Source organism: Crinia signifera, chromosome 3, assembly GCF_055691185.1.
Source record: "Crinia signifera chromosome 3, ASM5569118v1, whole genome shotgun sequence".
NCBI lineage: Eukaryota > Metazoa > Chordata > Amphibia > Anura > Myobatrachidae > Crinia > Crinia signifera.
In genome coordinates, this window is record NC_139219.1 from 31,311,608 (window position 1) to 31,455,786 (window position 144,179).

General features: G+C 47.6%; 2 protein-coding genes across 4 annotated transcripts; one reads left to right on the forward strand and one right to left on the reverse strand.

Annotated features, from left to right (window-relative positions):
- Window positions 1–2,215: 2,215 nt before the first annotated feature.
- On the reverse strand, window positions 2,216–80,248 carry MIA3 (MIA SH3 domain ER export factor 3). Of its 2 annotated transcripts, XM_083175595.1 has the most exons (29): window positions 80,017–80,248; window positions 77,919–78,052; window positions 68,382–68,468; window positions 63,539–67,778; window positions 61,232–61,453; window positions 60,990–61,120; window positions 48,182–48,313; window positions 45,678–45,699; window positions 42,092–42,180; window positions 41,938–42,015; window positions 40,555–40,665; window positions 38,831–38,902; window positions 38,505–38,609; window positions 37,933–38,055; window positions 37,703–37,817; window positions 37,556–37,611; window positions 34,644–34,734; window positions 33,527–33,665; window positions 32,437–32,538; window positions 32,135–32,195; window positions 30,603–30,638; window positions 30,117–30,184; window positions 28,465–28,562; window positions 21,826–21,954; window positions 15,859–15,927; window positions 13,589–13,665; window positions 13,417–13,488; window positions 7,207–7,357; window positions 2,216–3,423 (listed from the first exon to the last, which is right to left on the reverse strand). In XM_083175595.1, the coding sequence occupies exons 1-29, from the start codon at window positions 80,138–80,140 to the stop codon at window positions 2,759–2,761; spliced, it is 7,599 nt and encodes a 2,532-aa protein (XP_083031721.1). In that variant the 5' UTR covers window positions 80,141–80,248; the 3' UTR covers window positions 2,216–2,758. The 2 variants fall into 2 exon arrangements, with proteins under 2 accessions (XP_083031721.1, XP_083031722.1); XM_083175596.1 differs by lacking the exon at window positions 13,417–13,488 and having other exon boundaries at window positions 80,017–80,247.
- On the forward strand, window positions 80,171–107,354 carry TAF1A (TATA-box binding protein associated factor, RNA polymerase I subunit A). Of its 2 annotated transcripts, XM_083175597.1 has the most exons (12): window positions 80,171–80,291; window positions 80,324–81,364; window positions 83,516–83,620; window positions 84,893–85,053; window positions 90,134–90,247; window positions 91,900–92,098; window positions 92,360–92,490; window positions 92,935–93,093; window positions 95,402–95,468; window positions 99,590–99,713; window positions 106,318–106,472; window positions 106,641–107,354. In XM_083175597.1, the coding sequence occupies exons 2-12, from the start codon at window positions 81,358–81,360 to the stop codon at window positions 106,745–106,747; spliced, it is 1,329 nt and encodes a 442-aa protein (XP_083031723.1). In that variant the 5' UTR covers window positions 80,171–80,291; window positions 80,324–81,357; the 3' UTR covers window positions 106,748–107,354. The 2 variants fall into 2 exon arrangements, with proteins under 2 accessions (XP_083031723.1, XP_083031724.1); XM_083175598.1 differs by having other exon boundaries at window positions 80,213–81,364; window positions 83,519–83,620.
- Window positions 107,355–144,179: the final 36,825 nt, after the last annotated feature.

Below are 144,179 nucleotides of genomic sequence, written 5' to 3' on the forward strand. Positions count from 1 at the left end.
TGAGGGGCTGAAGAAGGTGATGAGGGGGCACAGAAAATGATGAGGGGCTGAGGAAATTGGAGAGGGAAAGAAGAAGGTGAGGAAGGGGTTTAGGACGACGATGAGGGGCCACAGCAGGTGATGGGGGGCTGAGGAAATTAGTGAAGGTGAGGAAGGGGCTGAGAAAAATTGGTGAGGGGGCAGAAGGCGACGAGGAAGGGGTTAATGCAGTGGTTCCCAAACTTTTTGAATCACGGCACCCTACAGTATCAGAATATTTTTCACGGCACCCTTAGGCCAAAACTTTGTTAATGAGAATTTCAGAAACAAATAATACAATTAAATAAGTTGTGATTAAATTGTACCCTTAGGACCAGTTATATGGTGAGGAACATGATTCATTTCTGTTTAGCCACATATTTTATAATTGGAAGCCACAAGCACTGATTTTGCCTACAGTATTTCATTGGCCATAATTAGAATTGGTTCTGGACCACCACCCTGAGGCACCCCTGCAAGTGCTCCGAGGCACCCCAGGGAGCCTAGGCGCACAGTTTGGGAACCACTGGGTTAATTAAATTGGTGAGGGGCAGAAGAAGGTGAGGAAGGGGCTGAGGAAATTGGTGAGGGGCAGAAGAAGGTGAGGAAGGGGCTGAGGAAATTGGTGAGGGGCAGAAGTAGGTGAGGAAGGGGCTGAGGAAATTGGTGAGGGGCAGAAGAAGGTGAGGAAGGGGCTGAGGAAATTGGTGAGGGGCAGAAGAAGGTGAGGAAGGGGCTGAGGAAATTGGTAAGGGACAGAAGAAGGTGAGGAAGGGGCTGAGGAAATTGGTGAGGGGCAGAAGAAGGTGAGGAAGGGGCTGAGGAAATTGGTAAGGGACAGAAGAAGGTGAGGAAGGGGTTGAGGAAATTGGTGAGGGGCAGAAGAAGGTGAGGAAACTGGTGAGGGGCATTAGAAGGTGAGGAAGGTGCTGAGGAAATTGTGAGGGGCAGAAGAAGGTGAGGAAGGGGCTACGTCGGCACCACTATCCATGCCAATGGGAAGTACTTTTTTGGGGTTTACATTTTCTCATGAACCCAAGTGTTCGCTCATAAAGGGGGAGCCCTACCTAAGCCTTGGAGAGAGACAGTACCAATCAGCTATCAACTGCCATTTTACAAGCAGTGTTTGATAAGTGACAGTTAGGGGCCAACTGGCTGTTACTTTATCGGTTTTCAAAACTTAGTACATCTGCCGCTAAATCCAACTTGTGTGTCAGCTGCATTCCTAGGTGTTTATTGCCGATATGCTTGAGCTTTAAAACCAAAGAGCATGTCTGATGTGTCACCCGGATGAGATAGAGTAGGACTGAGCAGATGGAGAAGACTTTGGTGCAGCTTGACAAGAGCTGCAGTAACTGTAACTAACATTCCTGGTTTATAAAGTCTAGAATATAATAATGTTCTTCATTCTAGCACCCCGCTCTGTTTTCACAGAATCCATTGACCGATACACCGTACTGGATTGCTAATACACACCCTCAATATATTAGGGAGTAACTCTATACTAGTGATTTTCAACCTCTCTCAACTCACGGCACACCAGTCAAGCTTTTACAATTACCAAGGCACACCATCATCAGACCCCCACAGGGAAAAACACATTAGCCACACAGGAATAAAAAACAAATCCATTGTCCCCCATATGAAAATACAAATCACACTGGTCCCCACAGGTAACAAAAATGAAATACATTGGCCCTCGCATGAACACAAGAGACCAGTAAATAACAGTTGAACTAGTAGTGGTCGCTGTAAACTGGTGTGGATATCGGAGATCCGGGGGCACACTTAAGTACAGATCAAGCACATTTGGGTGCCACGGCACAGTGGTTGGAATATGCTGCTCTATATATATATATATCCAAACACAGTTACATTAGAACAAGTGTAGTGTTCATTCTAGCACCCTGCTCCTTGTCAAATCCTTGTAGTTCCGCCTTTCTGCCTGGGGTGTTGCTGTCTGCTGTGGTACTTCAAGAAAAGTCTGATTTCTAGGTCAATGTTGAGATACAAACCAGACTGTTGTAGAAACACCACAGCAGAGAGTGACACCCCAGGCAGGAAGGAGGAACTGCAAGGATTTTTCAAGGAGCAGAGTTCTAGAATGAAGACTAAAGTGCATACACACTCTCCTGCCTGCTCCAGGTTGTAGGTAACACAGAACCAGTCGGCTAAATGATGACATTGTCACACCAAAATGTTTACAATTCTTTATTATTTTCCATCTTACAGAGTTATGTGTGTTTCTGGCATTTAATACCAGATGTTAAAAATAATTCCTTATCCTATGTAAACCAGTGGTATATTATATTATTTAAGCTAGCTGGGCGTGGAAAAGCAAATCAGAATAATGATATTCTTAATAAAACGTATTTCCACAGGAAATGTTTTCAACGATTTTCGACATTCAAATTTTCCACCTCCACAAATAACGGATGCGTATGATACATTAAATTAAAAAAACAAAAAAACACATGGGCATTTGTATTGGACATTTTGAAATCGTAAAAACAAAATTATTATTCCAAATCTGAAAAAAAAAAAAAGACCAAACTAAATTTCAGTTTGTTGTGAATCATTTTTAAACCATTAGAAATTCTAATTAGATTTAAGGTAATAAAATATTTATTGCTAATATAAGACACATGAAATAATAAATCAAAAGTTTGTGTAAACCGGTAACTTTTAATCCATTCTGAGACCACGGAACTGCGTTGTGAGATTCTGTCCATTTGCCTTGTTAGGACTTTTGACCTTGAGAATGTTCGTGGTCTGTCTGCGATGGTTGATTATGTGGTGGTTGTGGAAAAGCGTGGTGCTCGGGTAATGAAGGCCCGGTCGGTACTCCAGGGTGAGAACCTCGGGAAAAGTCTCTGATTCCAGCATGTGGAGGACCTGGTGGAAAGTCTCTTCCTCCAGGTGGCAGAGGTCTTGGCATGAAATCTCTTGAACCAGTTGGAACCCCGGGTGGGAAGTCCCTGGCTCCAGGAGGTGGCAGTCTTGGAATATACTCTCTGGGAGGTGGGAGACCTGGCGGTATATCTCTAGCACCTGGTGGAAAGTCTCTCATGCCAGGAGGAATCAGACCTGGTGGAAAGTCCCGAGGTGGAAGACCTGGGTGGAAATCCCGAGCTCCTGGATGGAAATCCCGACCTCCTGGCAGTGGTGGACCTGGTGGGAAGTCCCTTGTTCCGGGAGGTGGCAGGCCTGGTGGGAAGTCCCTCACTCCCGGAGGCGGCAGTATTGGGTAATCCCTAGGACCATGCAACGGAACAGAGCCTGGAGGAAATTCCCTAGGTGGTAGCGGCCCTCGGACGTGACTCCTGGGATCTGAAGAGGGCATCGGACCTGGTGGTAGCAAAGGCCTTGGTGGAAAGTCTCTCACACCTGGTGGTGGACCATGCACTGCAACAAAAACAAAATAAAAAATATTTTATTAGGGCCATAGCATTTCTTTTCACCCAAAGACTAGCCCAACACTGTTGCTGTAGAACACTCATGGTTACATAATGATTACAAACTATAGACCTTTTCTGAAATGTTACATGGTAAACAGGATGTGCTATTATCTAATGCTGGTACATCCTCATTTACATGTCTTCCACGTAAAAACGGCAGGACATAAATTGTGGAAAAGGTCTTAACTCAAATCTGTAGAGGGACAGTGTCTGTAAGTAATACTAAGGGATGGTGTTGCAATGTTCTCTGCTTAGATTTGCCTAGCCCAAGGGATGGTTATACAAATGCTGCGTCACCCAGGCTGGGAAATGCATTTCTATTTGCCAATTCTGTCATATTCTGGAAAAGGCCCAAAATATGACAAAACGCCCTAAAGTTGGCATACCCCTGCAATCCTTTGCCACTAGGTAGTGCCATTAAACTTATTTACTGTAAGACAATCATTGCTCAATAAAGACAGGCAGGAGACCTCTGGGAAGAAGCAGAATAGATCACATGGAAGAGAGGCAATGGACTATGGGCACCACTGGCTGAGCTGACAGGTGACACAGGCAGCAGTGAGTGCTGAGCTGGTCCTGCTCTGTGCTTACCTAATGAGCGGGACCATCTCCCCTGTATGTGCACGCGTGACTTATACCCCTTTTATACCGCCGCAAAAACCCGGGTCAGCAGTGGTGTAAATAGGTCAACTATCTGGGTAGAGGGCAGTGTAAATGGGTACGCCGGGTCTTCCAACCCAGCTCCCGTTTAGATGATATCATCTCCAAGCGCCGCCTCTGTCTACACTGCGGGTAGACAACGCAGCGTCACCGGTGCAAATCCCGGGATCTGACCTGGCTTGGATCAGTGTTCCAAATGCCGGGTCAGATCCAGGATTTTAGGTGTAAAAGCGGTATTAACTAGTACTGCAGATTTTTTGATATAACCAAATGTGCTGGTGCATGGATCGCTGTAAAACCATGCCTTGTAAATGAATGCCCCTTTAAAAACATTCCAAAAAAATAAAAATCAGACGTTTGTCCAGCATTCCACACCACTGCCATACGCGCGCCACAATACAGCCGGCCAAGGATCTGCATTGCTCCATCCTGAGGCCTGAGATAAGCCGGGAAGGTTCCCTGCAGTCTGTGCATGCATCCAAGAAGCCGTCACTCCCAGACCCCATTAAATTGCCTACTACAGAGCTCTCCTCCCAGAAGTTCCATCACGCATACTATTTCAATGCCTGGTTCTATGGTGCCTACACCCTGCCAAGGAATTCATTATATGTCCCCGTAAGACAGGGCAGCTTCCACACAACCTTCAATCACTCGTTTCTACAGAGCCGCAAGTGGTCACCTGCAATAATATCACTCTGATAAATGGTTCATTACTGCTGGCCTCAGACAGACGCCAGGTCCTAGACTCCAGCATCAGTATATTATATAGGTTTATTTAACCTCGAGCATTAACCACTTACCTGACATGGCCGTATTTTTTACACAAATGTTTTTTTTTTTTTCAAATTATTAAATCATTTTGGTTTAAATACAAGTTCTGCACCTAATTCTAAGTGGTTTTAAGAATAATAATTGCAAGTTGAGCAGTTAAGGGGGAGGAATCCTCCCAATCAGAGCAGTTAGGATGGGAGATCACACCAACGTTCCCTGCTGCTGTAGCACTGGTAGGGAATGTATCCCAAACACTTGGGAGACATAGGGATGCTGGCTGTCCGTATAACAGAGCTCAGGCTATACTGCCGGCCAGGGGGAAGAAAGAGACACTAGATTATAGGACAGCTGTCCCACTAACAAACATCACAATAACCCAAGTTATCAATCAGAATGAGCATCTCTCCCATATACAGACTGATTATAAGCACAGGTGCTGTATACAGCTTTCCCTGGACACAGAGTGAACACTGTGGTCTGTAAGACCACAACCCCTGAAGCCTGTCTCGCACATGGAAATACCTTGCTCACTGGCTTATATGGAGGATGTCCACTACACTACAATACCAACCAACCCCAGATTACCAGGGTAATAATGTAACCGTAACAAGCCTCGCACTAATAACATACACTTCTACCATGTCCAGTATAAACAAACATATCTGGATGTTACAATGAAATAGAATGGAAATTGTATGGCAATATAAAATCTCACACACACACACACATCCCATCCCAGGGCCTCATCACCCAACATTACAGCGGTCATCAGTCATCGCTTTGTTATCTGGAACATTCTTTTCCTTGAAGATTTGGTTTAAAAATCCTCAAAACATCTTCAACAATAAATAATGCCCTACTCCCAAACCCAGGTCCTCACCTCTGCCATGCCCAGACAACCAATAATGGGATGGTCTCCAAGCATTAGGGCTAACTGTTCCTTTTGGATCCCCCCAAAAACAGAACATAAACGTTCTACAGTTTCCAGAACCATGAACCGTTCCCCTATGTGGTAACAGAACACCTGACACGAGGCACGGGAGCATCAATATTACACATTTAAAATGCAGTTTGAGATCCAACAATTTTATTTAGTGTTCTTTTAAAAAGCCTCCGTGTACAAATGTGTAATATATATGGGAACATCTGAAAAACTCATGCCAAGCTTTTGACTGTAGACCTTAGCCATGTGGGGATACGGTCTGTTGGTTTACCTAAAGATGGTCAACAGTCATTTGGTTGACAACACTAGGTCAACATACTGCAAGGTCGACATGGGACAAGGTCGACAGGACATTAGGTTGACAGTCAAACGGTTGACATGGGGTTTTTCACAGTTTTTTGAGCAGACGTGTGCCGACAGGCGGTATTTCATGCCCTACCATCCACTAGGGCGGGGTGGGAGAATAAAATAGTGTGCCGAGCGTAGCGAGAGGAAGTGGTACTTTTACCTGTGTCCATGTCGACTGTGTCAACATTCGGGTCAAAAACCCCATGTCGACCTAATGACCTGTCGACCTTGTCCCATGTCGACCAAACCCCTTTCGACCTTGCAGTATGTCGACCTAACCATCTTTAGGTCAACCAACCAATCCATACCCGCCATGTCGACCTATTTCAGGTATTGATTCAATGTATGTCGCACTTCACAGGGTCGACCTAGTGACCATACCCGTACAGAAAGTCCTGCAGGTCGGAGTCGGAAGTGGGAACAGACAATGGTCCTTACTCTGGTTCACTCGCAAAGGCAAATTCCTTATCTAATGGACAAAACCATGTGCACTGCAGGTGGGGCAGATGTAACTTGTGCAGAGAGTTAGATTTGGGTGGGGTTTTTTACTACAAAGTGAGATCTAGGTACTTATGTATTATCTGGGCTCCCATGTTAAATGCACCCCATTTTTTCATACCCCTACTATCCAACTACGCATGGAATTGATTTTATATAGTGTGGCGAGCACAGCGAGCCACCGTGCCCGAAGCGTGGCGAGCGCAGCGAGCCCCGCGAGGGGATGCGGTCTCATAAGAAAAACGGGAGCCCAGATATTACATAAGTACCGAGATCTATATTGCAGTGTAGAAATAATTCAGCCAGTATTTACCCTGCACAGAAACAATATAACTCACCTCAATCTAATTCTCTCTGCACATGTTACATCTGCCCCCCCTGCAGTGCAGCATGGTTTTTATCCATTAAAGAAGGAATCTGCCTTTGTGAGTGAACCAGAATAAGGGCCAGTGTCTGGGTCTAGGACCATTGGGTCAAGTAATAAAGCAACATGTGGCACAATGTACGTACTTTGTGGTGGTGGCAGCGACCGTGATCCGAAGGAACCTCTGGGCGGATGCGGACCAATGAAACGTGGAGGAGGCATCATGGGTGCACCCGCCGGCGAGTTCATAACCGGTGTGCCAGGATATGAGGGCGGACCCTTAGCTATCGGCATTACCTGCAAAAAGACACAAAGGTTTTACATTATTACCGGCAAGTCATCATTCTCCGAGTTACACAACTATTTCCATTGCTTTTAGTACAGAGAAAATAAATAATATTCATTTACATGCGTTATATGTAACCAACAAGGCCACGGACCAGGTGAGGGCGGCAATGAGGGGCGCACGGGGACCAGGTGAGGGCGGCAATGAGGGGCGCACGGGGACCAGGTGAGGGCGGCGATGAGGGGCGCACGGGGCCCAGGTGAGGGCGGAGATGAGGGGCGCACGGGGCCCAGGTGAGGGCGGAGATGAGGGGCGCACGGGGCCCAGGTGAGGGCGGAGATGAGGGGCGCACGCGGCCCAGGTGAGGACGGAGATGAGGAGCGCACGCGGCCCAGGTGAGGACGGAGATGAGGGGCGCACGCGGCCCAGGTGAGGACGGAGATGAGGGACGCACGCGGCCCAGGGGAGGCCGGAGATGAGGGACGCACGCGGACCAGGTGAGGCCGGAGATGAGGGACGCACGCGGCCCAGGGGAGGCTGGAGATGAGGGACGCACGCGGCCCAGGGGAGGCCGGAGATGAGGGACGCACGCGGCCCAGGGGAGGCCGGAGATGAGGGACGCACGCGGACCAGGGGAGGCCGGAGATGAGGGGCGCACGCAGCCCAGGTGAGGGCGGAGATGAGGGGCGCACGCGGCCCAGGTGAGGACGGAGATGAGGGACGCACGCGGACCAGGTGAGGACGGAGATGAGGGACGCACGCGGACCAGGTGAGGACGGAGATGAGGGACGCACACGGACCAGGTGAGGGCAGAGATGAGGGACGCACACGGACCAGGTGAGGGCGGAGATGAGGGACGCACACGGACCAGGTGAGGGCGGAGATGAGGGGCGCACGGGGCCCAGGTGAGGGCGGAGATGAGGGGCGCACGGGGCCCAGGTGAGGGCGGAGATGAGGGGCGCACGGGGCCCAGGTGAGGGCGGAGATGAGGGGCGCACGGGGCCCAGGTGAGGGCGGCGATGAGGGGCGCACGCGGACCAGGTGAGGGCGGCGATGAGGGGCGCACGGGGCCCAGGTGAGGGCGGCGATGAGGGGCGCACGGGGCCCAGGTGAGGGCGGAGATGAGGGGCGCACGGGGCCCAGGTGAGGGCGGAGATGAGGGGCGCACGGGGCCCAGGTGAGGGCGGAGATGAGGGGCGCACGCGGCCCAGGTGAGGACGGAGATGAGGAGCGCACGCGGCCCAGGTGAGGACGGAGATGAGGGGCGCACGCGGCCCAGGTGAGGACGGAGATGAGGGACGCACGCGGCCCAGGGGAGGCCGGAGATGAGGGACGCACGCGGCCCAGGGGAGGCCGGAGATGAGGGACGCACGCGGACCAGGTGAGGACGGAGATGAGGGACGCACGCGGCCCAGGGGAGGCTGGAGATGAGGGACGCACGCGGCCCAGGGGAGGCCGGAGATGAGGGGCGCACGCAGCCCAGGGGAGGCCGGAGATGAGGGGCGCACACGGCCCAGGTGAGGACGGAGATGAGGGACGCACACGGCCCAGGGGAGGCCGGAGATGAGGGACGCACGCGGACCAGGTGAGGCCGGAGATGAGGGACGCACGCGGCCCAGGGGAGGCCGGAGATGAGGGACGCACGCGGCCCAGGGGAGGCCGGAGATGAGGGACGCACGCGGACCAGGGGAGGCCGGAGATGAGGGGCGCACGCAGCCCAGGTGAGGGCGGAGATGAGGGGCGCACGCGGCCCAGGTGAGGACGGAGATGAGGGACGCACGCGGACCAGGTGAGGACGGAGATGAGGGACGCACGCGGACCAGGTGAGGACGGAGATGAGGGACGCACACGGACCAGGTGAGGGCAGAGATGAGGGACGCACACGGACCAGGTGAGGGCGGAGATGAGGGACGCACACGGACCAGGTGAGGGCGGAGATTAGGGACGCACACGGACCAGGTGAGGGCGGAGATGAGGGACGCACACGGACCAGGTGAGGGCGGAGATGAGGGACGCACACGGCCCAGGTGAGGACGGAGATGAGGGACGCACACGGACAACCTGCACAAAGTCGCTTAAATTATATAAAACTTGACGTTCAGCTTATTAGGAAGAGCAAGTCGTTATTCAGTACAGGCCATTTTTATAATGTGCTAGTATTCGATTAATCCATTTTACTGGCATTTACTGGCATGTAATAACCCCCAGGGGTTATTACATACAGAGTTATCCCCCAATAACTCACCATAGATTAGCAAATAACCATAATTTATACTAATATCAAACCACGAACATGTAACAACTTTGCAGCTGGTTTAAAGGACTTGGCTGGAATCAAAATTGCAAGTGCAAAATATGCAGCGGAGAAAGCAGTAAGATTAGCTCGCAGAGCTGGCTGTATAGGCAAGGTGTGCCCAGCGTGGCGCGGGTAGTGTAGGTGCCTGTGTGCTACAGTCGCGCCAAACATCCCTTTCTCATAAAGCCAGGTCCTGCGCAACTCGGCTTGTTTTGTAACTTGAACTGCGTTTTGTCACAAGACTGCATTAAATAAGTTCATATGCAACACGTGTACATCTGCGCCTGGGTTACACCGAGAGATAGCAGTGCTATATGTGCCTGGTTACACCAGGAGAGAGCAGTAGTATATGTGCCTGGGTTACACCAGGAGAGAGCAGTAATATATGTGCCTGGGTTACACCAGGAGAGAGCAGTAATATATGTGCCTGGCTTACACCAGGAGAGAGCAGTAGTATATGTGCCTGGGTTACACCGGGAGAGAGCAGTAGTATATGTGCCTGGGTTACAGTGGGAGAGAGCAGTAGTATATGTGCCTGGGTTACATCGGGAGAGAGCAGTAGTATATGTGCCTGGGTTACAGTGGGAGAGAGCGGTAGTATATGTGCCTGGGTTACACCAGGAGAGAGCAGTAATATATGTGCCTGGGTTACACCAGGAGAGAGCAGTAATATATGTGCCTGGCTTACACCAGGAGAGAGCAGTAGTATATGTGCCTGGGTTACAGTGGGAGAGAGCAGTAGTATATGTGCCTGGGTTACAGTGGGAGAGAGCAGTAGTATATGTGCCTGGGTTACAGTGGGAGAGAGCAGTAGTATATGTGCCTGGGTTACAGTGGGAGAGAGCAGTAGTATATGTGCCTGGGTTACATCGGGAGAGAGCAGTAGTATATGTGCCTGGGTTACAGTGGGAGAGAGCAGTAGTATATGTGCCTGGGTTACAGTGGGAGAGAGCAGTAGTATATGTGTCTGGGTTACAGTGGGAGAGAGCAGTAGTATATGTGTCTGGGTTACAGCGGGAGAGAGCGGTAGTACATGTGCCTGGGTTACACCAGGGGAGAGCGGTAGTACATGTGTTACACCGGGGGAGAGCGGTAGTACATGTGTTACACCGGGAGAGAGCAGTAGTATATGTGCCTGGGTTACACCGGGAGAGAGCAGTAGTATATGTGCCTGGGTTACACTGGAAGAGAGCAGTAATATATGTGCCTGGGTTACAGTGGGAGAGAGCAGTAGTATATATGTGCCTGGGTTACAGTGGGAGAGAGCAGTAGTATATGTGCCTGGGTTACAGTGGGAGAGAGCAGTAGTATATGTGCCTGGGTTACACCAGGAGAGAGCGGTAGTATATGTGCCTGGGTTACACCGGGAGAGAGCGGTAGTACATGTGCCTGGGTTACACCAGGGGAGAGCGGTAGTACATGTGTTACACCGGGAGAGAGCAGTAGTATATGTGCCTGGGTTACACCGGGAGAGAGCAGTAGTATATGTGCCTGGGTTACACCGGGAGAGAGCAGTAGTATATGTGCCTGGGTTACACTGGGAGAGAGCGGTAGTATATGTGCCTGGGTTACACTGGGAGAGAGCGGTAGTATATGTGTCTGGATTACTCCAGGAGAGAGCAGTAGTATATGTGCCTGGGTTACACCAGGAGAGAGCGGTAGTATATGTGCCTGGGTTACACCGGGAGAGAGCAGTAGTATATGTGCCTGGGTTACACCGGGAGAGAGCGGTAGTATATGTGCCTGGGTTACACTGGGAGAGAGCAGTAGTATATGTGCCTGGGTTACACCAGGAGAGAGCAGTAGTATATGTGCCTGGGTTACACCAGGAGAGAGCAGTAGTATATGTGCCTGGGTTACAGCGGGAGAGAGCAGTAGTATATGTGCCTGGGTTACAGTGGAGAGAGCAGTAGTATATGTGCCTGGGTTACATCGGGAGAGAGCAGTAGTATATGTGCCTGGGTTACACTGGGAGAGAGCGGTAGTATATGTGTCTGGATTACTCCAGGAGAGAGCAGTAGTATATGTGCCTGGGTTACACTGGGAGAGAGCGGTAGTATATGTGCCTGGGTTACACCAGGGGAGAGCGGTAGTACATGTGTTACACCGGGGGAGAGCGGTAGTACATGTGTTACACCGGGAGAGAGCAGTAGTATATGTGCCTGGGTTACACAGGGAGAGAGTGGTAGTATATGTGCCTGGGTTACATCGGGAGAGAGCAGTAGTATATGTGCCTGGGTTACACCGGGAAAGAGCAGTAGTATATATGTGCCTGGGTTACACTGGGAGAGAGCAGTAGTATATGTGCCTGGGTTACATCGGGAGAGAGCAGTAGTATATGTGCCTGGGTTACAGCGGGAGAGAGCGGTAATATATGTGCCTGGGTTACACCGGGAGAGAGAGGTAGTATATGTGCCTGGGTTACAGTGGGAGAGAGCAGTAGTATATGTGCTTGGGTTACACTGGGATAGAGCGGTAGTATATGTGCCTGGGTTACACCGGGAGAGAGCGGTAGTATATGTGCCTGGGTTACACCGGGAGAGAGCGGTAGTATATGTGCCTGGGTTACAGCGAGAGAGAGCAGTAGTATATGTGCTTGGGTTACACTGGGATAGAGCGGTAGTATATGTGCCTGGGTTACACTGGGAGAGAGCGGTAATATATGTGCCTGGGTTACATCGGGAGAGAGCAGTAGTATATGTGCCTGGGTTACATCGGGAGAGAGCAGTAGTATATGTGCCTGGGTTACAGCGGGAGAGAGCGGTAGTATATGTGCCTGGGTTACACCGTGAGAGAGTGGTAGTATATGTGCCTTGGTTACACAGGGAGAGAGCGGTAGTACATGTGCCTGGGTTACACTGGGAGAGAGTGGTAGTATATGTGCCTTGGTTACACTGGGAGAGAGTGGTAGTATATGTGCCTTGGTTACACTGGGAGAGAGCTGTAGTATATGTACCTGGGTTACACCGAGAGAGAGCGGTAGTATATGTGCCTGGGTTACACCGGGAGAGAGAGGTAGTATATGTGCCTGGGTTACACTGGGAGAGAGCGGTAATATATGTTCCTGGGTTACACCGGGAGAGAGCAGTAGTATATGTGCCTGGGTTACACTGGGAGAGAGTGGTAGTATATGTACCTGGGTTACACCGGGAGAGAGCGGTAGTATATGTGTCTGGATTACTCCAGGAGAGAGCAGTATATGACTCTTCAATAATCCCACCAATTAGTACATTTCTCAATACCAACCAATCTATATTCCCTGGTGTTTACATCTTACCCGTAAGTATGCACAATAACAATATTAGTAGTTTCCGCAAACTTTGGAGACCATACTGAATTCTATGCACTGTGCAGTATTCCCCATACAGCACACTGTATGCATTGCCTCTATCTACCACTACTGCATTGTTTAGTACATTCAGCGGCTGGCTGCGTCTTACCTGCAGAGGTTTATGTACCATAATGTACCAGATCCAGAGGACGACAAAAGGGTACTTTTTTTGCAATTACAACATTCTTGCTGTTAAAATGTAATATTACTATACACAGCAGTTCCAAACACAATGTTGAAGATTAGATGCAAGATGCGCGTGTATTATGGAAGGAGACGAGGATGCAGGATTTAAAGCAGAAAAGTTTACCAAAAAAAAAGAACACCAAAAACCCCATTGTATCCCTTATGGATAGAGCCCTCACATGCAAGGTTAGTACCCAATGTTCTCCAACAAAGCGGTCAGTATACACCTAACCCAATGCATGGTGCAGAATACTCACTGGCGCGGGCTCCTCAGACTGTGGGGAACTAGCGGGCACATTGGGCGCCTCGGGCTCATTAGATGGGATTGGCTTTTAGTTTTACAAGAAGAAAGGCGTTTAGAGAACAGAACACATACACGGGGCGACAGCTTCAAATGTGATCTAGAGTTTGGGGTTCCTGAGTACTCACCAAGCCATCCACAGCCATAGAGGGTGACGAGGTCCTGGGACCACTGTTTACCATCGTTGTAGAGTGACCGAGGTCCACTGCAACAGACAAGAGATCACAGCGTTACCCCTCTCTTCTCATACTATCACTTTACTGTAGAACTTCTGCTGTTTAGTCGAAGAGTAAAACAAGTCCATAGCTAGGTGCGTTATTAATGGTAACGGCACAATGGGGTTGAGATGGACCAAAAAAAACGATTCAAAAGATGTACTCAGGCACAAGAGTCCTTGGGGGCAGACACATTTGGGGAAATTCAATTTTAGATGGGATGTTGCTATTGGCAACCAATCTATTATCTTCTGGAAGGTGGTAAATAAATAAGTAGATTGTGATTGGCTGTCCATAGCGTCATCCCATCTGAAATAGAACTCCTATCTTTGTGGGAGACTTTCAGCCCGTAGGGGGAGCACGTGAGCAGGTTCCTCTGTGCTGAGACGCAGTCAGTGGTCCCGATTCAGACCTGATCACTAGGCAGCATATATTTGAATATGAATTGCCCCCGGTGATTTTGTGGTGGGCCCCTAGTGCACACTGCAGTGCCACAATAATATGGGGGATATACAGGGAGATTTCCCATTGCAGATGCTACCTACTGTTATACAGACCATACTTGATAAATGCTAGCTAGAAGCCAACTGGTTGCTAGGGACAACCACTTCACTGTGAGATACATCTATCCACCTCTTTTTCAGGTGACTGTGGCCCGTGGGATAACACCTCCTGTAATATTATCTCTCTTCCTTCTGGCGGCTCTCAGTACATGTGTCACACACCGCAATACCCGAAGCACTGTCACACACCGCAATATACAAAGCACTGTCACACACCGCAATACACGAAGCACTGTCACACACCGCAATACCCGAAGCACTGTCACACACCACAATATACAAAGCACTGTCACACGCCGCAATACACGAAGCACTGTCACACACCGCAATACCCGAAGCACTGTCACACACCGCAATACACAAAGCACTGTCACACACCGCAATACCCGAAGCACTGTCACACACCGCAATATACAAAGCACTGTCACACACAGCAATACCCGAAGCACTGTCACACACCGCAATATACAAAGCACTGTCACACACAGCAATATACGAAGCACTGTCACACACCGCAATACCCGAAGCACTGTCACACACCGCAATACCCGAAGCACTGTCACACACCGCAATATTCAAAGCACTGTCACACACCGCAATATACAAAGCACTGTCACACACCGCAATATACAAAGCACTGTCACACACCGCAATATACAAAGCACTGTCCCACACCGCAATATACAAAGCACTGTCCCACACCGCAATATAGAAAGCACTGTCACACACAGCAATATACGAAGCACTGTCACACATAGCAATATACGAAGCACTGTCCCACACCACAATATACGAAGCACGGTCCCACACCACAATTTACAAAGCACTGTCACACACCGCAATATACAAAGCACTGTCACACACCGCAATATACAAAGCACTGTCACACACCGCAATATACAAAGCACTGTCACACACAGCAATATACAAAGTACTGTCCCACACAGCAATATACAAAGTACTGTCCCACACAGCAATATACAAAGCACTGTCACACACCGCAATATACAAAGCACTGTCACACACCGCAATATACAAAGCACTGTCACACACCGCAATATACGAAGCACTGTCCCACACAGCAATACACAAAGCACTGTCCCACACAGCAATATACGAAGCACTGTCCCACACAGCAATACACAAAGCACTGTCCCACACAGCAATATACAAAGTACTGTCCCACACAGCAATATACGAAGCACTGTCCCACACAGCAATACACAAAGCACTGTCCCACACAGCAATACACAAAGCACTGTCACACACAGCAATATAAAAAGCACTGTCACACACCGCAACATACAAAGCACTGTCACACACCGCAATATACAAAGCACTGTCACACACAGCAATATACAAAGCACTGTCCCACACAGCAATACACAAAGCACTGTCCCACACCGCAATACACAAAGCACTGTCCCACACAGCAATACACGAAGCACTGTCCCACACAGCAATATACGAAGCACTGTCACACACAGCAATATAAAAAGCACTGTCACACATCGCAACATACAAAGCACTGTCACATACCGCAATATACAAAGCACTGTCCCACACAGCAATACACAAAGCACTTTCACACACAGCAATATACAAAGCACTGTCACATACCGGGAGCAGACGTTCTTCCGGAGACCTCAGGAGGGGGACGCCTGGACCCTGCAGAAACATCTATACCACCTGCAGATCAAAGAGATTACAACAACTTCTGATTAGATTGTAAAAAAAAATATCTAAAAATGAGAATTACTTATTTAGTTCTAGAATTCATTTTTGCCATAGGAACATGTCCGGAGAGGTGATTGGGGTACTGTATGGTCATTAGGAATATTCACTACAAAGATCACACACACACACACACACACGAGGACAGCGGTGCACAATGAAATGAAAGTTCCAGATCTATGCAGTGATGAAGGCGAAAATGATGTCACCGAGAAGCACTGAAGAACGCCATTGGCGGGATGTAATAGCATCCATGTTGGACAGTGGTGAAGGATGCCAGCCTAATGATGAGGTTTTTTTTAAAGGGGCGATAATTTAAATACCATGCCATGTAAATGACGGCCACTTTATAAAAAAAAAAATAGCAAAATATTGGGTGAGCCACCAAGAAACGGTCACTCAGAGAGAAGATATGACCAGGACGACTCTCTAAGGATTAGCAGCAGGTGGGGCTGATGCAGAGGTGTCGGAGTTGGGGGCATAAGTTACGTCAAAAGTACTGTATTTTAACAAATGTGTAGAATCGCACCCACGTCAAGATGCGCCCTCCTCCACATTGCGCCACATTCTCAGCATCATCGTGAAAATATATATATATATATATATATATATATATATATATATATATATATATATATATATATATATATATATATATATATATATATATACACACACACACACACACAAGCGAGGATGGGAATGCACTCCTCTCGCCAAACAACTTGCCCGGTGCCTTCCCTGGATACTCCTGGCGTGGAGACCAAATGTAGAGAGATGCGTGGGCGGCACTCGGAATAAACAACTCACACTTGAGGCGGGTGTATCATCAACGTTTCGAGACTCTTTATTTAATGTCTCGTCATCAGGATATATAAAACAAAATGAAAACACATACATTTATATACATACCCCCACCAGTGATACATCGCGGTGATGGCGGGAAAACGGGATTCGCGCTGCCCTATGACGTCACACGCGTCACCGTGGCCATGACTACCTGTACGGCATCACGGGACTGTGGATACGTCAAAGCGCCGCTTACCACGCTCACGCATCTCCATGACAACAAAAACATAAATCAAAACAATGTAAAACGACAGTGTATCAGAGATACATGCAGCAAGGCAGTAAGATACAATCAATAACAGTATAGATGCAAAGAATTTCAAAGTTACACGGGGCATAGAATATGATCACATAATACATATACTCATAAGAAGCAGTGTAGTCCTGGTGCCTCATTCAGGCCACCAGGTGCCAGCGTCCCCAAGCGTTGAATCCAGCTTGCCTCCTTCCTTAATAATTTAAGAGCACGATCACCGCCCCGTAAAGAGACGGGTACGTGGTCAATAATGATACATTTCAAGGCTGCCACCGTGTGCCTCGCCTTGAGAAAATGGCGAGCGACCGGCTGGTCACTACTCCCCTTCTCCAGTGCGGCTTTGATGGAAGAGCGATGTCCAGCAATACGTTCCCGAAGGGTTCTTTCTGTTTTGCCAACATAATTAAGCGAACAGGGACAGGAGAGCATATATACAATAAATTTAGTGGTACAGGTAACCCGATGTTGTATCAACATCTTTTTACCTGAATGGGGATGTAAAAAATATGAACTTGCGGTCATAGAGCGGCAGGTGGTACAGTCTAGACATTTAAAGCAACCAAGTCTGGGTCTGAGAAATTGTTCACTGCTGTTGGCACTTAAGCCAGTGACATCAGCCTTTACAATGATGTCCCTGACATTTCTGCCTCTACTGTAACAATTCATAAGTGAAGTGTCTCGAAGACCCAGTGTCTCATCACTTACTTACTAGTAGCACCAATGATGGGGCTAGTGGTGTTAAAATGATTAACCCATGGGAGTCTACCTTGACCTTTCTCTTTTTTGTTTTGTTGGAGCAGGGCATCTCTGTCCCTATTCATAGCCTTATCTTTAGCCTGGAGTAATGATGCCAGTTGATAGCCTCTGGCAAGAAACTTAGTGATCATTTTATCAATCTCAGACTCAGCCTTGAGGTCCGTACTACAGATCCTCCTCGCTCTTATGAACTGAGAAAACGGGAGTCCATATTTCATGCTTTTAGGATGGAAACTAGATGCATGTAAAAGGGAGTTACGGTCTGTCATTTTAGTGAAAACACTAGTAGAAATCAACCCTTCATTGACCTCAATAAGTACGTCCAAAAAGTGGACAGAGGTTGTGTCGACAGTATATGTCAATTTAATGGGACTACCACCAGCATTTTGTTTCTCAATAAGCAGAGTGAGGGCCTGTATGGGGCCAGTCCAGATGAGGAATAAATCATCGATGTATCTCGCATAGAACAGCACCATGCGAGAAACATCGATATCAGAAAAAAAGAGGTCTTTTTCAATCTCCAGCATAAAGGTGTTGGCATACGATGGGGCGAAATTCGACCCCATCGCACACCCAGAGGTCTGAAGGTAGAACCTTCCATCATATAAAAAGTAATTATGGGTAAGTACCATTTCTAAAAGCCGCAAGAAAAAATCAGTGTCAGGACCCCTATACGATTGATTACCGACGACCAGTTTCTTAACTGCCACCAGACCCTGGTCGTTGGGTATCACCGTATAGAGGCTCGTCACGTCCAGACTAACCAGCAGACTGCCAGGGGGGGACAATTTGTACCGTGGATAAACGTTTAAGAAAGGACGTGGTGTCCTGTAAAAAACCAGGGGTGGAGGAGACACAAGGTTGAAGGAGGGCATCAATATAAGTCGAGACATTCTGAAACAATGAGTCCCTGGCGGCTATAATGGGCCGACCAGGTGGAGTAATAAGACTCTTATGGATTTTAGGAAGAGTGTACAGGAGCGGCACGACCGGGGCTTTGGGTAACAGAGCTTTAGCAAGATTTTCACTAATAACACCCTCCGTCACCGCATCCTGTAACACTCTTCCCAACTCCACTTTAAATATCGTGGTGGGGTCTCTAGGCAACAACCTATACACATTAGTGTCTGCCAGTTGTCTGGCAATCTCACACTTGTAATCTTTTAAATCTTGTATAACAATTGCCCCGCCTTTATCAGCGGGGCGAAATACAATATCAGTGTAGGAGCCCATGTCATTCAGTGCTTCCAATTCAAGCCTAGAAAGGTTATTATGTTGCTTAAATTTACTACTGGGGTGTTTTAATGCCTCAGACACCTCATAGTCAAGTGAGCGATTGAATGTTTTAATTGTAGCACTGTTGGACAATGGCTCAAACACTAATCGTGGTTGTAAGAGACCGCAGTTGTTCAGGGATATCAACATTGGTAACATTAGTAATATTTTGTCTTTTTATTAAAGAATTCTTTCAACTTAAGTTGCCTCGACAACTGGTCACTCATTAAATTATGGTCACTCATTAAATCTGATGAGACACTGGGTCTTCGAGACACTTCACTTATGAATTGTTACAGTAGAGGCAGAAATGTCAGGGACATCATTGTAAAGGCTGATGTCACTGGCTTAAGTGCCAACAGCAGTGAACAATTTCTCAGACCCAGACTTGGTTGCTTTAAATGTCTAGACTGTACCACCTGCCGCTCTATGACCGCAAGTTCATATTTTATACATCCCCATTCAGGTAAAAAGATGTTGATACAACATCGGGTTACCTGTACCACTAAATTTATTGTATATATGCTCTCCTGTCCCTGTTCGCTTAATTATGTTGGCAAACAGAAAGAACCCTTCGGGAACGTATTGCTGGACATCGCTCTTCCATCAAAGCCGCACTGGAGAAGGGGAGTAGTGACCAGCCGGTCGCTCGCCATTTTCTCAAGGCGAGGCACACGGTGGCAGCCTTGAAATGTATCATTATTGACCACGTACCCGTCTCTTTATGGGGCGGTGATCGTGCTCTTAAATTATTAAGGAAGGAGGCAAGCTGGATTCAACGCTTGGGGACGCTGGCACCTGGTGGCCTGAATGAGGCACCAGGACTACACTGCTTCTTATGAGTATATGTATTATGTGATCATATTCTATGCCCCGTGTAACTTTGAAATTCTTTGCATCTATACTGTTATTGATTGTATCTTACTGCCTTGCTGCATGTATCTCTGATACACTGTCGTTTTACATTGTTTTGATTTATGTTTTTGTTGTCATGGAGATGCGTGAGCGTGGTAAGCGGCGCTTTGACGTATCCACAGTCCCGTGATGCCGTACAGGTAGTCATGGCCACGGTGACGCGTGTGACGTCATAGGGCAGCGCGAATCCCGTTTTCCCGCCATCACCGCGATGTATCACTGGTGGGGGTATGTATATAAATGTATGTGTTTTCATTTGTTTTATATATCCTGATGACGAGACATTAAATAAAGAGTCTCGAAACGTTGATGATACACCCGGCCTCAAGTGTGAGTTGTTTATTCCGAGTGCCGCCCACGCATCTCTCTCTCTCTCTCTCTCTCTCTCTCTCTCTCTCTCTCTCTCTCTCTCTCTCTCTCTCTCTCTCTCTCTCTCTCTCTCTCTCTCTCTCTCTCTCTCTCTCTCTCTCTCTCTCTCTCTCTCTCTCTCATTATAATATTAGACATTGAATTTATTGTGGGCGTACAATTCACAGGAGCTGGCAGGTTCAGGACGGCTGTCTAAATCACATCTCTCTTGTGGTTCACAATGGTCACATGATTACAGGAGTCATGTGACACGAGGCGGTCACAGACATTGGGGCATCCGGTGGTTTTGGAGAACAGTAGAGCAATGATAAACATGTTATCTATGGTACATTTACACACACAGATCAGTCAGTTTCCGTGGAGACCTTTACTACAGTTGTGTGCTTTGGATTAGAAATAATTCTTGGGCGGAGGAGGGGGGGGACCATATATAGTTAAAGAAAAAAATCATGTGTAAGTTCCCAAGAAATGTCCCAGGGCTATTCCAGATGAGCAATGTATTCATTACACTCTTGTGACAACCTGAAGCACTGATTACAAGTGTTCCAGGAAAGAGGTCCAAGTTGCTGATTGCTCCCCTCAGATCTCCCCCGTGTTCTCCCTCTGCCAGATAGTCATTAGGACGATCGGGATGGGGCCACGTTGTTACTTAGCGTCCCACAACAAGCTTTCTGGGTGAGATCATGTAGGAGCATCAAACAAATCCCTAATAATCACTGCCAAAGTGCCCGATGTCCCCCCGTTCACCCGAACAATGCTGGACGTGGCTGCAGAATCATTGGGGGTTAGAGGATAACTTATCATGGGGCCACATTGAGATGCTTACAATGCTATTCTCTTAGAAACCCACACTAGGGCATTAATGGAGGGTATCTGTGCAGTGAAAGAAAGGGCAGTGTGGGAAGGGGGTCAGTAAGTGGTGTTGCCCATAGCAACCAATCTTGCGGGATTTAGGGTTATGCAATCATGGTTATTATTACTTGTACAGTATTTGTGGCTGATATTTTCTGTCTTGTTATTTATTCTACACTCTATTCTACAATCCTGCCCTTTAAATCCAAAGTGGTAAACTGGTCATCAAGATCTAACAACAGGTCCCATTTACAGACCACCTAGCAGCTGGTGCACAGGTGTAGTCGCTACTAACAGTAACATTTTGCAGGCCCCCTAGCTGGTGCACAGGTGTAGTCACTACTAACAGTAACATTTTGCAGGCCCCCTAGCTGGTGCACAGCTTTAGTCATTACTAACTGTCACATTTTCCAGGCCCCCTAGCTGGTGCACAGGTGCAGTCATTACTGTAACATTTTCAAACATGTGCTGCATTCATTCCTAACCAACACATTCTACAAATCCCCAGGTGGCCTGGAGAACTCACTGGTGCTAGATCTCGATGACCATATCTGCACAGGACGGTCAATAACCCAAGTTACCTTTGGAGTCCTCTGATCTGCTGAGGTTGGCAGAAGCTGACCGGACAGATACATCCATCATCATTGGAGGAGAAGGGGCGCCACCACTTACAGGCGAAGGACCAAATGAGCCGTCCCTGCTCAGAGCGCCTATATATAAAGTAGAGACAGAATTATGAGAAATGCAGAAATGTTTGCTGTCTCTTAACTACCACTAATTTGAATAAAAGACCATAATATCTGTAAGCGTTGGATGGTTAAATACACCCAAGATTACAAGTTCTTTAATCTGTAGATTTGGGAGGTGTAATCCTTTAAAGAACTATAGAAGTAGCCTTGGGTGGCGTTCAATCATTTAGGATAACAAAACTCCCTCCCTGACCATAACAAATATATACCAATTACAGATGCACCAATTAACTGATCCCCTGGAGTACCCGATGGCTGATACGGGTCCAAGCAGCGCTCATCTCTAACTGCATAACTAATGAGATCATGAGAAGTCTGGTGACACCTGGTGTGGTAACAGAGACCCCTGGAAAGTCTCAAGGGTGACACCTAGGTGCAGGTCACATCCCCCACCCCCATAGTGATCGATGCCTCTGCTGTGATATAATTTTGTCTTCTTTAGGTACTGATGGACTAAGGCCCTTATTCTGGTTCACTCACAAAGGCAACCTCCATCTCAAATGCACAAAAGCATGCTGCACTGCAGGTGGGGCAGTTGTAACATGTACAGATAAGGGGATTTTTGTCCTTACCTGGAAAATCCTTATTTCTGAATCCTTTGGTGGACACTGGGACAGTGGGAAGGGGGCGGAGCCATGGCGACAGGCACCAAGTAGCTAACACTTTAGTGGTGCAGCCCAGGCCCCTCCTTCCCCACACTCCATCCTAGGTCAGTTTAGACTACCACCGGACTTAGGAGCACAGGAAAGGAGAGAATGAAAGAAAGAAAAAGAGAGATCTTGTATTACCATGAACAAGAGCATTCCCTAAAACCAACCCATCAGCCGATCAGGGGCGTCTGGGCGGGCGCCCAGTGTCCACCAAAGGATTCAGAAATAAGGATTTTCCAGGTAAGGACAAAAATCCCCTTATTTCCTTCATGCCATTGGTGGCCACTGGGACAGTGGGACGTCCCACCGCTGTCCCCTCACGGGAGGGAACGCTCCTGAGCTGCAGAAAGAACGCCACGGCCGAACGCAGAGTCGACCTCGGTGAAAGTATCAAACCTGTAGTGGCGTATAAAAGTGTGCATAGAAGACCATGTGGCTGCGCGGCACAGCTGCTCTGCGGAGACTCCTGAAGCCGCAGCCCACGATGATCCTACCGAGCGAGTGGAATGGGCCGTGAGCCCTGCTGGCGCCGGCCTATTCGCCAGGAGGTATGCCTGCTGAACCGTAAGCCGCAACCACCTGGCAATGGACTGTTTAGATGCGGGCCAACCCCGCTTCTGATGATCATAAAGAACAAACAAAGCTTCTGTTCTTCTAATCTCCCTGGTCCTATCCACATAGATGCGAAGGGCCCGAACCACATCGAGAGCCCCTCCACTTCTTGAATCCTGGAAAGCAGGAACTACGATTTCCTGGTTTACGTGAAACCTGGAAACCACTTTTGGCAGGTAACCCAACCTGGTACGGAGGACTGCCCGATCTTGGTGGAAGACCAAAAACGGTGGCTTACAAGATAGAGCGGTCAAATCCGAGACCCGCCTAGCTGACGCAATCGCCAGAAGGAAACACACCTTCCATGAAAGCCAACGCAACTCCACCGAGTCCAGAGGCTCAAACGGAGCCACCTGAAGAGCTCTCAGAACCAAAGGCAGATCCCACGGGACTACGGGACTCCGAAAGGGAGGAGTCACGTGCATGACCCCCTGGAGGAAAGTGCGAACCTCCGGTCTTGTCGCAATGCGCCTCTGAAACAGAACCGAGAGCGCCGAGACCTGAACCTTCAAAGTGGAATGTTGAAGGCCCAAATCCAGTCCCGACTGCAAGAAGGCCAAAACCTTGGGCAACGAGAACCTCCTTGGATTCTTCTCGTGCTCTTCACACCAGCGAAAGAAAGAACTCCAGATCCTGTAGTAGACTCTTGCTGAAGACGGCTTCCTGGCCGCTATCATGGTTCTTATCACAGAATCTGAGAACCCCCTGTCTCTTAAGATTTCCCTCTCAAGAGCCAAGCCGTCAAACCGAGACGAGCTAGGTTGGGATGTTGACAGGGTCCCTGAGACAGAAGGTCTGGTCGGAGAGGTAACCGCCACTGAGGTTCCTCCGCCATGAGCAGGAGATCGGCGTACCAGGCCCTGCGTGGCCAGTTTGGGGCCACCAGGATTACCCTTACCCGTTCCCGTTTGAGTCTTCTTAGGAACCGAGGAAGAAGAGCCACCGGCGGGAAGGCGTACACCAGATCGAACGGCCAAGGTGCCGACAGAGCGTCGACTAGAAATGCGCCTGGATCCCGAGTCCTGGACCCGTAGCAAGGCAACTTGTGATTCCACCGGGATGCCAGGAGGTCTATCTGAGGCCTTCCCCAACGAAGGGTTAGAGAGTGAAACACCTCTGGATGAAGAGACCATTCTCCGGAGTGGATCTCTTGGCGGCTCAGAAAGTCTGCCTCCCAGTTTTCGACGCCGGGAATGTACACTGCCGACAATGCCAAGAGGTGACGTTCTGCCCAACGAAGAATTGGCTGTACCTCCAGAAAAGCTGCTCTGCTCCGAGTTCCCCCCTGGTGATTGATGTATGCCACCGCCGTGGCGTTGTCTGTCTGTACCTTGACTGCACGAGAGCAAATCAGGGGGGCCGCCTGGAGAAGGGCTAAGTAGATCGCCCTGAGCTCTAGAATATTGATCGGCAACCCCGACTCCTGGTGGGACCAAACTCCCTGGTAGGATCGGTCCTCCACCACCGCTCCCCAGCCCCTGAGGCTGGCATCCGTCGTCAAGAGTACCCAGTCGGAGACTAGGAAGGGCCGTCCCATAGACAGGTGACGTGGCTTGAGCCACCAGAGCAACGATAGTCGAACCTCCTGAGAGAGTACTACCTCCTGCCTCTTCAGAGCCTGTGGTGAACGGTTCCAATACTTGAGGATCTGGTGTTGCAACGGACGAGAGTGAAATTGGGCAAATTCCACCATCTCGAAGCACGAGACCATCTTGCCCAAAATCTTCATGCATAGATGAAGAGAGACTCTCCTGTGCTTGAGAAATCCTCGTAAGAGGGCCTGCAAAGCCAGCCGCTTCTTGTCTGGAAGATAGACCCTCTGGGCCTGGGAATCCAGACGCGCTCCCAGATGTATCATCTCCTGGGAGGGTTCCAGGCTGGACTTGCGCCAGTTCACTAGCCAACCGTGAGCCTGGAGCAGGTCCAGCGTAATGCCTAGATGTTGCAGGAGTAGTTCTCTGGACTGTCCCAGAATCAGAAGGTCGTCCAGATAAGGCAGAATCCGCACTCCCTGGAGGTGAAGGAAGGCTGCCATAACTCCCATCACCTTCGTAAAGACTCTTGGTGCTGTAGATATTCCGAAGGGTAGAGCCCGAAATTGGACATGAAGATCCTTGGTTGCAAACCTGAGGTACTTGCGGTGATCCGGATGAATCGGAACATGCAGGTATGCATCTCTGATGTCCAGAGATACCATGAAATCCCCCGGCTCCATTGCCTGTATAATGGACCGGAGGGACTCCATGCGAAACCGCGGAATGTTCAAGTAACAATTGAGATCCTTGAGATTCAGGATTGGTCGGAATGAACCATCCGGCTTCGGATCAGGAATAAATTGGAGTAATAGCCGTGGCCCCTCTGCTGAGGAGGAACCACTACTATCACCTGAGACTGGAGAAGGGTCTGAACGGAGGCGCTGAGAGCCTCCGCCTTCAGAGGACAGGCCGGGCGCCCCGTGATAAAGAATCGGGTCGGCGGACGCCTGTTGAAGGAGAGATAGTATCCTTCCGACACTATACTTTAAAATCCAATCGTCCGATGTCGTCTCCCTCCATCTGTTGGCAAAATGGAGGAGGCGAGCCCCTACCGGCAGGGAGTCGACCTGAGGGGTCCCTGAGTCATTGGGAGGCCTTCTCCGGGGCCTTAGGAGGCTGACGTTTGCCAGACTGGGACTGTCTGCTCCTACCAAACGACTCCCTCCTGGGAGGACGGCTTCTTGTTGAAGATTGTCCCCTCGGCTTTCCCTGCGGCCGAAAGGACTGCTTCGGCTTAGAGGGTGCCGACGGGAGGAAGGCTGTCTTGGAAGTGGCTACCGTAGTCACAATCTTGTCCAGCTCCGGACCGAAAAGCATATCGCCCACAAAAGGAAGGGCCTTCAGGGCCTTTTTGGACTCTGCATCCGCATTCCAAGTGCGGAGCCCCAGGCCGAGGCCAAAGCTGGCCTATTAAGCGTACCCGCATGAGTAAAGATAGATTTAAAGACATGTTCCATCTTTCTATCCGTGGGGTCCTTTAGAGCCGCCACAGTGGGAATAGGCAAGGTAGTAGCCTTTACCAGCCGGGCTATGTGGGAATCCACCTGAGGCGGGCGTTCCCATTTCGTGCGCCCGTCTGCCGGAAAGGGATAAGAAGAAACCATCCTTTTAGAAATTGTAAATTTCTTATTAGGAGCAGACCAGGCCTTTGTCAGGTCTCCCTCCAGCTGCATTGAAGATGGGAACACAGCCGGATCCTTCTTCTTGCGCTTAAACGAGGGTGCCTCCTCCGCAGGGGGTTGGTCTGGCTCCTGTATGTTTAAGCAAGAGCGGACCGCCTTCACCAGCGCATCTACCCTGGACTGGGTCATAACCTCGTCCTGGGATGTAGCCTCCTCGTCAGGGTCGTCCGGGTCATCCAGGTCAACAGGGTCATCTGTGTCCTCCTGGTCGTCCTCTGAAGTATCCGTCCCCGTAGAGTCAGCTCTCTGGGTGCGGGCTCTGGGGTTCTTGCGCTTGCTAGCGGCACCCAGCAGGTTCTGTAGAGAGGAAGAAACCTGAACCAGTCCCTGCACTGAGGAAGACAGGCCCTGTACCCAAACAGGCTCAGGCGCCAGCGTCAGCAACTGAGGCTGGGACTGCGTGAGCGGAGCCGGTTGAGCTGGTGGAAGAGTCGCCTGTGAAGGCTGACTCAGCACTGGTGGGGGCTGAGGGTGTGAACGGGAAGCGGCTAGCTGTTCAGCAAGGTCCCTCATGGCTGTCGTCAGGGCCTGCGCCCAACCCGGTTCCCCGGAATGGGATGCCTGTGACGGGGCCGAATCCACAGAGTCCCCACCATTACAGCGTGTACACACACCCCCATGGTCTGTCGAGGTGGAAGAAAAATTCTCCTTGCACCTAACACACTTAAAGGCCCTCAGGGCAGGAGCGTCCCCTGACCGCGAGGGTCCTGTGGACTTTGAGCCTGACTTAGAAGTCATGGCTATGCTCTATTGCACTTCAATACAAGACAGAGTGAATAGAGAGATTTGCACAGAAAAACCCCTATATAGAGAGGGGTGTGAAAACACAGCACTGAACACCTCAAGGGTGCAGTGTCAATGTAATACAACCTGACCCGTCTGGAGACCGGGGAAGGAAGGGTGCCATAGTGTCCACACAAAAGCTGCTTTTGCTGCTGCTCCTCTGCACCGATGTGTGACAGAGTCAAGCCTCCATTAGGACAGGACGCTGGCAGTCCCCGGCGGGAACTCATATAGAGGCTCCCTGCCGGGGATTGGGCGGGGAGGAGGTGAGGGACCTCCCCCCCCTCCTGGAACCTTGCCAGGGCTGAGAAAAATATGGCGGCCCCCACCGCTACAACAATAGCCCTGGTGGTCTAGTGGCCTCGGTTTCCCCTGTTGGGACCGAGTGTCACCGCCAGGAAACCGCCGGGAGCGCACCCACCCCCGGCGGCTACGTGCGCTGGGTTCCCTCCCTCCGGCGTCTAGTATCCAGACGCCGATGCGAGACAGAGCGTCTCGCGGTCACCGTTGCGGGACAGAGTCAAGCTTCCATCGGGAAGCGTCTCTGTCTCGCGTCTCCCCCAGCCGCGATACCGCTGCATGCTGTGGGGAGGGAGGGGGGGAAGTGCGGCTTACCTGCTCCGTGGCGCACGGTCCCTCTGTGCTGGGATCCAGCCTGCAGGTCCGTGGCAGTTCACGACGAGCTGGCTCCGGAGCAGGTGAGCAGCCTGGGTGGTCCACCCGGCTTGCTCACCGCAAGTGTAAAAAAAAAAAAAAAAAACTTTTTTTAAAAAAAAACGCTGCAGAAAACTGCAGCAGCTACTAAAAAACGTGCCTGTGCTCCTAGGCACCAAGAAAAAACTGACCTAGGATGGAGTGTGGGGAAGGAGGGGCCTGGGCTGCACCACTAAAGTGTTAGCTACTTGGTGCCTGTCGCCATGGCTCCGCCCCCTTCCCACTGTCCCAGTGGCCACCAATGGCATGAAGGAAATAGTTAGATTTGAGTGAGTTATTTTGTTTCTGTGCAGGGAAAATGCTGGCAGTTTTATTTTTACACTACAATATAGATCTCAATTTGAAGTAAAACCCCACCCAAATCTAACCCTCTCTGCACAAGTTACATCTGCCCCACCTGCAGTGCACATGGTTTTGTCCATTTGAGAAGGAATTTGCCTTTGCAAGTGAACTAGAATAAGGTCCTATGTGCATTGAATTCAGCTCAGAACCTACCTCTTCTTGGTGGGGGCTGGTGCTCCGGTCTTCCTGGGGTTGGTTTCACAATGGACGGTCGCTGGAGAGCTGCAATTCTTTGGTTTACTTCAATCAATCTAGAATTGGAGCAGTCATTACAGCAAGCTATAGATGATGGACAAAAACATTCATGGCCAAACTGTGGCCCTCCAGCTGTTGTAAAACTACACATCCCAGCAGGCCTTGCCACAGTTTTAGCATTTCCTAATAGCAAAAGTGTGGCATTGCATGATGGGACTTGTAGTTTCACAACAGCTGGAGGGCCATCTTTTGGCCATGACTAAACTAAATGTAATTGTAATATGTACACAGCACACACGTACATTATGTATAAATTATTTCAGACTCCAACCACACACGACTACAGGAAAGGAGTCGCCTAAAAAAAACAGGTGCTCAGACACGGAAGCTGTTTGTATGGGCTTAGCCTAATATCTCAGTGTGATTCGTCATCAGATTTCCCAGGTCTATAATAAACTGAAGCCCTGTAAAAAAAAAAAAAAAAAAAAAACGCAGCAAACCGGCCTAAAAATGGTCCGAACGCACCAGTGTGGTGCAGACCGCACCCACCCAATGCCGCACCTGCCGTCACTGGGACTAGTTTGAGCCTTTGCGCATGCCCGCTGCAGTGCCAGAGCACGCTCAGAAGTGAGACAATCATCAAATAACGATTTCTGCACTTCTGTGAGTCATACTGAATTGCCCCCAATGTAAGTAAGTAAGGAAGCAAAAACAGAGTAAAATTGCTCAGCCAGTTTTTCTTTTGTATCAATCCATGTTAAATAGTAATAATCTAGCCCACAACAAAGTAAGCTCTGGGGTGGTAAGTTCGGCCAAGGTATGTAACAATGGTTAGCACCTAAGCTACTGCACTGTCTTAAATAGAACACTTGGTAACAGCTTAACTGCTACTTCTTACTAGGGGTACCTTGGGGTAGTTGAGTTGTGCTGAATCGGGGGGGGGGGGATCCCGTGTACTTGACTTGAATTTAAGGGATGCAATGAACAAACCTGATGCATATTTCTGGGCAAAAACTTTAATTTTACCCCATGTTAAACTGCTGAATTTGTTATAATTATTTGGATTACTTGCGTTCTTTGTGCTTAGAGTTTGCACCTATAATTTCCCCTTATGGTTAGTAATACTTATGTTGAATCCTTTACTCCAAGTTCACTGGGGTGACCCTTAAACATTCCAGCTTTTCTTTAAATTGGAGGAATGTGTTTTTTCCCCTTTACTGTTCTCTCTTCTGTGATGTGGGGCTTAGTAACGGAGGATACACTGGCAGAATAATTTAGGGGGGGGGGGGGGGGGTTTAGAGCACCTGCACTTCTGGATCAGCCTCTATAACCCAAGGTCTCCTCTGTTCCACAATGGACTCAGAGGTGACAACAACTCCGACACCCTATTCAAAAGAAAGACTTTATTAGGCGCTTTAGAAGCTAATTGAAAAGAAAATTGGAGCGATGGAAATACAGAGAAAGTTTTTAATTTATAAAGTGAATTTTTTTAACAAAAGAATTCAATTAACCATCTCATATTTCATATGGACAATTTGTTCGTTACCTGTAAACCTCAGTAGGAAGTGTCCAGTGAGTGTGATAACGAATAACTAATCAAGGGAACTTACTTTTGTCTTAGATTTGCGCACTCGCGTTTCTCTTCTGCCAAAGTTCTTTCTGCCGTCCGAGCAATGAGCTGTGAGGAGAGCACACGAGTTACACACAGCCGTTTACAATGCAGGTTACGTATATGGTCGGTGCAAACACAGACAATAAATGACACCACAGCGCCAATATATAATGAAAGGGGAAACCTGGAAAGAAGTATTACAAAAGCAATACCAATGACGCAACATCCGGAATGACGACAAGTTTCAATTACAGCAGTTACAAAAAGTAAAATACAGCCAAACGAATAGACAAACATTCTTCGAACGCAAGAATGATCATTCCAAAACATTTTTACTACACACTTCTTCGCCCGTCTAGATATGGACATGGGTGTAAAATGACAAGAAATCAACACATTCTTCATGTGGGTAGCATGCCAAGATCCGAAACGCGCAGTGTAGATTGTGCTACGGCCGAATGAATTGCGCCTCTGCTATACTTACCCAATTTTCGTGTGCCTTTTTTTCGTGGCTGGCAATCTGAAAATAATGAGAACAAAAATTCTAAGTACCAACTTTCCATTGGACAATAGAAATAATTGTTTTGCCATTTCCTTGTATTCCCTAGGTAAGGAGCTTATGTACTGTAATATGGTCAGTAAAGCAGTAATAATTTACAAGGCAAAGCCTTGGACACGTCACTTAAACCAAGGAGTAGTTTTTGTGGGGCAGAGCTTCAAGCACTCAATGAACCCCCATGTGAGAAATGCCCCCGACTTTAATATTCCCTTCACTTTATATTATATGGATATTAACCCTTGGAGCGCCAACGTTGCTGTGAGAGATCCTCAAAACGACCGCTAAAAATGCCAGCGCCGCTCACAGCGACTGTTTGTTGGGTGCAATATTTACCTAAATTTGAATGAATTTACTTGGGTGTATTTTTAGTAATTTATACTAAATGAACGGGTCCTGGATGGCTTCGCGACAGTCATTACACCGTCAGGATCCCGACTGACAGGGACTTTTTTCCCTCGTGGGAGGGGGGGGGGGGTATCGCTCGCTACTGAGCCCGCAGAGTGGGGAGTTGCGCTCACCCAGCTGTCTGAGAACCAGCAGTCGGGAGTCCGATGTTGGACTAATGTCGGAATCCCAACTGTCGGGGGCTTATACCACGCCCAAAAGAACAGTCGCTGTGAGCGGCATTTTTAACAGATATTTTGAGGATCTCACAGCAACGTTGGCACTTAAAAGGTTAAAAGTCAAACCAGAAACTCATGGCTTATTGTGCTTGGTGTGTTGTTATGCGGTCCCTGGGTCTACAATGTCTAGGTTGACAGTCACTAGGTCGACCACTAATGTTTGACAGTGACAGTTATGTCGTCACCTAATAATAGTCGATATACCCTCAGTCGATGTTGACACAAGCTTATGGTCGACATGAACAAGGTTGACCTGAATATGGTCAACATGAGTTTTTCACTTTTTCTTTCTTTCTAAAAAAAAAAGTGTTCTTTCCTACTTATTAAGTGGGTACAGAGGGAGAATATTAATTGGGTGGCGAGTGCAGAGTGGCACAGTGCCCACAGCATGGCAAGCGACGTGAGCCACGCGGTGGGACGCGGCACACTAACATGGTGTCCATGTCGACCAAAACCATGAAATGTCGTCCTAAAGTTTGTGTCTACCTTATGTCAACCATCATAGGTGTCGACCTAGTCACTGTCAAACACTGTCATCAATACTGGGCGTAAGCAGTCTGCCTGTGGTTGCAGATGATCACCAAGCGCCTTCACGACCTCTGACATCCGTAGATTTGATATTATGGGGTTTATTTACTAGGATGGGAGTTCTACTGAAGATGCATGTTGCTATGGGCAACCAATCAGATTCTATCTATTATATTCTAGAAGGTGCTAAATAAATAAGTAGGTTCTGATTGGTTGCAATGGGCAACATCCCATCTTCAATAGAACTCTCATCTCATTAAATACAGTAGAACCCTATGGGTACATAATCCAGCATGGGCGTCTCACCTGGTTCTTAAAGGATCTCTCTGTTTTCTGAAGTTCCTCGTCCATTTCTTGTATTCGCTGCCTGTTAATAAGAGAGAGATTTATTGCAGTAGGTGACAGTGACAATCCCATCACACGGCCGTTATTAGACCACAAATGGGTAAGAAGTAAACATGCAGCAATAGGTATCCTGGTGAGACAACTCCGCAACCTTCTCCCATATGGGGTCAGCAGCCCGTGGCCTGTGTGTAGCGGCCATTCTCTCACTGACCGCAGCGTTTGTCGCTAGTGCTCACACAGGACGATTCACAAGGACGACATACTTGTATATCTTCACTTCCTCGCTGGCAATGACGGCCTTCTCGTCAGCGACTGTTAACTTCTGCTCCTTCTCCTGACGCTCATATTCTTCCTGAGTCAGTTTCCTAGAGTCCGGGGAACAGGGAACAGATCGGTGATGTGATTTATCAGCACCAGCAGTCAGACTTCCCCATCCATGGCCACGTTCGCCCCAAGTTACACTAGTTCTGTGCAAGATTACATTGGTTTCCCATTTGGAGCAATAGAGGCATATCGGTCATTGAGAGATCGGTACTAGGGTGGCCAATCCCGGGATTTGGCCCCAAAAACACCAGGATGTGCATGCGCAGTCTAATGCCGGGAAGCATATGTTCCTGGTGCCCGACCTGCGGATCTGCGCAGCGCGATAGTAAGAGGTCACGCTGCGCAACCCGAACAATCGCTTCGCTCACATCGCTCCCCTGCCAGGCACCAGCCGCCCGCCACCAAGGTGCACCTCCTGCAGCACATCATCTCTCCCCGGCCAGGCTCCCAGGTGACCCGGCTGCCTCACAGCCACCAGCCCGCACAGCATTTTTGTTTTTATTAGGAAAGCCAATCCCCGGGATCAAAAAAATGCCCTGGGATTGGCGTCCCTAATCTGTACCGGCAGGACACAGCCCGTGAATAATCTACATACACAGGTATACCCCTAAAAGGCCTATACCCAGCTAAGTCACGTGCAATTAAGCGTAGGAATTAGGTGCCAGATAAAGTGATAAACAGCCAGCCAATCAGCTCCTACCTGCCATGGCACATTCTGTGTTTGAAAACTGTCAGGCAGGAGCTGATTGGCTGGTTGTTTATCACTCTCCATTTGATCACTTTTGAAGCTTAGTGCATCTGGCCCTAGGTAAGCAATTTAGACAGATGGCTCTAGGGAGAGGAACTATCCAGCCATTATAAAACATTTGTGAAAAGTCAAATCGTCATTTGATATTTTAAGGGCATCATTGGTTTTATTCTAGAACGTCTGGTTCGCGTTAACCCTTTCCATGCTGCAACACCAAACAGGCCCCCTCCCTGCAACCTGGGTGAATCCCGTTGGTAAGGGAGGCAGCGGAGAATACTTACTTCTGCAGCGCCATTTCCTTCTGCTGATACAGCTCGGTGACGATCTCCAGCTTTTGGCGCAGGGTTCTGCATTCGTTGTCCAGGCACGTCTTGTCCGAGTGCAGGAAGCTGTTGTCGTGCTCCAGTTGCTTAATTTGCTCTAGAAGACATAGGACGCAGGACATGAGCAAGATTCACCCCCTCATTCTAGTAGTAACACAAGTGCCCCATTTTCTACAACAGTGGTTCTCAAACTTGGTCCTCAGGATACCACACAGTTCACGTTTTTTTAGGTCACCCAGCAGGTGCACAGGTGCATTCATTACTCACTGATACATTTTAAAAACAGGTGGAACTAATTATTTTACTTGATTCTGTGAGGAGACCTGGAAAACATGCACTGCATGGGGTCTTGAGGACCGAGTTTGAGAACCCGTCATCCAGAAGGGCAGACCGCCTCACAATGACCACGCTATTTCTACAAGATGCAGAGGGAATTAGAAGTCGGAGATGAACATTACACAGCTGTGGGAAAAATCTAATTTGTTTGGATCTAGAAGAAGTGGATTGTTAAAAAGAGTTGTTAGAAGCCTCAGATGAAGCCAGTGGAAACAAGCCAACATCAGTCCATCCAATGGCTTTGACCACTAGGTCTGAGTCTCCACCTCTAGCCCCCCCCCCCCCCCCCTCCCCCCTGACTGGAAGGAAGACCTACATATCACACTCCAACCTGAATAAAAAAAAAATATATTTAATTCTTCCCTCTTCTATATTCCTTTCCCCTAATATTATTCCCCAAATATTAAATGTATTGTGAAAATGACAAGATTATTTCCCCGGGTGCCGGACGGCTCCCCGACAGTCGGGATTCCGACAGTCATTACTCCAACGGCGGAATCCCGACTGCTCCCTCGTGGGGGTCCACGACCCCCATAGGAGGGAGAATAACAAAGGTGGCGAGAGCAGCGTGGCCTGCAGCGAGCCCGCAAGGGGCTTCATTGCGCTCCCCAGGATTCCGATGTCTGACATTGTGCAGTCAGGATTCCGACGTCTGAGTAAGGACTGCCGGAATCCCGACTGTCGGTGATTTATACCACACCCATTTCCCCTGCCAGCCGCTCCTGCTTCTCAGACCTACCTTCTAGCTCGTGACGTGCAGAGACCTCGTCTGACAGCTTTCTCTGATACAGATCTTTCTCTTCCTCGATAATGGACAGTGTTGTTCTCACCTAACGAAGGAAGTTCAAGAGAAAACTTGGTACTCTTTACCTAGCACGGCGCCCATCGCGGGCATCGCGGGTACATTTATGTGTGCCCGCGACGCGACCGACGCGATGCTCACGATTTCCCATTGAAACCCATGTTAAACATGGAAATCGCGTCGGTCGCGTCGCGGCCGGCCATAAATGTGCACACGATGGCCGCGACGCGATGCCCACGATTTGCCATAGGAATTAATGTTAAAACACCCGATGGACACGATTTTAATGTTAAATGGCTCAATGGACCCGATTTTACCATAGGAAACAATGTTAAATGGGCCTTAGAGCCCAAATACTTACCCTGAACTCAGAAATGGCCCCCCCAATTTTTTACGCCACCCCACGATCAACGTGAACCCGAAGCGTGGCGAGCGCAGCGAGCCCGCGAGGGGCGGCGGTACGCGTCCTCCGACCTTTTCATACCCCCACTATCCACGTCAGCGTGGAGTTGAGAATAGAATAGTGTGGTGAGCGTAGCGAGCCACCGAGCCCGAAGCGTGGCGAGCGCAGCGTGCCCCGCGAGGGGACGCGGATACCTTCACAGCTAGACGCGTCCCCTCGCGGGCTTCACAGGTGTCCGTGGCGACGCGGACACCTGTGAAGCCCGCGAGGGGACGCGTTTACCTGTGAAGCTATCCGCGTCCGCTCGCCACGCTTCGGGCTCGGTGGCTCGCTGCGCTCGCCACACTATTCTATTCTCAACTCCACGCCGACGTGGATAGTGGGGGTATGAAAAGGTCGGAGGACGCGTACCGCTGCGCTCGCCACGCTTCGGGTTCACGTTGATCGTGGGGTGGCGTACAAAATTGGGGGGGCCATTTCTGAGTTTAGGGTAATTATTTGGGCTCTAAGGCCCATTTAACATTGTTTCCTATGCTAAAATCGGGTCCATTGAGCCATTTAACATTAAAATCGTGTCCATCGGGTGTTTTAACATTAATTCCTATGGCAAATCGTGGGCATCGCGTCGCGGCCATCGTGTGCACATTTATAGCCGGCCGCGACGCGACCGACACGATGTCCATGTTTAACATGGGTTTCAATGGGAAATCGTGAGCGTCGCGTGCGGGCATGTTTAGCCCGCATACGACGCGACCGACACGATTTTTTACCTCACGATGCCCACGATCAAGATCGTGGGCGCCGTGCTAGGTAAAGAGTACCGAAAACTTATAATCAAACGGTAACTTTGGGATAACTGTATGAAGCTTGGAGAAGTTGTATCTATCCCCATAAAGAACGTTATGTGCAAGGTGATAATGTACAAGCCAATCAGCTCTTAGCTGTCAATATACATATTGGAGCTGATTGGCTGGTGCATTATCACCTTGCACATAACGTTCTTTATGGGAATAGATAGATACCACCGCTCCAAGCGTCATACAGTTACCCCTGTGTCCTTGTCGTGACAGGAGCTACATTGTGACACCTAAATAATCTCATGTCGCGCAGGATGTTCCGGTAATCGATAAATAAAAACTGCCACTTGCAGACATTAGGCTAAAACATAGGGGTTTATTTAGTAAGACGGGAGTTCTATTGAAAATGGGATGTTGCTATGGACAACCATACTACATTATCTTCGAGAAGGTGCTAAATAAATAAGTAGTAGATTCTGATTGGTTGCCCGTAGCAATATCCCATCTTCAATAAAACTCCAATGTCAGTAAAAAAAACACATAGCATCCTGCAAGGGGATAAGGCCTAGGGTGGAGGTTGCTAAACTTGGTCCTCAAGAACCATTAACGGCCCCACAGAGGACTTCATTAGTGTCTCACTCAATATGATGCAACCATCTGTGGGAGTCAAGGATATACCATTAGCGTATTAGAAATCCTTGAGGACTGAGTTTGGGAACCACTGACCTAGGGGAACAGAGAGAACTAACTTAGCGTCTCTGGGGCTGATTCAGAGGCAGCCGCTAATTCAATGGTCACCTAAGTTTCAGATTTTATGAGATGGGGGGGGGGGGGGGGGAGGGGGGGGGGGTGTATCTGCACTTAAATGCAGTGTGATTTTGGGTGAGTAACTGTCTGCAGCCATTTGGGGGAGCGTTGCAGAAAACAAGGGTGTGTTAACCCTATTTTCTGGGCATGCCAAATCCAGTGGCAGGGCTGTTTTTGCCACCCCCTGCGGCCAAAGACGCAGTGGCGCTGCCATTGGCCACTGCCTCTGGATCAGACTCTACACTAACTAGCGTGGCCTGCACCCCATGTTTCTTTCCCCACAATTACACAGGTGAGAGAAAAAAGGTTACAGTAGGAACCCTGAATTATAGGAGTCCTAGTAGCCCCATACACAGAGGATATCGTAGCAGATGTCGCTTCGGAGGGGCTTCAGAGCAATAGATCGTTAATGATCGGTGAAGTCACTAAACAAAATTGTTTACCGATATCGTCCAGTGTGTACACTCGATATCGGTGACCTGCGGCCAATATTGTTAACTATATCGACCATGGCCAGCATCGCACAGTGTGTAAGGGGCTTAAGCCACAATCTTAGTGGGATCATTGGGTACAGACCTAAACTAGGATCGCACTTGGACATATTTATACATAACCACTTACATATTGAGGACTTTGCAAGGTCTCGTGGACAGTACACCTGCCTAACATCACTATACAGTTAAGAACAATTATGCTTATAACTAAATAGTAATGCAAAGTTTACAACACAAACACTTCGTAGCATGTCCACCAAAATACAAAATCTAAAAATAGAAAGCAGGCCACCGTAGCATCTTAGATGTTATTTAGAGGTAATAAAAGAAAATATGATGTTGTATTACCCGGGAGACATCCATCATTTGCTTAATCTGCGTCTTCATCTTCTCCTTGCGTTTATCTGTGAATAATATAGAAGAACAGTGAATCTAATGTGGGCGACACCACGAGACACTAAACCGTACATTACGGTACAATAAGCCGCCCATCACCTGGCAGTTCCCCGTTTTCTATCTCCCCACTTCCTGTCAGCTGCCAGTTACCGTCCTCTCCCGCTCCAGAGTCTTCCTCCAACTGCTTCAGCTGCATGATACAGTTTGTCAGGACCTGGGAAAGTAGAGTTATGTAAGTTGGTGGTAAACATATCCTGTGTGACCTACTGAGAGAGCACACGGCTGGGTCCCTAGCACTCTACTGTACAGAGACTAAGACATTATTTCACCTCAATCTCATTTTCCTTGTAGGCCAGAGCTTCCTCCAGGTCCTTGTGAGATTTCTGCTGCAGCTGGATCCTCTCATCGAGCTCCCGCTGTCTCTCACTCCATCCGTCAGCTTCTTGCAGGAGCTTAAAACATCAAACATAAAGCTATGGGCATCTGTAGCTTCAGGAATGCTATAGAGCAAACACTGGAGCGTGTCTCTAGTAGAACAGTAGCGCACGCAGGTACCCAGAAACCCCCCACAGAAGACAGAAAGCTAGCAGGATATTGCCTTCCCGCAATGTGCCGGTCAAGGGGTTGGGGGTGGATAACTCGAAGTCTTCAGTAAGAAAATGAGGTATAATGTGTGTGGATGCTGCTTAAACCTATGACACTAATACAGGAGTGTGATAATGTAGGCCCAGCACAGGGGTGAGAATTCTCAGTGACATAGGTGTTATGAAAGACACCTTTGTATGGACACGTTTCTGCCCTCGCTGTAACACCATCCCGTTACCGGCTTTGTCTGTAGGTGTATGGGACACCAGTACAGCAATATGGCAGAGAATACAGGGGAAACAAGTTCTGGACGTACCTGCTCCTTCCTGTCCTTCAGCCGGGCGTTCTCCTCCTGCACGCTGCGGAGATCACTGCGCACTTTGTGCTCTTTCATTTTTGCCTCGTTTAACGCAATCTGCAGCTGAAATAAACACAGATTTGATGTGAGATGCGATGTACATTGTTGAAGGTTTGAAGATTAAAGCTATAAATAAAATATAGTGTTTAAAATACAAGTCGCTCTTCAATTACAGATAAGATCTTACTCAATGATTTTTTTTAAGGCTTCACTCAATCAAGAATTTCTGTTTTTACACAAAACCGTCCTTTTGTTATTATGACGAGGTTATGTGAGGTATTTACCTCTGACAGCTCTGCAGAGTGTTGCTCAAACTGCTCCTTGAGGTGCTCTATAGATTTCTGGCCTTCGTAAATCTGGGGAGAAGACAAATGAGATTCAGAATTCTAGAGAATAGTGCAGTAGCGTACAATAGACAGACAGAGATACACACAAGCCACAGTGCAGCCGCACACTATACACATAATGCAGCAGCCAAAGTGCCACCGCACACTACACACACTGCAACAGCCGTAGTCAGGGTTATACGATTTCAGTTGTACAAAAAAAATACAACTTTGGCTAAGAAAGAGATAGACGTGTAGGTGGAGATGCACAGCTGGGGAGAATAGTGGATGGTGTATAGGAGATGTTCACCGCAGTTTCATCAAGAGCAAGAACTGAAATATTTTTTTTTTACGTATGTTTTTTACGCAACAGATTGTGAAATGAAAAGGCAGCTAAGCTGGTTGCCGGCTACAGAGCCCCTTTCTGTTGAGGACGCGGACAAAGACATGAACATGTCTGGCTCAAACTGATTGAGAGACATTCAGAGCCTAATTATACTTCTTGATGCAGCTGTTATGGTTCTCACTTCAAATATTTTTTACTAAAATTACTAAAACAAGGTGTAAACATCTAAATTGAAACCATTTATTTAGAGAAATTAAATTCTATTTAAATCCCAAAAACTGCTTCAAATATTTTTTTTTTTTTTAAATAAAATCGATTTTTCATTTTTAATCCTATTTTTATGCAACCCTGGCCATAGTGCAGATGCACAATAGACACACACACACAAACAACACTGCAGCTTCACACTATACACACACACACACACACACACACCAGCAGCCATAGTGCAGATGCACAATATATACACACACACACAACACTGCAGCTGCACACTATACACACACACACACACACCATAGCAGCCATAGTGCAAATGCACAATATATACACACAACACTGCAGCTGCACACTATACACACACACACCATAGCAGCCATAGTGCAGATGCACAATATATACACAACAATATTTGAAAACACAAATAGCTGCGCTTGAATAATTAATATGTGGGATTGTCTTATTTTAAAATAAAATATTTATTAACATAAGAACAATGAATATATAAATAATAACAAAAACAATATGGCCGTTTTGGAATAATGCCGTGCAACCCTGCAGAGAGGGAAGGGCGCCGCCCAGCGTCTGTGTGAGTGCAGAGGGGAAGGGCGCCGCCCAGCGTCTGTGTGAGTGCAGAGGGGAAGGGCGCCGCCCAGCGTCTGTGTGAGTGCAGAGGGGAAGGGCGCCGCCCAGCGTCTGTGAGAGTGCAGAGGGGAAGGGCGCCGCCCAGCGTCTGTGAGAGTGCAGAGGGGAAGGGCACCGCCCAGCGTCTGTGTGAGTGCAGAGGGAAAGGGCGCCGCCCAGCGTCTGTGTGAGTGCAGAGGGAAAGGGCGCCGCCCAGCGTCTGTGTGAGTGCAGAGGGAAAGGGCGCCGCCCAGCGTCTGTGTGAGTGCAGAGGGGAAGGGCCCCGCCCAGCGTCTGTGTGAGTGCAGAGGGGAAGGGCCCCGCCCAGCGTCTGTGTGAGTGCAGAGGGGAAGGGCACTGCCCAGCGTCTGTGTGAGTGCAGAGAGGAAGGGCACTGCCCAGCGTCTGTGTGAGTGCAGAGGGGAAGGGCACTGCCCAGCGTCTGTGTGAGTGCAGAGAGGAAGGGCACTAGCTAGCATCTGTGTGAACTCACCATTTCCTGTTTCCTCTTGTTCTGCTCCTTCTGAGACTCTAATTCTTTAATCAAGTTCCGCATTTTGCCATCTAGCTGCTTGTTGCTGTTCTTCAGCTCCTTAATAGTCACCTTTTATATAGAGGACAGAGACATTCATTGCAGCAGCTGCTGGTTTTAATTGTATAAAACGTCCATTATTATGACCGCCATGTTGTAGCCATAAAAGAAAGTGTGTTGTGCTTCATAATATACGGTCTAAAATCAACTGTCCTCATGTAAGATCCTATAAGACGGGCTTTGCCCAACAATGCAACATGGAGGAATGTATTTTGTACATGCCATTGTGCAGATGACGAGTGACACCTGAAATCCTCCACATGTGCCAAAATAAAGCAGAGAAGGGCCAACAAAACAGTCCTGGCACACGACAAAGGGTCGTCACATAAATTACATCACAGCTCAAGCCGATAACCACGGTACAGAACAATGTAGGGCAGGCATGTCCAAACTGTGGCCCTCCAGCTGTTGGGAACCTACACATACCAACATGCCTTCCCAAAGTTTTGGCATTCCCTAATAGCAAACTGTGGCAAGGCATGATGGGACTTGTTGTTTACCAACAGCTGGTGGGCCATAGTTTGGACATGCCTGATGTAGGGTGACCTAATGGGTCCATGTGATACCAGAATGACTACATTTGTAAAAACAACTGTCTAACTCATTATAGGCAGTAATTAGAATAAACCCATGTAGTGGGATGTATGAGCGTTTGCCAGAAGTGCCGGATGCTGGCCAAGATGGCGGCATTAAAAATAAAAACACAATCGGATTCCTGAAGATTGTGACAACTATGGCATTTCGGTGTGATACAAAGTCCCAACACATTGTCTAAAGGTCCCCATACATTACAGTGACTTCTCCCTTTGAAAAAGTCGCTGGCGATCCCACCTTAAACCGCCAGGACCTTCCCAGGCGGCAGGATCGGCATATCGCAGCCAACCCGGTCTGGTTCTGTAGCAATCCTGCAGATTGCTTCTGCAGCCGATGCAACTCAGACACACAAGTGCGATGAGCACAGGGCCGTGCATCCCATTGGACCTCATGTCAATCACCTGCAATTTGGGCTCTTTTCAGATGATTGATTGCCGCAATCGCAGGAAGAGAGCCCAAATTGCAGGCGAATTGCATAGTGTATGGGGCTACTATTACATACCTCTATTCCTTCATGTGTTCTCATCCCTTTTTGTAAGTAATACTCATAAAGAGTGCTCCACATTACAGAGGCCTAGACAGCAATCATGTCTGTGTCACTGTGCAAAGCCCTGTACAATCATCTCTTTATCCTTGGGTGCCGGCCCCCCGCTGTGCCTGGCTGTACACGAAGAACAGGCGCCTTCGTACCTTGAGAGCAGCGGCCTCCTCCAGCAGATGAGTGCTCTTCTCCTGGGTCGTGTTCTCGCTCTCTCTGACATCTTTTATCTGTGGGTAATGAGAAGTCAGTGAACCACAACGGACATCAGAGACTGGCGTGTGTCAGACGTCCGTCACCAATTACCTTTTTCTCAAATTCAGATATTTTCTCCAGCGCCTCGCTCTTCTCCTTCATCAGCGCCGCGATCTTCTCTGCAAGCTGCTTCTCGTTAACTGCAAGGAAATGGTTACAGATAAAACAGACCGTAAATCAGCAACTTATTCCCACATTAATTATTTCAAATGTCGCTAGACTGATTGAGGACGTGTCCTAGCAAACTCATACTACTAACAGGGTTATTTCAGTGCTGATCGCTGTTGTGCGAATTCTCGCGGCGATCGATTATCGAATGACTGCACAGGCGTACGGACTAAAAAAAAAAAGCAACAAAAATCTGCCATATTTTTTCTTAGCGCAACTCAGCCACAGTTTGACAGGAAGTTGCCGTCTGTGGGTGGTGACCAGCCATTTTTGGGGAGTGTCCGGAAAAACACAGGTGTGCCCAGGTGTTTTCATGGAGGGTCTGTGACGTCAGCTATGGTCTCGATCAGCCTGATTGGTACTTGTTTCCTAGAACAGTCACAATCGCGGGCATCGTGTACCTTTAAGTTAAGCTATGGACGATTTCCTTTGAAATCAGGTCCATTTTGCAGGCAAAGGGAAAATCGCGGGTATCGCATCAGTCGCGACCATTAACATTAGCCCCGACGCGACTCCCGCGATTTTGCCATAGGCTTCAATGTTAAAATATTTTTTAACATTGAAATCGTGAGCATCGCGTCGGTCTTGTGCCATTATAATGGCACAAGATGAGATGGACTTGATAAAGTCCATCTCACATAGTAAAAAATGTGAAATGGGTCAATATGACCCATTTCACATTATATATGGCCCCGTCGTCACCCCACTATTGACGTGAACCCGAAGCGTGGCGAGCGGCGGCGGTGCGCGTCCTCCGACCTTTTCATTCCCCTACTATCCACGTCGGCGTGGAGTTGAGAATATAAAGTGTGGCGAGCGCAGCGAGCCACCGAGCCCGAAGTGTGGCGAGCGCAGCGAGCCCCGCGAGGGGACGCGTATACCTGTGAAGTTATACGCGTCCGCTCGCCACGCTTCGGGCTCGGTGGCTCGCTGCGCTCGCCACACTTTATATTCTCAACTCCACGCCGACGTGGATAGTAGGGGAATGAAAAGGTCGGAGGACGCGCACCGCCGGCCCTCGCAGGCTCGCCACGCTTCGGGTTGTCGTCAATCGTGAGGTGGGGTTTACGCTGCAAAATTGGGGGTCTAGGGAATATTTTACATTGAATCCAATGTAAAATCGGGTCCCAGGGACCCTATTCACATTTGATTCAATAAAAAAAATTGGGTCGGTCGCATCGCATGCGATGCGACCGACGCGATTTTTCCGACACGACCACCCCGATGGAAATCGGTGTGGCCGTGCTAGAAAACAAGTACCGCCTGATTCTATCGCAGAATTGTGGAAGGGTTACATACACACAGTGGAAAAATTATTCAATGGTGAGTAAGTTGTGAATGAATTTCCTGCCGGCCGCGACCGGTAAAATTTTCTATTCGCTGATTTGCATGGGACAGGATTTCACTCTGGACGGCGAATACATGGTCACAGGGCTCTGCAATTTAGCAACACAGTGATCAGGTCTGAAAAACCCCTGAGTAACAGCCCACTAATACCAGCACTAACATAAGAAAGTGTAACAAAGACCTTTCTATCATCATCACATTACACTTTGTGGGAAATTTACTAAGATGTGTATTCTACTTCACATGTGATGTTGCTATGGGCAACCAATCAGAATCTATCTCTTATTTATTTAGCACCCTCTAGAACAGGGCTGGGCAACACCGGCCCTCCAGATGTTGATGAACTACACATCCCAGCATGCCTTGCATCAGTTTCAGCATGGCCACATAGCAAAACTAATGCAAAGCATCCTGGGATGTGTAGTTCACTATCATCTGGAGGGCCGGTGTTGCCCATCCCTGCTCTAGAAGTTAGTAGACAGGATCTGATTGGTTGCCCATGGCAACAGCACATGTGAAGTAGAATTCACATCTTTGTAAATTCCCCCCTTTATGGTTTTCTGGCTCACTTGTGCTATATTCCATCTGTACGCAGGGTGTTAACCTGTAGCCTGAGAGTATTTCAGAAGAAGAGTCTGCTGCTGCAGTAGAGAGTTACAGTCTAGTACACAGGACTTCCTAATTGCAATTTTTTTTTCTAAATTGGTTTAAGAAAAAAAAATAACTGCAGTTCATATAAAAAAAATACAAATAAAAAAAAAGTCTGATTTAGAAAAATTCCTAAAATAAAGTGCAGTAACTAAACAAAACGACAAAACAGAGTCTTGTGGTGAGAATATAAGGGTGAAGGGCTGGAGAGGACGGCAGCAAGAGAGCGTTCCTTGTTGTAATATAGTGCATCTGTCTCGGCAGACAGTGCAGATGTGGGCAACCTGTGGCAAAGGAGGTTCCAAATTTAATTTAAAGTGCCCACACACTTATGTGATTTCGCAGAGTGAGATGCCACATAAGAATTCCCTTGAACCGCCCGGGAGCGTCTCAGGCAGCAGGATTGCATGAGATATCGCATACTGTCCTTTTGCAAGCGATATATCCACGTGATCCCATTCACTGCTTCCAGATCTTACTTGCAGCAAGACAAATGTCAGATTCCGATGCGATGGGCATGGAACCACGCATTGGATTGGAATCAGAGACAAAACACATGCAATTTGACACTTTTCATCCCGATCCGTCAAAATCAGATGAGAAGAGGCCAAATCGCTGTAGTGTAATTAAATTTTTCTTTACAAATAAATAAAAAAAAATATATATATATAATCCTCCACCACAAAACGAGAGAGAGCGCGAAGGCAAGAGAGCACACACGTTAGTGTAGTATGGCCTGCACAGAGGATTCTGGGTATCAGCAGACACTTCCTGTTATACCAATAGCCCTATCACGGGATGGACAGATACTTAACATACAGCACATTGTGTCACTGGCTCCCTGTATAACACAGCAGAGTAACAAGACAAAAGGCGCTGATTCTATAGTTTTTCTGTGGCAGGGCTAATTAGGGGGCACCCAAAGGAACAATTATACTGTTGCTCCGTTAAAGTGCACACATTTTAGCTTGCTGCCTCCTGAAGTCCGATATTTATGCGCAAAAACAGCACTTTTTGCATTGCGCCATTCAGTTAAAGAGTTTAGAGGTGTAAAAAGAAATTTAAAACGGAGATCAGATGCAAAAAAAATTAATGAATGGAATCACCCCCAGATTTCTGGGTCCTAAAGAACAGTCCAGCTGCATTCACAGGAACATTGATGCTGCAAGCAGGTAACGGGTCCACATTAAGGGTAAAAAAGGAACAGATAAATACTGCAAGGACCTATGAAAGTATTACAACACCAAGCCGATAAGTACAATTTTGTCTGAGAAACAAACCTTTAGCACACAGCTTATCTGGGTTATGAAACTAGCCGAGTGGCAGGAATGGGGCTTGTGCTGCACGTCGACTGAGACTGTGCGCTAGGTTTTCTGTAATACTTTATTATCCCAGTTGTGATTAAAAAAGTGCAAGAGGTTACAGAGTGTAATGCTGCATAATACCAGCATCTGGAATGTGCAAAAAGATTTACCTTGATAAACGCGGCTCTTCACCTGAAAAGACCAGAAAAGGAGAGTTATTACACAGGAGCAGTGAACACAGAGTCATCTACGACGACTGTATTCAAAGGTCAGTGTGTGAGGGGCCAGGCAGTGAGTCTGCACTGCCACCAGGATTAGCACATTACTAATAATAGCTGCTAGGTCACGGTGCTGGGCTGGACGGGCTGCAGAACTTGCCTGCAGTGCTGCATGTAAAACTATCCCACAGAGTGAAAGGAAAGCCAAGTGTTGTTAAAAGGATCCCAATCATTATATATTCATTGTATTGATTCAATTGATAAATAATTTTATGTAAGAATGGCGGGCAGGTCATTTTTACATTCTACTACTAATTTTCAATACATTTTTACCCTTACAGTTGAGGGTATTCGGATTGCTCATAGATTGATTCAAGTCGACCACTATTGGGCGACAGTCAAAAGGTCAACATGGTCAAAAGGACCTGGACACATTCAAAAACTATGAAAAAAAAGTAAGCCTTCCCATGTGGATATTTACAATGTCGACCATTGGACCCTGTCGACCATTGGACAATGTTTACCATTAGTGGTCGATCAAATGATTGTAGACCCAGACACTGTGGGCCAGATGTATTAAGCTTTAACACGAGATAAATGCAAGGGTGATAAGGAGAGATAAACGTCCAGCCAATCACCTGCTAACTGCCGTGTTACAGCCTGCGTTTGAAAAAAGTCAGTAAGGAGCTGATTGGCTGGACGTTTATCTCTCCTTATCACCCTTGCATTTATCTCTTGTTAAGGCTTGTAGATCTAATATACCATAACCACAGTTGACAACCCTTCCCCCGCACAGGTAATGGCTGCTTGTCTGCTCTACAGGCCTTGGTACATAATAATTAGGTGCCACCTTTACAGCCTCTTTCCCCCAAAGTAAAGAAGCCTGGCATTTCTAATCTGCCTACAAAGTAACCAGTTCTATTTCCTATATTAATGAAGGTGATTGCATTACATTTTATTTGTAAGAAGCATATATTACAGAAGCGTCCTTTTAAACTGTGGCATGTCTTATAGCCCCTCTGGGCGCGCTAGGTCCCTTGTGATTCGCCTGCACGCAGTGTCTTATTTGCATAAATAAAACTGGGAGCAACTAATATACACGGCTAGATTACACTGATCAAGTTGATGGGCAACACTTGAACTGTGTGTGACTGAGTTTGATCTGTGTAGGAAGGGCTCTGATGTGGCGGACGTGGCTGTTCCTCGCAACAGGTTCCACTGTGCTTCATATGTGTGTAACACTAATTCCTGTGCAAATAAATTCACAGCCCAGCGTCTCTAGTGCGCTGTGACTGGATTTTCCTTTTGTCTGAGATGCGACAAACATGGAAACTGCTTGCGGAATGTATTCTTCTTTACATTTTAAAGTGTCTTAAGCAGGGCAACGCCTTGGAGAAGTTTTACCCCATCCCCTCGATTCCCCAGGGACCTTCCTGACAGAACGCCTTTTGCATGCGATATATCGCATACGATCCTAGTTAAGCCTGCATGGCTTGGAAGCAATCCAAGAGATTGCTTGTGCAGCCGGTGCGATGCGAATCACGCATCGCATCGGACCTGCTGTCCATCACATGCACATTAGAATTTAGACAACCCCCGTATTTTGGGGGTTTTTAACGCCACAAAAAAAAAAATTAGACACAAAGAAAAGTAACCAAAATGTTCCATATTAAGGGAAAGGGAAGATTCAGGCCAGTATCCAATCAGCTGCGGTCACTTAAGGTGCCCATACACACGCAGATTTATCTTCAGATCTGGCTGGTTGGAACAAAAACATGGTTATGGATGAGAGCAAATGACAGTTGACCATTTGCTTGGAAAACTGACAAACTGTCACTCATCCATAACCTGGTTTTTGTTCCAACCAGCCAGATCTGAAGATAAATCTGCGTGTGTATGGGCACCTTTACTGCAGCTATTGGATATGTATGGGGCTATCCTATTGGCCCTGATATGTGGCAATAATCGAGTATTATTAAGCAGCCCTTTGAGCCACAATAACACATGCGTTACCGGACGATAACGGGACATTTGTCCCCCCCCCCCCCCCAATAAAAAAAAATAGGCTAGAACTGATAGGTCAATAATGACTATCAGCCATAAATCAGCCTGTTTTCCCGCGAGAAGCATTAATGGGGATAATTGCATTACGGCCTATGTGGTTACACCACTGCTCCTCCCAGGGCAATGCACAGTGCGGATGTTATGCAGACACACCTGCCCAGTATCTGACAAACACAACCTGCCAGCAATATGCCATGATACTAAGTTGTATTAGTTGTATTTCTTGCAGCTAGAGCTGCCCAATACAGAACGCTGGGACACATCGCAGCCAACAGGGAAACGCCATTTCTGCCGGATTACCATACAATCCACCGGCGGAGACGGCGGCATGGAGGTATAGTAAACAAGTACTGGGTGGAGACACCCTTAAAAAGAAAAAAAAAAAAACTTACCGAGAGACACGTTCTCCAGAAGAAAATCAGGACTGAAAGGAACCCCACCAAGAAAGTGAATATGACGGCGTTCCATTGCACCCCGTAGAAATCGGGGCCAGGCTGCAAGTCCTCTGGCAGCGCCAACATGAGCTGAAACAATGGGAGAAGACGGTGAATGCTTCATATACACAAATATATAGTCACACAGCAAACCCAAGACCAGGAGAAAGGGATTGGATATTGCACAATGGCCCTTATTCTGGTTCACTCGCAAAGGCAAATTCCTTCTCAAATGGACAAAACCATGCTGCACTGCAGGTGGGGAAGATGTAACTTGTGCAGAGAGAATTAGATGTGGGTGGGTTTTACTTCAAAGTGAGATCTATATTGCAGTGTAAAAATAAAGCAGCCAGTATTTTCCTTGCGCAAAAACAAAATATCTCACCCAAATCTAATTCTCTCTGCACGTTACATCTGCCCCCCTGCAGCGCACATGGTTTTGTCCGTTTGGGAAGGAACCAGAATAAGGGCCAATAAGTTTGTAGTTCACGATTTATCCTGCATTAGCTCCAGAACATTTTATACCCTATTTGGTCCCAAATATACAGTATATCCATATATCCTTGCAATACAGCCAATGCCTGATATATCCAAGATATGTAAAGATGTATCTCGGCAAATTGTGCTGTGTGTACGATCGATCCACCGACACTCACAGCACAGGTGGGTGGTGACCGACAGCGCAACTAGGTGGGTGCATGTAAATACCCAGCCAGTTATAGGACGTCAGTCACAACAGATTGGGCAGCGTGTATGCAGAACACACTGTCCAATCCATGCAGAGATATATCTGCAGAGGCTGTGTACCCAGCCACAGTCTGACTTGAGGACGGAGGCTGGGAACGCCCAGTATACACCAATCTGCTATTCAATTAGGAAGAAACTAATGATGCAAGACAGGGTAATACAGTGAGGTAACAGGACGCTGCTCCCAGGCTTACACACTATGGGCCAATAATAATGTTAGTTACATGAGGGCAGGGTCACATATTGTATACTGGTCTAACCAATGGGATAAGTGCCTGTTGGGCCATGTGATACGGTGACCCAGCAGCGCTGGTCTGGGGGTCAGTAGGTTGGGAATAGAAGAGGATGACATTTAAGCTTTAACAATGCAGCGGAGGGAATAACAGAAGAGTTAGCAGCTGGTCATGTGGAAGGAGTTAAAGATGGAGGTTAGGGGAAAGCACTGGCCTAGGGGTGTAAATGCCCTGTTAAAGGATGGGAACATATGAGAGGACTTGCCAGAGGCGTAATAGCTACTCAGCAGCATCTAATGGTGCATTAGTCTGAGGGAAGTGTCTAGCCAGGGCACTTAGATGCTATTAGAGACATTTACTGGAGAGCAAAGGAAGAGGATACTGGCTGTACTCAGAAATGATACCCCCACAAAGCTCTCTGTGACACATCCTTATAATCTGTTACCCATAGATATATGTACAACAGAATACAGTATATAGTGATCATTCTAACCCCATTTCAATACCAGTGCTGCTCTGGGTTCTTCTAGCACAGTCTGGCCTGTATCTCAACACAGACCAGAGTGTGCTAGAAGCCCTATCACAGGGCACCCCAGGCAAGATACAGAATTGCACGGGTTTGGAAAGGCGCAGGGTGCTCGAATGAGCACTATTTACACATACTTGTGCCCCAGAACCGGCCGAGATGAGCTTGTGATGCTGCAATCGCTCAGCAGAGTGCTGTAGCCTGTCCTGAGGACACTGGCACCTCTCCTCTAATCACATGACAGGCACAGACACTCCTCTCTTTCCTCTGGGCGGTAGGACAACATGGCTGAAGCCTGTCCTGAGGACACTGGCACCTCTCCTCTAATCACATGACAGGCACAAACACTCCTCTCTTTCCTCTGGACGATGGGACAACATGGCAGCAGCCTCTCCTGAGGACACTGGCACCTCTCCTCTAATCACATGACAGGCACAAACACTCCTCTCTTTCCTCTGGACGATGGGACAACATGGCAGCAGCCTCTCCTGAGGACACTGGCACCTCTCCTCTAATCACATAACAGGCACAAACACTCCTCTCTTTCCTCTGGACGATGGGACAACATGGCAGCAGCCTCTCCTGAGGACACTGGCACCTCTCCTCTAATCACATAACAGGCACAAACACTCCTCTCTTTCCTCTGGACGATGGGACAACATGGCAGCAGCCTCTCCTGAGGACACTGGCACCTCTCCTCTAATCACATAGCAGGCACAGACACTCCACTCTTTCCTCTGGGCGGTAGGACAACATGGCAGCAGCCTGTCCTGAGGACACTAGCACCTGTCCTCTAATCATATGACAGGCACAAACACTCCACTCTTTCCTCTGGGCGGTAGGACAACATGGCTGAAGCCTGTCCTGAGGACACCAGCGCCTCTCTTCTAATCACATGGCAGGCACAGACACTCCTCTCTTTCCTCTGGGCGGTGAGACAACATGGCTGAAGCCTCTCCTGAGGACACCGGTGCCTCTCTTCTAATCACATGGCAGGCACAGACACTCCTCTCTTTCCTCTGGACGATGGGACAACATGGCTGCAGCCTGTCCCGAGGACACCGGCGCCTTTCCTCTAATCACAAGGCAAGCACTAACACTCCTCTCTTTCCTCTAGACCAGTGGTTCCCAACCCTGGTCCTCAAGTACCCCCACCAGTGCACGTTTTCCAGGTCACCCGGCAGGTGCACTCATTATTCAGGCACATTTGAAAAGATCTACAGGTGGAGCTAATTAGGTCACTTGTGATTCTGTGTGGAGACCTGGAAAACGTGCACTGTTGGGGGTACTTGAGGACCAGGGTTGGGAACTACTGCTCTAGACCCTTGATGGCTACCCTTGACACTCCAGCTGTTGTTGAACTACACATCCCAGCATGCTCTGCTTCAATTTTGCTATTTGGCCATGCTAAATCTGATGCAGAGCATGCTGGGATGTGTAGTTCAACAATAGCTGGAGGGTCAAGGTTAGCCATCAAGGCTCTAGACAGTGGGACAACATGGCTACAGTGAAAAAAGTCCAAAGACGTTTCCCCCGTCTCCTCGTCTGGACGGCATTGCTATTGGTTATCACAGCTGCTTAATTGTGACAATTTAAATTGTTGCACTTTATATATAAATCCAATTCAGTGGAGGAAATCCTCAGTGCAGCTGCAGTGTATAGGTTGTCACATACATAATATACAGGTATGGGTGATAGGGTTGACATACATTAGGTCATCAATGGCAAGGACGATATGAGTTTTTCACTTTTTTTTGCATGGAATTTTGACGCAAGTCGGCATAGACATCGTATCATTGTACCGCGTAATGCTTTGGGCACTATTATATTATCCTTCCACGCCATAGTCAGCAGAAGTTGGCTCCAAATTTTTTTTTAAAAACTCATGTTGACCTTCCCATTGTCGACCTAATGCTTGTGCCGACCTTAGCCATGTTATCCCATGTGTCGACCGAAGCCCTGTCCATTGTATCCAATAATATGCAGCACTGCACACATATAAATACCAGATAACAGAATGGACAATCATTTCAGTAGCCCAGCGAGGGACGTTCCGAGATTACTCCCATGGGATCAGTAACAGCGATCTGCAATCATGTGATGAACACAACAGATGCCAGGTATACAAAATATAGTTTAAGTTGTAAATGCCCTTTGTTTATGTCAATGAGCAAATACAAGTTTTTCTATTTTAGCTTCTACCACCTATTAACAGCGCACACACACACACACACACACACGCGCACACACACACACACACACACGTGGAAATGCTGTAATCTGTCCCAGTAATAAGCAGATAATACAATGCACTTTGAGTAAGGTTATATCTGTCCCACTATCCCTCCATACAGATAATATTCATATACTAACCTGGAGGAGTCTGGTGACCACAAACGTGTATAGAGTGGGGAGGGTTCCCAGCACGCCCGTGTCTGGTCCCACGCCCAGCGGTGGGGTGGTGAAGGATGAAGGGTCTTCTTGTTCTATGTCATCCATGACGGGCGGGAGAAACCAATTTTCTCTGGGCACCTGGTTAAGTGATGGTCTCCCCCAGAGACCAGCACAATGTGATTACAAGATCCACAGCCAAGACACGTTGTAACACCAGCGGACATGCACGGATCACTACGGCCAATCAGCTTCCTTGCACACACGCACGCTCTTCAGGCCATTCATACAATCTAACTATGAAATCACTGCATGGAGAATTCACAGAATTGGTCCGGATAGGCTGTAGCATTTTTTGGGAATTCCAAGAAACAGAACAGATAGATAGATGGGATCTGTTAAATGCTTAACTAACTTAAAAAATAAATCAATTCTGAACTACCACCAAACCAGCAGGGTCCTCATGCAGGGTCATACGCTGCTCTACGCATACCACGTAACACAAATAAAAAAATCTATATATTTATGGTTTAACTACACAAACTGCTGATACTACTGTAAAAGGCGACATAAGTTTTCAATTATCACACTCCTAATGGAGACTATAATCAATGTAACCAAACGCTGCTGTGACTGCCTAGTATCTGGGCCAGCAGCACCTGCAATTAATGACTTAAGATCCTACAGGAATCGCAGAGGCAATCAGCAGAGCTCCCAGCACAACAAGGCAATCAGCAGAGCTCCCAGCACAACATACTGCAAGCACCCCCCACTATTATATACTTTACATCGCTGACAGCTCATTACACGCCAACATCACTACACAGCACAGAACACACATTCAGGTCACTGTTCACACACACACTCCTTACTGACATGCCACATAGGTACCACGCACAATGTGCCCACAGCACAGCTCTCTCTAGAATAGTGCAATCATATCCATATACCTACTTGTATACTCTCCTTTACATACTGCAAAAATACCACTATCTATACTCCCCTCTAGGTGATGCAATGTCCCCTCTAGGTGATGCAATGTCCCCTGTAGGCCCCCTGGTATATTGTGTAGTTCACCCTGTACAGTACAAGGCCCATATGTGTAGTATAAGTCCCCCCCCCCCCAACACATATACACACACACCCCCACTCCGTATAGTGTGTAGCCCTCTGTATAATATAAGGCCACTTGTATAGTGTGTTGTCCCCTCTGTACAGTATAAGCCTCCCTGTATAGTCCCTTCTTTATAGTATAAGTCCCCTTGTATAGTGTGTAGTCCCCTCTGTACAGTATAAGTCTCCCTGTATAGTCCCCTCTGTACAGTATAAGGCCCCCTGTATAGTCCCCCCTATATAGTATAATAAGGTCCCCTGTATAGTGTGTAGTCCCCTCAGCCCCACCTGTATAGTCCCCACTCCCTGCATGGCACAGTCCCTCCACCCCATACAGTACCCTGTATGGAACCTGCCACTAAACAATACTGCTCATACATTACCGGGTGTTCCCCACCTGCAGCCCACACCACACACCGTCACCCGCCAGCATATCACCCCCTGCAGCCCTCACACCTAGCGCCCTCTCACCCGCCGCAGCCGCTGCCTCAGCTGTTCCGAACTTCTCCCCTGTCATAACAACACGTCAGCACCCGGATGCGGAGACGTCAGCACCCGGCGACTGACGGAAACGCACAGCAGCCCGGCTGCCCTGCTTCTGACAGGAGCCCCGCCCACCCGCGCTGCTCGCCAGGACTTGTAGCGTCAGCTGCTGCCGCCTGTGGTCGCTGACTGGTACTGACACTGACAGTGCACAGTTCAGGCCTCGTATGCTGGGAGATCCCTGCACATACAGTGGCGTAACTATAAATTTTGCTCCCCCCTGCCAAAAAAGTTACTGGCGCCCCCCCCCTACACACACACACACACACACACACATAATGCCCCTCACACTATACTCCACATATCGTAATGCACATTAGACTATACACTGCACTATACGATACACACCGTAATGTCCCTTACACTATACGCCACACCATATTGCCACTTACACTATGCGATACACATGGTAATGCCCCTTACACTATACAATACACATCATAATGCCCCTTACACTATACGCCACATATTGTAATACCCCTTACACTATACACCACCACAATCCCCCTTGGAATATACGCTGCACTCCATACTGCACTTTACACTATATGCCACATGCCGTAATGTCACTTAATCTGTATATATATATATATATATACATATACATACACACACTGTACACACACGCAGAGGTACCAGAATACTCACCAATTTATTTTCTAATCAGGTAGCGGAGCTGAGGGGACCAGGTTTATAAAGATGGCTTCTTTGTGAATGGGGGGGGGGGGGTGGGTGGGGTGGGGTGGTGAAGGCAGGACTCTTCGTTGCTACAGTATATGGCAGCCTGTGTGCGGAGCAAGGAGCAGGACATGGGCAAACGCAGAATTTCTAAAGGGGGGGTTCCAGATGGGATGCGGTCAGGACTTTACCAACTCCAACATCCCAGCTGCCATAAAAACACAGGCACTGGAAGAGTTTAGGATGCTGAATCATAAGTACTGGGATAAGTACATAAGTACTGTTTGCAGAGGTGCGTCAGGGGATAGGTTTGGGCACTAGTGGGGGGGATGACAACTAAGGGTTAGACTGTGCTTACAAGGTGGGGTTAGGGATAGGCTGCGGGAAACCCTGCCTCGATTCTCCATATCAGGATGTTGTATTTATCCCAGATATGTGCTGTGTGTGTATGTATATGTGTATATATATATATATATATATATACACATATATATATATATATATATATATATATATATATACACACACACACACACACATAGATAGATATACAAACACACACTGATAGATATACACACAAAGGAAAGGGTGACACTAAGATGAGTGACACTTTGCACTCTAACCTGCTGCTGCTGAAGTCGTTGTGAAGTCTGTCATGCAGCAATCTGGCTGCTGCCCTCCCAGGCCGCTGCCAAGTGAGTGACAGGCAACTTCAGGGGAGAAGTTTCTATGCTGCCGATGTCCCCCTGCTTCTACTTCCAGGTGAGAGCCGCTGCGTGATCAGTGCCTGCCGCTCCCAGTGTCAGAGAGAGATCTTCAGCTCTCTGGTCCTGCGGAGCCGCGCGATAGGCAGGTGAAAGGACGCCTCTGTCTCTGCCCCGCTGCGTGCGCCTGAGGCGGGGGGTGGGGGGCAGCGAGCGGCCAGCACACTGATCGCGCGGCTATCTGGCTCCTGTATGCGGGCTACTCCACAGTATGCCGCCTCCCGTGCTCCCGGCAGGCGGCACACAGCGGCAGCATGTCGGATGATGATTGTGGGCGCCCATGCAGTCCCCGCTGCCGCTCTCTCCCCCAAGCGGCAGCGGGGGCTGCCTTACACTAATTACGCCACTGTGCACATACTTACTGTATAAAGACAGTATGTACTACCGGTAAGTATGTGCTGCTGCAGGCGGGAGCCCTCTTCATGACCTGGGTCTGCAGTCAGACAGAATATTATAGTATGTCTTCTAAAACATTGCTCAATGTTCCCTCATGCATTGTGCACTGTGATCCTGCCTTTGCCTCACTTCATCATCCATTTGCCCCTGCTCCACCTCTGTATTACTGCACACTCCTGTTACTTACTACTGTGTGTATTTATTACCGGAGCTAGTATTTCTACACATTCCATGCATAGCTTAGCATATGTCTGCCAGCACTATTCTATACCTCACCCCTGGGTCTCACTCCCCCACTGGAATGGGATCATTGGGTTGACCAAAAGATGGTCCACATGGGCAAAGGTCGACAGGCGTCTAGGTTGACATGGGACAAGGTCGACAGGCATCTAGGTTGACATGGGACAAGGTCGACAGGCATCTAGGTTGACATGGGACAATGTCGACAGGTGTCTAGGTCGACACAAGCAAAAGATCTACATGGGGGTTTTCACTGTTTTTTTTACCCGAATGTCGACATAGACACAGTGTTATGTGCACCGCGTCCAATCGCCATGCTTCGGGTACACTATTTTATTCTCCCACCACGCCCTAGTGGATGGCAGGGCATGAAATACCACCTGTCGGCTCAAAATACCCAATGTCAACCTAACCCATGTTGACCTAGACACCTGTCGACATTGACCCATGTTAACCTAGACACCTGTCGACCTTCCAGTATGTCGACCCAACGGTGTGGACCTACCGACCGTACCCCCCCCCCCACACACACACACACACACACACACACACACTTGCATCAGTCTCTCCATCCACTCTGTGTTGCTGTGTTGCTCTGTGTTGTGACTTCTCTAGCCCAATGTCCCCACACTTTAACCCCACCACTTTCCCTTCTTACCTCTGGCTCCCCCCACTACTTCCAAAACTAAGACATTGATCCAACCTCATTCTCCTTGTCACTAGAATCCCTACTCTCCCATATCCAAGCTTCATCATGTAGGACAGATCCCTTATCGGATTCAGTATTGAATCCCGGCGTTCAGAATCCCGACGCCGGAATCCCGACAGCCGAAATGCCGACAAGGGGGGGACGTGGATCGCCCCCCCTTGCGGGCTCGCTGCGCTCGCCACGCAGCGGGCCCGGTGCCTCGCTACGCTCGGCACACTAATTTATTCTCCCTCCAGGGGTGTCGTGGACACCACAGGAGGGAGAATGTGTCGGCATTTCGGCGGTCGGGATTCCGGCGTCGGGATTCTGAACGCCGGGATTTTAACTGCATCCCCCCTTATCTATGCCAAAAACTAACCTGCCCCTATCACCTCAGATCCAACTCTGGCACTCCTAACTGACCTCCAAAAATATCAACATGCATTGGGTCGGCCACTTAAGGCCAACATGGCTTAGATTGACTCCTGGTCAACCCAATGCATGTCAAACTAAAGAGTCGACCTAGTGACCGTATTCACTACGCGTTTGGGAAAACTACGGCTATTTGCCCAATGAGACTTCCAGCGTGCATCGCTGTACTGTCAGATATATTGCTTATGTGCAAACAATGGAAAAACTGAATATTTTATATAATATGCAATCTTTCTAAGTATAATACAGACATCACAAAAGGACACTAGTCTAGAACACAGCTTCTCTACTTGACATGAATGAACAATCAGTTCCGCCGAAACGAGGTTTATTCAGCAAAATGTAGACTCCAAAGATGCATTAAGGATTATTTAATCATATATACTTTCCTGAAGCCTAAGGCTTAGATTGGCTAATTACAGGTTAATTAAATAAAACTGCTGCCAGGACATCTGGTCACACCGGTGGGACTGGCTCTGTTTAGCATGAGTCCTCTATCCCCTGATGAAAGGCATTAATCCTTCAACTCATTGGCTGCAGACAAACACAACGCATCCGATCCCTAACCTAGTCCACATATGCAAATTCCAAACCACATAGGGGCAGATGTACTAAGCCTTTGTGAGAGATAATGTAGAGACAAATAAAACTACCAACCAGCTCCCAACTGTCATTTTTCCAACAGGCTACTGTGGCAGTTAGGGGCTGACCAGCAGGTACTTTATCTCTCTCCATAGCTTAGTACATAACTCCCGCAGCATCTTACTTATAAGACCAGTAATTAGCAATGTTACATAATAAGAAGCCCACACGTTTCTACCTTACACAGCCTGCTGGCATGAATGACTACTGCATAGTTCCCAGTCACAGCGCACTAGGCATGTGTCTTCAAACTGTGGCCCACCAGATGTTTTGGAACTACATGTCCCAGCATGCCCTGACAGTTTTGGCATTCTCTTATAGGAAAAAATGTGGCAATGCATGTTGGAACATGTAGTTTAACAACATCTGGAGGGCCACAGTTTGAAGACCCATGCACTAGAGGATCAGAATTGTTCTCACGGCACCCCAAGGCTAAAAGTTTCTTATTGTGAATTTTAGAAGAACATAGTACAATGAACTAATGTGAAAATGTGATAAAATCCAGTTTTCGGGGTTTATACCGCATTTTCGTATGCACTAAAACCCATCCGCTGTGGGAGGCATTGCCAGAAAAAGCTGTTGATACTCTGTAGAAGCCTATGGGCTTCTCTCCGCAGCACTGTGTGAGCGATCCATTATGGATCCCTCCCAGCATGCCCCGTGGCTGGCGCTGTCACTATACATCCAACCCCGTGCCACACTGAGATCACTACTACTCCCTACAACATGGGGCATCTTACCGCTGGCATTGTCTGCTGCTGCCTGGCCATGGAGTCGTTGGCTGCTGCTTCTGTCTCCCAGACAACAAGCGGGTGGGGGGTGGGGGTACAGGTACAGCTGATGGAGGGGAGGCGTTGGCTATGGCCGTTACATTAAGGTATGGGTGCTGAGGGGTGGAAGCTCCTGCTTGGGGGAGAGCGGGGGCCTTTACAGTTATGGGTCCCGCTCCTCCTGTTGCCAGCGCTGCTGCTGCCTGTCATTCACTGTGAGAGGCGCAATCAGCGGGAGTCAGCAGCAGCACACAGTAGCAGCGAGGCGAAGCAGGGAGAGAGCCTCTGCAGTCTGCGGACTCCCTGCTTTATAGAAGTTAATTAGTGGGTAGCGCTGGCAGCAGTAAACGAGGAACAGTCGCATAACTAATGAGGGTGTAGTGGGATTGCTTTTGGGTCCCCCAAGCCGCCGGGCCCATAGCAGCTGCACCCTCCATAGTTATGCCACTGCCAGCACCCAGTTTGGGAAGCACTGCACTACAGCATTATTATAACCAGATGCTACACAGATGCTGCAATTCCAATATACAAATCTAGATGTAGAATACAAAAAGAAAAAAAAGTTCAAAATAATTTTGCCCTACAGTAATTCTTCTGTCTGGGAAAGTAGATGTCACATAATTTATCAAGCAATAAAGAGACATTTTTCCCCCTGGAACTCAAACATTTTGCAAGCGGCAAACCGTCAACCTTCTTGTTTCCCAAAATAAACCCAAACCAATATCAGCAATGTACTGTGACAACCACCAAGTCATAGCAGTCCCATTAGGTGCCATTCTGCACACTTCGTTAGCAGGACCATATAGGTGACCGTTAGTGAGAGGAAGGAAAGCGCTGGATGCTTTTAAAAAAAGTGTCAAATGGCTGATTTGTGTACAAGAAAGTAAAAACCTTATGGATTTTGTTAAAATACAAAGGAATTCAACAAATAAAAACAAAAACAAGCAATAAAAAGTGAAATCGTGATTTTGGGTTATTTGAGACAAACTTTCAATGTTTAAAAAGCAGTTATTTTTTTAAATTACGTAAATGCTTTCATTAATTGCCCGATTAGTGAATAGGCTAGCGGCATCATATCTAGCATGCGTGGGTGCCGCCAAAGGGGAGAGAAATCATGAGATGGTTACTGATCATGGAATCATTTCTCTCCCCTTCCTTAATAAAAGTCATTATAGACTGATTGCCGAATACAGGGCGGGTGCCGACGTCATGTGATTTCACGAGCAGGCATCGGCCCCCATGTGTTCCCAGGGGAACGCCCAGCCTTTCCATGAAGATGCCTATAAAACAATGGGCATTCTCCTGCGCCGGCCTGGTGTCCTTCCCCTTCCCTCTTCTGCCTGTGTGAGCCCCCCGGTGAGTGTGATACTCGCTGAAGGCACGCACACAGGGGTACTGCAAATGCGTATATCCGCACATGCACAGACCCCCTCCACCGGAACCAGACCAAATTCAGCCCCATTCTGAATTGAGCTCTAAATTTGGCGTGCATAATCTACAAAATACAGTAGATTTTGTGATAATTTGAGGACCATCTAGGAGGCACAACAGGTCATTCACCCACCATATCCATTCCACTGGACTTAGTGCTCAACGGACTCCCTGGTCCAACCTGCCGGCGCCCTTTCTCCTATCCACTCTAGGGACACTGACCTTGCCACCCAGGAAACACCGACAGCAGACCGGCCCTGTCCCGGCCTCCTGTCTGCAGCAGCTGGTCTCATTCCAGCTCAAAGCACTGCCCCCCCGCCCATGCCGCCTGAATTCCTCCAGCGGCTGGCTCATTGGACCATAGCCTGCGGTGCTCACCAATACAGCCCCGCACGCCTCCCGCCTGCTCACACACCTATGAGCGAAACGGTGGAAGACAAAACCGTATAGGAGCCACAGATTTCCCTGTTTGGGAAAACAGGAGTTAAACCAAAAGGGATTATATCCTCATCCGCATCCATCAGCGAAATCCTTTACAGCAATCTTAAAGGCAGCAAGACCTAATAGAGTGCAGGTGAGCACATATAATATAAACACCCAACATTCATAGATTTGGTCAGCGGAATACCATTTTCCTAGGCTGCCCAGCTTACCAGGATATCACAATTGAGGGTGACTATTCGTTTACTCTATGTTCCGTCATAAGCACCTTTTAAATAAAATCTGAACGGTCAGCCAAGTACCCAATAACCTCATAGGAATATACATGAACATATATCTCTACTGTACATTTAGTTTTTAATTAAAAACTTCCAAATGCCTAATTAGTTGGCAAGGGGTTCTGAAACATGTCCCAACATTTTTACCTAAAAAAAAAAAAGTAATTTTTCCGACCTTTTTACCCCCTTAGGGATGCCCCAATGTGATATTTATTTAATACGGGCTGATTGTGACACACATACAGTCTGCCACCTGTTCATGGACTGCAATTACAGGATACTCTGTGACCCCAAAACCTCAACTCAAGAGACAGAAGATCTTGCTGGGATAGCTGGGCAGAGCAATTCACATAAATGCCACCACACCTGATGCCCTGGTGGGCTCTGCGAGGGCACCTTTCAGAAACACCACCACAAGGCAACGCTGTGCAATGCCAGCACTGTGACACTTACCAGCCGTGCAACCGGAGTGAACGATTTCTCAGCTGCAAGAGCGGCGCTGCCCACCGTGGAGAGGATCTGTGACACATACAGGGGCTGGGATTCGGGCTCGGCCGTCTCAGCCCCGGCTTCTGTGGTAGCAGCTGCAATACACAGACACAAATCCAGTTACACATCTAACAATAGCAGAAGCTGATTGGTTACTAAAGCTCCCCTATGGGAGTGCCGATGCTGATGTCACAGATGGACCTCACCTGCATCAGGCACCTCCTCATCTTTGGCCACTTCTCCATCAGTGCCATCTGTGGGTAACTCCTGAGGGTCCTCCAGTACAGCAGCTTGAAGTTCAGGTGGTGGCTCTGGCTCTGCTATCTCCTCCACTTGTGGTTTAGGTATAGTGACATCTTCTTCCTTTCTGTCCTGTTCAGGATCCGGCACATTCACCTCCGAGTTCCCTTCCTCATTATGTGGCCTGTCTACGGGGAGCATGGAATTGGTTGGTACTTTATTTTACTCAACTTTATCAACATCCAAGACTTTGTACATCTCCCCTATAGTGAGATATGTGTGAACCTCCCCATCCTACATGTCCCTTAAGGTGCCCATACACTGTGCGAGGGTGCAGTGCGATGCACGCTTCCACGGGCATCCCATCGCACAGAACATAAAGTCTGTGCAGCCCGTGCTTTTTGAACTAGGTCCCGATCGCATGCAATCTATTTCAAAACGCACAGGAATATTATACCATGTATGGGCACCTTTATGGTGAGATAGGCGTGAACCTATCCATCCTACATGTCCCTTATGGTGAGATAGGCTTGCACCTATCCATCCTACATGTCCCTTATGGTGAGATAGGTGTGCACCTATCCATCCTACATCTCGCTTATGGCGAGATAGGGGTGCGCCTACCCATCCTATGTGTCCCTTATAGTGAGATAGGGGTGCACCTACCCATCCTACATGTTCTTCATGGTGAGATAGGTGTGCACCTATCTATCCTACTATTCCCTTATGGTGAGATAGGTGTGCACCTATCCATCCTACATGTCCCTTATGGTGAGATTGGGGTGCACCCACCCAACTTACATGTCCCTTATGTTGAGATAGGGGTGCACCCACCCATCCTACATCTCTGTCAGAGTTCTTACTGTATTAATTGTACAGACCATTAGAAGCATGTTACGTTCTGCTTGCAGCATGCTAGATGTGCTGTTCAGCAAACTCATTTCCTGAGACATAGAACCTTTCCCAGATAAACAAGGGGGGTGTTGCATAGCTCCCAATAAAAATAATAATAATTATATATATATATATATATAAATATAAGTTTGTTTAGCAGGATGGCACTCAACATGTGGTTAACAGATCTTCGGTGCCAGGAACTTAATCATATAATAAAGAGCACTTACCCCCTTCCTTTGCAGGTGAGGATTGAACCGGCACACAAATGTAGAAGTGAAAAAAAAAGCGTTTTAATGTACAAGCATAATTTGCACAGACAGTCAGCTGTAACCTAACAGCTGTTTCAACCACTTCCTAGTCCACCTCTGATGAAAACCACTAGGAAGTGGTTGAAACAGCTGTTAGGTTACAGCTGACTGTCTGTGCAAATTATGCTTGTACATTAAAACTCTTTTTTTTTTCACTTCTACATTCGTGTGCCGGTTCAGTCCTCACCTGCAAAGGAAGGGGGTAAGTGATATATATATATATATATATATATATATATATATATATATATATATATATATAATCTATTTAGGTTCAAATGTGCTTTTGTAGAGACAACATATATTGTAAGGGTGTGATATAGCATGTCTCCAAGAAAGGGAGGACAAACCGCGGTTGTTCAGCATCTCTGTCCTACTCCTCCACCTCCTCAGTCTTCTGTTCCTGTTCATTTGTGGCATAATATTGGGCTGGCGGCCACAACTTTCTCTAAAGGGTTTATTTACTAAAGTTAGATTTTTATCTATTTCAAATCGATCTCACTCGATGTTGGGTTTCCAGGGTTAAAATACACACTTACTATAAGATGACTTTTGATATTAATTGTTTTAAACATTACTAAATGAGTGTTTTAGCCCTGGAAACCATTTAGATTGAATTACATAGATAGAAATTGCTGAAAATTGATCTTCAGTAAACAAACCCCTTCGTGTGAAGAACCAGGGTTCCCCCGAGACACAACGGAGTAGTCGCCTGTGGCTGGTATTGTATCTTCTAATTATTTATTTATTGTTAATTTACTACTACTATGACATATTTGATGTATGGCCAAGATAAGGATCAAACAACTTAAATCAAGCACTTAGGGAGACGATGAGCGAAAAGAGCTTTTAAATGATAGATTAACTGATTTAGAACCCCATGATATAATTTTGTGGAGAAAGCAATAAACTAACAACCAATCAGCTCCTGTCATTTCTCAAACACAGCATGTAATATGGAAGTTGGGTAATGATTGGTTGGCACTTTATCACTTTAAAATGCTTAGTACATCTCCCCCTATCTTTCTCCAAGCTTTGCTAAATCTCCACCATAAACGCTGTACTTACCATCCTCTTTGATCTCCGTGACCGGAACTTCTGGTGCAAGCAGAGAACTGTCGTTGACAGTGGAGTGTTTCTGACGAAGCTTGTACGTTATGTCCTGTACATCATCCAGAAGAACATCAAACATCTCTTTCTCTGTAGCGGAGATCTCATTGCTCTCCTCTACTGCATCCAAGACACTCTCCACAAAGCTGAGTATACTAGATTCAGACGCTTCTAAAATCTCATCCAGAGCTTTGTCGATGTAATCTAGACGCACATTGTCTCTCCGCGCGACCTTCAGTTCGGAGTCCATGTCCTGAAGCATGGCTTCCAGCCTGAGGATGTTGTCTGAGCCAAGGATGTTTGTGAACTGTGCTATCTTTACTTCATCCAGATAGTCCCTTATTATGGTGAGAGCATTAATACTTTCAATATAAGAGGCTTCCTCCATTGACTCAATTCCTGCAATTGGGGACTCATCAGGTTCTTCTACATTTTCCAATTTGTCATTTGAGGAATCTGATATTTTATCCCTTGTGTCTTCTTTGGTGGCTTCCTCTACTTCTTCCTGTACAGTTGTGGCCACCTCCTGTTGAGTTTCTGTCCCTGAAATATCTGAATCAACCTTATTCTCAGTCAGATGGTCATTAACCCCTTCTGTCTCTTCCTCATTTGCTGCTGGGATATCCCCATTTTTTGGTTCAATCACAACTTCAACCTGATCATCCACAATATCCTCTAGAACTGAAGGATCTGCTTCTTGTACAGCTGTTTCTTCATTTTCTGGTTCAGGATTTTTAAATTCTGTTTCTTGGATGGGTTCATTTTCACTACTTACTGATTTAGGTAGGTCCTCACTAAGGTCATTGTCACTCTGATACTTTGACAGCAATTCTCTAGAACGCCTGGCACTCACTGCATTTTCGTCTTCCAGCAGTTCATCCGTGTTGTCTACAATGGCCTCCTCTCTGTCCACATCCAAGGGAGGTTCTACATCATCCTCATCACTCAGATGACCCTCAACTTCTGAAACTTTGTTACCAGCTTTGACTCCATTGTCTGTTTCCTTAGTGTCTTCAGGCTTCTGTCCTGCTTCATGACTGTCTAACTTAAGTTGTTCATCTTCTTCCTTCTTGGTTTCAATTCCCTCAAGCTTTTGATCAGGTATATTGTCATCTGGTGTTGGCAGTTTATCATCCTCTTCAGTTGATGACTTTTCAAGTTTGTTTTGATCTACAGATTTAATATCTTCCACTATTGCTTTATCTGAGCCTACGGTTTCATCCGATCCTGGAGATCCAGTTTCTTTTGTCTCCAAAACTGGACCTTGTTGTAGCGTATTCTCCACTTCACTGGTGAGATCAGGCGCAACTGGATCACTTGTAGGCTTGACATCTTCTGCTACTGCCGAATTTAATGAGGCCATTTCCACTGCTTCATTTTTTCCTGTTGAGTCTTGGTTGATGTTGGGATGTTCTACCCCAGAGTCCTCAGATGACTGTATTTCCTTATTCATTGAGTGGTCTGGTTCAAGATCTTGAATTTTTAGGTCAACTGTTTCTTTTTCTTTGTTCTCTTTAAGATTGACGCTGGTATCATCAGATGTTGCTTCATCTTGGTTATCCTCCCTTGCTTCTATATTCTCCCCAAGGTGTTTAGAATCCTTCAGTGATTTTGAAAATTCCTCAGTAGTTGCATTGTTATCATTCAATGGTAGCAGTGAATTTTCCATACCTGCTTCACTGTTAACAGTATCCCTTGGCTCATTTAAAGTTTGTGGTACTGCCTCCCCATCCACCTTACCAGGTTTTTCCATTACATCTTGTTCCTTTGTTGATAACGCAGCATCCGTTTCACTTTTGTGTGGAAACGTTTCACCAGTGGGTAAACTGTTTGTTGTAATATTGAACTTCAAATCGATTTGCGAAGATTTATCAACTTCAACAACAGATAATGTCTCTTCTAACAGATCTTCTTCTAGAGGAAACAGATCTTCATCTAAAGAGTGCTCAGTATGGTCATGTTGTCTCATACTGTTTTTATCCATACCAAGCAAATGCAAACTATTGTCTTCTTCCAACTGCTCAAAGCCGTCTTCCTCCTCCTCCTCATCATCATCATCTTCTTCCGAATCTGCTCCATCTTGTTGAGTAACTTCTCGAGTGGTTTCCCCACCACTGACAATGGCAAAGAAGGTGTCACCCCATGTGGTTATAATATCTTTCTCTGGCTTTAGTGTTGTAGCATGCCCCACTTCTGCAGGAACCTCAACTTCATCTTCAGGAGGGGTAGCATTTGCTTCAGATGGAGTGTTATAAGTAGAATCATTCTCAAAAGTGGTCTGATCCAATGACTTCTTATCAGATTTATCATAAGATAACAGAAGGGCTTCAGTGGATTCTTCAGTAAGATCTTGATACGGAGCATCATAGGAGTCATCCACTGTATCCTCATCTTCATCTAGGTATTGATCATCTAGCGTAACATGCATGGTCTCCTCATCATCAGATACAACAGCATCTCCTGTTGTGCCAATTTTTGTCTTCAAGTTCTGTATCAGTTCCTCATCTATAAGGGTAAAGGAATCAATATTTTCTATTTTTTCTTTGTAGGGATTGGCTCCACCATGAATAGCGCTGCCATTTCTCATTTGCTCAATTTCTGGCACTTTGCTTTTTGCATCTAAGGCATGATGATCTTCCTGAGAATTTTTGGACTGACTATTTTCGTGAGATTCACCAGTTTTGCCAACATCTACCTGATTACCTAAATTGTTGCTAATTTTTTCATCGCTTTTCTCATTATTCAGGTCTTCTTTTTCTAGGCCTTGAGGTTGTTCTTTTTTTTCTTTGACTTCTGGAGAAGGTGGCTCTACTTTAGTCTCTGAAGAAGACACCCCTGTTGGTTTTTCAGATGCAGAAGGTGATGGTTCACCTGTTGGTGTGCCAGATTGTAAAGGTTGTGACTCTTCGGGTGGTTTTACAGACTTCAGAGGTTCTCCTGGTGACGTTTCAGATTTAGAAGGAGGAGATTCCCCTTCTGCTGTTTCAGGATCTGTAGAAGGAGACTCCCGTTCTGATGTTTTGGAGTCTGAGGGAAAAGACTCCTTTGGTGCTGTTTGAGGATCTGAAGGAGGAGACTCATCTTCTGATGTTTTGGAATCTGAGGGAGGAGACTCATCTTCTGATGTTTTGGAATCTGAGGGAGGAGACTCCCCTTCTGAGGTTTTGGACTCTGGGGGAGGAGACTCATCTTCTGATGTTTTGGAATCTGAGGGAGGAGACTCATCTTCTGATGTTTTGGAATCTGAGGGAGGAGACTCATCTTCTGATGTATTGGAATCTGAGGGTGGAGACTCATCTTCTGATGTTTTGGAATCTGAGGGAGGAGACTCATCTTCTGATGTTTTGGAATCTGAGGGAGGAGACTCATCTTCTGATGTTTTGGAATCTGAGGGAGGAGACTCATCTTCTGATGTTTTGGAATCTGAGGGAGGAGACTCATCTTCTGATGTTTTGGAATCTGAGGGAGGAGACTCATCTTCTGATGTTTTGGAATCTGAGGGAGGAGACTCATCTTCTGATGTTTTGGAATCTGAGGGAGGAGATTCCTTTGTTGCTGTTTCAGAATCTGAAGGAGACTCCCCTTCTGATGTTTTGCGATCCGAGGGAGGAGATTCCTTTGGTGCTGTTTCTGTATCTGAATGAGGAGACTCCCCTTCTGATGTTTTGGAATCCGAGGAAGGAGATTCCTTTGGTGCTGTTTCAGTATCTGAAGGAGGAGACTCCCCTTCTGATGTTTTGGAATCTGAGGGAGGAGATTCCTTTGTTGCTGTTTCTGTATCTGAATGAGGAGACTCCCCTTCTGATGTTTTGGAATCCGAGGGAGGAGATTCCTTTGGTGCTGTTTCAGTATCTGAAGGAGGAGACTCCCCTTCTGATGTTTTGGGATCCAAGGGAGGAGATTCCTTTGGTGCTGTTTCAGTATCTGAAGGAGGAGACTCCCCTTCTGATGTTTTGGGATCTGCAAGAGGAAATTCCCCTGGTTTGGTTTCAGATTGTGAAGGAGACCCCTCCCCTGGTTTTGACTCAGACTCCGAAAGTTCTGACTCCTTTGCTGCTGTTTCAGGCTGAGAAGGCGGAGACTCCTCTTCTGGCTGTGATTTTTCTTTTGCGCTTCCTTTTTGTCTATTTAAGAGTTCATCAACATTATAATTATCAAAATTATCTTTTCCATCATCAAAACAAACAAAATCTGTTTCCTGCAAACAAAGAAATACAAAAAAAGAAATACATAAGTAATAAAACAAGCAAACAATACATCATAAACTATAAACCACAAAAGACAACTAAAGACATTTTTGTTTACTTGTTACAAAACTTTATCTGGGAAATGTTCAGAACATTCCCAAACTGCATTGCACAATTTGAAACAGTAATCATTTGAATATTTATGCCGAATATGTTTTTCTCAATGTCAGAAACAATTGACTTTTCTTTAAGGGCTTAATGGGCTTCTTTGTATAAAAGACATTTCAACCCTACAGATGCTTTGAGCGGATGAAGGAAAGATTGGCTGCTGGAAGAGGGGCATTAGGGGTATTAGGGGTATTAGAGTGTGTGTGTGGGGGGGGGGGGGGGGGGATATTAAAGTGGCACTTATAAATGTAAACTATGAGTGTTGTATATCCTCATTCTTACCGGGTGGCTGTATTCCTCTGAACACTTTTGCCAACAGGACTTCAAAAATTATACTATTAAATAGCAATGTCTTTATACTTGGTTTCTGCACTGCTCTTAGCTGCACATAATGCAGGCTCTAGAGTAAACATTCCTGACAACACAAAGATGACACAAACACTCACATCTGTGGGAAACACCAGCTCCTCCGTGACGTAATCGGCTTTTACATCTATAAGATCCTTTGGGAAATATCCAAAAAATGAGTCCACCTGAAAAACCAAACAGCAGAACGCTCATTACTGCAAGTAGCCATAGAATCACTACATGTGAGTAAAGCAGCCTGTAGCACATTATATAATGGCAGAAGTGGTAGAGTGGGCTGACAGACGATGTCTAGGTGTCAACACAAAAAAAAAGGTTGACATGAAATAAAAGTTTTTCACATTTTTTTCCCTTCATTTTTTGGGGACTTTTTCATACTCTGGGAACGGTAAAGTGTGCTGTGCTCAGCAGTAGTGGAGTGAGGAACCTAGCCTGCAGCATGTCAACAATTTCCTTGTGTCAACCTTGTGCATATTGAACTTTTGCTGTCGACCTAGACATTGTTTGTGAGTTATACCACACCCAGAGGTCAGGGCGTCACACAACAGGAGCACTGGGAGCAGGAAGTGGGGTGTATACGAATGCACCCTTCTTTGCCATGGGGTATCTGGCCAGATCTAATGAGGTGGAGGGCTGCCTTCCAGGGTGTGGTTGTTTGGGGGGCAGAATCTGACTGGTTGCTATTGGCAACCTCTACTCATTTCTTTTAGAAGCTTTAGTACAATTACCCCTAAGTATAAGGCTGCACTTTCCCTACTGAATGTACAGCGCGTGTGTGGCAGTCCTTGGAATATAGCATCCGCTGTCTGTAATCAGGGTTATTTATCTGTCCTTTGAATGTCATCCCATATCTCAAAGCGCTACACACCAACCAATCAGCAGCTAGCCCCACCCTTATTTATTGTATTAACAAAAGTCATGTGACATCAACGTAAGGCTTAAACAGACCAAGGAGACTAATGTAACACAGTCTCAGAAATTAACAAGACCACAATAATTTGGTGGCACCAAACTGACAGCATTTTATAGGTCAACATGACAATGGTTGACATACTTTTAGGTTTGAAATATGTTTTCTGAACATTAGCTGGATTTACCATCCACGTGATCTGCTGGGAATAGTAACAGTTTGGGTCAACAGTTTCTGGGTCGAGTCAAAAGGTTGACCATTATTGGTCGACATAGTCGTATATGTGCATTATTGAAAGCTGCTCCCATAACAATGGGATTTTAATGAGTGATTGTAATGTATAGAGTGGGTACCTAAAAAATTTTAATTGGTTAATAATGCTTTTTTGGGAGCATTGGGGGTTATTTTGGTTCACTCTTTCTGACAAATTGTCAGGGCTCGCGCGGGTAGTACCGGCGCTAGCCCGGCGGATTCCCTGCAGCACGTCCCGGCTATTGCTAGGCGGCCGGGACGCCCTTGCGTCACTGGACGCGGCATCAGGCCGCGACATCCGGCAGACGCCGCCGTGCGTCCAGTTCCGCCTCCTCAGTCTCTTCCCCCACAGCCGCACCGGTTGCCTAGGCGACAGGGGACGTCAGGCAACCAGGCGGAAGGGGAAGACTCCGGCTCAGCGCCCGCCCAGGTGATCAGCCGCAGCTGCTCACCATTGGCTGTTTCTCTATTTAAACCTTTTCACCGGGACACTCAGACGCCGGTTATAGTTCATGCCTTGCGTTCTGAGTGTTCCCGGTTCCTGGCTGTCTTGTCCTGCTCCTGCTTGTTAGTGGATTTCCAGCTGCAGCATCCAGCATACCCGTCCGCCTCCTGGCTATTATCCTGGTGGTAACCTGCCTTGCCTGCAGCAGTCACTGTTCTCAGATAAGTTGGGATTTCTCCCTTACCTTCTTACTCTGAGAGCACTGTGCATTTATATATTTTGTGTCATCTTCTTAGTGTAATGTTGAACCTGAATCCCATGGTACGACCCCGTGGGGTCCACACTCGTAATTCTGATATTGTGTCATCGTAGTGTATTGTTACACCTGTAACCCCCTGGGTTCACTAGTATTCTTTTCTTATGGTGTCAACTCATGTGTATTGTTACATTCACTGGTAAACGTATTACCTCAGAAGTTTCCTAGTCACGGGGCGTTCCTCACATCCGCCCTTAGGGCTGGGTTGTCCTTACCAGTTGGTTCAGTTAGCTTTACCCTTGTACTCTCCTGGCCTCGGCGGATGAATTGTCCATACTTAAGACCTGCCTGTAGCGGAGTGGGGCAGACCTAATTCGCCCTTCAGCCGAGACAGGCCCAGGTAAAGACTAGCCCTGCATTTGTCCATCGACTCCAGGTGGAGGCAACGGAGTTAGGGTTGGTGAAGACACCCGTGTCCATAACCATTGGAGAGGACACCCGTGTGCATAACACAAATTCCTTCTTAGATGGACAAAACCATGTGCACTGCAGGGGGGCAGATGTGCAATGTGCGGAGAGATTTAGATTTGGTGGAGTTATTCTGTTTCTGTGCAGGGTAAATACTGGCTGCTTTATTTTTGCACTGCAATATAGATCTCACTTTGAAGTAAAACCCCACCCAAATCTAACTCTCTCTGCACAAGTAACATCTGCCGCACCTGCAGTGCACATGGTTTTGTCCATCTAAGAAGGAATTTGTCAGAAAGAGAGAACCAAAATAACCCCCATTGTTTGGTGGATCCCCAATGTGTTAGAACCAGACCCTATATCTCCAATACTTACCAGTGGACTCAGCCTGTGTGTGGGAAATGGTTGGTCGCGACTTCCGGCTCAGTCTACCCCCCTTTGCGGTGGGGTGGGGTAAGGTAAGGTGACCTGGCCATCTCGGCTTTTGATAGGGATGTGGTAGGTTGCAGTGAGGTCCTTAAAAAAGTGCTCGTATAGCACAAAAGATTTTATAGGGAAAGGGAAATGTTCTAGCACATCGGGATCCACCAAACAATACTCCAAAAGGACCGTAAACATTGTTTTATTAACCAAATTTAATTTTCATGCGACTCCTCTATACATTACAAGCATTCCTTATTTATTTACTATTGGTCAGTCATGTGACATGCATTAAGTTGACCTAAGCAATAGGTCAACTTGGAAAAAGGTCGCCATGAGTTTTTCATGATTTATGTTTAAAACCAACTTAAGATCCCAGTGGGCATAGAGGGAGAAATAAAAAGTGTGCCGAGCGTAGCGGGGCACCATGCCCGAAGCATGGGGCAGTACGGATGGTGTAGTGGTTAGCATTACCACCTCACAGCGCTGAGGTCATGGGTTCGATTCCCACCATGGCCCTAACTGTGCAGAGTTTGTATATTCTCCCTGTGCTTGCGTGGGTTTCCTCCGGGTACTCCGGGTTCCTCCCACAATCCACAAACAAATTAACCATAGAATGTCTGTATGTGCGTGTACATGTGGTAGGGAATATAGATTGTAAGCTCCACTGGGGCAGGGACTGATGTGAATGTTCAAATATACTCTGTAAAGCGCTGCAGAATATAAAAAATATTAATAAATAATAATGAGCCATGCGGTACATTTTTATGGCATACATGTAGTGTGTGTATGTGTATATATGTGGGGCGGCTTAGGGTTAGTCTGTGGGTGTGTCAGTGTGATAGTGCGCAGGCCGCAGGGTGAGGGAGTGCGTCAGTGTGATAGAGCACAGGGTGAGGGAGTGCGTCAGTGTGATAGAGCACAGGCCGTATGGTAAGTGATTGCGTCAGTGTGATAGTACTCTATGGCCTGTGCTCTGTGTGATAGAGGGTATCCAGACTGATCATAGACTGACTCATGATAGACAGTCCTATGTTCGACCACTAATGGCCGACAGTGTCAAAAGGTCGACAGTCATAAGGTGGACAGGGTTTTTAAGGTCGACACACAATAGGTCGTCAGGGTCAAAAGGTTGACATGGTCGAAAGGTCAACATGGAAAAGGTCAACATTAAGGCAGTATTTCATGCCTCATCATCCACTAGGGCATTGAGGGAGAATAAAATAGTGTGCCGAGCGCGAGGCACCGAGCCCGACGCATTGCATGTCATGCGAGGGGACGCACTACCCTTAAACAGTGTCCATGGAGACCTATGTCGACATAGACACCCTAAAAACATTAAAAACTCCTGTTGACCTTTTTCCATGTCAACCTTTTGACCCTCCTGTCGACCATTAGTGGTCGACCATATGACTATGATGAGTCAGTCTATGATTTATACCAGAGCTGGGCAACACCGGCCCTCCAGATGTTAATGAACTACACATGCCAGGATGCTTTGCATTAGTTTTGCTATGTGGCCATAATGAAACTGATGCAAGGCATGCTGGGATGTGTAGTTCATCATCTGGAGGGCCGGTGTTGCCCAGCCCTGATTTATACCCTTACTGTGATAGAGAGTAGGGTGAGGGAGCGTGTCAGTGTGATAGAGCATGTCAGTGTGACAGAGCGTAGGGTGAGGGAGCGTGTCAGAGCGTAGGGTGAGGGAGCGTGTCAGAGCGTAGGGTGAGGGAGCGTGTCAGAGCGTAGGGTGAGGGAGCGTGTCAGAGCGTAGGGTGAGGGAGCGTGTCAGAGCGTAGGGTGAGGGAGCGTGTCAGAGCGTAGGGTGAGGGAGCGTGTCAGAGCGTAGGGTGAGGGAGCGTGTCAGAGCGTAGGGTGAGGGAGCGTGTCAGAGCGTAGGGTGAGGGAGCGTGTCAGAGCGTAGGGTGAGGGAGCGTGTCAGAGCGTAGGGTGAGGGAGCGTGTCAGAGCGTAGGGTGAGGGAGCGTGTCAGTGCGACAGAGCGTAGGGAGAGGGAGCGTGTCAGTGTGACAGAGCGTAGGGAGAGGGAGCGTGTCAGTGTGACAGAGCATAGGGTGAGCGAGCGTGTCAGTGTGATAGAGAGCAGGGTGAGGGAGCGTGTCAGTGTGACAGAGCGCAGGGTGAGCGAGCGTGTCAGTGTGATAGAGAGCAGGGCGAGGGAGCGTGTCAGTGTGATAGAGCTTAGGGTGAGGGAGCGTGTCAGTGTGATAGAGCTCAGGGTGAGGGAGCGTGTCAGTGTGATAGAGCTCAGGGTGAGGGAGCGTGTCAGTGTGATAGAGCTCAGGGTGAGGGAGCATGTCAGTGTGATAGAGCGCAGGGTGAGGGAGCGTGTCAGTGTGATAGAGCTCAGGGTGAGGGAGCCTGTCAGTGTGATCGAGCGAAGGGTGAGGGAGCCTGTCAGTGTGATCGAGCGTAGGGTGAGGGAGCGTGTCAGTGTGATCGAGCGTAGGGTGAGGGAGCGTGTCAGTGTGATAGAGAGTAGAGTGAGGGAGAGCGTGTCAGTGTGATAGAGCGCAGGGTGAGGGAGCGTGTCAGTGAAATAGAGCGCAGGCTGCAGGGTGAGGGAGTGCATCGGTGTGATAGAGCACAGGGAGGGGAACCGGGCATAGGGTTAAGGAGCATTTCAGTGTTATAGAGCACAGACCACGTGGTGAGGGATTACATCAGTGTGATAGAGCGCAGGCTGCGGGATTGTGTCAGTGTGATAGAGAGCAGGGAAGGTGTCCGGGCAGAGAGATAGGGAGCATGTCAGTGTTATAGAGCACAGGCCACGGGGTGAGGGAGCGTGCTAGTGTGATGGACCACAGGTCGTTGGGTGAAGGAGTGCATTGCTGTAATAGAGCACAGACTGCAGGGTGAGGAAGCGCAGGTTGAGGGTCAGTGTGAGAGCGCAGCTGCAGGGTAAGGGTCAGTTTGATGGGGTGGGGGGCCCCAGAAGTATCAGTGTATGGGGCCCCAAGATTTCTGTTGTCATCCCTGCCCATAACCAACGTCATACAGCGACTTCCATGTGGTGGTACTTTTTCTATTGTTGTATTTTAGAACTATGCTGCTCTGGGATGATGACAATGTACATAAATAGACAGATCATTTTAGGACACAATCACTGTGTAAAATGCCGACACGTATTACATTGTACTGACATGCCAGGGAGCTGAGTACTGACAGCTACAAATAACTCTGTATTATCTGATTAATATGTAGTTATTTTAACATAGAAACATAGAAACATAGAATTTGACGGCAGATAAGAACCACTTGGCCCACTTAGTCTGCCCCTTTTTTAAACATGTTACCTCAAACCATATTTGATCCTTATTTTTTGTAAGGATATCAATATGCCTATCCCAAGCATGTTTAAATTGTACTACTGTATTTGCCTCTACCACCTCTGATGGGAGGCTATTCCACTTATCTACTACTCTTTCTGTGAAGTCATTCTTCCTCAAATTTCCCCTGAATCTTCCTCCCTCTAGTTTCAGTGCATGTCCTCGTGTTCTGATGCTCCTCTTCCTGTGAAGAATGTCTCCCACCTGTACCTTGTTAAAACCCTTGCTATATTTGAAAGTTTCTATCATGTCCCCCCTTTCCCTTCTCTGCTCTAAAGTATACATATTAAGATCTTTTAGTCTTTCCTGGTACGTTTTGTGATGTAGGCCATGCACCATTTTAGTTGCCCTTCTTTGTACAGTCTCTAATGTATTTATATCCTTCTGGAGATATGGCCTCCAGAACTGAACACAATACTCTAGATGAGGTCGTACCAATGACCTATACAGTGGCATTATTACTTCTTTCTTTCTACTGCTGATACCTCTCCCTATGCAACCAAGCATCTGACTTGCCTTCTTCATTGCTTTGTTACATTGCCTACCTGCCTTTAAGTCCCCTGAAATAGTGACACCTAGATCCCTCTCTTCCTCAGTAGTTTCCATTATAGTGCCATTTATACTATATTTAGTCTTTGGATTTTTGCAACCCAAGTGCATGATTTTGCATTTTTGGGCATTAACCCCTTCCCGACATATGACGTACATGTACGTCATATGTCGGTTGCGGGGGAATCAAGCCAGCTCACGGAGTGAGCTGGCTTGAAAGAGAGCAGGTAATGGCTGTATATTACAGCCAGGTACCTGCTCTCACGGCCACGAGCGGCGAGTTCGCCGATCGTGGCCGTTTAACCCTTTAAGCACCGCGGGCAAAGCGCCCGCAGTGCTTAAATAGCTGATCGGAGGGGGGGCGCCCCCCTCCGGCGCCGATCGGGGCCCCCCGCGGCGAGATCGGAGGGTGCCGATCGGTTGCCATGGCAGCCAGGGGTCTAATGTAGACCCCTGTGCTGGCCATGTCAGCATTCCTATTACATCCTGCCTGAGGCAGGATGTAATAGGAAGTGCTGAAAATCACTATGTTCAGCCATAGAGCTCTATGGCTGAACCTAGTACAGGCGATCGCGCCCCCTAGTGGTCAAGTACACTAGGGGGCCTTGTAGTAAAAGTAAAAAAAAAAAAAAAAAAAAAAAAAGTTTAAAAAAATAAAAAATAAAAAAAAAATATTAAAAGTTCAAATCACCCCCCTTTCCCCATTTCACAAATAAAAATAAATAAAAAATAAAAAAAATAAACATATTTGGTATCGCCGCGTTCCTAAAAGTCCGATCTATTAAAATATAACATTAGTTATCCCGCACGGTTAAAGGCGTAAACGGAAAAAAATTCCCAACGCCAAAACTACGTTTTTTGGTCGCATCGCCTACCCAAAAAAATGTAAATAAAAGAGATCAGAAAGTCGCACATATCCCATAATGGTATTAATTAAAAAGTATACTTCAGCCCGCAAAAAATGAGCCCTCACCCAGGTCCGTAGGTGGAAAAATAAAAAAGTTATAAGCCGCAGAACATGGCGACGCGACGCAAATTAGAAAAACCGTAAAATTTTCTATTTTTTTTTTTTAGTGGTAAAACGTAACGAAAACTATATAAGTTTGGTATCACCGGAATCGTAACGACCCATAGAATAAAGATAACCCATCATTTTAAACGAACTATGAACTCCAAAAAAAACGTAACCAGCGCAAAATTGTGGAATTGCGTTTTTTTTCCTTTTTACCCCACATTGAATTATTTCCTGATTCCCCAGAATATTATACGGTATAGTAAATGGTACCATTAAAAAGTACAACTTGTCCCGCAAAAAAAAAGCCCTCATGTGTCTATATAGCCGGAAAATTAAAAAAAGTTACGCTTATTTGAACGCGAGGAAAAAAAAAAAAAAAGTTAACAAAAAACGCCCCGTCGGGAAAGGGTTAAACTGTAGTTGCCATGCTCTTGACCATTCCTCTAATCTACCTAGATCATCAATCATTTGTTTTACCCCTCCTGGTGTGTCTACCCTGTTGCATACCTTTGTGTCATCTGCAAAAAGGCACATTTTACCCTCAATTCCATTTGCAATATCACCAATAAAGATATTAAAAAGCACTGGTCCAAGTACAGATCCCTGGGGTACTCCACTTGTAACCTTTCCCTCCTTTGACTGTACTCCGTTTACTACAACTCTCTGTTTTCTGTCCTGCAACCACGCTATTATCCATTCAGCTATTTTAGAATCCAATCCCAAGCTTTCAAGTTTATTTAACAGTCTGCGATGTGGGACAGTGTCAAAAGCCTTACTAAAGTCTAGATAAGCTACATCTACAGCCCCACCTTGATCTATTACTTTAGTCACCCAGTCAAAAAAGTCAATAAGATTTGTTTGACATGATCTTCCCCCAGTAAACCCATGCTGTTTTGGATCCTGTAAATTGCTGGTTTTGAGATATTCTACAACTCTTTCTTTTAAGAGTGTTTCCATCAATTTCCCTACTACTGATGTAAGTAGTGTGCTACTTAGTGTGCAATTGGGATACAAAATATTTTTTTTTCCTAGACAGAATTATCCCTCCCTTTTGGCACCTGAGTGACACACCTCTGATTGAGCAGCTTACCAACAAAAGAGCAACAAATAACTATCTGGGGATTCTGCAACATGCTACGTAGTTGTTTTGTATCTGTCAGGAAAGCAGCTCTGCCAGCCAAAGATATTCTCATTGTACCACTCACTAATAACAGATGAGACCGGCCACAAGTACAGGCCGCCCACTGAAACTACTCAAATACTTTTATACATTGGTTCAGTATCCAGACGTAGCATCTTTTCTCTCCTTCAACATTAAAGCCAAAAGAAATTCAGCAGTGCCAACATCTAAACAATATAGACATTCACAGTACAATAGTGATGGATGGGTCCTAAATATGTTAGGGGGTGACACATACCTCAGAGCTCTGTGGCTGTCAGCAGGTGTCATTCACTAGAGTGAGGATGGGGAACCATCGGCCCTCCAGCTGTTGTTGAACTACACATCCCAGCATGCCCTGCTACAGTTTAATCTTTTTGGCCATGCTAAAACTGTGCCAGAGCATGCTGGGATGTGTAGTTCAACAGCTGGAGGGCCAAAGGTTCCCTCATCTGTACACTAGAGGATGAGGCTTCACTAGGCATGCATGCGTCACTGGTTTGGTATGGGACGTGTGTTGGGAGGGGGGGGGGGGGGGGGCGGCATGCTGAAAGGTTCTCCTGTACAAGGGAGAAGGTGGTGCAGGTGGGGGGGAGCAGCATAGCGGGTAGCAGGGGGACTGCTGGTGCCACTGAAAACATCCACATAGCGGCCAAGGGATGCCTACCCAGTTACTGTACCATGTTCCTCCCCTGCCTGCTTGAACATCAAAGCCGGGATACCTTAGGTACAAGTCATATGGAGGCACAAGGGAGATAGCGCTATGTGACACAGGAACGGCAACAATTACTTACGCTTCCTGCCCAAAGGGCTGCCGATCTCCCATCTAGCTTGTGGTAAACATAGATCAATTCATCCTTTTTAAAATTCAAAAATCGACAGTCCGGCCCCGTAAAATCCTGTAATGCTTTACCCCTGTGCATCAACTCTGCGGACAAAACAAAAGGTAAAGAAGTCATTAGCAGAGGCTACGAAAATCAAAACACACAATAACAACTGTAGCTGACGTGCCCGTATAAACTGGGCAAAGTTCTCTGGTGGGAACATTTTGCCCTTTTCACCCTCTTGGGGTTCAAGTTTTAAAAAAAATCCCTGCAAATAATGGTCACAGTTTCCAGACCACGCAGCAGGTCACAAGTTCCAGGTCGCCCGGCAGGTGCGCAGGGAGGAGTTCACCAACTGTCACATTTTCCAGAGCACAATAGTGATGCACTGTAAACAGCAGGTGGATGTTTTGCCACAAAATGACGCCAATATTTTTCTGGAAATCTATTGACAAACAGCCTTCGTTTGGTATATGAAGTAAAGAAAAGAGCATCATATAAATATATCTCTCAAAAAATGTGTATTAATATATGAATAGGGTCATTAAAAAATATATAATCTTAGCGTGCATAATTAATGCACATATAAAGTAAACAATGTGAAGCGTGTATCGGTAGTAGAGACACAAAGTGGTAATTGTGGAGAGAGATAAAGGGGTCTACTTGGAGACATAGTATTAGCCAATCAGCTTCTAATTGCCATTTTTCAAACACAGCCTGTAACAGTTGATTGGCTGGCTGTTTATCACTTTTTGAAAATTGATACATCTGGCCCTATAAGATATTTACAAACGATATGTCCGTTAACGATATCGTTAAAGAATTTATTGTGTATATTGTTAAGTGTGTACCCACTATATTGTTAATGATGACGCATGTCATTAACAATCCCCACTTCATCTTAACATGCCGTCAAATCCGGTTATATCATCAACGACTGCAGGTTCAGTGTGGGGCCAGGTGATCACAGAATGCTATAGTTCAGCGTGGATGCACTAGATCTGTTGTCCAGCAGCACAGTTGATATTGCAAGGATATTGGCGGTCTGCGAATCGTAAAGTGTGTACCCATTTCAAATCACAGCCTGTTACATGGCAGTTAGGAGCTGATTGGCTGGTATTTTATTGCTCTCCAAGGATTATTACATAGACCTCTAATATACATTATTTACCCCAACACAGCGCACTCACATCTATTTCTATGCAAGTTTTTGCTTCTCGTAAATTGAACCTCTAACAAATGTGTTACCTTGTTGTGTAACTTCTCAAAACAGTTGTATCAGACCCTGGATGACCCGGTCACTGGCTTACAGCCTCTGGGTACCCTGGCTGTCATTACCACCCAGAGGCACAAACACTGCAAGTCTGACTTGTTTATTAAACAGAAAGTGACAACCCTGGAACTGCAGCTGACAGACAGGAAATTGCCCTCATCTTGTTTACAAACACTTATTGTACCTCTGACAACTCCACCTGAACCCACAGCCCCAACAGGAATGTGCCAGTGACCTTCCTGATACAGGGGACGCAGGACTCTCTTCCACAACATTCACTCTGGCCAAGGACAACTGGAAGAACCAGTGCAAACAATGCAGGAGGACCCATGATCACCTAGCTTCTCCAGTGCAGCTGCCCCATCCCTTCCTGTGGTCACAAAGAGGGGACCAGGCCACTGCAGCAGCCTGTGCACGTCCGGATAAGACCCACAGAGTGCACACAAGTCAGTGTCAGTAGGAGACAGACCAGTCTATGAATAGTACACAAGGGGCAGAGATATACTTACAGCACAGGGAACCCTGCAAACAGGTTATTAAGTAATAGATCTGTAATAAGCACATACAAAGGAGCAAGCCACAATCTTGGTGCAGATACAGAGTAACAAGTACACACAGAGCCCCCGAGTAGGGGCAGATACAGAGTAACAAGTACCCAGAGCCCATACTAGGGGCAAATACAGAGTAACAAGTACACACAGAGCACAGACAGTAGTATGTAGTTATGTATATGGGGTTCCCCACCCCCTGCACCCCCTCCCCTGCAGGGGAAGACCTGTTGGACAGAGCACTCACTGCTACACTCCGGGTCAGCGCAGCGCTTGCTCTCGGAGAACCTCCGGTCCTGGGCTGTGCTGCTGGGGGGCAGATGGGACAGGAGCAGCAAGAGGTAGATAAGGGGTCCGGCGGCTGCAGCCATGTCCTGGGCATGGGAATAGGAGGAGGAGGGAGAGAGGGAGCATGAGCAGCAGCAGACACGTCAGCAGGAGACAGCACAGCAAGGAGGATGTGGTGGAGGAGGAGACTATGCAGGAGAGAGGAGGAACTGGAAGCCGGGAGTTTAGGGATCTGCATGTACTGTACTGCCTGGAGTGGACTGGAGGCATGCACGGTGCACCCTTACCCCGGCCAGGCCGCCTAGCTCCAGTCCCAGTGCTGCTCACTGCAGGGGGAGATGAAGGGAGCTGTACTGGGATCTGCATGCACGGTGCAACCCTGAACCCAGCCAGGCCGCCTAGCTCCACTCCTAGTGCTCACTGCTGGGATCTGCATGCACGATGCACCCTAACCCCAGCCAGGCCGCCCGCCTAGCTCCATTCCTAGTGCTCACTGCTGGGATCTGCATGCACAGTGCACCCTAACCGCAGCCAGGCGGCCTAGCTCCATTCCTAGTGCTCACTGCAGGAAGGGAGCTGTGCTGGGATCTGCATGCTCCCCTAACCCCGGCTAGGCCACCTAGCTCCACTGGCCCTTATTTACTCGCTCTTTCCTTCTTGAATTTCTTGGCTTCCTTCTGTGCTCTGCTCCCAATATAGATAGGCCAATGGTACTATATGCCACCCAGCCTACGCACGACAGCCCAGTCTGACCACTGTCACCCACATTTAGGTTATTCCCCTTTCAGGGATTGTAAATTATTTTCTATTATTATTCATTATTACTATTTTTTTGCATTATTATTTATGTATATTTAAAGATAGCTTTTTCAAAAGTGAATTTCATCATTTAGTACATTTCAGATAAACAGCAGATTAAGGGCAACCAGATCCACTCCACCTGTTGTATCACTACAACCTGCATCAACAGCTGCAGGGGCACAATATACAGTGATACCTCAGATGTCATCACAAGGATTAATTATTGCACCCAGTTAAACTAAATAAATAACTGTACTTGTTCCTGTATGCAGTGTACTTAAAGAAGGATTAAAACTACAGCTCCCAGCATGCTTTGTGACATCTCTCAGCTGCTGTTTCCGTCAGCGAATACAATGTAACAGATCAGCCTATCGTGTTCTCCGAGAGCTGCCTGGTTCCATGAGCTAGTGACGAGCTACGTTCCTGCCAACCACAAGATGGCCGCGGCCTCATATGCTAGAATTTAGCAGCCGTCTCCAGAGTCTCTCCCGCAGATTTTATGATGGGTGAGGGCGGTATATAGTGTTATTTGCAGTAGCTCAGTATAGATAGTGTCATAGTATATATTAATTATAATAATTACTTTTTAGCCTTTTGTTATGTCTGCCTGTCTAGCAGCTGAGGCATGTTTGTGAACCTCTGAGGGCAGCATGTGCTTTGGTTTATGCATACCTCCCAACATGACCCTCTCCAGGAAGGACACATTGCTCTTCGCCTGGACTTCCCTGGTAATGTAGGATTGCCATGACCTGTGGTGAGCTAGGTAATTGATAAGAAAGGCGTTTCACCACAGGTGATGGCAATCCTACATTACCAGGGAAGTCCAGGGGCAGAGCAATGTGTCCCTCCTGGAGAGGGTCATGTTGGGAGGTTTGGGTTATGGGATAGTTAATTGCCGCTGTCTAAATCAATGGTGTCGGGAATTAGACCCAAGTGGTAGATTGACTGACATGAGGCTGACAGACACCACATCGACAAGAGTTTTTCATGTTTTCTTTGGTGCCGCATGTCACAGGTCCCCCTGGACACACTTTATGTGCACGATGTCCCCTCTGTGCCCTCGCCATGCTTCGGGCACGATGAGTCTAACTATGTCCACTTTGATCGAAAAGTATGAACCAAGTTGGGCTGCGCCAAACACAACATGAAGAACTTGTGGTGACTGTTGGCTTTGTGTCTGTCTATCTACTACTTGGGTTTAACTACCGTCAGTCACTGTTGTTCTAGATCTGGGGTAGCCAACCCTAGTCCTCAAGAGCTACCAACAGTGCATGTTTTGCAGGTCTCCTCACAGAATCACAAGTGAGCTAATTAGCTCCATCTGTGTATCTTTTAAAATGTGTCAGTGATTAATGATTGCAGCTGTGCAGCAGCTAGGTTGTCTGTAAAATGTGCACTGTTGGTAGCTCTCGAGGGCTAGGGTTGGCTACCACTGGTCTAGATGATGTAGACTTTTTTTAAGCATCTAACTAGATGCCTTTGACCAAGTGTAGTCGATCCCTTAACTGACGATCTACACAGTGGTGCCATAAGGGGTCTGCAGCACCTAAAAAAAAGTACTCTCTACAGTGTTACAAACCATGGGCTAAATGGTACTTTATAAATATTATATAAATGTATACAGGAAAACATAGTAACTAACCTTAGAAGGAGCTCGTCTTGCTAAAGGTGGCCATACACTGTCCGTTTAACGGATCCGTTCGGCACTTAATTAGCACGCATCGCATCCCTAGTGCATGCCTTGTGCATGCACTGCGATCCGATGCGATGTGTACCTAGTACAAAAAGTATGTGCAGCACATACTTTTTGTACCGTACGATGAGATGCGCGGGAGCGCGCATCTCATAGTACAGAACGAACGGTCCGGGAACGGACCGTCTATGGGCACCTTAAGTCTCACCCCAAATTGGAAAAATCAAGAAAAACTCATGTTGATCTTTTTGTCAACCATTGCCACGTTGATTTCTTTTTATATTTTTTGTTGCCTATTGAGTGTCTGTCTAGACCAGAAGTAGCCAGCTCCAGTCCTCGAGAGCTACCAACAGTTAACGTTTTCCATGTCTCATCACAAGTGAAGTAATTAGCTCCACCTGTGGATCACTTATAATGTGTCAGTGAGTAATGAATACACCTGTGTCCCAGCTAGGTGACCTAGAAAACGGGAACTGTTGGTAGCTCTCGAGGACTGGAGTTGGCTAAAGGTGCCCACAGACGCGACAATTATCGAATGCGTTTTGTACTTTTTAAACACAAATTGCATCTTATGTACAATTATTGGATGGTGTTTATGTTCCCGGGAGCCCGATATTGTATGTCTAAAAAAGTACGTGCTGCACATACTTTTTAGACTACATCTGAAATTTAACATTATAAACATGGGTTCATCACATGCATCCAAGTGCACATCTCATAGCAAGCTGGAAGAAAAATTGTATAGAACCATTGTACAGTCAAAAACGCATAGCACAGTACAATTGTAGCATCTGTGGGTACCTTAACACTGGTCTAGACATTGTGTTTGATCCATACAGATACCAAATTGTCACAAGTACTGATGTAAAATCCTTCTATCACAATGTGAAACGTCTTTAATTGATGCAGGTGACTGGTTATTAATGACTATTCGATAAACTGTATTATTTTATTTCCCGTACAGCAGAGTCGGACACAAGTCTGGATCAGAGCAGCGACGAGGATGAGCCGATGCGGGGTCCGGACATAGATCCTGGGATAAGTCTTCCATGGAGACGGTCACATAAATGTAACTCACGTTTTCTGACCCTACAAATTATATAGGACTATTGTGTTTTTCTAGTGACCCTTCCATGTGCATAGAGTGCAGGCAGCTTTTCTTTCCAACCTTATTCTAGTTCACTCTCTGACAAAAATCCTTCTTAGATGGACAAAACCATGTGCACTGCAGGTGGGGCAGATGTTACTTGTGCAGAGAGAGTTAGATTTGGGTGGGGTTTTACTTCAAAGTGAGATCTATATTGCAGTGTAAAAATAAAGCAGTCAGTATTTTCCCTGCACAGAAACAAAATAACTCACCCAAATCTAATTCTCTCTGCACATTTTACATCTGCCCTACCTGCAGTGCACATGGTTTTGTCCATCTAAGAAGGATTTTGTTAGAAAGAGTGAACTAGAATAAGGCCCTCAGTCTTTAAGTACCCCCAACAGTTCAGGTTTTCCAGGTTACTAGGCAGGCACACTCCATTTTCACAGACACAGGTAGAACTAATTATTTAAATTCTTATTCTGTGTGGAGACCTGAAAAACATGACCTGTTGGGGGTAGTTGGGGACCAAGGTTGGGAACCACTATCTTAGGCTAAAGCCAGAATTAGGAGCAGTGACGTAATTAGAAATTTTGCGCCACCTCTGGCTAAAAAGAATAAAAAATCTGCCTCACCACACCCCCACCTCCCTTAAATTTATTATAATTTTTTAACTCAATGCTTGTTTCCAGGGGTTTCATGCTCGTTGCCAGTGGTCTACAGCATGGGTCTTCAAACTGTGGCCCTCCAGATGTTGTTTTAACACTCCCTTATAGCAAAACTGTGACAAGGCATGCCGGCATTTGTAGTTTCACAGCTTCTGGAGGGCCACAGTTTGAAGACCCATGGTCAGGTAGTGCTTTACGCTACCCAGTAGGACCTCTAGTATCTGTCTCCTTCAAGGCGGCGGACATTTTTGGAGGCACATTTTTAGCACATTCCATACCAAACCATTTGGTATCTGCAGAGATCGTGCGCACCCACAATGCCGGCTCTCCCAAACCACCGCTTGGGCTGCAGTGCCATTGTGATGTCACTGATTAGGAGAATGCAGCCTCTTCATTCATCAGGAGCCTCACTGCCTGCAGAATACCATGAGTGTGTAGGGACCAAGGGCACTAGATGTGGGTATATCACCAGCTGTTTTCTGTCTCATTAGTAAGTAATGTAATAAGACGCCTATAGATGAAGCCATTTGCCAGTTAATGCACGCTATATTAATCTTAGCTGTGTTTTATTTTTCCGTTTCTACAGCTATAAAGCGCTGGGATTCTATCCTGACGGCTGAGCTGTGTCTGCAGCTCACACATAAGGCCATGGCGGAGCAGCAATGGGATCGGGCCGCCATGCTCTTCTCCAGCTTCACCCAGAACCTCAATAATCGCAACAACAAAAAATACATAAAGGCCGCAGAGGTGACTGCGCTTACGTAAATTGCTGGTTTGTCGTCCGTGTAAAGTCTGTGGTGCATGTGCCCCCCCCCCCTCAGGTGGTGAACCGGTATCAGTATTTGGGTATATAATAAAGCCTAATAAGAAATAAATAAATAAAAACATCTCCAAAATTTGAAAGTATAACAAAACAGGGTAGATGCTATTCAAAATGATAATGTAAAAGTGCTGGAAATACAGTTTATTTTCATTTGTTTTTTTATGTGATATCATCCAGAGTACGGCCTTCAGACTTGATGGGCAGTTGTAGCTGATTTCTGATGTTTCCCATCACCTAGCGGCTTGTTACTGCCGTTATCTTGCCACAGCTTACTTTTGTGTTACAAAATTGGGTACTTATGTAGTAGAGCAATTTGCTTAGTGGGCTATTCTGCGTAGGAAAATCGCATCGCATGGGCCATTTTAAGGGCCGTGCGATGTGATTTTCCTATGTAATTCATTCACTGCTATCTTAGCCCCGGGGGATCGCATCGCATCTCACCTCCCGCAAAATCGCATGCGATTTTATAGGGTGTACAATGCCATTACATTAGATATAGAGTAATATCATTGTATGACATACAAGAAGGTTTTAGGCACCCCCACCCCACTATCCACGCCACCCCGAAGCGTGGCGAGCGGCGGCGGAACGCGTCCTCCGACCTTTTCATTCCCCCACTATCCATGTCAGCGTGGAGTTGATTTTATATAGGTGGCGAGCACGAAGCATGGCGAGCAGACGCGGAATACATGTCAAGTAATCTGCGTTCGCCACGCTTCGGGCTCCCTGCGCTCGCCACACTATATAAAATCAACTCCACACCGACGTGGATAGTGGGGGTATGAAAAGGTCGGAGGATGCGGCCCACCGCCCCTCGTGGTGGCGTGGATAGTGGGGGGGGGGGGGGGTGCCTAAAACCTCATTGTATGTCATACAATGATATTATTGTATAGCTAATGTAATGGCATCGTACACCCTATAAAATCGCAATGCGATTTTGAGGGAGATGCGATGCGATCCCCGGGGGCTAACAGAGCAGTGAATAAATTACATAGGAAAATCGCATTGCATGGCCCTTAAAATGGCCCATGCGATGCGATTTTCCTAAGTTACCATACGTATGCAAATTGGGCGCCCGTCTACTACATAAGTACCCAAAATTGTTATAACTGGTCAGAAAATGATCCTGAGATCTGCACACATCCACCAGGAATGATGAATGCACTGAAGCGGTTTTGGGGGATGAAAACACCTAAAAAAAAAAAAAAAACCATTTAATGCTTTATTGAAAAAAAAAAAAGAGAATGTATTACCTTTATTATGTTCTAATGCTTTCTAACATCATTAATCTTTATTAGGCTTTGACCTGATTTATTTTACATCCTTTAATAAGAAAAGGCTAAGGCTGGTTTCACACACTCCGGTTTTGACCGGACGGAAAAAAGCCGGACCCACTTTGTCCGCCTTTTAGCCGGATTTCTGGACCTTTCACATGGTCCGGTTTGGAGATCCTGTGGCCCCGCCCCCTCGTCACATGGGGGTGGGTCCAAACAGTTTGACTGGCATTTCCAGTCTGACGGGGTGTACGCCCGCCCTACTCGTCACATGGGGGCGGGCGTAATTATCCGGTAATTTCCGTGGTCAGTGGCGTAACGTCATTTTGGGCGCCCCCCCGCCGTTAAAGGGAGGGCGCCCAGCCACTCACCCGCCGCTCCCCCTGGTAGCCGTCAATGCGGCTGGGGGGACGGACGCTGCGGGGGACGGACGCTGCGGGGGACACAGAGGCGGCAATTACTTACAGCTGAGCCGGGCAGGGGGAGCCGGGAGCTCTCACAGTCATTACGGAAGAAAAAAAAAAAGCCCATACAATGAATGGGCAGCCTGTGATTGGCTGAGCGCTCTCTCAGCCAGTCAGCAATTGGCTGAGAGAGCGCTCAGCAGCCAATCACAGGCTGCCCATTCATTGTATGGGCTTTTTTTTTCTTCATCAGTACAGAGTCAGACAGCTCCCGGCTCCCCCTGCCCGGCTCAGCTGTAAGTAATTGCCGCAGCTGTGTCCCCCGCAGCGTCCGTCCCCCCAGCCGCCTCGCAGCGTCCCCCCCACCTGTACAGGTAAAGACTGGGGATGGTGCGGCGGGCGGCGGGGTGTAATGTAACTATAGCACTGCAGCCCCCGGCGCCCACACATGCATAGCGCCCCCCCGCGGTCGCGGGGGCTGCGGTGCTATAGTTACGCCCCTGTCCGTGGTGTGTGAAGGTGCCCATTGCCTTCCACACCACACTGAATGGGCAGAACGGGACAGCCACGGCACGGCAGCCGGACACTGCAGTGGTAAGATCCGGCGGCCGCGCCGTGACCGTCCAGTGTGAATGGACATAGAGCTGTCCATCACACACTGTAGGGGCGGCACGGCTTTTAAGCCGTGCGGTAATTTCCCGTCCGGCAGGAGCCGGACAGTGTGAAACAGCCCTAAGGGTGTATTCAATTAGTCCCAATTTTTTTGACTAAGATGAGTCCTCTTTTCACCTATTCGTGAGTATTCAATTTCAGATGTTAAGATGATTTCAGATGTTCTCGTCTGTTTTTTAATCCTTTTTCACCCATGCCTTTTCATCCTTTTTTGGGGGGTTGAACAATGATTTAAAAACGGGCAAAACAAATACCCAGCAAGTAGCTAATGCACCTACATCCACGTGTTGTTGTTTTTTCCGGCACTTCAAATTTTTTACCTTTCCACAAAATCTGCATTAATTGAATACCCACCTATATTTTGTAATGTGTGAGTTTTTGGAATGGAGAGATGTGGCCCATAATAACCCTCAGATTCTACTCTATCATTTATCATTCTATCTAGCACCTTCTAGGGAATAACATCTTGAATCTGAATAGTTGCTATTCGCAACATCTCACGCTTTCCCCTAACTGTTCCTCACCTCTACACGGGAAGTGTGGGTGACAACAGCCACTAGATGGCACCCAAAGAAGGTTAGAGGTCTTAACTTGGCTGACCGTGTTTAGATAGACAGTGACGCTAGATTGATGCAAAGATCAACGGTAGCAAGGTTGATACAAGTTTTTCGTGTTTTTATTTGGGGGGGTTGGTCCCCTGCGGACACTGTATATGTGCAAAGTGTCCCCTTGCTGGGCTCGCCATGCTTCCGGCACACTATTGTAATCTAACTCTGTCCACTTGGGTAGTAAAGTACCGGCACCAAAAAAAACCCCACTTTTTCGACTTTGCTACTTTTGACCACGTTCCTGTCGATCTTTTACCTGCTTCGATCTGGCGCCACTGTCTAGACGCCGTCGTCCACCATGGTATTGTTGACCTAAACCTGGTCGATCCGCAATCTGCAAGAGGTGTGTGTTGGTGGGGGAAGGGGGGGTGGGGGGTGGCATAAGGTGCTATGGAGCCCTGACGGAAATACGTCACATCTTATGTTATCGAAATTAAATATTCAACACCAATTCCAAATTACAGCGGAGATCTATGAAACGTTGCCGAGAACCAATCAGCTTGTCAAGTGTCTAGCACAGTCTGTGGTTGCCATGGGTAATATCTCCACTTTATCTCCTACAAAGGTGTGGTGTCTCCTATATGTGATCATAATAAATCCACTCCTATTTATGTAACGATGAAGTTGAAATGACACCAATGGAAATTGTAGGGATTTAACTGAAAATCAGGTGTCACCATTATGGGCCTATTTACAGTGGCTTTTGCAAGTAAACCACTCTAGACACTTAGGAGCGATTGGGAATCCATAGGTGGGATACACACCTATTTTGCATCTGTCCTAGCTGCAACGCAGCTGTAAGAATAAAGATCACTTAATGCAAATCTGGTTTTCCGCACTCGCTGATTATTTTGAATACACAATGGATCTGTAACCTTTGTTTGCAGCCCTGATGTGTCATGTCTTAGCAAACCTGAGCGCGTGTGCAGCTACAGACTGCGATGTGACAGGACAGGAACAGTTGTCTGTGTACATTAACGTTCTGCAGACTGAAATTTTAATCAGGTCCCTGTTATGTTCTGCTGCACTGAGCTAGACGACATCACGGATATAATTACACTTTGTACAAGGGCTGGAAGAATTCCAGGAGCCAAAAACTGAAGATTGCTGCTTTAGTCAGCACCCAGCTCCTTACAGTATCCTGCAGATTAACCTACTTCCACCTGCTACCTTGTAAATTAAAATTTATTTGAGCATAATGGGGCAGATGTATTAAGCCTGGCGAAGAATTAAAGTGGAAGGAGATAACCCACCAGCCAATCAGCAGTGTTTGAAATATGACAGTTGGAAGTTGATTGGCTGGTGCGTTAACTCCTTCCACTTTTTCTCCAGTTTATCTCTTCGCCAGGTTTAATACATCTGCCCCAATGACGGGTACGCACTATATCGACCTGTGTCTTGGGCTCACAGGATGACTGATGTGGGGCCCTTATTCAGATCTGATCACAGTACGAATTTGTTCTCAAAATGGGCAAAACCATGTGCACTGCAGGTGGGGCAGATGTAACATGTATAGAGAGAGTTAGATTTGTGTGACTTATTTTGTTTCTGTGCAGGGTAAATACTGACTGCTTTATTTTTACACTGCAATTTTTAGATTTCAGTTTCAACACACCCCACCCAAATGTAACTCTCTGCACATGTTACATCTGCCCCACCTGCAGTGCAGACGGTTTTGCCCATTTTCAGAACAAAAATGCGATCAGATCTGAATAAGGGCCTAAATACATCGGTCATCCGTTCAGTGGCCTCACTCAGGAACAATTTGACATGTAAACGCAGACTGTAACATGACAGTTAGGAGCCGATTGGTACTTTTATCTCCATGCACAGTATCTCAATCCAAGGCTTGGTAAATACACCCCTTAATGCCTTGGGGGTGCCATCTTCCCAGACATACCGGTTGGCGTGTATGTATTACTTTGGAGCCGCCCCTGGGATATAGTCTTCAACTTGCAGAAAGTTTTGTAAAACACAAATAATAAAGTTCCTTTGTTTCATTGTACAAAAAGGTTTCTGTATTCATTGCACCATTCACGTTCACAGGTCATTTGGCGTCTTGGGTGCGAGATCCTATTAAATCACCCGGGCGGAACACCTGAAGACATCACCTTATTCCAGGAAACCATGAAGAATATTGGCGTGAAGAACTATCTCCAGGTGAGGGGCCGGGTGGTTCGGTGCTGGATGTTTCACGGCGTCCACTAGATTATACAGATAACGTGTTAAATGTTACGATTTCCACAACCAAGTAGCAGAGAGCTGTGTGATTGTGGCAGGTGGACATCTGTGCTGTAATAGCTGTGACTGTACGTGTAGCGCGTTGTTAACCCCATCTGCCATCTTCAATTCACCCCATTCCCTCACTTGTCTATGTACCTGCCTTTTCGTTGCTCCCACATAAGTGACTAAGCCAACGCACAGGGGCAAGTGACCTAATCTAGGGTGGTTACGTCATCTGTGGATTCTTTTTGTGTTCTCAGAGATTATATTGTTTATCCAGGATACGCATTATTGAGTTCCTGCATTTTCTGGATGTGTAATTACTACACGCCCAAAGTTTTCCCCTTGTGCTGGCAAAGCTGCTTTCCTTCATTACGTACGGCCTTTATATCTGCCAAATAACCTCAGCCACTTTCCTAACAAACAATCTGACTTTTCAATGTATAGATGCCGAATATTTTTAAGAATTAAGGGCCCAATTCTGACCTACTCGCTAGCAGCTTTGCAGCCCAGAGAGCAAGTTAACGTCAGCGCGCTGAACGCATGCCGCCCCCATTGTGTGTTACAGATCCCCCTGGAGTGGGTGTATTTCCAGCTGTGTAATGTCCCTGTGTTGTTACCTGGTGTGTGTTGAAGATCCCCCTTGATCGGATGTATTTCCTGCTGTGTAATGTCCCTGTGTTGTTGCCTGGTGTGTGTTACAGATCTCCCTGGAACGGGTGTATTTCCTGCTGTGTAACGTCCCTGCGTTGTTGCCTGGTGTGTTACAGATCACCCTGGAACGGGTGTGTTTCCTGCTGTGTAATGTCCCTGCGTTGTTGCCTGGTGTGTGTTACAGATCACCCTGGAGCGGGTGTATTTCCTGCTGTGTAATGTCCCTGCGTTGTTACCTGGTGTGTGTGGGCTGCAAATCACCCTGGAGCGGGTGTATTTCCTGCTGTGTAACGTCCCTGTGTTGTTGCCTGGTGTGTGTTGCAGATCACCCTGGAGCGGGTGTATTTCCTGCTGTGTAACATCCCTGCGTTGTTACCTGGTGTGTGTGTTGCAGATCCCCCTGGAGCGGGTGTATTTCCTGCTGTGTAATGTCCCTGTGTTGTTACCTGGTGTGTTGTAGATCTCCCTGGAGCGGGTGTATTTCCTGCTGTGTAACGTCCCTGCGTTGTCACCTGGTGTGTGTTGCAGATCCCCCTGGAGCAGGTGTATTTCCTGCTGTGTAACGTCCCTGTGTTGTTACCTGGTGTGTGTGTTGCAGATCCCCCTGGAACGGGTGTGTTTCCTGCTGTGTAATGTCCCTGTGTTGTTGCCTGGTGTGTGTTACAGATCTCCCTGGAACGGGTGTATTTCCTGCTGTGTAACGTCCCTGCGTTGTTGCCTGGTGTGTTACAGATCACCCTGGAACGGGTGTGTTTCCTGCTGTGTAATGTCCCTGCGTTGTTGCCTGGTGTGTGTTACAGATCACCCTGGAGCGGGTGTATTTCCTGCTGTGTAATGTCCCTGCGTTGTCACCTGGTGTGTGTTGCAGATCCCCCTGGAGCAGGTGTATTTCCTGCTGTGTAATGTCCCTGCGTTGTTACCTGTGTGTGTTGCAGATCACCCTAGAGCAGGTGTATTTCCTGCTGTGTAACGGTCACACAGATGAAGCGTATAGAATCCTCTCTGTTGCCGAGAGCTGGAGGTTCGGACACCTCTCCATCTCCCAGGACAAGCTGCTGAAGCTGATCCAAGCCTACAGGGGAATATTGGACCACCGGGCCTGGCAGAACAAGGTCTCCGCAATCGCTCAGGAGGGTAATTGCCTGATCATTTTTTCCTGCGTATGTATTGGACATGTGTATTTAATTGTGTTCACTCTAGCACCCTGCACCCTTCAAAACCTGTGCAGTTCCTCTTTCCTACCTGTAGTGGTGCTTCTAGCACAGACTGATCTGTATATCAGCTCTGAAATACAGACCACAATGTGCTAAAAGCAGCAGAAAGCGACACCCCAGGCAGGAAAGAGGAACTGCACAGGTTTTGAACACTACATAAGTATAAGCCATTGTCTTCCAGGTATGGATTACACGTCCCAGTCATCCCAGAGCCAGGACGTTTGCAACTCCTTCAGACAAGCCAGCTTCTCCTTCAAGGAGATCACTCGGTTCCCCGGAGTATGGGACCCGTTCATTCTCAGCTACGTAGATGTAAGATGGGACTGTGGCCTAAGTATACAATGTAGATATAAATGATACCTATCTGTCTGATTGCCATGTTCCCCGTTCCTTTGTTGAGAGGTGATATCGGTGCCGTGTGGCAGTAATACTCCTTCCATTCTGCCATGCTGCGCCAGGTGTTAAGGATATGCATACTTGGAAGGCAGACTTAAATCTAATGGACTACAGCTGCCTCAGTCAAACCTGAATATCCTTATACCAATATATCAGGGCTCAGCCCTCAAGCTGTGGTTGAACTACACATCCCTGCAACAGTTTTAGCATGGACAAATAGCAAAACTGTAGCAGGGCAAGCTGGGATGTGTAGTTTAACAAATAGCTGGCAGACCAAATTTTCTTTATCCCTGCATTATGGACTTGCATATGGGTGACGTGACCAGTAACTGGTGGAATCCTCCCTGTTCTGTGTTGTAGCTTCTCGAGTCGTCCGGAGATCTGCAGCAGGCGGAGAGCGTGTTAATGGATTATACATACAACAATAAGAACCCTCCAAACCCCAATGCCCATGTGTACCTGTATGAGTTCTTGCTGAGGAACAAGGCTTCGGATGACCAGCTCATAAAGGTTCTGCGAGTAAGTGAGATACATGTTCTGCTGCGTCTTGCTGGGGGACACTGGGGATGCGGGGCGTAGGATGCAGGATCCAGGAGCCTGTATACTTCACCCTCTGCAAGGACCTCTGTGCTAGCCATGTGCTCTGCAGTGTATGGGGCTCTCCAGCTGCATTAGTTTCTTTGTGGCTAAGTGGAATCATTGCGTGTATGGACCACGATGGCGACCAGATGATATCTGCAGGGAAGCTTTGCGTAGTATTGGCGGCTGTGCGGTGCTGGAATCGGGGTCTGAAGGTGCCATAGTGATACCAGTGGGATTGGGTTCTCGATCCCTACTCTGAGGAAACGTTCGGTCACGCTTTCTGTATTTTTGTCCAGTGGTTCTCTGTTATTTCCCTGGACTGTGGGAAGCTTCTACGGTACTTGTGGAGTATCACGGCTCCCACGACCTTGATCGTATGATAAAAAATCGCATCGCATACGATCAAATCGCATGCGATGCGATCGCACCCGATTTTGCACTGAAATGCATCAAAATGCATTGAAATGTGTAGTAAACATGTGAAATGCCCCCAAATGCCATTTTTCATAGTGTACCACCCCCACTATCAACGTCAACCCGAAGCGTGGCGAGCGGCGGCGGTACGCGTCCTACGACCTTTTCATACCCCCACTATCCACGTCGGCGTGGAGTTGAAAATAGAAAGTGTGGCGAGCGCAGCGAGCCCGCAGCGTGGCGAGCGGACGCGGATACCTTCACAGCTATACGCGTCCCCTCGCGGGCTTCACAGGTATCCGCGTCCCCTCGCGGGGCTCGCTGCGCTCGCCACGCTTTATATTCTCAACTCCACGCCGACGTGGATAGTGGGGGTATGAAAAGGTCGTAGGACGCGTACCGCCGCCCCTCGCGGGCTCGCTGCGCTCACCACGCTTCGGGTTGGCGTTGGTACACAGTGAAAAATAACAGTTGGGGGCCAATTAACATGTTTCATACTAATTTTAATGCATTTAAGATCAAAAACGTATGCCATCGCATCGGATGCCATCGTATGGCATCCGATGCGATGGCATACGATTTTTGACCAAAAATGCTCAAAAATCGGTAAAAATCGCATCTCATCGTATGCCACTACATATGGCATACGATGCCATACGATGCCATACGATGGGAGCCGTGATACTCCACAAGTACCGCTTCTACAACTGTATGGCCATCAGTTCCAGCATTCTACTTGTGGACTAGGCCCACAGAGGTGTCCATTGTGACCGGTCACCATCGTATTAGCAGCTCCAGCTGGTATACGCCAAGTCCTCATGTCCCGTTACCATAGTGACATCATGGTGGCCCAGACTAGCCAAGCCTTGGGACTCTCGTGTATTTGTGTATTTGTCAGAGTCTGCTGACTCCCTGCCATCTCCGCGGTTACTTACCTGTGAAGAGCTGGCAGCTGGGTTCTCCGGTCACCCGCAGGGTGGGATGTCTGTACTTGGAGGGTAACTATTACATGCAGCCTTTTATGTCGTTTGCTGGCATGAAGGGGCAGATCTGGGTGCGGTGGTGGTAATCTGGATATAGCCTTTGGGCTCCACACCGCTGGCACCAGCAAGGAGGGAAATGCAAATATGCAGTCAGTGGATAGACAATGTCTTGGTCACCAGTCACTAAGTCAACCACTTATGGTCGACAGTGACTAGGTCAACACTACCAAAAGTTTGACACAAGCTTATGGTCGACATAGGCAAGGTCGACAGACAAAAAGTCGACATGATTTTTTCATGATTTAAAAAAAAAATGTAATGGTTTTTCATACTTTACTGTCCAAGTGGGTATAGAGTGAGAATATAATAGTGTGCCAAGCGCAGTATGGCCACCCATGTGAGGGGACGCGGTACATATGTACAGTGTCCATGGCGACGTACTATTACATAGACTCCAAAAACATAAAATACTCATGTTGAACTTTTGATTGTCTACCTTGCTTATGTCGCCCTTTTAACAGTGTCGATCTAAGTTATGTAGACCCTTTTTCAGTGTTGACCTAGTCACTGTCAACATTAATGGTCGACATTAACTGTCGACCTAGACATTGTCTATCATCTATGCCGTAACCAAGTATAACATAGGTATTGTTACTAACCTTTATCTGTTGCTCCTTAAATGCCGTTTCTTCTGTACAGTGTCAGTGAGAGGCCCTGCCCGCTGTAAAGTACCTACTGCACTGTAATCAGCACATCCTGTTCCGTCCTTTGTGGTTTCTTTTTGTGTTTTTGATTATTTTGTTTTTCTTTTATGTAAAAGAAAATATAATATTTGGCTTCTTTTCCAGATTTTGCACTTAATGGTTCCATCGCACAAGCTGATGCTGAAATACAGCAAACTCCTGTCAAATTCTGGTAAGTCACATTTCCTGTTGCGCATAAGTATCAGTAATAATGGCGACTTACGGACCTGCCGTACATGTGCTCCGGACATGGGGCCAGACACACTAAGCTTCAAAAGTGGTAAAATGGAGAGTGATAAACCACCAGCCAATCAGCTCCTATTTGCCATGTCACAGACTGTGTTTGAAAAATGTCAGGCAGGAGCTGATTGGCTGGCTGTTTATCACTCTCCATGTTATCACTTTTGAAGCTTTGTGCATCCGGCCCATGGGCTGCTGTTACCCAGTGTAATACTCTACAATGCGCTGGTTCCCAGACTCTGGATCTGATTCCGACCTGATCGCTGATCTGCAGAGTTGTGGATCACTGAGTAGATCTTCGCTGCCCAGACAGAAAGAGGAAACGTCCCATGCAAATCTGCAAGTGAATTGCGAAAATATTGCAGATCGCTATCCACCCGCAAATCCAGTCGCAATTCATGAACCATCAAATTAAGTGTGACCCTACCGGTCATGTGCGACTGCGGCAGGCTGAGGCTGGCGCTGACTTCACAGACTCTCCCTTAAGACGCCTGGGCATGCCTACGTTTTTTTTCGGACGCCCCCTAAAAATGTCCGGTTACCACCCTCCAAACACCGGCTTCCTGTTAGTAACCCCCGGCCGCATTGTGCTTACAATCCATCCGCAATTTATTTTGCTATCCACCCTTGCGCATGCGCGCTGCGATCCGCGGTCATTGGCACATTTCCAGGTTTCCTCACAGAATGTGGTGTATATATATTAGTTCAACAGTGCCCAGGATGATGGCAAAAGGTTGTTATATTTAGGTTTGGTTGTTTTGGTGTCAGTTAGTAGATTTCAGCACATGGACCCCTAGTTAGTGTACGTGGCCCCTCGCATGACTCGCTTCAAGCAATGTGACTCTCTGTGCTTGGCACACTTTTCCATCCATGTAGACTTCGATTGGGAACGGTAAAGTATGAAAAAGTAAAAAAAAAAAAAATCACCCGGCGCCCTCTTGCAGGCTCCCTACCGACGCCCTCTTGCAGGGGGGTTCTAAATGATAACGCAGTGGTTACTGATACTAGTGGCTAATGCAGCAATCATTTACTCTTCACAAAGACAGAGCTGTACCCTACATAATTTATGATTTATACAATGACAATCTCCTATATAATAGCCCAGATCTGTCACTCTGTGACTATGTGTATAACGCTGGGCGGAGTTATAAGAGTGACAGATCGGGGCTAATAGCCTATCCGCGCACAGACCTGTCGCTTTCTGACTCCGCCCAGCGTTACACAGTCACAGAGTGACAGATCTGGGCTGTATGTAGGAGATGAGCCTCTCACCTCTTCGGGGGTGTTGCTGTGTGGGGATGTCCGGCTGCGGCTCTCAGAACACATAGTACATGCTGCTGCCCCGCTACCTGCGGACGCCCAGGCACCTCGTCCAGTGCTTTATGCTGCAGCCCCGCCACTCTGGCACATGCATAGGGACAGGCTGCAGTGCTCATCAGGGGGGAGCGGGTATCCGGACAGAGATCCGGGCAGGGACTCCGCAGAAGACTCTGGATATACGTTTGTGGAATTAATAAGAAGTAGGGGGGCGTGGGGGGCACAGAGACATTCACAGGATAAGGGGGTGGTGCCCCTTACGACTGTGTGCAGCGCGCCCGTAGGACGCAATGAATCATCTAGTTGGAATATGCAGAAAACCACTACATGGTAATAAGCTGTTGCCAGGTAAAAACTCTACGCAACACAGGGGTCTATGTACTAAGCCTTGGAAGATATAAAGTAGGGAAAGAGATAAAGTACTAGCCAATCAGCTACTAACTGTCATGTTACAGACTGGGTTTGAAATATGGCAGTTGTGTTCTAAAGCATGGAGCCTGTGGGTAACACCATCTGTAGATGGCGTTTCCATATTCTGCCAGGGGAGGGACTCGGTCTGCTCCCTCTCTGCACCCCAGATGCTGCAGCATTACGGTAATAAAAGGCTGCCAAGTAGTAAGTGGGAAGTCCAGCGATCGCAGCTCTTAGTGGGACTGCTGTCCTTCGCAATACTATATGGTTTTATAAGTAGATATGTGAGTAGTGGCAGGATGTACTCGATCGCAGACCATATACCAGGCCAGGCCAACCTGTGGCTCTCCAGCGAGTTGTGAAACTACACATCCCAGCATGCCTTGCCACAGTTTTAGCATTCCCATTGTCAGTGCATGGCAGCGTGGGCTGCGCTGAGCGCCCGGGGGTGTGGGTACAGCATTGTGGCGAGCAGTCCGCAGTGTTTGGGAAGTGCTGAGCGGACACACTGCAGACAGCGGCAGCAGAATTTGAAAAAAAAAAATTCTTCAAATTCTGCTGCTGCAGCTGTCTGCAGTGTTTGGACTTCCCGGACACTGCAGACTGCCCGCAACGCTGTACCCACTCCCTGTGGGGGTGCAGCCCAGACCCCACGCTGCCCGCCCCTTCACATAGGTGCGTGTCAGTGGTGCTTCACCGCTGGCACACACCCCTACTGTTCGGACCCAACACATCATTGGTACTGAAACGCACCGCGATGTGCCACCGATGGGTCCAATCTGAAAAATTGAACCTGCAGGAGGTTTAATGTATAGGGTCCGACTTGATGTACGGGTGTCAAACACATCCGATTTGGGACGATTTTTCGGCCTGATCGGTCAGGATTGGGTGACATTGGCCCAAATTGGATACGTTTATGGGCACCATAACTCTGCGGAGTTTGTGTATTCCGCACTGTAAAGTGCTGCGGCATAGGTGTGTGCTATTTAAATAAATAATGAAGTGTGGCTGCTGTCTGTGCTATGTTCTGGAGTGCAATGCTGCTACATACCACAAGGTGGCAGATGTAACCTGCTCAATGAGCTGGCTGATGCAAAACGATATTTTTTCCCCCAATGGAAAATGAAAAGTGCTATAAATCAGTCCGCCAGCTGCCTGTCCTCATTCACTTGCAGCATTCTGTAGAAGTTCTCAGCCAGTGATACAGATCTGGGATCCAACGTTCCCTATTATAACTTTCCCAGGTGTGTGTGTGTGTGTGTGTGTGTGTGTGTGTGTGTGTGTGTTTTCAGATGGAAATGTAACATAGTAGCAGCCACCTGACTTACAGTAACTTTGTGGGCTGCTCTTCTGGAACCCCCATATTCTCTACCTTATGTGAGACTCCTGAGGAACTGAAATGCTGATTTGTGCAGTTATCTATAAAGGCAGCCCCAGCTCCCGCCACCTTCATCACCTTATTAATTCAGTGTCCAAACTCCAATTAATATGAAGCTGGACTCGAATTGGAGAATTGGGGGGGGGGGGGGTCTTCTTGTGGTTGGGCCCCATTGTTGGGGTTATTTAGCAGCTGCGGATCACTGGCCCCTTGTCTTGCCAAACTTAATTTATGGCTTGGTGGGAACCCACGTTTGGAAGACTTTGGCACCTGAGGTTGGGACTGACAATGATCAGGAGTTTCTGTGTAACTAATATACGAGTGCCCTTCTCTGATATCTCACCGCCACCCTCCTCATTGCCATTTAGGGGCTAATTTGCTTCCGAGTTTAACCTTTTCATGTAGCTAAACTAAAAACAATTTTTGGACAACACAGTTGCGTAGTGGTTGGTATTGCTGCCTCATAGACCTAAAGCGGTCATTTTTACTCTGGTGCAGGTGTCTGTCAGATGAGCACCGTAACTTGCGCCCTGTCAGTCTGTAAGAGAGACATGTCTGGTATTACTCTGGTGCAGGTGTCTGTCAGATAAGCACCGTGACTTGTGCCCTGTCAGTCTGTAAGAGAGACATTTCTGGTGTAACTCTGGTGCGGATGTCTGTCTGATAAGCACCGTGACTTGCACCCTGTCAGTCGAGAGAAGCCTATCTATCTGGTGTAATGTTAGTACAGGTGTCTGTCAGATAAGCCCTGCGACTCGTGCCCTGTCAGTCTGTAGGAGACATGTCTGGTGCACTGTTGGAGCAGGTGTCTGTCAGATAAGCCCCATGACTTCTGCCCTGTCAGTCTGTAAGAGACATGTCTGGTGTACTGTTGGAGCAGGTGTTTGTCAGATAAGCCCCATGACTTCTGCCCTGTCAGTCTGTAAGAGACGTTTCTATATTCACAGACCTAGAAGAGCATGACAAGCTCGCTCTGCAAGTTCTGCTAGAACTCTTGGACTACTCTGGTTGGAAGGAAAACGTGAAAGCCTGGCGCTATTTGGGGAAAAACTTGAAAAAATGTCTGTGCCGGTAAGTGGCATCTCTCAGACCGCCGTACGTAAGAACAGCCATTTTTATTTATTTTTTTTTCCTGTAAAAATCCCGTGCACTAAAAGGAAACCTTCCTGTGGGCTGGACCAGCGTTCCGTATGTCATACCCCCTTGTGTGTCTCTTTGATTCACATTTTTTAATCTATCCACACTTTCGCGCCCAACGCTAACTCGCCCCCTGATGTCTCAGCCAAATGTTCCCGTGATTCTATTTATTGAGTGTTCTTTCTTAAAGTAACTCTTAGCGTTGTCCTACGGATTTGTCTATTTACAGCAGCTTATACGGATGGTGCCAAATGTGTCGCATCATTTCGAAAGGGGCCTGGGCCAGGAATCTATCACATTTCTTGTAAAATCAGTGATGCTGCCTGCCATACGCTACACAGCCCTTTTATATTGTATTCCTTATTGTTCCTGCTGCCCTGGCTGTGTACGACACCTGCCCATTACACACTGTCATAAGTGCTTGTGCCACGTAAGCTGTAATACGCCACTGTGCCACGTGTGGAGGCGTCCCGTAGTCAGGGGGAAAATCACAATGTGCTGATAGTCCCAGGGTAATGGGGCAAGTTACTGTCCCCAGCAGCACAGAGTAGATCAGGAGATGAGTGATGTGTCCGTGAGGACAGGGCTGCATGTGGTATGGGCAGTGACATGATGTAGGAGGGGAATGGAGGCAGCAGGAAGCCACAGGCTGAGACTTATATAGTGGGAGGAGCAGGGTCCCCAGCAGCACAGAGTGTATCAGGAGATGAGTGATGTTAGTGAGGACAGGGCTGCATGTGGTATGGGCAGTGACATGATGTAGGAGGGGAATGGAGGCAGCAGGAAGCCACAGGCTGAGACTTATATAGTGGAATGAGCAGGGTCCCCAGCAGCACAGAGCATATCAGGAGATGAGTGATGTCTCAGTAAGGACAGGGCGGCATGTGACAGGGGCAGTGACATGATGTGAGGAGGGTAATGGAGGCAGCAGGAGAGTTATATAGTGGGAAGAGCAGGGTCCCCCAGCAGCACAGAGTAGTAATGTGATGTTCTTGTGATGCACACTAAAGGCCCCCATACATTAGACCGACTTGTCCTTAGGACAGTTCGGACCCAATACTACTGTGAGCCGCCCGGCAGCTCCCAGGGAGGCTCACATACAATTTGGCACTTGATGAGCCAAATTTTACATGTGATAAATCGCTTACAATTTATCACATGTACGGAGAGCTGCAGCGGGCGGTGAGGGGCAGGGGGCGGGCGGTGAGGGGCATGGGGGCCGGTGGTGATCAGGGGCAGCAGTGGGGCGGGCAGCGGGGGTACTGAGTGCTGACCTTGGGGCGGTGTGGTCAGCAGCAGGGCTCATCAGGGGGACGCCGGAGCGGGCAGCTGTAAATAGCCGGTGGCGCCTGTGTGTGATGATCCCGCAGCGCTGCTGAATGATATATGTGAATGATCACAGCGCCCGGCCAGATCATCACACACAGGCGCCGCCGGCTAGTTACAGCGTCAGGACCCGCTGCCCGCTCCGGCGTCCCCCTGATGAGCCCTGCTGCTGACCATACCGCCCCCAGGTCAGCACTCACCGGCGCCGCCAGCTAACAGGGAGGTCGGACGTGATCGTATGTACTGACCGTCCGACCTCCCTGATCCGATGCGCACGGGACCGCGCATCGGATCGGTTCAGATGTCACAGTCCTGCGATTTTGGGCCGATTTCACCCGGTTATCGGCACAAAGTGCTGAAATCGGATGAAATCGGCCCAAAATCGCATAGTGTATGGGGGCCTTTAGATGTAAAAGGAGTATTTTATATATAGATAGACTAGGTGATTCATCGCGCCCTATGGGCGCTCTTCACACCGTCGTAAGGGGCTGCGCCCCATTAATTTGTGAACATTTGTATATGAGAAAGATGGTTAGAATTGTATGAAAGATGCCCTGTATTGCAACTTGAGTTATAGGTGAAATGTGTTAAATAGAGAGCATATGATGTGGAAGGGGGTGTGTATTGTTTTGTTTAATTAAAAAGCGGTTACAGAGTAAGATTTACATTGATAGTGTGGAGGGTACAGTGACATTTGTGGGTGTGGGGGGGGGGGGCTGTGTGTGCGTGTTGTTTAGGTGTGTGTGTGCAATAGTATAGTAGGGTGTTTTTGAGTCAGGGGCTCCCCACTGGCGGAGGTCACGACACAGGAAAACAGGAGGCTGGGTAGTGATAGGGGTGTGTGGGCATAAGGGGGACTAAAGAGGAGGGTGGGGGACACTGTGCAGCTTCTGCCAGTGGGTGAGGGTCCAACGTGGCATCACAGGAGTACAGGACGGTGGCCCTGAGTCAGTGTCTCCTCCTACTGGGTGGGAGTTAGGGTGCATGAGAGCAGGAGGCTGGGCTATGAGGCATGATAGGGGTATGTGGGCAACACAGCATCAGCGACTCCCCAGTGATGAAAGTTATGGTTCAGGAGAGCAGGAAGCTGGGTAGTGATAGGGGTGTGTGGGCATACGGGGGACTAAAGAGGAGGGTGGGGGACACTGTGCAGCTTTTGCCAGTGGTTAAAGGTCCAGCGTGGCAGCACAGGAGTACAGGACGGTGCCCCTGAGTCAGTGTCTCCTCCTACTGGGTGGGAGTTAGGGTGCATGAGAGCAGGAGGCTGGGTGGTAAAGCATGATAGGGGAATGTGGGCAACACAGGGTGAGCGGCTTCCCACTGGCGGAAGTTAAGGGGCAAGAGAACAGGAGGCAGGGCAGTGATAGAGGTGTGTGGGCATGAGGGGTAGTAAAGGTTTTTGGCTGTTGCAGAGTAGGGATGGGCATTGGTGCAGACGCCATCGATGGTTGGCATTGATGGCGATTTTGCACCCTGCCATCGATAGTAGTAACATATTACTTGGATAACCATCGATTGTTGTAGTTATCGATGGTCATCCATTATATCTGACTGACTAGGCTGTGGATCAATCAGAACTCGGTGGCGGGACTTCCAGGTGTGGGGGAGCGGAGCTATGCTCCATGTCCCGGCGCCTTAAAAAAATGTGAAACTTGATGGGTTCTCCTTTGTAATTGATGTAGGGAAACCATCTGGTCCTCCCACATTGATGGCAAAAGTATTCAACATCGGCCGCAATCGCGGGAGGTCATTAATTGCGGGAGGGTTGGTGCGGGGGGTGCCGCGGGACGGGGGGGCGTGAATCCTGGGAGGGGGGTCCGCAAATCGCAGGAGGGGGTGTCACGAATCGCGCGGTAGGTGCCGTGGGGGTCCGTGAATCGCGGTAGGAGGGCCGCAAATCGTGGGGGGTGCCGTGAATTGAGGGAGGGCGTTCTCAAATTCCGGGAGGGGCAGCAGGGGGGGGGGGGGGGCTAGAATCGCTGGAGGGGGGTCGTGGGGAGGGCGCAAATAGCAGGAGGGGGGGGGGTGCCGTGAATCGTGGGGGTTTGCGAATCATGGGAGGGGGGGGGGCGTGGTGAATCACGGGGAGGCCGCATATCGCGGGAGGTCATTAATTGCGGGAGGGTTGGTGCGGGGGGGGCGTGAATCCTGGGAGGGGGGTCCGCAAATCGCGGGAGGGGGTGTCACGATTCGCGCGGTAGGTGCCGTGGGGGTCCGTGAATCGCGATAGGGGGGCCGCAAATCGTGGGGGGTGCCGTGAATTGAGGGAGGGCGTTCGCAAATTCCGGAAGGGGCAGCGGGGGGGGGGGGGGGGGGCTAGAATCGCGGGAGGGGGGTCGTGGGGAGGGCGCAAATAGCAGGAGGGGTGCCGTGAATCGTGGGGGTTTGCGAATCATGGGAGGGGGGGGGCGTGGTGAATCACGGGGAGGCCGCAAATCGCGGGAGGGGGTGCCGGGAATAGCGGGAGGGGGGGGGTCAGGGGAGTCCGTGAATCGCGCGGGGGGGGGTGCCGCAAGTCACGGGGGGGGGGGTGCGTGAATCGCGGGAAGGGGCGGGTCAAGGGGGCCCCCGAATCCCGGGAGGGGGGGTCGCTGGGGTCCCTCGAATTGCGGGAGGGGGGGTCGCGGGGGACCTGTGAATCACGGGGGGGGGGGGTGCGGGTGTCTGTGGGGGGGTTGCTGGCAGAGGAGGGGGGGGGTGCGGGAGTAATGGTGGATGGTGGCTGTCGAGTAATGGTGGATGGTGGGTGTGTACTGTAGCCCTGGCTGGGCGGGGGGAGGTGATGTCAAGGGGGTGGGGTGTGTAGAACGTTATACACATAGAACACTTTTCCCTGGAGGGGCGGGTTTGTGTATCCTGCTGGGCGGGAACGTGATATATACAGGGGATGAGCGACAGATCTGGCTAAATATATAAGAGATACTGTAGATAGATAGATGGTGGAATCCAGTTTGGACTCCTGCAGTGCACATCCCTACTCACAGAGCTGCTGTTTGCCGTTATCGAGCAAATTTAACAAAGCATCGGTTTGATTTGAGTCACCCAAAAGGTACCTTGAGGAACTTTCTTTGGTGGTATCTACCAATACTTTTGGAACTACCTTAATTGGATCATTGTCCCTTAATCCCTAAAGGAGATCTACATTTTGACAGAATAGTATAAATAGCATGAATGACATACCGTTGTTATCGCCCCCGATGAAGTCGTTGAAATGACAAAACACATTGGGCCATGCACACTCACCTATTGATTGTAAACATTGAAAATCTGAAATATCCAATACTGTATCGAGTTCATAATACAACATTTTCCTCTGTATGTTATGCCCTTAGGGCAAGTTTTTATTAAATACTTATTTTATATTTGTGTATTTACTCTTATATAATGTATGTATGTGTGTGTGTGTGTGTGTGTGTGTGTGTATATATATATATATATATATATATATATATATATATATATATATATATATATATATATATATATAATTTATATATGTGTATGCATGTATATGTCTATTGTGTGTTTGTGTGTCTACGAAACACTGCCATCTGTTTGCAGTGAGTGAAACTACATCTTTCTCTCTCACACATGCAAACACAGAGGGGGAGATTCAATCGCCGTCGAGCATCTCCCGTGGGTAACTTTGCCATGTCTGTTATTTAAGTTTTCCTGTTAATCATCTATAATTGTACATTTACTGCGCTGTCCAGCTCTTCCTCAGGATTCCTTTGCTGAGCACCATATGTGCTAGTGATGGATTGGAAGCTTTGATTCAGAGCTAGGGGAGTAACTACATACAGATACCATGTAAGACCTGCACAATGGTGTCACTAATCCGGTGAGGAATCTGGTATTCTCTAGGCCCACATGTGGCGTCTCTGCTGGTTGGCACGTCCCCCGATTATCAATCAGACAGCTTGGACAGTCACCATTACTGGATACTGTCAAGAACACTTCTATCTGTCACAGGAAAGGGGAGAGGAAAAGGTGGCGGCAGATGACATTACGGTCATGTTTCATAAGTGGTCTCTGCTTTTGTACATTAGCAGCTTAATTCAGACCTGTTGCAGGACAAAACCATGCTGCACTGCAGGTGGGGCAGAGAGAGAGAGTTAGATTTGGGTGGGAGGTGTTCAATCTGATATCTAAATTGCAGTGTAAAAATAAAGCAGCCATTATTTACCCTGCACAGAAACAAAATAACTCACCCAAATGTAACTCTCTGCACATGTTACATCTACCTCACCTGCAGTGCAGCACGGTTTTGCCCATTTTTAGATCAAATTTCTCTAGCAAACAGGGCTAAATTAGGCCCAAAATGTAGCATTTTGAAGCCTAAAAACAATACTCCTGAGAATAATTTGGCTAAATCCCATACTGCTGATGTAAATGCATGGTTTTGTTTTTTTAGCCTTTTTTTCCCCCCAAATATAAACATTTGGTACTTGTGAAGTATCACGGCTCCCATGATGGCCATCGCACGGGAAAAAATCGCATTGCATGCAATTTTTAACAGAAAAGCATCCAAATGCATTGAAATTAGTATGAGACATGTTCAATGGCCCCCAAATGTCATTTTTGAGGCTGTACCACCCCCACTATCAACGCGAACCCGAAGCGTGGCGAGCGCAGCGGTGCGCGTCCTACGACCTTTTCATACCCCCACTATCCACGTCGGCGTGGAGTTGAGAATAGAAAGTGTGGCGAGCGCAGCCGGATACCTTCACAGGTATACACGTCCCCTCGCGGGCTTCACAGGTGTCCACGTCCCCTCGCGGGGCTCACTGCGCTCACCACGCTTCGGGCTCGGTGGCTCGCTGCGCTCACCACACTTTCTATTCTGAACTCCACGCCGACGTGGATAGTGGGGGTATGAAAAGGTCGTAGGACTCGTACCGCCGCCCCTCGCGTGCTTGCTGCGCTCGCCACGCTTCGGGTTCGCGTTGATAGTGGGGGTGGTACAGCCTCAAAAATGACATTCGGGGGCCATTGAACATGTTTCATACTAATTTCAATGCATTTGGATGCTTTTCTGTTAAAAATCGCATGCGATTTTGTAAATACCGTGAAAAACTGCAAAAATCGCATGTCACTATATATGGCATGCGATGGGATCCGTGATAATCCACAAGTACCAAACATTTTTGCATCAATTGGATCTGTTTTAAAATGTGAAAAAATCGAACAATTTTTATTCTCGTCTCCCCAGCGAGCGTAAAGCCTGCGTGCTGGAGTTGTGGGAGTCCAGGAGGAGCTGGTGGCCTTTATACCACTTCAAAAAGCTGCAGGCACATAAGGATTACTGGAAACATGGGGAACTGGCGACGAGGAAGGCTGCGGCTGCTGGGATGTTACAGGGACCAGGTAACTCGGCACAAGATGTGTTATCATCACACTTTGTGAGCTCTGTAGAAGGGTCTCTCGGTGTATGTAGTCACATGACGCAGCATTGGGCCACCACGTCCTGTGTATGAGGTCACATACCACAGCATGTGGTTATCACCACCATAATGTCTTGTCTCCTTCTCTCAGGCAGCCCCTATTTCTCTGCGGTCTGCAGGCTGGAGAAAAAGAAAAAGAAGGCCACCTTAGCTCGTATGAAGACCTTCCTCAAGCAACATAACTGTGGAAGCCAATAGGCCCCCACTGTGCTGGACGCCTCCAGTGAGGTGTGGGGGACATGGGACCTCACTACGAGGGTTTGGAATAGAGACTGTGAAATCTACAAATATTGAAGCAGCTGATGGCCCGAGAGAGAGCTGGACTCCTCCATTTGCTGTTCTGTCGATAGAGATGTTACCCAGAATGCACCACTTTTCATAGTCGTCATAACGACCACAACTAAGGGCACACACGGTGAGATATGCACTATTTTCTATTCGATTTTGCTTATGGAAGCAAAATCGAAATTGAATAGAAAATCTAATGGTTTTTCTACATTCAATGCAGGTTCGAATGTAGAATGCGCACTCCCGTGTAGTGTAAATTGAATAGAAAGATAATCTTGGCAGGCAAGACTGTATACAGATCTATACTACATAGTCAAAATGTAATGTGGACACTGTAACCAACCGAGATCCAGACGCAGACCCAGATCGAATAGAAAGTAAAATCTCACCGTGTGTACGCACATGACCTGTCAGGAATCACAGCGCCTTATCCCTGCTTACATGGGGTGTATGACGCGTTAGAAATGTTATGTACAATTAAAGCTTGTGTTTGTACTTTTCTATAATAAAGATTACCGACAACATAATTGTGTTATGAAAATATATCAATAATCTGTTAACAGCTGCAAATACTGCTGCCTCAATGCAACATGCAGTGTGTGGTGCCTCATACATCCAGCCTCAGTACACCATGCAGCGTGATATACCTCATACATCCAGCCTCAGTACACCATGCAGCGTGATATGCCTAATACATCCAGCCTCAGTACACCAGCCTCAGTACACCATGCAGCGTGATATGCCTCATACATCCAGCCTCAGTACACCATGCAGCGTGATTTGCCTCATACATCCAGCCTCAGTACACCATGCAGTGTGACATACCTCATGCATCCAGCCTCAGTACACTATGCAGCGTGATATACCTCATACATCCAGCCTCAGTACACCATGCAGCGTGACATACCTCATACATCCAGCCTCAGTACACCATGCAGCGTGACATACCTCATACATCCAGCCTCAGTACACCATGCAGCGTGACATACCTCATGCATCCAGCCTCAGTACACCATGCAGCATGACATACCTCATACATCCAGCCTCAGTACACCATGCAGCGTGACATACCTCATACATCCAGCCTCAGTACACCATGCAGCGTGATATACCTCATACATCCAGCCTCAGTACACCATGCAGCATGACATACCTCATACATCCAGCCTCAGTACACCATGCAGCGTGATATACCTCATACAGTACATCCAGCCTCAGTAAACCATGCAGCGTGATATGCCTCATGCATCCATCCTCAGTACACCATGCAGTGTGAGATGCCTCATACATCCAGCCTCAGTACACCATGCAGTGTGAGATGCTTCATGCATCCAGCCTCAGTACACCATGCAGCGTGAGATACCTCATACATCCAGCCTCAGTACACCCTGCAGCGTGAGATGCCTCCATACATCCAGCCTCAGTACACCGTGCAGCGTGAGATGCCTCATACATCCAGCCTCAGTAAACCATGCAGCGTGATATACCTCATACATCCAGCCTCCGTACACCATGCAGTGTGAGATACCTCATACATCCAGCCCCAGTACACCATGCAGCGTAATATACCTCATACCTCCAGCCTCAGTACACCCTGCAGCGTGATATACCTCATACCTCCAGCCCCAGTACACCATGCAGCGTGATATAACTCATACCTCCAGCCTCAGTACACCCTGCAGAGTGAGATACCTCATACCTCCAGCCCCAGTACACCATGCAGCGTGATATACCTCATACCTCCAGCCTCAGTACACCCTGCAGAGTGAGATACCTCATACATCCAGCCCCAGTACACCATGCAGATTGCTGCATGAGGACTCTCCACCTCCTCTAGGGATCAGTCATTGTACTAGAATTATACATATGTTATCTGCTACAGCTCAGTGCTATGGTGTAGAGCTTTTATTAATCTAGAACATTGCATGCATTAACAGTATTTAGTATGGGTTGTTAAGTCAACGCTATTAAGGTCCACATACAATATGTTGACCACTGAAGGTCAACTGGCCTTAGGTTGACCCCTGCAAAAGGTCGACATGCCTAAAGTCAACGACACTTTTCTGATATCTAAAGCAGTGTGCAGAATGATCAATTACCTAGTGTCATAGATAATTGATCATTCTGCACACTACATTCAGATATCAGAGAAGGGTTTTTGACAAACTTCATTTTGCAAGTCAACTATAAAATCTCTTTTGCTTCTGTGAAGGGAGGAACTTCATATAATTCTTAATGATACAGGTTATCTTGCAATGCTATGGTTGTTTGTTAGCCACTTTTATTACTTCTCATTGTAGTAGTGGGGTGGGGATTGGGTGGTAGAGTCCAATTCAGAGCTAGCACATGCATGTCTCAGCATTTAACCCCTTCCTGACAGTTTTTGCGTTCCTGACAGAGCCCTTTTTTTCAAATCTGACATGTATCACTTAAGTGGGTATAACTTTTTTTTGCTTTTACTTATCCCAGTGATTTTGAGATTGTTTTCTCGTGACACATTGTACTTCAAGTTAGTGGTAAATTTTGGTCGATACAGTCTGTGTTTTTTTGTGAAAAATACCAAAATGTCGTAAAAAAATGGAAAATTTTGCGATTTGCAAAATGTTAAATTTTCTGCTTGTGAGACAAATAATCTTACCACTCAAAATAGTTAATAACTAACATAGACCATATGTCTACTTTATGTTGCCATCATTATTTCAACCTCATTTTCATTTTTTTGGACACTAGGAGGCTTAAAATATGAATAGCAAATTCTCAAATTTTCAAGAAAATTTCAAACACTGATTTTTTTAGGGACCAGTTCAGTTCTGATGTGACTTTGAGGGACTTGTATGTGAGACACCCCCATAAATGATGCCATTTCAAAAACTGCACCCCTCACAGTATTCAAAACAGCATTTTGGAAGTTTGTTAACCCTTTAGGTGTTTCACAGGAATTAAAACAAAGTGTAGGTGAAATTTCAAAATTTCTTTTTTTTTGCAGAGTTTCAATTTTAATACATTTTTCTAACAAATACAGTAGATTTTACTAGAGAAATGTGACTAAAAATTGATTCCCCCAATTCTTTGGTTTTCATAAATATCCTATATGTGGCCCTAGTGTGCACGGTGACCAAACCACAGGCTTCATAATAGAAGGAGCACCTACTTGATTTTGGAGCCTCCTTTTTATGAGATTATTTTTTAGGCACCATGTAGGTTTCTAGGCACCATAAGATGCTAAAAGTTAGGAAACCCCCCACAAGTGACCCCATTTTGCAAACTACACCCTTCAGGGAATTCATCTAGGGGTATAGTGTACATTTCAAACCCCCAGGGGTTTCACCAATTGTGGTACAACTGGGCAGTGAAAATGAAAAAAATAAATTTTTCATTTTCACAGCTCAGTTGTATCAAAATTGGTGAAACCCCTGGGGGTTTGAAATGTACACTATACCCCTTGATGAATTCCCTGAAGGGTGTAGTTTGCAAAATGGGGTCACTTGTGGGGGGGTTCCACTGTATGGGTGTTTCGGGGGTCATTCAACCAGAATCTGTGCTGCAAAATCCAAATATCACTCCTTCCCTTCTGAGTCCTGCCATGCACCCAACTGGTATTTTTTGGTCACATGTGAGGCATTGCCGTACTCGGGAGAAATTGGGGCACAGATTTTGGGGTGCTTTGTCTCCTTCATTCCTTGTGAAAATGAAAAATTTTGAGCCAGATCTGCATTTTTGTGTAAAAAAATGTAATTTTTTACAGAAAAATGCAGTTCTGGCTCAAAATTTTTCATTTTCACAAGGAATGAAGGAGACAAAGCACCCCAAAATCTGTGCCCCAATTTCTCCCGAGTACGGCAATGCCTCACATGTGACCAAAAAATACCAGTTGGGTGCATGGCAGGACTCAGAAGGGAAGGAGTGATATTTGGTGGTGGAATGAATGGTGGGTGCTATGTCGCATTAGCAAGACCCCCGAAGCACCAATACAGTGGAACCCCCCCACAAGTGACCCCATTTTGGTCACCAGCTTTGGGAGGGGGGCTGGCGCTGCGGCTGGGGGGGGGGGTGGGAGGGGTGCTGGTGCTGCGGCAGCCGGGTGGGTGGGAGGGAGGGGGGCTGCCGGGTGGGAGGGGGGGGGGGGCTGGCGATCGGTGGTGATCGGTGCTGTACTTAACAGCACCGATCACCACCGATCACTGTGTTACCGAGCGGCTTAGCCGCCGGTAACACAGAAAACGCTGCAATTGGCTGTTCACATTTGAACAGCCAATCGCAGCGATCGCCGCGAGGGGGGATGTCTGCTGTCAGGGACAGCAGACATCTCCAAACTGTCACCGCGTCTATAGACGCGGTGACAGTTTAAAACCATGACGTATATATACGTCTTCGGTCGGGAAGTACCTCCCGACCATGACGTATATATACGTCATATGTCGGGAATATCTTTATATATATGTATGTATGTATGTATGTATGTGTGTGTGTGTGTGTGTGTGTGTATATATATATATATATATATATATGTGTGTGTGTGTGTGTGTGTGTGTGTGTATATGTATATATATATATATATATATATATATATATATATATATATATATATATATATGTGTGTGTGTGTGTATATATGTGTGTATATATATATACACACACACACACACACACACACACACACACACACATATATACACACACATATATATATAATATATATATATAAATTCAGTTCCTTAACATTGTTTTTTTTTTACTTTTTATGCAGCTCATGCTGCTGCTGCGGCTGGCAGGGGGGGAGGAGGGGGGACTGCGGTGCGGTCGCTCCTGCCTACCGGCTGAGCCTGCTGCCGGGCGGGTGAGGGGCGGGTGGGTGGGAGGCGGGTGCTGCGGATCGGTGGTGATCGGTGCTGTACTTAACAGCACCGATCACCACCGATCCCTGTGTTACCGAGCGCCTTAGCCGCCGGTAACACAGGAAACGCTGTGAATGGCTGTTCAGATTTGAACAGCCAATCACAGCGATCGCCGACCGGGGGGGGGGCACCCCTGCCCCCCCTGGGCGGCGAGGGGGGATGTCTGCTGTCAGGGACAGCAGACATCTCTTAACTGTCACCGCGTCTATAGACGCAGTGACAGTTAGAAGCCATGACGTACATGTACGTCAAATGTCGGGAAGTACTTCCCGACCATGACGTACATGTACGTCAAATGTCGGGAAGGGGTTAAGGATCATTGCATAGGCTGTGGCCGGTTTAGGCTGAATGCATGGTATAGCTGTGGCCAGTATAGGCTGTGTGCATGGTATAGCTGTGGCCGGTTTAGGCTGTTTGCATGGTCTAGCTGTGTGCACAAAATCTGAAGGGCATAATTTTAAAGGGCAGCTTCATTTAAACATAACTGCAGTGTTATACCAGCGTTCTACCGAAGGGAAACCGAAGGAGAAATAGCAACCGCAACTCTGAAAACCAAAGGACTACTTTGAGTGAGTTCACTTTATCCTCACACAATACAACTCCTGCCTGCTAAATATGGATATTCTTCCATAATAACATCACCTTTTTGACATCAGCAAGAACATTCACTGTAACCATTAATGCTTGTATTTGCACTGTCAGTCTTGAAAATGCCCAGCTGTACCTTTAATGCCTCCACCTGTCCTGCACTTCCAATGTCAGAAGGTGTCTCTCAAGGTTCTGTTCTTGGTCCTCTTATACGCCTTCTCTGGGTGAGCTCACTTTTATGCTGATAATTCTCCACTCTACAGGGGTGTACACGCAGAGCAAATTTGTGCTATTTTCTAAGCAATCTGACTAGATTGCTTAGAAAGTAAGCACAGATCTCTCCGTGTGTATGCTCCGAGAGATTAAATATCTCTTTCTAACTAAGTCAGTGCATGCAGTCAAAATCTAGTCAGATTGCTTAGCAAATGACTGCAAATCTCTCTGTTTGTAAAGAATGAGAGACACTGATCGCAATCTCTCATTCTGAACAACTACCCAGCCTTTTTTTGCTTAAGCAAAATTGCTTAGCACAAATCTCTGTGTGTGTGCTCTTCATAGTAGATCTTGACACCAGCAAAATTGCTTAGCACAGATCTCTACGTGTGTATGCCCCTTACCTCTCATTTCCTGATCTCTCTCCCTCTATCCTCACTCATTTCCAACTGTCTATCTGCTATCTATTCTTGGATGATCCAGCGCCTTCTTAGGTGTACACACGGAGCAAATTTGTGCTATTTTCTAAGCAATCTGATTAGATTGCTTAGAAAGTAAGCACAGATCTCTCTGTGTGTATGCTCCGAGAGATTAAATATCTTGCTAACTAAAGGGGCATACACACGTAGAGATCTGTGCTAAGCAATTTTGCTAAGCTATTTTTCTAAGCAATTTTGATCTCCCATGGGGAGCACATACACATGCAGAGATTTGTGCTAAGTGATTTTTCTAACCGATTTTGCTAAGCAATTTTGCTTAAGCAAAAAAAGTCAGGGTAATGGTTCAGAATGAGAGATTGTGATCAGTATCTCTCATTCTGTACCCACAGACAGATTTGCAGTCATTTGCTAAGCAATTTGACTAGATTGTGACTGCATGCACTGACTTAGTTAGCAAGAGATATTTAATCTCTCGGAGCATACACACAGAGAGATCTGTGCTTACTTTCTAAGCAATCTAGTCAGATTGCTTAGAAAATAGCACAAATTTGCTCCGTGTGTACACCCCTTTAGTCAGTGCATGCAGTCACAATCTAGTCAAATTGCTTAGCAAATGACTGCAAATCTCTCTGTGTGTACAGAATGAGAGATACTGATCGCAATCTCTCATTCTGAACCACTACCCAGCCTTTTTTTGCTTAGCAAAATTCCTTAGCAAAATTACTTAGCACAAATCTCTGCATGTGTATGTGCTCTCCATGGGAGATCTTGACACCAGCAAAATTTCTTAGCAAAATTGCTTAGCCCAGATCTCTACGTGTGTATGCCCCTGAAATGTCTAGGACTGAACTGATCATCTTCCCACCCTCCCGCATAAAATCCAACCATCTTTCATCCTAACTGTCTATGCTCACTGCTACCCCTTCTGTGTTACTCCTGTCTGTCTTACCTTTCCCTTTAGAATGTAATGGGCCCCATACATCAGCAATCACAATTTATGGATTTTCAGATATAGGGATATTTTGGCCAGATAAATGGATTTTACAATCTATCTGACTTTGCCCACACATTACAGATTTATTTCAGTGATCGGCAGATTTTTCCATCTAAAGATTGCATCTTCATATCTGGAAATTGCCCAATCGATTGCTGTTCATAATGTAAATAGATGGAGAAGACGAATTGGGAATGCCCACACATATAAAAAAGATCTGCAGATAATACCAGATTATTAAACATGTTTAAAAACCTGATTAAGCAATCGATTGGCGATTTTGATTGGGATTGCCAAAAGGGGGAGCCCACACATCTAAAATTAATTGTGGCAATCATCTCCATATCTGAAAATTGTCACAATTGCTGATGTATGGAGCCCTTAAGCTCATGAGCAGGGCCCTCTCTCCTCATGTGCTTTTCTTAGAATATATACATCTGTCACCCTGGTAATTGCTTCAGTGTCCTGTCCCCTGATGCAACCATCCTTATTTACCATGTACTTGTCCTAAATGGTCTTGTACTGTCATTCATGTATTGTTAGGCGCTGCGGAAACCTTGTGGCGCCATATAAATAAACTATAATAATAATAATGTATGTCAACCTTAATAGTGTCGACCTAATGATTAGTATATACATATTTATCAAGGAGCCAGACCATAGCAGTGCTTCTACTGTGTTCTATATGTGACTGCACTGTGTGTAGGGGCAAAGCAATAGCCCCCCATGCCAAGCATTGGCTTAGGGACACCTGTGTTATGCAGATTCCATACCACCTGGCCACCCACATGGAAATCTGCTGAAAATGGAGAAGGATGCTAGTAGTCCTACTGTCAGGGAAGCACAGCCCACAGTAGTTACCTGGAAGTGCTGGGATTCCGGGACAGCTAGCTCCACCAGCAAGCATGAAGTCCCTGGCAACGAGCTTGAAACGCTGAGCACGAAACCACTGGCAACAAGCTTGAAATCCTGAGCATGAAACCACTGGCAAACAGCTTGAAATCCTGAGCATGAAACCCATAGCAACGAGCCTGAAACCCCTGACAACAAGCTTGAAATCCTAAGCATGAAACCCATAGCAACGAGCCTGAAACCCCTGACAACAAGCTTGAAACCCATAACAATGAGCCTGAAACCCCTGGCAACAAGCTTGGAATCCTGAGCACGGAATCCCTGGCAACAAGCTTGAAACCCTGAGCATGAAACCCATGGCAACTAGCTTGCAACTCTGAGCATGAAACCCCTGGCAACAAGCTTGCAACCCTGAGCATGAAACCCCTGGCAACAAGCTTGCAACCCTGAGCATGAAACCCCTGGCAACAAGCTTGAAACCCTGAGCATGAAACCCCTGGCAACAAGCTTGAAATCCTGAGGATGAAACCCATATCAATGAGCATGTAACCCCTGGCAATGAGCATGAAGCCCTGTGCATGAAACCCATAGCAACAAGCATGAAACCCCTGGCAACAAGCATGTAACATGGCAACAAGCATGAAACTCCTGGCAACAAGCATGTTCAATCTGATGCTAGATCTACATGTACAAAGACAACATGCAAAATGTTGACACATGAAAAGGTCGTGTTGGATCCACATGTTGGATAAAAATAATTAATGTATTGGGGATGCCCAAACTGTTTGGCGGCTGACTGTGCTACAGCAATAAACATTGCAGATACTATGGACAAGACAATGAAGGCGCTTAAGGGCCGATTCGAACCTGTTTGCACAGATCGGGGCAGCGTTTACCTGCTCATTAGGCAGCGAATATATGCAGCCTAGCAAGCCAGTCTGAATTACCCCGTTAATTCCGTTTGTGCAAGGAATTTACAAAGACAACTTTTTTGCTGGAGGAGAAGAGGTGGAATATGAGTCTTTTTTTTTTTTGTTATACACTTTCAGGCTGGGTGTGACCCGGCTCACACAAGCGGACATAGGGCCTAATTCAGCATAGATCACTTTTGCTGATTATCGAACGACTGCACATGCGCCGTGTTTGCACATACGCACACAAAAATTGCGAATACATAGCAGCTGCAGTTTGACAGGAAGCTGGTGTTTGTGGATGGAACCCTGCTGTTTTCCCGCTTGTTTGTAATCTGGCAGACGTGGGATGGGTCTCTGACTTCAGCGATGACCACTTACGGCCCGTCGCAGATTAACGCAGACCTCAAACTTACTGTACTCACATTTGTTCCGATTAAAAGTTCTCTTCGATGTTCTGGGATTTGCAAATGGATCTCCGAATTTACGTCGATTTGCGTTGCAATTTTTTTCAATGGGGCATTTTTTTCTTTCTGAGGATGAGGCTCAGCTCTGATAGTGTCAGGTAGCCCACATGTCATGGGAATAGATTACTGGGATAACATGCTGTATATATATCATACTATTATTGCATAATTTACTAAACAGACTGTCTCTGTCTATCTCTTCACTGGCCCTCTCCTCTGTCTATCGCTTCACTGGCTCCCCATTCCTTTCCAAGTTCTCTTTAAACTCCTCACCACCACCTACAAGGCTCTCTTCTCCTCCAATGCTTCTTACCTCTCTTCACTGATCTCTATCCACACTCCCTCCCGTCCTTTTCGCTCCGCCGCTGACCGCCTGACCTCTCACCTAATCACCTCCTCCCACTCCCGTGTCCAAGACTTCTCTCGCGCTGCCCCCCTGCACTGGAACAACCTCCCGCCACCCATCAGGCTTTCTGATTCCCTTACCTCCTTCAAGCGCTCCCTCAAAACCCACTTCTTCCGACTAGCCTATCCCTCCTCCTCCTAACCGCTTTCGCTCCGCCTATCCTGCCTACCCTACCCCTCCATCCGTTCCCATCAGTTCCTACTTATCCTATTGTTTTTCGTTCATCCACCCACCTATTTTTAGTATGTTAACTCTTATGAGTAGGGCCCTCCTGCCTCACGTACTCACCCTACCTCTTTACCTCACATGTGCTCCTGTCCTGTTCTTCCCTTCCTCCCCTTCATCTTCAGTCTTCTCGACAATTTCGACACCTACTTCAGAACTGATGCTGATTTTAGTTCTACCAGCTATACCCCTATTCATACTGTATTTTATCAACACACGTTCGCTATGTACGGCGCTGCGGACACTTTGTGGCGCCTTATAAATAAACGAACTACTACTACTAAGCAGACCCCTTAGAAAAAGAAAGATTAAAGGTAAAACCTGATATCCCCAGAAAGCGACAGCCACAGATAATTGCACTGCGAGGATGGGACTGCTTCTCCGGCTTGGTATCATAACCTGCTCAGTTGGCTGCATTGTTTGGATCAGTTACCGGTGTGAATCCACTTTCTCCCAGATTAAGATAATTGAATCAGGCTACAGCAGCCATCTGACCATTGGAGGACTAGCGGTACCTCTGTCTATCCAAACTGGAAGCGTCTTCACAAGTGAACGATAGACATTCTGACCTGGGCACCGACTCCATTACTAACAATATGATATTTTATAATGGATAATGTGTTGTTAGTTTACATTCCCTTGGCCGTGTTGCCCCATCTGCTTTGTGTTATAGTTTCTACTTTACAACTGTTATTTGGGTCGAGCAATAAAAGCCCTTTACGAGCGCAGGACACAGATTGGCGTATACTGCGCCCTAGCTAAATGGGATTCTGGTGTCTGTCTGGTCATCGTGCTGTCATTGTGATGGGCCTTTTTTAATGAGGAGGCTTGGAGGTGCAGCTTCATTCACCCCATGGCTAATCTGGCCCTGTGCGGAGGGGGAATGGGTCATAGGGTCAACGGTAAGAAGGTCGACCGTCAATAGGTCAACCACTATTGGTCGACAGGCCATGGGTTAACACATAAAAAAGTTTGACATGCCATAGGTCAAATGGGTTGAAAGGTCAACATGGACACCGTATAAGAGTACCGCATCCCCTCACATCGACCTATTGACTGTCAGCCTTTTTATCATTGACCTACGGACCACATCCACTGTGTCTGAGCCTCTGGTGGAAACTCCATCAAGCCCAGCGCCTGTATGATCTGCATCTGTATGGTCTGCGTCTGTATGGTCTGCGTTGGACTTGTCTGTCTGTATAACAGACCACACTGTAATACCTCAGACGGGCAGCAGAGTAAAAGCACATGTTACACTGACAATTCATAGGCACGAGGCCCTTCCAGATATCCTCTGTGCTGCTGTGACATGCTCTCATCATGCACATATAGGGCCTGATTCCAAGCCGCAACACCTACCTTGGACCCATGTATGTTCTGCAATCTATCATTTCTTACAAACATGAATTAGGGTGAATGCTCTCACACCCGCTGCTGCTGAGGTCATGATTAACATCTGGACTTACATTATCCCCACGCTGGGTGCGAAAGTCCTGGCTTATCCCATAGCCACACCTCTGTCCGCAAATTGTGACTGTACAAGAACGTCGACTTGCCCATGACATTCCCATGAGTTCCTTGTGGTTGCCGCCCAGTTAGCGCCAAGCAATGGATGGAGAATGACATAACTCCTCCAAAATCTGGACACAGGGCTTCACAGGCCATGGACTTGTCCGTGGTGCTGAAGAACCAAACTCTAACAAAAGGGGTGTAAAACATACATGGAAACTACTTACATGTCCAACAGCCCAGTGTCTCAGTAGCTGTGGACTACAGATACAGTAATGTACTCAGGTAACGGCTGTGGTGAGGACAATGGTTCTGGACAACCTCTTATCACTGCGCATGCTTCCACGCTTATACAGGGTTGGTGCAAGATTTCTTGGCACCCTAGGCCAGGCATGACCAAACGATGGCCCTCCAGCTGTTGTGAAACTACAAGTCTCATCATGCCTTGCTACAGTTTTGCTATTAGGGAATGCTAAAACTATGGCAAGGCATGCTGGGATGTGTAGTTTCACAACAGCTGGAGGGCCATAGTTTGGTCATGCCTGTCCAAGGCAAAACGTCAGATTACTGCTCCTCCCACCCCCAATACCAATGCTCCAGATCCCCAGTTGAACATGTGGAGATGACGTCTTAGAAATGTAAGACTTGCTGTTTGCATTAAGTTCAACATGGATGCCTCTCTGAGTCCTTCTTCATGTTGTGATAGACTCAGGGAGCCCCCAGATTCTGGAGCCTCTTAGCAGGTGCCTAGTTGTGGAGTCTCAGGACTGACTGAGCCGCATGGACTGTGGTATAAGGTATTCCTGGCAGTGCCCATGCAGATGCAGGAGTACTTACCGTATGCTTGGTGCATGCTGATAGTTTAGGTTGGCATGAGCAGAGGATACAGGATCCTGTGTTTAAAGATGTCATTCTTACATTCACCAGATGGAAACAGCAGACATTCTCAGACTGTTGTGTATAACCTCTATAGCGTACAGCAAACCATTCTCCCTAACGTGTGTAAGCCCCATAACTCAGACACTGCTCCTCACACACTACTTTGATGAACTTGCACATTTTACATATAAAATTGTGTAAGAATCATTCTATTATTGTGCAAGTGTTGTGTAAGGGCCCTTACTGTGTGCAATGGCTGTAAACCACAGTGGTATAGAAGTGCTGATATTGCAGATGATGTAGGGACAAGAACCTATTAAACAGCAGTGAGTATCTTTGATCACTGTGTAAAGTCTCCATTGTGTTCTGTGCTGAGTTTTATCTATGGGATTTATAAGATACATGTGACTGAAGCAGAACTGCGTGATGTACACTACTCCACACTGGCGTAATTATAGCTCCGCAGCCCAAGCGGTGGCAGGGGGAGCAGCTCCATGCGGGAGCCAGACCGTGCCGGGACGTGGTGCAGGCAGCGGCTGTGCATGAGCTTCTGCAGCCAGTGGTGTAGCCGCCTGCACGCTGCCTTCTGTGTCCTGACTTATGCGCCGCCCAGCCATGGCTCACATCACAATATCGGCTGTGTGAGCCACAGCCGGGCGGCGCAGGAGTCAGGACTCAAAGCAGGCCGCCGCTATTTTCAAGTCTCCCGCTGGAGTCAATAGGAGCGGCATCGGTGGCTGTTGGACTGTGAGCTCCTATTGGCTCGCGGTCCAGCGGGAGACTTGAAAATAGCGGTGGACAGACCCGCTTTGACTATACAGCCGGGCAGCTCACTGCACTCTATGCCCGCTGTTGGAGCGGGCCGCAGCAGGATTTCACCCTCCCCTTGGCAACGAGCAATTTCAGCCCCACTTGGCAATGAGCAATTTCAGTCCCCCTAGACAACGAGCAATTTCAGTCACCCTTGGCAACAAGCTATTTAAGTCACCCTCGGCAATGATCAATTTCAGTCCCCCTCAGCAACAAGCAATTTCACCCTCCACTTGGCAACGAGCAATTTCAGTCCCCCTTGGCAATCAGCAATTTCAGTCCCCCTTGGCAACGAGCAATAGCAGTCCCCCTTGGCAACGAGCAATAGCAGTCCCCCTTGGCAACGAGCAATAGCAGTCCCTCTTGGCAACAAGCAATTTCAATCACCCTTGGCATTGAGCATGAAGCCCATTGGCATTGAGCATGAAGCCCCTGGCATCAAGCATGAAGTCCTTACCAATGAGCATGAAGGTAAGTGGCACTTATGTGTCAAATATGTAATGGGCATTACAGTGTGTTATATAGTCTGTAATGGGCATCACAATGTGTGGCACAATGTGTAATGGGCATTACGGTGTGTTATATAGTCTGTAATGGGCATCACAATGTGTGGCACAATGTGTAATGAGCATTACGGTGTGTTATATAGTCTGTAATGGGCATCACAATGTGTGGCACAATGTGTAATGGGCATTACTGTGTGTTATATAGTCTGTAATGGGCATCACAATGTGTGGCACAATGTGTAATGGGCATTACGGTTTGTTATATAGTATGTAATGGGCATAAATGTGCAATGTTGTGTGGTATAATGTTTGATGCCACGCCCCCTTAGAAACATAGAATTTGACGGCAGATAAGAACCACTTGGCCCATCTAGTCTGCCCCTTTTTTTAAACATGTTACCTCAAACCATATTTGATCCTTATTTTTTGTAAGGATATCAATATGCTTATCCCAAGCATGTTTAAATTGTACTACTGTATTTGCGTCTACCACCTCTGATGGTAGGCTATTCCACTTTTCTACTACTCTTTCTGTGAAAAATTTCTTCCTCACATTTCCCCTGAATCTTCCTCCCTCTAGTTTCAGTGCATGTCCTCGTGTTCTGTTGCTCCTCTTCCTGTGAAGAATGTCTCCCACCTGTACCTTGTTAAAACCCTTGATATATTTGAAAGTTTCCATCATGTCCCCCCTTTCCCTTCTCTGTTTTAAAGTATACATATTAAGATATTTTAGTCTTTCCTGGTACGTTTTGTGATGTAGGCCATGCACCATTTTAGTTGCTCTTCTTTGTACAGTCTCTAATGTATTTATATCCTTCTGGAGATATGGCCTCCAGAACTGAACACAATACTCTAGGTGAGGTCGTACCAATGACCTATACAGTGGCATTATTACTTCTTTCTTTCTACTGCTGATACCTCTCCCTATGCAACCAAGCATCTGACTTGCCTTCTTCATTGCTTTGTTACATTGCCTACCTGCTTTTAAGTCCCCTGAAATAGTGACGCCTAGATCCCTCTCTTCCTCAGTAGTTTCCATTATAGTGCCATTTATACTATATTGAGTCTTTGGATTTCTGAGACCGAAGTGCATGATTTTGCATTTTTTGGCATTAAACTGTAGTTGCCATTCTCTTGACCATTTTTCTAATCTACCTAGATCCTCAATCATTTGTTTTACCCCTCCTGGTGTGTCTACCCTGTTGCATACCTTTGTATCATCTGCAAAAAGGCACATTTTACCCTCAATTCCATTTGCAATATCACCAATAAAGATATTAAAAAGCACCGGTCCAAGTACAGATCCCTGGGGTACTCCACTTGTAACCTTTCCCTCCTTTGACTGTACTCCGTTTACTACAACTCTCTGTTTTCTGTCCTGCAACCACGCTCTTATCCATTCAACTATCTTAGAATCCGATCCCAAGCTTTCAAGTTTATTTAACAGTCTGCGATGTGGGACAGTGTCAAAAGCTTTACTAAAGTCTAGATAAGCTACATCTACAGCCCCACCTTGATCTATTACTTTAGTCACCCAGTCAAAAAAGTCAATAAGATTTGTTTGACATGATCTTCCCCCAGTAAACCCATGCTGTTTTGGATCCTGTAAATTGCTGGTTTTGAGATATTCTACAACTCGTTGTTTTAAGAGTGTTTCCATCAATTTCCCTACTACTGATGTAAGGCTCACCGGTCGATAGTTGCTTACCTCTTCCTTGCTTCCACTTTTGTGCAGTGGGACTACATTCGCTGTTTTCCAGTCCTCTGGGATTACTCCAGTAGCTAGTGACTGGTTGAATAATTCTGTTATTGGTTTTACCAGCTCCCCTTTAAGCTCTTTTAGTATCCTTGGATGTATCCCATCTGGCCCCTTTGATTTATCCACTTTCAGTTTTGAGAGTTCTGTGAGGACTTTCTCCTCTGTAAATGTACTTGTCTCTCCCTCAGTTTTCTGACTATACTTGCAACTTAACTGTGGCCCCTTCCCCTCTCTTTCAGCAGTGAATACTGAGCAGAAATAATTATTAATATTATCTGCTATTACATTGTCCCCCTCAAGAAAACTTCCACTCTCTGTCTTCAGTCTAATTATTCCACTTTTTGTTTTTCTCCTTTCACTTATATACCTAAAAAAAAGTTTTCCCCCCTTTACCCACTGACTGGGCCATTTTCTCTTCAGCCTGTGCTTTTGCACATCTGATTACCTTCTTAGCCTCCTTCTGTCTAACAAGATACACCTCTTTGTCCTCATTCTTCTGCGTCTGCTTAAATTTCTTAAAGGCCAACTTTTTTGCATTCACAATGCTTGCTACTTCTTTTGCAAACCACAATGGCTTTCTTTTTCTTGTGTTTTTCCTAACTCTTTTGACACAAAGTTCTGTTGCTTTCAGTGTTGCACTTTTTAATTTTTCCCACTTATCCTGCACTCCTTCCAAGTTCTTCCACTCTGCCAAAGAATCCCTTACAGAGTTTCCCATCTCTACAAAATCAGCCTTCCTAAAATCTAACACCTTTGTTTTTGTGTGTGATGAGTCAGTCTCTGTCTTTATTTTGAACCATACTACTTGATGGTCACTGGATCCCAGATTTTCACCCACATTTATGTCAGATATTCTGTCACCATTTGTAAGTATTAAGTCTAATATTGCGTCCTTACGAGTGGGCTCCCTCACCAATTGCTGGAGGGATGCTCCTTGCAAGGAATTCAGCATGTCCCTACTTCTGGTGGAACTTGCAACAGGCAGCTCCCAGTTTACATCAGGTAGATTAAAGTCTCCCATGATTATCACCTCTCCTTTAATGCCATTTTATTGATGTCCTGCAATAGGCTCTTGTCTAGTTCCTCTTCCTGACCTGGGGGTCTGTAGATCACCCCTATACGAAGAATCGCCTTCTCCCCTGTTTCTATGGTCACCCAAAGGGCCTCCGTTTTTTCTTCAATACTTTGTATTAAGGTAGTCTTTATATTTTTTTTCACATATATTGCAACCCCTCCTCCAATCTTTCCCATTCTGTCCTTCCTAAATAAAGTATATCCTGGTACAGCTATGTCCCAGTCATGATTTTCATTGCACCATGTCTCTGTAATAGCCACAATATCCAGTTCATCCCTTGTCATTATTGCACCGCATAAGGGCCACGTCTGCTACAGATATAGATTTTCCAGGGGGCGCAGGCGCCAGAGACTTTTTTTGCATGGAGAGAAAAATTTCTAGTTACGCTGTTGGTACTGCACCTCACTTGGGGAGCCTTAGGGGACCGACACTCAACCTCACTCGGGGCAGTCTTAAGGGGATCAACAATACAACATTCAAAGTTGGTTTCAAAGCTGTAAATATATATATATATATATATATATATATATATATATATATATTACAGGCCTTTAGCCTGGACATGTATAAAATATGTGGGTTGTTTACCAAGGGATTCTGGTGCCAGAGATAGGAATGTACCTTTTGATTCTTTATTGGCAATGAAACCTGAAAAAATTGGAGCCCACAAAAGTAAAAGGAATTTTTTTTGTTGTAGAAAAAAATATTCTGAAACAAGTTCAGGAATATATATAAATAATTTTTATTACAAAAGGTTAAAAAGATTTGATTAAACCTTTTAAAATTTTCATAACAACAAATTTAAAAACTTTTTTTTTACAAAGCTTTCATACAAAAAGCTAAAAGTTAAGATCTGGTTACAAGTCAGTACAACTTATACATACAGTAATATAAAACTTAAAATAAAATCTGTGTTACAAGTAGAGATGCCAATCCGGGGATTTGGGATTGAAAAATGCTCGATCCCGGGATTGGCCTACCTAAAAAAAAAAAGCCACCCCCGCACATTTGCCAAGTGGCCAAAACTGGAGAGCGGGGGTTCTGCTGCTGGGCCGTACAGCATGGATTGGCCACCCTGGTCACATGTAATAGAATTGATGGGTTCATATGTGCGACAGAGGATTTGGATTAAATCAGGCTGGTTTAATGAAATTGTGCATATATTACAAATGGATTCCAATAACTTTTGATAATAATTAAAAATAAACGAATGTGGTCTCAATAACTCTTGACAGAGTTCCTAGAAGACAATAGTTATGAGATTAACAATGAAGATGAAATGGAACCTAGAAGAGTCTTCTGGAATAGCTATGATACGCATGTACAGTATGAAGAAGTCACCCACAGTTGACAACAGGCAGATATGTCAGGAGGTTTGGAGTGTCAAGCCCAAGATATCGGTCATTTTGGAGATGAGCACTAGTGGTGGAAAAAGCAGCTTCTCAAGAGCTTCTCAATTTGCTAAATGCCCATGTGCATCATGACTGATGAAACATCTACCAGGTAACACCGAGGCTCTCTGAGGGTACTAGAATAGAACCAGAGTCTTTTACTCCATACGTGAAGAAACTCAAGCCCATCTTCACTTGAGGTGGAAGGGACAACAACCCATCTTCACTTGAGGTGGAAGGGACTTCTGCGGCATCTCTTTGATGGATGCCAGGATCAATGATGGAAACATTTATTCAGTTCTAAAAGGAGCACAATTTCTGGGCTGGACTAGATTATGGTTTTCCAAAACTTTCATCTCGCCATGCATGTGAAAACACAGAAATTAAATTGACATTAATTTATTATTAACACTATTTAAAAGTCTGTCTTAATCCATATATAATTCATTATATATGCAGCAAGTAGTAAGTCCACTACCGATCGGCTAAACCACGGTTATGTTTTACCCGATGGTAAAATAATGCCAAATTCAGTTTGCTGGTGAAATTGATATTTGGACGAACGAAAAATAAATAAAGGGATTTTATTTTCTAAATTTGGAGTTGTAAAAATAACGGACCACACCAGAGTTTCCAAGTGATACAATATTGTCTCCTTTTATGATGAGGATGTTCAGGAGATAAGTGGATTCTCAGATCAGCTTCCATGGGTCCAGCAATAAGAAAACAAGTGTGCTTGTATGCACCACCTAGACCTATCGTACTTTGTGTTCCAACTCCACAGTACTGTACCAGAACATCCCAACATCATTGTATCTCCAGCATACAGTACAGCGGTGTTCCGTCCAGTCACTCAGTAATCCTTACCCAAACTCTACACTAATTATGTGCCAACACATCCACCTGGCCTATCAGCAAGCAGGATAATACCAGGTGTCTCTGCAGTGGCCCAATGGGAAACAGAGGAGCTCTCTTTACCCACGGCCTTTGATGTGGGGTTATCATGGCAGGGAGATGGAGGGTGCCAGCAATGATCTATGAAATTAAAACCGGGGGGGGGGGGGGGGGGGAAGGAAGATTTAACCATGCTGACCTGCCTCACACATAACACATGGTCACCACTACATGTACCACGATCTAGGCTGCATAAGATTCCGATTCCCAAACTGTGTGCCGTGGCACCTTGGGGTGCCCTGGAGGACTTACAGGGGTGCCCTGGATTGGTGGTCCATGATCAATTCTAATTATTTATGACCAAGGTAATAGGCAAATAGTGGACAGAAGTTAATCCTGTCCATTACCACATACCTTACCCCAAGGATGAGATATAAGGTGAGATGTACTAAGCTCTGGAGGAAATCTCACTCTCTGGAAGACTTCCTCCATTTCAAGTTTATTCTCTCCTCCTACAGCGCTGCTCTCTTCTATACCAAACAATCTTTCTTCAAATCTCTCATCTCTTCCCATTCCTCCAATCCTCGACGTCTCTTTGATACTTTCAACACTCTACTTCGCCCTGCACCACCCCTCCTCCCTTCATCCCTCACTGCCACTGACTTTGCCTCCTTCTTCCTCTCTAAAATTGAGGTAATCCGACATGATTTCTCCTTCCATACCCACTCTGCTGCCCACCCACCCCAATCATCCTCCCCTACCAACTACCCCACTCTGTCATCCTTCTGCCCTACTACAGCTGAGGAAGTCCGCTCCCTCATCTCATTCTCTCCCCCCTCTACCTGTCCCTTGGACCCTCTCCCCTCCCGTCTCCTCAGTTCCCTCTCCCCCACTGGCTGCTCCCACCTTGCTCACCTCTTTAACCTATCTCTTTCTACTGGCATCTTTCCCTCACCCTTCAAACACGCTCTGGTCTCGCCTATTCTTAAAAAACCTAACCTGGACCCTTTATCTCCCACAAGCTACCGCCCTATCTCTCTTCTCCCATTTGCCTCTAAAATACTAGAACGGCTGGTTTACAGGCGTCTCACCAGCTACCTGTCTGACCACTCCATCCTAGATCCCCTTCAATCTGGCTTTCGCCCACTTCACTCCACTGAGACTGCCCTAGTGAAAGTCACCAATGACCTGCTGTCAGCCAAATCCAAGGGTCACTTCTCCCTGCTTATCCTTTTGGACCTATCTGCTGCCTTTGACACTGTGGATCACCCTCTCCTCCTCCACACACTCCAAAACATTGGCCTCTCTGGCACAGTCTTCAACTGGTTTTCCTCTTACCTCTTCAACCGTTCCTTCTCAGTCTCTGCCTCTGGCTCTACCTCACCACCTTCTATCCTTCCTGTCGGGGTCCCTCAGGGCTCCGTCCTTGGCCCCATTCTGTTCTCTCTGTACAGCTCCTCTCTGGGTGCACTCATTAACTCCTTTGGCTTCCAATATCACCTCTATGCAGATGACACCCAAATCTACCTCTCCTCTCCTGATCTGTCCCCCACTGTTTTCTCTCAAGTTTCCAACTGCCTCGCTGCCATCTCTACCTGGATGTCTGAGCGATTTCTGAAGCTGAATATGGACAAAACCGAACTTATTATCTTTCCCCCACCCAGAACTATGCCCCCTACTAATATCTCTATCACTGTTAACAACACCATCATCTCCCCTGTTCCCCAACTCCGCTGCCTGGGTGTCACTCTTGACTCCTCCCTCTCCTTTGCACCCCACATCCAAGCCCTGGCCCATTCTTGCCGGTTCCAGTTACGCAACATTGCTCGCATCAGGCCCTTTCTCTCACAGAGTGCAACTAAGCTGATCATCCACTCATTAGTCATCTCACGGCTTGACTACTGTAATGCTCTTCTCACTGGCCTCGCTCAATCCCAACTAGCTCCTCTCCAATCTGTCCTCAATGCTGCAGCCAGGCTTGTCTTCCTCTCCCGCCGCTCTAACTCTGCTACTCCCCTTCAACAAAATCTGCACTGGCTTCCATTCCCCTACAGAATCCTCTTCAAACACCTCACACTCAGATACAGGGCCATCTCTAATTCCATTGCTCCATATATCTCTAACCTCATCTCCATTCATACACCCTCCCGCCCTCTACGGTCAGCTGACGACTGTCGTCTCTCCTCCACCCTGATCACTGCTTCCCATGCTAGAGTACAGGACTTTGCCCGTGCTGCACCCCTTCAGTGGAACGCACTCCCTCGCTCCATTAGACTCTCCCCGACCTTGCAAAGCTTCAAACGGGCACTGAAAACTCACCTATTCATCAAAGCGTACCCTTCCACTGCATAAACCAGCTGGTTCTCCGACCCCTTGCCTGTTTACATCCTGCTATCTAACCACCACCCCCTCGCTTGCACCTCTTGTAATCTGTCTGTCTCCCCTTCCTACTAGATTGTAAGCTCCTCCGAGTAGGGCCCTCTTCCCTCCTGTTGTCAAAGCCCACTTCTCTTCACATGTCACTCACAGCTCTCCTTTACTCCAACACTCAGTGACCATCTTTGTCCGCATACTCATCTCCATCATTGCTTCTAGCCTCTAGTTGTATGTTTATTGAGTCCTCACTACTTATATCCAAGCTGTAATGTGTATTGAACTGTGGTGCTCTTTATTTGTACTGTATTTTTGTTATTTATTCAAGGTTATGCCAAATTTGTCTCCCTGTATTGTTCCTTTGTACGGCGCTGCGAAACACTTGTGGCGCCTTATAAATAAAATTATAATAATTATAATAATAAGCTTCAAAAGTGATAAAATGGAGAGTGATAAACAGCCAGCCAATCAGCTCCTGCTGACTGTGTTTGAAAAATGTCAGGCAGGAGCTGATTGGCTGGCTGTTTATCACTCTCCATTTTATCACTTTTGAAGCTTAGTACATCTGGCCCTCAATGAGAAACTTGGCCTAGGGGTCCCGTGAAAAAAAATCTGATTCATGATTCAAAAAAGATTGGGCACCACTGCACTAGAAACATTTGTGAATTCAAAACCAGTAAAAAAAAAAAGATTTCTCTGCACATGTTACATCTGCCCCACCTGCAGCGCAGCATGGTTTTGTCCATTAGAGAGAGAATTTACTTTTCAAGTGAACCAGAATCAGGCCCTCTTTCCTGATACCTGGCTGAAAGCAGCTGTCCCAGCTTCTTGCCTTATTTGGAGGCCCCAGCCTGCCTCCGTCAGTAACAACTTGCTGCGGATGAAGGGGTTGCTCTGAAAGTTACTGACACTATAACACTCCACACAACTTACAAGCCAGAGTCAGATGAATATGGCAAAAATACTGGGGAGTTCCTTTTACCCCTTACCCGAGGGTTAGCTAGTCTTTCCCAGCAAGGCTCATAGACACAGCGCAGCCCTTCCTCCTCCATTTCCGTTACTTCGTGGTACTCTCTAACTTCCACTGGTCATGTGACCTGCTCCTGCCTGCTTGTGCAGCGGCCGAGGCTGCTGCTATTTTTCCACCTGTGTGATCATGTACATTGGGATCATAGGGTGAGCATTTGCCAAAGTGCCCTCTTGCCTGCCCAACCTGGAGTGAACACTACAATATTCCTTGCCTTGTAATGTTGCATTTGATGATCAGTTATGAAGATTTTCAACTATCCCAGCATGGTAACTAACTAGCCACATGGTCAGCCACAGGGCCGTCTTTCCCATTGGGCATGATGGGCAGCTGCCCAGGGTCCCAATGATTCTAGGGCCCATCTCAATGGGAAAGATGGCACGGTGGCAAGCAGTTGGAAGCAGGGATCCAGGCAGCGGGGATCTGGGCAGCGGGGAGCGGCGGCTGACAGCTTGTACCGTAGCGTTATTTACTGGCAGTGCTTGAAGCGCTGCTGAATATGAAAACACTGGCCAGACGCTGATTGGAGAGAATTCAGCCAATCAGCATCTGGACAGTCTTTTCATATTCAGCAGCGCTTCCCGCACCGGCAAATAGCGCTAGGAGCTGTCAGCCACTGCTCCCCGCTGCTCAGATGCCCACTGCTGCACAAGGCAAGAGGCTCGCTGAAGGTGATGGAGGAGGGGGTCGGGTCCCCGCCGGGATCCATACCCTGGGGACAGTGGATTAGTGAAGCAGCCAGCTCGATCACCTCAACCCCCACTGTGCCAGTGTCGGGGAGATGGCAAGTGACAGGCCGTGCGCGGGGGCCGGCTGGCGGGACAGGGATCCCCCGGGTGGCTCCGGTTCCATGGGTGGGGCGATCAACCCATCCCAATCCACAACATGAGGGCTCATCCAGGTCGGGAAGGTCAGCAACCAGGACATCGTGGAGACCTGGTAAGGAGATCACCCGGCGGGCGCTGCATGCTGCACACCCAGGAGGGGGGGTGGTGCTACATGGATCCCATTCATTTCTATGTGCTGCTGAGTTACCCCATCATTGCATGCAGGGAGCATGACAGGTTGCCCGTATCCTCCCACACCCAGCACTTACTATGCACTTAAAATAAAAATACCGTAAAGTAGAACAATATCATAATGTATTGTGGAAATAGAAACAAAATGTGAAATACATTTATGGCTGCCCAGGGCCATCTCAACATCAATGAGGGCCCAGTAAATTATTTTGCCCAGGGGCCCTCACTGATGTTGAGACAGCCCTGGGCAGCCATAAATGTATTTCACATTTTGTTTCTATTTCCACAATACATTATGATATTGTTCTACGTTACGGTATTTAATGGACACATTAAGGCTGATAGTGTAGGGAGTGTACACGCCCATATGGCTGCTGTCACTCCCATGCAGAACTGCCCACTTCCACACAGCACTGGCCACACCTCTTTACTTCTCAAAATAGGCCCTTGAAGTTTTCGTGCCCTGGGGACATGGGGCTGCTGAATCCAGTCTTGGTTTACAATATTTCTGCACAGACCAATATCAGACAGATCTTATATAGATTTTCCACTGCAGTTGCAAATAGTTCCCATATTAAGAACTAACAAAAAGCACATGAGGCAGACATGTGAAGCGAGTACGAGAGACGGGTTGTACATATGGGGGATTGTGGAGACAGATGCTCAGACTGTTATTTATCATGAAACAAAAAACCTGCTTGTTAAACGTTTAAATTAAGAGTCTTTTCTCTAGAAATGCGCCGTGATGATGGCATTGGTCCTGCGCTGTTATGGAACACAAGGCTCGTCTTTACAGCTCCCCATCTGCTTCTAATTACAGTCTTCAGTAACAACCAATCCCCCAAATGTGAATTTCTGATATGAAGCATAAAGATCTATAGTTACCTACACTCCTGCATTCTGCAAGAGACTCCCTGAAATAGCAGCAATCTCCCTCATTAGTCTAGCAATCTCCCTCCTGTCACCTAACCCATATTACACTATTACATCATAGTTACCTCACCTCCTGCATTCCGCAGGGGACTCCCTGAAATAGCAGCAATCTCCCTCTCTCCCTCATTAGTCTAGCAATCTCCCTCATCTCACCTAGCCCACATTACACTGTTACATTTTTTGGGAAAAAGGAATGAGAGACAGATACATTTACATTGAATCATCAGCACCATTTCCCAGCACTTTACCAAGTATAGTATCTCTTACCAACTGCTTTGGGGATCATCTACATTTGGATCTAAGTAATTTTAGAAGATTCCTCTCAGATGTAGCAGGACACACCCACGCTTCTAGGTGCCACGTTCACAATCTATTTTCACAATCTCTCCATATAGGAAACTAGACACGGCCTTTGGGTGGGGAATGACACACCCCTCAATGGGGCGCGTTGCAAATTCTACTACCAACTATAATCTCCCTGAAACTAGTTTTCAAAAGTAGGCAAGTATGAAAAAGATAATGGGTGGGATGTGATATAGAAGAAATGCGGTAAAAACAGTGGTGTAACAATAGCCCCACTAACCCCATGGTGGCAGGGAGGCGCTGAGTAAGTGTGTGCCTGCGGGCAGTGCCGGATTAACAATGGGCCTGATGGAGCTACAGCTCCAGGCCCCCTCTCCAAATAGGCCTATTTTAGGGCCTTCCAACGAGCCTGGCCCCGCTTCGCTAGCCCCCTGGGAACCAGAGATACCGCCAGGCAAAGCTGGAACATTTTTCCCATAGGATAACATGGGACCCACTAATTCCGACCCCCACCCGGTTCCAACGGCTGCCAGTTCTCCGTCGGGCATCACTGAAGCTCGAGGTTGATCTAAGTTGAACCCAAATCGCTGGGCCTTCAATCTGATACCAGGCTGGTCCATATAGATTCATTGGTTCTAGGGATGTTTTGCGGGTAAACCGATTTTTTTAATTTCTGAAATGTAATTTCATGGCTGTTCATGTTGTGAGGACAGATTTATCTGGAACCAAACGGCCCAGTTTCACGGGACCAAGATCATTCGAAGCCCACATGTAAATGGGTCAGTTGGTTCTGAAGATATAGCTGGTTGTTTAAAGGGGGGGGGGGTTCTCTCCCCCTCACACCAGAAAATGAAGGGACTAGGCTGGTGCAAAAGGGGCCAGCCCGGGAATGTCCCTGCATGATCCTGGGACCATATTCCTGGGTAAATCCCTGCATTTTCTGGTGTGAAAGGGGTATTATTTCAAATAGCCGGGACCTGCAGTGCTATAAATACAGCTGAGCAGCCCCCTGATCTCAGCCCAGCTGTCAATGGCTATCATTTCTGCCCGGGGGTGGCTGTCCCCCAGTTACCGCGAGCATGTATTCCCTTGGCAATGAGCATGTAATCCCACATGACAATGAGCATGGAACCCCTGGCAATGAGCATGTAGGTAAGCGGCACTTATTTAGCATAATTATTAATAGGCATTATGGTGTGTGGCTGAACATGTAATGGGCATTATGGTGTACATTTTTAATGTGTGCCTTTGGCATGCAAAGCCCCTGTTTAGGAAGCATATTGTGCATTATTGTTCAATCTGTTTGGTATCGTGTGTATTTTGGCTCCATCCATGTAATCTGTGTGGCATAATGTGAATTTTGACTCAATCCGTGTCCTATAGTATGAATTTTGGCTCATTCCATGTGGCATCTCTTATATATTTGGCTACATCTGTCACTCAAAGTGTGTCTGGAGCTGTAACGCTGGGTTGTGGACTTCCATCTTAATTTATGATTGTCATCACCTGTTTTAAACAGGGTAATTGATAAGAAAGGTGTTTAAGCACAGGTGATGGTAATCCATAAATTAAGAAGAAAGTCCAGAAACAGAGCAATGTGTCCCTCCTGGAGAGGGTCATGTTGGGAGGTATGCACCTCCCTCCCTCCCCCCCCCCCATTCACGGCATCCCCACGATTAAATGGCACATGCAAAACACTGACATGGCTATGGTCGACAATGAAAAAGGTTGACAAGATTTATTTTTCACTTTTTCAATGTTTTCATATTCATTCTCATGTGTCGAAATGGACACCAATGAAGTGCCACACTTATGTCAACATTTACATGTGTTGACCTTTCTGTGTTGATTTTTTCTTGTGGCGATTCGCGGCACCCCCCGCGACCCCACTCCCACGATTTGCAGCACACCCCCGCAATTCGCGGCACCCCCGGTGACTCCCGCGATTCGCGGCCCCACCCCGTGACACACCACCCCTCCTGCGATTCGCGGCACCCCGCGACCCCCCCTCCCACAATTCGCGCCAACCCCCCCGGGCCCCCCTCCCACGGTTCACGGTGCCCCCCACGACCCCCCCTACCGCGATTCCCCACCCCTGATCCCCCCTCCTGTCATTGCGGCAACCCCCCGCCCCCGCGACCCACCCTCCCACGATTCACTGCAACCCCCCGCGCCCCCCCTCCCACAATTCGCGGCACCCACACCCCCCCGCGACCCCCCCTCCCGCAATTCACGGCATCCACCCATGACCCTTCCTCCCGTGATTCGCGGACACCCCTCACCTCCTCCCTCCCCCCCCACCCCCGCTCGCGATTCACAGCAACCCCAGGATTAAATGGCACATGCAAAACACTGGCACAGCTATGGTCGACAATGAAAAAGGTTGACATGAGTTTTTGAAGATTTATTTTTCTTTTTTTGAATGTTTTCATATTCATTCTCATGAGTCAACATGGACACTTATGTCAACATTTACATGTGTTGAACTTTCTGTGTTGATTTTTTTTTGTGGCGATTCGCGGCACCCCCCGCGACCCCCCTCCCGCGATTTGCAGCACACCCCGCGCAATTCGCGGCACCCCCGGTGACTCCCGTGATTCGCGGCCCCACCCCGTGACACCCCCCCTCCTGCGATTCGCGGCACCCCGCGACCCCCTCCCACGATTCGTGCCGCCCCCCCTCCCGCGGTTCACGGTGCCCCCCACGACCCCCCCTACCACGATTCCCCACCCCTGACCCCCCTCCTGTCATTGCGGCAACCACCCGCCCCCGCGACCCACCCTCCCGCGATTCACTGCAACCCCCGCGCCCCCCCCTCCCACAATTCGCGGCACCCACACCCCCCCCCGCGACCCCCCCATCCCGCAATTCACGGCATCCACCCACGACCCCTCCTCCCGTGATTAGCGGACACCCCTAACCCCCTACCCCGCCCCCCACCCCCGCGCGCGATTCACGGCAACCCCAGGATTAAATGGCACATGCAAAACACTGGCACGGCTATGGTCGACAATGAAAAAGGTTGACATGAGTTTTTGAAGATTTATTTTTCTTTTTTGGAATGTTTTCATATTCATTCTCATTTGTCGACATGGACACCGATGAAGTGCCACACTTATGTCAACATTTACATGTGTTGAACTTTCTGTGTTGATTTTTTCTTGTAGCAATTTTTTTCCAGTGACAACTATGAACTATGTGCACGTCAACCTACACATCATCAACCAATTCTTTGTATAAAATATAACACCTGTTCTGTTTTACTGTAGGTGTTTTAAGTCAGACCTTTTACTGCTACTATTACTGTTTATGTAAATGCATTCTGAATGACAGCAACATCCTACCATCCTTCTACAAGAATATATAACCAACTAGGTGATTCATCGCGCCCCGTGCCCCCCCCTCCCGCAATTCACGGACCCCCCGCGCACCCCCCTCCCGCAATTCGCAACCCCCCTCGCGCAATTCACGCCCCCTCCCACGCTTTGCGGACCCTCTCCCGCGATTCGCCGACACCTGCGCCCCCCCTCCCTTGATTCACGGCACCCCCGCGCCCCTCCCGCAATTCACGGCACCCCTAAGCCCCTCTTTAGTCCCCCATATACTCACACACCCCTATCACTACCCAGCTTCCTGCTCTCCTGAACCGTAACTTCCACCACTGGGGAGTCGCTGACGCTGTTTTGCCCACATGCCCCTATCATGCCTCATAGCCCAGCCTCCTGCTCTCATGCACCCGATCTCCCACCCAGTAGGAGTAGACACTGACTAAGGGCCACCATCCTGTACTGCCACGCTGGACCCTCACCCACTGGCAGAAGCTGCACAGTATCTCCCACCCTCCTCTTTAGTCCCCCTTATGCCCACACACCCCTATCACTACCCAGCCTCCTGTTTTCCTGTGTCGTGACCTCCGCCAGTGGGGAGCCACTGACTCAGAAACACCCTACTATACTATTGCACACACACACCTAAACAACATGCACACACAGCCCCCCCACACCCACAAATGTCACTGTACCATCCACACTATCAATGTACATCTTACTCTGTAACCGCTTTTTAATTAAACAAAACAATACACACCCCTTCCACATCATATGCTCTCTATTTAACACATTTCACCTATAACTCAAGTTGCAATACAGGCCATCTTTCATACAATTCTAACCATCTTTCTCATATGCAAATGTTCACAAATTAAGGGGGCGCAGCCCCTTACGACGGTGTGAAGAGCGCCCGTAGGGCGCGATGAATCACCTAGTCTCTTATATATTTGGCTACATCTGTCACTCAAAGTGTGCCTGGAGCTGTAACGCTGGGTTGTGGACTTCCATCTTAATTTATGATTGTCATCACCTGTTTTAAACAGGGTAATTGATAAGAAAGGTGTTTAAGCACAGGTGATGGCAATCCATAAATTAAGAAGAAAGTCCAGAAACAGAGCAATGTGTCCCTCCTGGAGAGGGTCATGTTGGGAGGTATGCACCGCCCTCCCTCCCCCCACCCATTCACGGCATCCCCACGATTAAATGGCACATGCAAAACACTGACATGGCTATGGTCGACAATGAAAAAGGTTGACAAGATTTATTTTTCACTTTTTCAATGTTTTCATATTCATTCTCATGTGTCGAAATGGACACCAATGAAGTGCCACACTTATGTCAACATTTACATGTGTTGACCTTTCTGTGTTGATTTTTTCTTGTGGCGATTCGCGGCACCCCCCGCGAACCCCCTCCCGCGATTTGCAGCACACCCCCCGCAATTCACGGCACCCCCGGTGACTCCCGCGATTCGCGGCCCCACCCCGTGACACACCCCCCCTCCTGCGATTTGCGGCACCCCGCGACCCCCCTCCCACAATTCGCGCCAACCCCCCGGGCCCCCCTCCCGCGGTTCACGGTGCCCCCCACGACCCCCCCTACTGCGATTCCCCACCCCTGACCCCCCCTCCTGTCATTGCGGCAACCCCCCGCCCCCGCGACCCACCCTCCCGTGATTCACTGCAACCCCCCACGCCCCCCCCCTCCCACAATTCGCGGCACCCCCCCCGCGCGACCCCCCCTCCCGCAATTCACGGCATCCACCCATGACCCCTCCTCCCGTGATTCGCGGACACCCCTCACCTCCTCCCTCCCCGATTCACGGCAACCCCAGGATTAAATGGCACATGCAAAACACTGGCACAGCTATGGTCGACAATGAAAAAGGTTGACATGAGTTTTTGAAGATTTATTTTTCTTTTTTTGAATGTTTTCATATTCATTCTCATGTGTCAACATGGACACTTATGTCAACATTTACATGTGTTGAACTTTCTGTTTGATTTTTTCTTGTGGCGATTCGCGGCACCCCCCGTGACCCCCCACCCGCGATTTGCAGCACACCCCCCGCAATTCGCGGTACCCCCGGTGACTCCCGCGATTCGCGGCCCCACCCCGTGACACCCCCCCTCCTGCGATTCACGGCACCCCACGACCCCCCTCCCACGATTCGCGCCGGCCCCCCCTCCCGCGGTTCACGGTGCCCCCCACGACCCCCCCTACCGTGATTCCCCACCCCTGACCCCCCCTCCTGTCATTGCGGCAACCACCCGCCCCCGCGACCCACCCTCCCGGGATTCACTGCAACCCCCCGCGCCCCCCCCTCCCACAATTCGCGGCACCCACACACCCCCCCCCCCCGCGACCCCCCCCTCCCGCAATTCACGGCATCCACCCACGACCCCTCCTCCCGTGATTAGCGGACACCCCTCACCCCCTCCCTCCCCACCCCCGTGCGCGATTCACGGCAACCCCAGGATTAAATGGCACATGCAAAACACTGGCACGACTATGGTCGACAATGAAAAAGGTTGACATGAGTTTTTGAAGATTTATTTTTCTTTTTTGGAATGTTTTTATATTCATTCTCATGTGTCGACATGGACACCGATGAAGTGCCACACTTATGTCAACATTTACATGTGTTGAACTTTCTGTGTTGATTTTTTCTTGTAGCAATTTTTTTCCAGTGACAACTATGAACTATGTGCACGTCAGCCTACACATCATCAACCAATTCATTGTATAATATATAACACCTGTTCTGTTTTACTGTAGGTGTTTTAAGTCAGACCTTTTACTGCTACTATTACTGTTTATGTAAATGCATTCTGAATGACAGCAACATCCTACCATCCTTCTACAAGAATATATAACCAACTAGGTGATTCATCGCGCCCCGTGCCCCCCCCTCCCGCAATTCGAGCACCCCCCTCCCGTGATTGGCAACCCCCCTCGCGCAATTCACGCCCCCTCCCACGCTTTGCGGACCCTCTCCCGCGATTCGCCGACACCTGCGCCCCCCCTCCCTTGATTCACGGCACCCCCGCGCCCCTCCCGCAATTCACGGCACCCCTAAGCCCCTCTTTAGTCCCCCATATACTCACACACCCCTATCACTACCCAGCTTCCTGCTCTCCTGAACCGTAACTTCCACCACTGGGGAGTCGCTGACGCTGTTTTGCCCACATGACCCTATCATGCCTCATAGCCCAGCCTCCTGCTCTCATGCACCCGAACTCCCACCCAGTAGGAGGAGACACTGACTAAGGGCCACCATCCTGTACTGCCACGCTGGACCCTCACCCACTGGCAGAAGCTGCACAGTATCTCCCACCCTCCTCTTTAGTCCCCCTTATGCCCACACACCCCTATCACTACCCAGCCTCCTGTTTTCCTGTGTCGTGACCTCCGCCAGTGGGGAGCCGCTGACTCAGAAACACCCAACTATACTATTGCACACACACACCTAAACAACATGCACACACAGCCCCCCCACACCCACAAATGTCACTGTACCATCCACACTATCAATGTACATCTTACTCTGTAACCGCTTTTTAATTAAACAAAACAATACACACCCCCTTCCACATCATATGCTCTCTATTTAACACATTTCACCTATAACTGAAGTTGCAATACAGGCCATCTTTCATACAATTCTAACCATCTTTCTTATATGCAAATGTTCACAAATTAAGGGGGCGCAGCCCCTTACGACGGTGTGAAGAGCGCCCGTAGGGCGCGATGAATCACCTAGTCTCTTATATATTTGGCTACATCTGTCACTCAAAGTGTGTCTGGAGCTGTAACGCTGGGTTGTGGACTTCCATCTTAATTTATGATGGTCATCACCTGTTTTAAACAGGGTAATTGATAAGAAAGGTGTTTAAGCACAGGTGATGGTAATCCATAAATTAAGAAGAAAGTCCAGAAACAGAGCAATGTGTCCCTCCTGGAGAGGGTCATGTTGGGAGGTATGCACCTCCCCCCCTCCCCCCCCCCATTCACGGCATCCCCACGATTAAATGGCACATGCAAAACACTGACATGGCTATGGTCGACAATGAAAAAGGTTGACAAGATTTATTTTTCACTTTTTCAATGTTTTCATATTCATTCTCATGTGTCGAAATGGACACCAATGAAGTGCCACACTTATGTCAACATTTACATGTGTTGACCTTTCTGTGTTGATTTTTTCTTGTGGCGATTCGCGGCACCCCCCGCGAACCCCCTCCCGCGATTTGCAGCACACCCCCCGCAATTCACGGCACCCCCGGTGACTCCCGCGATTCGCGGCCCCACCCCGTGACATACCCCCCCTCCTGCGATTTGCGGCACCCCGCGACCCCCCCTCCCACAATTCGCGCCAACCCCCCGGGCCCCCCTCCCGCGGTTCACGGTGCCCCCCACGACCCCCCCTACTGCGATTCCCCACCCCTGACCCCCCCTCCTGTCATTGCGGCAACCCCCCGCCCCCGCGACCCACCCTCCCGTGATTCACTGCAACCCCCCACGCCCCCCCTCCCACAATTCGCGGCACCCCCCCCCCGCGCGACCCCCCCTCCCGCAATTCACGGCATCCACCCATGACCCCTCCTCCCGTGATTCGCGGACACCCCTCACCTCCTCCCTCCCCGATTCACGGCAACCCCAGGATTAAATGGCACATGCAAAACACTGGCACAGCTATGGTCGACAATGAAAAAGGTTGACATGAGTTTTTGAAGATTTATTTTTCTTTTTTTGAATGTTTTCATATTCATTCTCATGTGTCAACATGGACACTTATGTCAACATTTACATGTGTTGAACTTTCTGTTTGATTTTTTCTTGTGGCGATTCGCGGCACCCCCCGTGACCCCCCACCCGCGATTTGCAGCACACCCCCCGCAATTCGCGGCACCCCCGGTGACTCCCGCGATTCGCGGCCCCACCCCGTGACACACCCCCCTCCTGCGATTCACGGCACCCCACGACCCCCCTCCCACGATTCGCGCCGGCCCCCCCTCCCGCGGTTCACGGTGCCCCCCACGACCCCCCCCTACCGTGATTCCCCACCCCTGACCCCCCCTCCTGTCATTGCGGCAACCACCCGCCCCCGCGACCCACCCTCCCGCGATTCACTGCAACCCCCCGCGCCCCCCCCTCCCACAATTCGCGGCACCCACACACCCCCCCCCCGCGACCCCCCCCTCCCGCAATTCACGGCATCCACCCACGACCCCTCCTCCCGTGATTAGCGGACACCCCTCACCCCCTCCCTCCCCACCCCCGTGCGCGATTCACGGCAACCCCAGGATTAAATGGCACATGCAAAACACTGGCACGGCTATGGTCGACAATGAAAAAGGTTGACATGAGTTTTTGAAGATTTATTTTTCTTTTTTGGAATGTTTTTATATTCATTCTCATGTGTCGACATGGACACCGATGAAGTGCCACACTTATGTCAACATTTACATGTGTTGAACTTTCTGTGTTGATTTTTTCTTGTAGCAATTTTTTTCCAGTGACAACTATGAACTATGTGCACGTCAGCCTACACATCATCAACCAATTCATTGTATAATATATAACACCTGTTCTGTTTTACTGTAGGTGTTTTAAGTCAGACCTTTTACTGCTACTATTACTGTTTATGTAAATGCATTCTGAATGACAGCAACATCCTACCATCCTTCTACAAGAATATATAACCAACTAGGTGATTCATCGCGCCCCGTGCCCCCCCCCTCCCGCAATTCGCGCACCCCCCTCCCGTGATTGGCAACCCCCCTCGCGCAATTCACGCCCCCTCCCACGCTTTGCGGACCCTCTCCCGCGATTCGCCGACACCTGCGCCCCCCCTCCCTTGATTCACGGCACCCCCGCGCCCCTCCCGCAATTCACGGCACCCCTAAGCCCCTCTTTAGTCCCCCATATACTCACACACCCCTATCACTACCCAGCTTCCTGCTCTCCTGAACCTTAACTTCCACCACTGGGGAGTCGCTGACGCTGTTTTGCCCACATGCCCCTATCATGCCTCATAGCCCAGCCTCCTGCTCTCATGCACCCGAACTCCCACCCAGTAGGAGGAGACACTGACTAAGGGCCACCATCCTGTACTGCCACGCTGGACCCTCACCCACTGGCAGAAGCTGCACAGTATCTCCCACCCTCCTCTTTAGTCCCCCTTATGCCCACACACCCCTATCACTACCCAGCCTCCTGTTTTCCTGTGTCGTGACCTCCGCCAGTGGGGAGCCGCTGACTCAGAAACACCCTACTATACTATTGCACACACACACACCTAAACAACATGCACACACAGCCCCCCCACACCCACAAATGTCACTGTACCATCCACACTATCAATGTACATCTTACTCTGTAACCGCTTTTTAATTAAACAAAACAATACACAACCCCTTCCACATCATATGCTCTCTATTTAACACATTTCACCTATAACTCAAGTTGCAATACAGGCCATCTTTCATACAATTCTAACCATCTTTCTCATATGCAAATGTTCACAAATTAAGGGGGCGCAGCCCCTTACGACGGTGTGAAGAGCGCCCGTAGGGCGCGATGAATCACCTAGTAATGTATAAGAGACAAGTACAGTATAAGGTGGTTACTATTGTGTTGCATGATTTGTATAAGGGGTATATGGTGTGGTAAACTTAGGTGACCACATACAAGGTGTTGAAAGTTTGTCTACCAATTTTCGGCTTTCAGTATGATCTGGAGTGCGGCCTCACTCCGCAAGTATCTTAGGACATCGGCATCCTGCGGGTGCACTTTTGGAGGGCACCCGCCAATATATCTCCCTGAATTTTTCTTATGCCAGCCCCCTGCCTTTTCCAGGCATATATAATTAGTTGAAAGTATTTACACAAATAGAGACTCACCCATGAGCAGACCACCCAAACAGAACACTGGTCACGCCCCTCACATTATTAGGTGCTGGCCACAACCCCTATTATTGCGCATAATAGGCTATTGATAATTTTCAGCTCCAGGCCCATTTAGCCATTTAGACCTTAATCTGGCACTGCCTGCGGGGTCTATCGCTGTGCTGATCTGCCTTACCCCTCTGCTTACCGCCACTGGGTCTGTGGACGGGACCCACAGATCTACATTTCTGCAGTCTCGGTGCTTCTCCTGGCTCTCACAAAATGTCTGCCCCCTTGCACCAGTCGAGGCCTTCTGTAGCATCCATAAAAATGGTCTGCTGTGAGGGGTAGATATCTATGGATATTATCCGGATGGCTGACAGTTCATGGGCTACTATTTCTAAGCCTTAAATGGCGAAAGTGGTAAAGTAGAAGCCAATCAGCTCCTTGCTGCCATGTTACAGGCTGTGTTTGAAAAATGACAGTTAAGGATTGGTTAATTGGCACTTTATCTCTTTCCATATTATCCCTTTTCAATGCTTAGTACAGGCATGGCCAAATTATGGCCCTCAAGCTGTTGTGAAACTACGCATCCCAGCACAGTTACTAATAGCTAAACTGTGGCAAGGCATGATGGGAGTTGTAGTTTCACAACAGCTGACGGGCCCAATGCCTAGGTCGACATTGAGAAGGTTGACATGCACAAGGTCGATATTGACAAAATGTTGACACAAACAAGAAAGGTTGACGGAGCAATTATCAACACATACAAAGCTTGACATGAATATTCCCGTATTAATTCTAATTTTTGGGACTTTTTCATCCACTTTGTTTTTGAAGTGAGTCGATATTGACACTAAAAAGTGTAAAAAAGAGACTAAAAAGTGTAAAAAACCCACGTCGACCCTTTAACGTGTCAACTTTTCCACGTCGACCTTTCCATTTGTGTTGATCTTTGACCAATGCTGACCTTGTGCATGTTGACGTTTTGACAATGTCAATCTTTTGGCATCGACCTACTGACTGTTGCATTGTCTGCGGCATAAGCCCACCCCTATGGATATGGGGGCGGGACATCCCCTTAGCGCATATTTTCCCTGTTAAATATTTAAGAATCTTTTAAATACTATGGGGCCGATTCAGACGCTCTCAACAAGCAGCGGATTCGGACCCGTCTTTGATGGTGCGGGTGTGCGAATGCGCATAGTCGCTGATGCTTTGGTGAGTTTTACACTCGCCAGGGCGTTCGCATAAGGATGGACAGACAGGGGTCGCAGGGGCCCGCCCAGTGTTTTATGGGTGTGCCAACAAAAATGGTGGGTGCGCCCATAGAAACACTGGGTGTACCCCTGCGAAAGAAGATGTGCCCATGCCTGCTACATGACATCAGCGCCCGCCCCCAATTTGTCCATCACCATGCGAAGGGAGGAAAAAGGCAGCGACCATCGAATGATCTTTGCTCTGTATGCTTACACATCCGCTTGCATTGTGTCGCGGGTATTCGGTCGGAGGGGGGGCGTGCATTTGTGGGGCGGCATATACGCAGCCTAGGGAGCAGTTCTGAATAACCCCCTTTGTGAGCCGCTACCGAATAGATGAGCCAGCTCAGTGGTGGAGATGAAGCTGCTGGCCCCCCTATAAACATCCTTCCAGAGCGGCTGAGGCCCGGGCGCCTTATTACATGCCATCGCACTCACACACTGCGTAGGACACCAGCTCGTCACACGTGTCCCCATGTCCGGATAGACGAGCCAGCTCAGTGGTGGAGAAGAAGCTGTTAGAGAGCCGCTGGCCCCCCTATAAACATTCCTTCCATTCCCCGCGCAGAGCGGCTGAGGCCCGGATGCCTTATTACATGCCATCGCACTCTGCGTAGGACACCAGCTTGTCACACGTGTCCCCATGTCTACATAGATGAGCCAGCTCAGTGGTATAGAAGAAGCTGTTAGAGAGCCGCTGGCCCCCCTATAGACATTCCTTCCATTCCCCGCACAGAGCGGCTGAGGCCCGGACGCCTTATTACATGCCATCGCACTCACACACTGCATAGGACACCAGCTCGTCACACGTGTCCCCATGTCTACATAGATGAGCCAGCTCAGTGGTGGAGAAGAAGCTGTTAGAGAGCCGCTGGCCCCCCTATAAACATTCCTTCCATTCCCCGCGAAGAGCGGCTGAGGCCCGGACGCCTTATTACATGCCATCGCACTCGCACACTGCGTAGGACACCAGCTCGTCACACGTGTCCCCATGTCCAGATAGAAGAGCCAGCTCAGTGGTGGAGAAGAAGCTGTTAGAGAGCTGCTGGCCCCCCTATAAACATTCCTTCCATTCCCCGCGCAGAGCGGCTGAGGCCCAGACGCCTTATTAACATTTACTGGGCTGTAAGCTCTGATCAAACGCACATCAGAGGCTGCACACAAAGAGGAACCCATTTTACAAGGGCACATAAACAGCCCATGATTCGGGTTTAAGGACTTGTGACCAATATACTCTGCAGTGATATAAGAAGCAGATGCCAGCGGTCATTTCACGGCTGGAGGCTGCCGACTGCGCTGACACAAGATTTCTTTATGTATAATGTTTTTCTTGCATAGGATATTGTACTGTTGTTCTTGACCAGCTGCTGGGTATGGGGGGACATGTGTGACCAG

Bases quoted from the DNA above. Each gene is read 5' to 3' on its own strand.
- MIA3 (XM_083175595.1), bottom strand. From the start codon at position 80,140: ATGGCTGCAGCCGCCGGACCCCTTATCTACCTCTTGCTGCTCCTGTCC. The intron at 68,469-77,918 runs GTAAGTAATTGT...TTGGTTTTTCAG, and splicing joins CAGCCCTTTGGGCAGGAAGC to GTGGACTCATTTTTTGGATA. The intron at 13,666-15,858 runs GTATGTGACAGT...TGTCTGTTGCAG, and splicing joins CGGAAGAACGTCTGCTCCCG to TGGACCTCGGTCACTCTACA.
- TAF1A (XM_083175597.1), top strand. The intron at 85,054-90,133 runs GTGACTGCGCTT...TCACGTTCACAG, and splicing joins AATACATAAAGGCCGCAGAG to GTCATTTGGCGTCTTGGGTG. The intron at 95,469-99,589 runs GTAAGTCACATT...CTATATTCACAG, and splicing joins CAAACTCCTGTCAAATTCTG to ACCTAGAAGAGCATGACAAG.